This window comes from Amphibalanus amphitrite, unplaced genomic scaffold (genome assembly GCF_019059575.1).
Source record: "Amphibalanus amphitrite isolate SeventyFive unplaced genomic scaffold, NRLGWU_Aamphi_draft 000215F_arrow, whole genome shotgun sequence".
NCBI classification, from domain to species: domain Eukaryota; kingdom Metazoa; phylum Arthropoda; class Thecostraca; order Balanomorpha; family Balanidae; genus Amphibalanus; species Amphibalanus amphitrite.
Genome location: NW_024881710.1, coordinates 375,944 through 500,554, shown reverse-complemented (window position 1 = coordinate 500,554; position 124,611 = coordinate 375,944). Strand labels below are relative to the sequence as shown.

General features: G+C 49.2%; 7 protein-coding genes and 1 long non-coding RNA gene across 11 annotated transcripts; 4 read left to right on the top strand and 4 right to left on the bottom strand.

Annotated features, from left to right (window-relative positions):
* The first annotated feature begins 13,198 nt into the window (after window positions 1–13,198).
* On the top strand, window positions 13,199–24,034 carry LOC122385355 (luciferin sulfotransferase-like). The gene is made up of 7 exons (XM_043373576.1): window positions 13,199–13,584; window positions 17,250–17,466; window positions 17,722–18,044; window positions 18,827–18,956; window positions 19,325–19,419; window positions 22,520–22,706; window positions 23,026–24,034. Exons 1-7 carry the CDS (start codon window positions 13,498–13,500, stop codon window positions 23,133–23,135), a joined length of 1,149 nt encoding a protein of 382 aa, XP_043229511.1. The 5' UTR covers window positions 13,199–13,497; the 3' UTR covers window positions 23,136–24,034.
* Window positions 19,597–21,229, bottom strand: LOC122385356 (phytanoyl-CoA dioxygenase domain-containing protein 1-like). The gene is made up of 2 exons (XM_043373577.1): window positions 20,885–21,229; window positions 19,597–20,391 (listed from the first exon to the last, which is right to left on the bottom strand). Exons 1-2 carry the CDS (start codon window positions 21,056–21,058, stop codon window positions 19,702–19,704), a joined length of 864 nt encoding a protein of 287 aa, XP_043229512.1. The 5' UTR covers window positions 21,059–21,229; the 3' UTR covers window positions 19,597–19,701.
* A 14,447-nt stretch (window positions 24,035–38,481) lies between the features above and the next one.
* On the top strand, window positions 38,482–48,584 carry LOC122385363 (exosome complex component RRP4-like). Of its 2 annotated transcripts, XM_043373589.1 has the most exons (8): window positions 38,482–38,520; window positions 41,829–41,977; window positions 42,842–42,973; window positions 43,644–43,753; window positions 44,161–44,423; window positions 46,914–47,096; window positions 47,786–47,914; window positions 48,403–48,584. In XM_043373589.1, the coding sequence occupies exons 3-8, from the start codon at window positions 42,858–42,860 to the stop codon at window positions 48,484–48,486; spliced, it is 885 nt and encodes a 294-aa protein (XP_043229524.1). In that variant the 5' UTR covers window positions 38,482–38,520; window positions 41,829–41,977; window positions 42,842–42,857; the 3' UTR covers window positions 48,487–48,584. The 2 variants fall into 2 exon arrangements, with proteins under 2 accessions (XP_043229524.1, XP_043229525.1); XM_043373590.1 differs by lacking the exon at window positions 38,482–38,520 and having other exon boundaries at window positions 41,722–41,977.
* Window positions 48,585–52,247: 3,663 nt separating this feature from the next.
* On the bottom strand, window positions 52,248–53,009 carry LOC122385337 (venom allergen 5-like). Its single transcript, XM_043373537.1, has one exon. The coding sequence runs from the start codon at window positions 53,007–53,009 to the stop codon at window positions 52,248–52,250; it is 762 nt and encodes a 253-aa protein (XP_043229472.1).
* A 1,104-nt stretch (window positions 53,010–54,113) lies between these two features.
* Window positions 54,114–66,412, bottom strand: LOC122385362 (transcriptional corepressor LEUNIG-like). 2 transcript variants are annotated; one of them, XM_043373587.1, is made up of 13 exons: window positions 66,084–66,412; window positions 65,687–65,768; window positions 64,802–65,510; window positions 64,245–64,387; window positions 63,579–63,746; window positions 62,743–63,090; window positions 61,161–61,261; window positions 58,682–58,840; window positions 58,120–58,297; window positions 57,550–57,699; window positions 56,744–56,845; window positions 56,329–56,423; window positions 54,114–55,940 (listed from the first exon to the last, which is right to left on the bottom strand). In XM_043373587.1, the coding sequence occupies exons 2-13, from the start codon at window positions 65,752–65,754 to the stop codon at window positions 55,849–55,851; spliced, it is 2,313 nt and encodes a 770-aa protein (XP_043229522.1). In that variant the 5' UTR covers window positions 65,755–65,768; window positions 66,084–66,412; the 3' UTR covers window positions 54,114–55,848. The 2 variants fall into 2 exon arrangements, with proteins under 2 accessions (XP_043229522.1, XP_043229523.1); XM_043373588.1 differs by lacking the exon at window positions 62,743–63,090 and having other exon boundaries at window positions 66,084–66,407.
* A 239-nt stretch (window positions 66,413–66,651) lies between these two features.
* LOC122385348 (putative transferase CAF17 homolog, mitochondrial) lies at window positions 66,652–113,360 on the top strand. 2 transcript variants are annotated; one of them, XM_043373564.1, is made up of 5 exons: window positions 66,682–66,800; window positions 66,925–67,015; window positions 104,045–104,198; window positions 107,327–107,492; window positions 112,080–113,360. In XM_043373564.1, the coding sequence occupies exons 3-5, from the start codon at window positions 104,072–104,074 to the stop codon at window positions 112,363–112,365; spliced, it is 579 nt and encodes a 192-aa protein (XP_043229499.1). In that variant the 5' UTR covers window positions 66,682–66,800; window positions 66,925–67,015; window positions 104,045–104,071; the 3' UTR covers window positions 112,366–113,360. The 2 variants fall into 2 exon arrangements, with proteins under 2 accessions (XP_043229498.1, XP_043229499.1); XM_043373563.1 differs by lacking the exons at window positions 104,045–104,198; window positions 107,327–107,492; window positions 112,080–113,360 and adding an exon at window positions 70,422–72,432 and having other exon boundaries at window positions 66,652–66,800.
* LOC122385349 lies at window positions 99,294–100,994 on the bottom strand. Its single transcript, XR_006257188.1, has 2 exons — window positions 100,387–100,994; window positions 99,294–100,198 (listed from the first exon to the last, which is right to left on the bottom strand). It is a non-coding gene; the product is annotated as an uncharacterized LOC122385349 (long non-coding RNA).
* A 999-nt stretch (window positions 113,361–114,359) lies between the features above and the next one.
* On the top strand, window positions 114,360–116,093 carry LOC122385351 (innexin inx2-like). Its single transcript, XM_043373568.1, has one exon. It carries the CDS (start codon window positions 114,497–114,499, stop codon window positions 115,571–115,573), a length of 1,077 nt encoding a protein of 358 aa, XP_043229503.1. The 5' UTR covers window positions 114,360–114,496; the 3' UTR covers window positions 115,574–116,093.
* The last annotated feature ends 8,518 nt before the right edge of the window (window positions 116,094–124,611 follow it).

The following is a 124,611-nucleotide window of genomic DNA, read 5'->3' as shown; positions in this document are numbered from 1 at the left end:
CCAGGGGCGCCACAGACCTGCCAGGGGCACCACAGACCTGCCAGGGGCACCAGAGGTCTGCCAGGGGCACCACCGGCCTCGCAGGGGCACCTTGGGCCTGTCAGGGGCACCACGGGCCTGCCGAGGGGCACTTCAGACTTTTCAGGGGCACCAGTCCTCTCCGGGCGCAGGGGTACCAGCGGCCTAGCAAGGGCACCAGAGGCCTGCCAGGGGCACCAGCGGCCTAGCAAGGGCACCAGAGGCCTGCCAGGGGCACCACAGGCCTAACAAGGGCACCACGGGCCTGTCAGGGGCACCTCAGGCTTGTCAGGGCCCAGGGACACCACAGTCCTTCCAAGGGCACCGCAAGCCTGTCAGGGGCACCAGAGGCCTGCCAGGGGCACCACAGGCCTAGCAAGGGCACCACTGGCCTGTCAGGGGCACCTCAGGCTTGTCAGGGCCCAGGGGCACCACAGTCCTTCCAGGGGCATTACAAGCCTGTCAGGGGCACCAGAGGCCTAGCAAGGGCACCACAGGCCTGCCATGGACACCACAGGCCTGCCAGGGGCACCACCGCCCTTGCAGGGGCGCCTCAGGCCTGTCAGGGGCACCACGTGCCTACCGGGGACACTTCAGGCTTGTCAGGGGCGTTACAGTCCTGTCAGGGCCCAGGGGCACCAGGCCCGTGGTGTCCCTGCTAGGCCTGTGGTGCCCCTGGCGGTCCTGTGGTGCCCCTGTCAGGACTGTGATACCCCTGATAGGCCGGTGGTGCCCCTGGCAGGTCTTTGGGCCCCGGGCCTCAAGGGGGGGGCCATGACCCATGTGACCCCCCCCCCTTGGATCCGCCCCTGGTCATCAGAGAGGCCCCTGATCACTTGGATTCAATGGTATAGCCAGGGGCGAGGGGGCACGTGTCCGTTATAAGGTTTAGGGTCCCCTCGGGCCCGAGGGGCCCTGCGGTGCCAATTGGCGGCAGAGGGTCCGCGCTGGCCACGCTTCAACTGGAAAGGACACCACAGGGCTTGTGAGAACACCCCATGGTCTCTTGTGTAGCCACACTTATCTCCAGAAAGGGCCCCACGCCGGGTTCTGAGGGACCTTGCCGGCCTCTGAGGGCCCTTGCCGGCCAATGAGGGATCAGCTGTAAGGGCCCCATACCCGTTTGCTATGGCCCCACGACCCACACCGTTGTTTCTGAAGGCTTTTTCACGTTTTAACATTCTTTTTTTTTAGATTGCCGAGTGTGCCTCAAAAAGCTTCCTCACATGGCGAAAGTGGCAAAGAACCGCACCTGGGCATGGGTTAAGTACGCTACTACTGGGGCCCCTAAGGTAAGGGTGGGGCCCTTGGAGCAGGTTTGGCCTCCCCCTTTTCAAGATCCTGGATACGCCACTGCGGCTACTCAGTACCTATTATCTCATGGAAAACAGCGGTTTAGTGGCATTGCTTTCGGTTGGGGGTAAGCTTGCCCACTCAACCAGGGTTACCCCAAAGTGTTAATTTTATTTTAGAACAGCGATGTTCGAAACAAAATGCCACACTTAACCCGGCAGGCGGTCGGCCTCCCGGCCACCTTCCGCGCGGTGGTGGGGGGCATTTTTTGCCCCCCGTATCTCCGAAACTACTGGATGGATCCGGAAAATTCAAACGGCGTTCGATAGCCCTGTCAAATTTGTCGAAAGAAACCAAATTTTATTGACCACAGGTCGTCATGACGTCACAGGTCAGGTCAAAGATAAACACGGGTCATCTAGGGTAAGCGCTGTAACACCGAGTAAAACGCATTTTGTCGAAAATCAGCGATATGGCGTCAGTTCAAGTTGTCTAGTACATATGTTGCTATTAGAGGTCACTGGTCATACCAGGTCAGGTCACAGGTTAGGTCACCAAGGGTCACCACATGAACTCAACTTTAGGTACTAATGTTGTGCGATGCATGTTTTATGGCCAATTTTTCATTTCCAACTCAATGGTGTTGGTTATAAGACCATCAGGTACGGTTTAGGTCACTTTCTGGTGGGGGTCAGGCCAAGGTCAGGTCAAAGAAGGTCAAATTTCAAAGTTGTTAGTTTTGCATAAAATGGGCATTGATTCGATGCAGCTCGTCACGGGGAGTCTAATGGTGGTCTTTGTTTTGCGCTACGACGTCTAAAATTGCTAAACATAGAGTTTGAAAATTTGACTTCATCAATTTTGAAGTTTTTTCGCTATAACTTGGCCAAAAAAGAGGTATCAATCTCAAATTTGGTATGTAGATAGATGGCGGTACGGACTATCACATATATTCCGTTTTTTTTTCGAAATTCAAAAAACTTTTTGGATTTTCCGGTTATTATATTCAAAAAATTCATTTTTTGATTTTTAGGAGGCAAAATCCAAATATTTCAAAAATCCGAGATAGCAGTGGTCGGGCATCCCCCACGTCCGGGCTTCCCCCGGCTTCCCCTATGTGATAGCCCCTGTGCTCTTCTATACCTATATACCAAACTTTAGATCGATACCTCCTATATTGGCAAAGTGAAAAAACTGTTCAAAATGATGACGTCAAATTTTTTAACTAAATTTTTAGCAATTCCAGACCACGTAGCGCAAAACGAAGACCACCATTGAACTCCCCGTGACGAGCTGCATCGAATCGATACCCATTTTATGAAAAAACATCAATTTTGAAATTTGACCTAATTTGATCTGACCTTGACATGCCCTTCACCGGAACATAATCTAAACTGACCCCAAAGGCTGCCTGACCCACATAATCGCATTTGTCATGTAAAATGGACCATAAAACATGTATCACACGACACTTTCATATTGTGACCCCCCAGTGACCTGACCTCTGTGACCTGACCTGGTATCAGTGACCTCAAATAGCAAAATATGTGTTTGAAGAACATTTCCCCATCGATGATTTTCAATGAAATGCATTTTACTCGATTTTACAACGCATTTCTTGAAATGCCTGTAAACGGTGAAAATTGGGCCTTTCACCTGACCTGTGACGTCATCGGTTTGACCTAGGTCAATAAAATTGGGTCACAAGGTAGTTCCCTGATAGGGCTATCCAACACCGTTTGCCGCTTGTCGCTAGGTTGCGTGGTTCTCTAGATCTTACTGGGGGGGGGGGGCCAAAATGCCCCCCCCCAACAGGGCACGTTGCTCGGCAGAGCCCAACGGGGCGCGGGTTAATTTTTTCTAAGAGGAAAAAGATTCCAGCAACTGTGAGTGAGTGTAGGTCGAGACGGGTTTCCTGGGCCCAACCTTACCAATGCCGTAAATAGGATTTGGCAGCACTGGCCGGAGTTTATGGCACTAAGTGATATCAATTATATCCTTTTTAACCCGCGCCGGGCCGGTGCTCTGAAATTCCGCGCCGGGCCGCGGGGGGTGTTTGAACACCCCCCCCCCCTTCTAACTCGGCTCCTGGGCCACGTAGCGACACGCGGTAAGCGGCAATCGAAAGAACGTCCAAAATAAGGACGAAAACACTTCAGTCATTTTTTGGGTCAGGTCAAAGGTCAGGTCACCAGAGGTCACCAAAGGTCAAATGTTCACTATTTCAACATTTTGGAAACTGCCAACGGCTATCTCGGGAACCGATAGAGCTACAGCGCCGCAAAAAAAGCGCATTCGATAGCCCTTTTACAGACCTTTCTGAATAATGTTCTCAGATTTGACCTCAGGTCAACGGTTTAGCCTCCAGAAGGCAAAAACTCCAAAAATAGCCGTTTTTACGAAAAACGTTTTTCGGCAATAACTTTTGACTAAAAAGAGCTATGACATTACTTTTGCCAGCATCGTGTTCCTCTCGTCGAGACGCGTCGAATGAACTATAATTTGACCTTGAAAGGTCAACTTGAAAATTTGACCTCAGGTCAAGGTCATGACCTGACCGGAAAAGGTCATGTTGCATATCAGTCGATCCGCAACGTCGAGCCGAACACATCTAAGGCGTTTTCAGCGCTCTAGCACGCCTCTATCAGAAGTTATCATCGAAAAACTGTTAGATTCTGTTCGTGACCTTAGATGACCTCGGGGACATAACGAGGGGTCACAGTTGCCATTTTCTGGTTCAGTGTGTCTATTTTACCTACATCTCGATGTTCGAGAGTGTCTAGAATAGCGTTCGTGCAAAACAGGCGCTTTTCAATTTTCTCCCATTGACTTATAATGGAGAGGCCGCAAAATTGACCTGACCTTAGGTCACCGATATCAAAATTCCGAGATATACATTTTATAGATAGTGTTGCTCTAATCAATCGCTGAAAGTTTCAAGGCAATCGTTCAGTCGGTGTAGCTATGACGAGCATTCTTATTTTTTCTGAGGTGAGGTCACTTGGCGTGACCTGGTGACCTGACCTAAGGTGACCTGGGTCTGAAATTTTTACAACATGTGCGGAAAAGATGCACGAACAGGTGTGCCAAAAACGGCGGCGCTCCGCGCCGCCGTTTTTGAGATATCTGCGAAAAACCGCAAGGGGGGTGTTCAAACACCCCCCCGGCCCGGCGCGGGTTAATTACATCCAGCTAATCTTGTCCAATGATTATGATAGCGTGAATGATTATGAATATTGCCTGAACGAATGAATAAGTGACTGTGGAATATATTTGAATGTTTCCAAATGCCATGAATGCGCATTCACGGCTTTTGGTAAGATTGGGCCCAGGTTCTGGCTATTAGCCTCGAGTATTTCTTTCTGAGAAAGATACGTAGACATAACAATTCGCCACGTGCTTATATACCCTGTTCGCCGATTGCATGTGCTGTTGAGAAAATAGCCTTGTTATGCGATACAAAGTTGACGTGTACCAATCCAATTACCTTGTTCTTCCACCCATATTTAATTGATCGCATAGGAGATCTACTGAGTCGGAGCCGGAGCCGGAGCCGGAGCCGAAGCCGCCGGAGCCGGACCATTTTACTCGGAGCCGGAGCCGGAGCCAGAGCCGGAGCCTTCTGAAATTTCCACGGCTCTGCATCCCTGATTATATTGCTTTGTAGAACATGCACATAAAACTCAATGAACATTGAACATAATGCTAATAAGCAAAACGTATTATCAATGAACGTATTATGAACACATTGTTTAACACGCGCAGTGGAAGGGGGGGGGCGGATTTCGCCCACCCCTCCTGTTTTTCGCCAATAACTCGCGCCGCAAACATGATATTAATGTGAAATTTTAGCTACCTGTCCAGAATTGAACTGCGGATCTTCTCGTGCAAGAAATTAAAAAATCGGGTCACAACTTTTCTAGTAATAGCGGTGTAAAGTCAAACATCCTGCCGCGGCGGCGGCGCGGCGGCTCGGCGGCCGGCGCTAGCCGTTACGCGCCGCCTGAATTGTAGACTGTGCCGGGGCGGGACGGTCCCGTCTTTACATCGCGCTCCTTACCGCTGATTATATTCGATTCGCGTCAAATTTTGTGAGAAGACTAAGAAATGTACAGGCAATCTTATGGTCAAAGAATTTTGAAAATCGGCCGGTAACAACTTGAGTTATGAGTGTGTAAACACAAAATTGTGATTGCCGCGTTTCCCGCGTCCGCCGATCCCGCTTCAGCCGGCGACATCTTACGCTTAGCAGGCTTCTAACTGCCATATTTATTATTGGATTAACAAGAAATTCACCATACATACTCACAAATGTATGTTCATTCGTGTAGTGAAAGAAAAAAGAAAATCGGACGGTAACTTTTTGAGTTATCGGCGTGTAAACGCAAAAAAGTCGCTAATATGGCAGATTTGACCACTTTTGACCTCATTTGACCTTGAAGATATTGACCTAGGGTCATGAAATTCACACACAACAGAGTTCTTCTGGGCCCCCACCTACCCTCCTAAATTCGTCTTTCTAGCTCCAGTGGGAGCTGAGATCTTAGCGGGGGCGACATCCGCCCCCCCCCCTTCCACTGGGCGTAGTACTCGCAACCCTTCCACTGCGCGTGTTAACCCGCGCCCTGCTGGGGGGGGGGGGGTGTTTGAACACCCCCCCCCTGTGGTTTTTCGCGAATATCTCAAAAACGGCGGCGCGGAGCGCCGCCGTTTTTGGTACACCTTATCATACATCAATTCTACACATGTTGTGAAAATTTCAGACCAAGGTCATTCAAGGTCAGGTCACCAGGTCACTTGAAGTGACCTCACCTCATCAAAACTTTCAATGTCTTTCATAGCTACACCGAGTGACCGATCGCTTTGAAACTTTCAGCGATTGCTAAGAGCAATAGCATGTACAAAATGTATATCTCAGAATTTCGATATCGATGACCTAAGGTCAGGTCAATTTTGCGACCTCCCCATTATAAGTCAATGGGAGAAAATTGAAATACGCCTCATTTGGATGAAAGACATTATAAACACTCCCAAACACCGAATTACAAGTGGTTTAGACACACTGAACTTGAAAATGGTGTCCGTGACCCTTGTTTATGCCCTGAGGTCATCTTAGGTCACGAATGGTATCTAACAGTTTTTCGCAAATAACTTTTGATAGAGGCATGCTAGAGCGATGAAAACGCCTTAGATGTGTTCAGCTCGACGATACGGATCGACTGATATGCAACATGACCCTTTCCGGTCAGGTCATGACCTTGACCTGAGGTCAAATTTTCAAGTTGACCTTTCAAGGTCAAGTTATAGTTCATTCGATGCGTCTTGACGAGAGGAACACGATGCCGGTAAAAGTAAGCTCGTACATGGCTTGGGTCAAAAGTTATTGCAGAAAAACTGTTTTCGAAAAAATCGGTTATTTTTGCAGTTTTTGCCCCCTGCAGGCAAAACCGTTGACGTTAGGTCAAATCTGAGAGAATTACTCAGAAAGGGCGTTAATAGGGCTATCGAATGCGCTTTTCTGCGGCGCTGTAGCTCTATTGGTTCCCGAGTTATGCGTTGGCTTCTTGGAAATTTTCGACATTGGACCTGGAAATTGGCGAAATTTTGCCTTCAATGACCTCTGGTGACCTGACCTTTGACCTGACCAAAAAATTGACCGAAGTGATTTCGTCATTATTTTTGACGCTCTTTCGAACGCCGCCTTCCGCGTATCGCTACGTGGCCCAGGAGCCGAGTTACAAGGGGGGGTGTTCAAACACCCCCCCCCCAGCAGGGCGTGGAAATCCAGGACCCCCAGCAGGGCGCGGGTTAACCTGCGCGGGCCAGGGGTGTTTGAACACTAGTAAAAAAAAACCTGCGGTTTTTCGCAGATATCTCAAAAACGGCGGCGCGGAGCGCCACCGTTTTTGGCACACCTGTTAACCCGCGCCCCGTTGGGCTCTGCCGAGCAACACGCCCCGTTGGGGGGGGGGGGCATTTTGCCCCCCCCCCCCCTAAAATCTCGAGAACCACGCAACCTAGCGACAAGCGGCAAACGGTGTTGGATAGCCCTATCAGGGAACTACCTTGTGACCCAATTTTATTGACCCAGGTCAAACCGATGACGTCACAGGTCAGGTCAAAGGTCCAATTTTCACCGTTTACAGGCATTTCAAGAAATGCGTTGTAAAATCGAGTAAAATGCATTTCATTGAAACTCATCGATGGGGAAATGTTCTTCAAACACATATTTTGTTATTTGAGGTCACTGATACCAGGTCAGGTCACAGAGGTCAGGTCACTGGGGGGTCACAATATGAAAGTGTCGTGTGATGTTTTATGGCCCATTTTACATGACAAATGCGATTATGTGGGTCAGGCAGCATTTGGGGCCAGCTTAGGTCACGTTTTGGTCAAGGTCAGGTCAAGGTCAGGTCAAGGTCAGGTCAAATTAAGTCAAATTTTAAAGTTAATATTTTTGCATAAAATGGGTATCGAACCGTTGCAGCTCGTCACGGGGAGTTCAATGGTGGTCTTTGTTTTGCCGTAAGTGGTCTAGAATCGCTAAAAATTGAGTTCAAAAATTTGACGTCGTCATTTTTGAACAGTTTTTTCGCTATAACTTGGCCAAAAAACGAGATGTCGATCTGAAATTTGGTATGTATATAGAAGAGCGCAGGGACTATCACATATATTCCGGTGTTTTCGAAATTCGGAAAAAATTTGGATTTTTTTATTTTTTCTAAAAAAAATCATTTTTTTGATTTTTTTGGGGTCAAAAAACCAAAATTTTGAAAATCCGAGATGACAGTTTTGTAGCGTTGCTTTTTGTCTACTAGACCATATAAAGAACTTTGAAATTGCTTGATAACTGTAGATTTGGTGAGCGTTTCAAGATTGCATGTTTTTGCTCATTTTTGCTCGAACATGACCTCAGTTTGACCTCAATACCTCCTGACCTAAGGTGACCTAAGACTTGAAATTTGGTGTGAAGGTGTCAAATTGATGCCCGGGAAGGTACTGAAAATTTGGCGGCGCTGCGTGCCGCCATTTTCTTGCTATTCAGGAAAAACCACAGGGGGGCCAAAATGCCCCCCCCAAACGGGGCGAGGGTTAATGCATCTTTTCCGCACATGTTGTGAAAATTGCAGACCCAGGACTCTCAAGGTCAGGTCACCAGGTCAGGTCAAGTGACCTCACCTCAGAAAAAGTTTCAATCCTCGTCATAGCTACACCAACTGAACAATCGCCTTAAAACTTTCAGCGATTAATAAGAATAACAGCATGTACAAAATGTTTATCTCGGAATTTTGATATCGGTGACCTAAGGTCAGGTCAATTTTGCGACCTCTCCATTATAAGTCAATGGGAGAAAATTAAAATGCACCTCTTTTGGACGAATGATGTTCAAAACCCTATCAAACAACAGTTCACAGGTAAACATGACAACCTGAATCGGAAAAATGCACCTGTGACCCCTCTGTGTGCCCCTGAGGTCATCTCAGGTCATGAGCGGTCACCAGCAGTTTTTTTGGCTATAACTTTTGATAAAGACGTGCTAAAGCGATAAAAACAAGTCAGATGTATTCCGCTCGACGATACGGATCGACTGATATGCAACATGACCCTTTCCAGTTTCCGGTCAGGTCATGATCTTGACCTGAAGTAAAATTTTCAAAATGACCTTTCAAGGTCAACAAATAGTTCATTCGACGCGTCTCAACGAGAGGAACACGATGCTGCCAAAAGTAATGTCGTGGCTCTCTTGAGTTAAAAGTTATTGACGAAAAACCACTTTCGGGAAAACTACTATTTTTACAGTTTTTGCCCTCTGGAGCAAAACCGTTGACCTGAGATCAAATCTGAGAACAATACTCAGAAAGGTCTGTAAAAGGGCTATCGAATGCGCTTTTCCGCGGTGTTGTAGCTCGATTGATTCCGGAGTTAGCCGTTGTCGGTTTCCAAAATTGTTGAAATGGACTACATTTGACCTTCGATGACCTCTAGCGACCTTACCTTTGACCCGACCCAAAAAAATGACCTAGTGTTTCCGTCATTATTTTTGACGCTCTTTCGAATGCCGCTTACCGCGTGTTGCTACCTGGCCCAGGAGCCGAGTTAGACGGGGGGTGTTAAGACACCCCCCCCCCCGGCCCGGCGCGAAAATGGCGGAGCGCTGGCCCGGCGCGGGTTAAAAACTTTTGGAACACACTGTATACTTTTGACCTCAAATCTCACCCAAGAGGGATCAGGCTTCGGAAGTCCAGGAATTTCTTCACTACGCCTCCAGAGGTCTCTGTGAGCGCCTTCCACGAGTAGATGGCACTGAAAGCCCACGTTGGTGCTGAGATTGCTTATGCTGTGCAGTGTGCACTACTGCATCAGTGGCGTATCCAAGGCGTATTTGGAAATTCCGACCTCGACGAGCATCTGTGGTAGAAAACCACCCCTTTGGTAGGGGAAACTACTTCTGTCTGCTACCATTTGCACTACATGCGTCGCTATAGCTGCGACATCTATGCATATTAAATCGCGACGTGTGTGTGCGGTGGCCGGTGATTCTTGGGTGATTCTACATTTCTGTAGTTAGCGATTAGCTAGGGCAGCAGGGTGGATCCAGACTTTCAGTTTGAGGGTGGGCGGACTCTTGGCCGGCCCGATCCCCGGCAGTCAAAGTTGCTGAGCGGGGGCCCGGGGGGGGGGGAAGGAAGGTCCAATATAATGACCCAAAAGACATGCCTATTGCCCATAGGTATATACGTATGTATTGAATGGTATCAGCACTCAGCAGTGTGCCTCCTGAGATGTTAGTGATTTTTATCGATTCATCAAGTTGACGATTTGTTTTTTTGCGGATATCTTAAAAACGGCAGCGCTCCGTGTCGGTGTCTTTTAACTTATTTAATAACCTTTAGCTTTAACTTTACCAATACCAATACAAACCAATACATACTATATATGCCTATAGGCAATATGTGTGGCATCATATTGGACCTTTCTCCCCCCCCCCCCCGCTCAGCAACCGGACTGCCAGGGATCGGGCCGGCCATGAGTTACTCCACGCCCACCCTTAACCAGGGATGCGGAGTCGTGGACATTTCAGACGGTTCCGACTCCGGCTCCGGCTCCGGGTGAAATGCCATGGCGGCTCCGGCTCCGGCTCCGGCTCCGAGTAAAATGATCCGGCGGCTCCGGTTCCAATACTCAGTACATTTTAAATACCTACGGGTGGCAGAAAAAAGAAGATGGGATTGGTGCACGTTGCTTCTGCATTTGCATAACTTAAGGCTATTTTCATATTTTGAATACCGTATTTCTTACTGCCTGGAACTGTGAGTTTAAGGCAGTTCGGTTTGACAAACCGACCGAACTAGGTCAATATTTGTTTCCTCTTTTTGACAGCTCCTGCTCTGGCTCCGGCTCCGAACTATATTGTTTCACAGCTTCGGCTCCGGCTCCGGGCAAAATATGCCGGCTCCGGCGGCTCCGGCTCCGGCTCCGCACCCCGGCCCTGCCTCAAACCGAAAGTCTGGATCCACCCTGGTGCCCTAGCTAATCGCTTACTAGAATCAGCGCACACAGGTGTCGTGGTTTACATGTATATGCATAGATGTCGCAGCGATAGCGACACATGCAGTGCAAATGGTAGCAGACAGCAGTAGTTTCCCCTACCAAAGTGGTGGTTTTCTACCACAGACGCTCGTCAAGGTCGGAAATTCCAAATACGCGTATCCAAGGAGTGGTCCTGGGGTCCTAGGGTCCCCCTGGAACATATTCCGATTTTTTGTCTCGAAAGAATCGAAATGGCTTCGAGGGCCTTTTGACCACTTACCCACCAATTTTATATAATTTTAAAACGGGTCCTTTTAGGTCTTTTCACGACCTGAGGCCAACCGCGGGCCCCTTTTAAATTAGCCCAAATGCCCAGTTCGTGCGTTTTGGGTACGGCGTCAAAGACCATTACGTCAGCGATGACGTATTTTACACAGGATCGCTTCCTGACTGGTCCAGCGGAGAGTGATTTTCCTTGATAGTAGAGAACCTTGGTCTAACGTCGTTAGAAGAGCTTCATATGAAGCCCACTAAAAATAGGCGTGATGCTCCCCACCCCCGTTCAAAGCGTGAATAACGTCCACTGAACCTCAAGAGTCACAGATGTGACGTCACACGCCAACGACCGCGATACCATTGGGTGTCAGTGGTGACGTCACTGTCGGGAGTATGACCCTTGAAACGGTGCCGGTCGACCGCCGTGCCGCCCTACCGCCGCCCGCGTCATACCACCCACTCAATACGGAAACGATAGGCGATGTTCGACGGCACTATCGCATCGAACCACCAGTAAGCCGAATTTTGTGACGAACGACAGACAGTCCAAGCTCTTCCTGCATCATGTTAAGTGTTTTCTGTCATATGATCTCTTTTACGTTTAACTGCAAAAAAAAAAACTTTTAGATAACTACCGAGTACGTAGGTAGGTACTTACCTATGCAGGAACAAGAACGTAATTGTCGCTGGAGTCAATCAATTTTATCAGAATGCCAATACTAATAGGAATGACGGTACTCCACCATGGTCAGCCACCTAGGGGATGTGCATTCCTATCGATGAACAGAATCTCAGTAACCAGATACTACGATAACATATCGTTTTTTAAGCTATAGACTGAAGTCCCAAGCCGGCAACCACATTTCAAAATTTTGCGGACGCTTTGCATTATTTTTCATCGCGAATTTAACCGAGTCCAAGAAAACATTTGCCGAGGAACATTTTTACTTTCCACGATTTTAAGTACCTACACGCGAGCTTGATGTTTTCACATACCTAATTTGTTTATTTGATGATATTTGTCTTTGTTTCAGACGATATTAACGTAGTCATGTACCTTTCATAGGTGTGCTTGTACTGCCAGATCCAGAAATTTGGCTTTCGATAATCTGATTTTTTTTACGTGGGAGGGGGGGTGCTCATCAAAAGGTATCGCCTATTCCTGAAATCAGGGATGCGGAGCCGTGAAAATTTCAGACGGCTCCGGCTCCGGCTCCGGCTCCGGCTCCTGAGAAAAAATCGGCTCCAGCTCCAGCTCCGGCTCCGGGTGAAATGTCATGGCAGCTCCGGCGCCGGCTCCGGCTCCGAGTAAAATGGTCCGGCTCCGGCGGCTCCGGCTCCGGCTCCGGCTCCGACTCCGACTCAGTACATCTCCTATGCGCAGGAATGCGGAGCCGTGGAAATTTCAGACAACTCCGGCTCCGGCTCTGGCTTCGGAGGAAAAATCAGCTCCGACTCCGGCTCCGGCTCCGGGTGAAATGTCATGGCGGCTCCGGCTCCGGCTCCGGCTCCGGGCAAAATTTGCCGGCTCCGGCGGCTCCGGCTCCAGCTCCGGCTCCGCACCCCTGCCTGAAATATAATCGGATTTCTCCGTTTTATGCGTTTCTGTTCAGTTGAAAATAAATTTACATATAAAGGTATTTAACTAGTTTTCTTCAGCTGCGAAAAACATAAATAGAATATGATCACCAATTTCGGATTTTGCGGGAGGGGCAAGTGCTCCGGCTACCTTGGACCCACCAGTGTGTGTGCTCATCTGTTAATCAGAAACAAATATCGTCTTATTATAGTATTTCAGAGCCCAAAACTATCGGCTTAACTCCTCTACTCATTCTATTTACCCCTTTTATGTAAAGGTACCTCATTTTAGAACCCAAAAACATTTCAAAGTCTTGTCGCCCAAACCATTAATCTGCCATCCACCTTGACTCACGCGTTGGCATTTATGCAATACGGAACATTTGTATGTTTGTTCAAAGGCTGTTGTTTACCGGAACAGCTATGATTTGTCACCCGGATCAGAGATCATGCCAATAGCGCGGCGCGGCGGCCGGTTGCGGTGGCTCGGAAGTATAGGCTCATTGTATTCCGGGACACTCAGCGGGGCTGTGGCGGTGCAGTCACAGTGACGCGCCACTCCTCGGCGGCACAGCCGGCGTCACACGTCTGTGACATCAGCGTCACACGCCGGCCACTTATCGGCGGCTGCAAACACCCGCCGAGCGGCGCCCCTGACACGGCTAATTTTGGCGATAGTGAGCTCGATAGGTAGGTGAGCGATAGCGCGGGTGGCGGACGGCGGACGGTGGACGCTCGGTCACTCAGCCGACACCGGGCCCAGAGAGGAAGCCCCTCACCCTCCCAGCGCAGCGTGTCACCATGAGCGTCACCAACAGCGGTGCAGAGGTCGTGGGAGAGAAGAAACGAGGCCGGCTGCAGAAATTGTTACCATGGAAGAAGCATAAGGTAAGTGAATCCGGTAGGCAGATGGGACTACTTGAGACTGTTGGCTTTGTTTTCAGCTATTTTGTCGCTAACCGGAGTGTATATCCATCTTAGGATGGCTGAGGCAGAATTTAATCAGTTTTGTGCTTGTTTCGACTAAGCGTTAGGCATTTATGGCGGTCCTTCCTCGTTGGTGGGGTCTGAAGATAAAATCATCGTCAGCTCTGTTGTGTCCTACGCAGTAGGTAGGTATATACATAGGTATGTAGGTGCGCATTGGTGTGCACTACGCAATATCCCTACTACGCAATGTGCTGGCGAGTGAATCGCATGCCGTCAACAGCAATGCCTTTGCGTGGAATGCCTCCATTATGACGAGTTCCTTAGCCCAGTATCTACTCTTCGAAGGTTGTGGCGCCGGCCATCGATACACCGGCTTCAGCTGCCCGCTGTTGCATTTAGGTACAACAGCTGGCCATTAAGACAGACACATCGGGTTGTTCGAATGTAAGTGTGCGTCCAGGGGGATCTGGACTAAGCTCTACGTCATCAATGGTACGACCGTCATCGATACAGCTCCGGGAGAGAGTTGCGGAGAAGGATGGATCGTTACTCTTGATTGCTATTACCCTCCTCTCTTATCCTTCTTATTTCTCCCCCATTCTCTCTCTCTCTCTCTCTCTCTCTCTCTCTCTCTCTCTCTCTCTCTCTCTTTCTCTCTCGTCTTCCCCTCTTTCTTTACCTCTCTGTTTTCTTGATGCAAGACATCAGGCTTATAGGTCACTCGGGCATAAGGCTTGTGCATGTCAGCAAGGTCAATAACGGTGTTAATTCCATTTAATTGGCCGTCGGCTCAACTGTGTCAGGTGTTCCACGAATCTATCGATTTTGTGACGCGTTCGCCCGCGGGCTCATCCACTGGTGAGTCTGTCATACAATCGACATACTGCGTGTCCGGCGGGTGTGGAGACTCCATCCCAGGGCGTGCTCGTCCGTCGAACCGTACATACGAGTTCGAACCGTACCGAACCGTACTTGTACGTACAGCCAGGGTGTGGGGCGCGGGTCTCCACAAAGCATGATAGATTTGGTGAGTCACCTAGGTACCTATACGCAGTACACATTTCTGCTGTGCTGTGTTCTATTGTTTGATTAGTGTACATTTTTTAGTCTCTAGTTCCTCACTTGCATAACGCCGAATAGCTTCTAGGTATTACTTCTGTTGTATAACATGTTCAAGTGCAGGTGTGTTTTGAAACACTGCGCACTGCACAGTGATGGTTCAGGTGGCCGGCGTGTAGCGCAATAGCTCACAATGCGTTGCGCACTCGCACTGCCCTTAGCCAAGGCGATGCGGACCTTGGTCTCCAATACGTCACCCAATCTCCGTGGTATGTGAGCACTTAAGAGCGCATGTCAGTGTTTGTCGAGTAAAGCTATTTATCTTATCTGGCCTTGTAATCTGAAGCTAATCTGGCGCTGACTATGAGTCAGTGCACTTCTGCTGAATGCTCGCCACTCGCTGAGATTGTGTATGGTTGCCACGTCGACCCACCATTGTGATTGATACAATGCTCTTTTTGACTGGAGACACGTGCTTGCAAGTTGAGACGAGAAATATTTCAGCATAATCAATAACCTGTTTTGAAAATGTTTCGTGCACATACACGCAAATAAAGCCTATGTTTTGATAGCTATTTAGCTTTACCGCCCAAATTTTACCATTCATATCGGCTATTATGCTGATAGAAATGTAAGCGGAGAGCGTCTCCAATCTAATTCTTTAAAAGTTAGCCGCGGTACGATTAACTGGCGACAGGCGTTTGACCTCGTCTTAGATATTACATAAGGCAACCAGGTACATACGTCTGAGTCTGACTCACGTGACAAAGCGGAGTGAACCTTGGACAAAACGTACGTCTTGCCATGGCGCCGGTACCACTACCTATCTCCTTTTCTACACTTTCTTTAAGGAGTAACGTCGATAAATATCTATTCGTTTACGCATCCCGGTCTGTTTGCCTTGGGTTGTGTGTGATACCTATACAATATACACCAGTATAACGCCTTTTGGGGCGACTAACGGAGCGAGCGAGAGGGTGAGCCTTGCACGTGCGAAATTTCGAGGGGGTACCTCCAGCTGACTTGTGCACGGCACCCTACTAACCGGTATCTAGCGATGTGCCAAATTTGAGCACAATCGGCCCAGCCGTTCTCGAGATCTGGAGGCGGTACCCTGCACGTGCGCACGTGCAAAATGGGTCCCAGCTGACTTGTGCACGGCACCCTACTAACTGCTCCGTAACCGTGTGCCAAATTTGAGCGCAATCGGTCCAGCCGTTCTCGAGATCTAGAATCGACCCCTGCACGTGCGCACGTGCAGCAGCACCCCAACTCTGGCACATGGATATGCATTGCCTAGTGGGTGCCTACCTACATGCCAACTTTCAGCGCAATCGGTCAAGTAGTTACCGAGATATTGCAACAATTGCAAAAGTGACACCTCTTCGTTTTGCACATGGCACGTGCATAAGGGGTCACCCACATGCATCGGGAATAGTCCAATACTTGGTAGAAGGAATGAAGCTACCCTACAAAAATTACCGCATGTAAATCGGTTGAGTGGTTTCTGAGATATAAGCGTCGCAGAATCGTGACCACGGCCGGCCGGCCGGCCGGCCGGCCGCTCATACTCAGAAATTTCCGTTATTCTACGTAAGACTCCGCTCGCTTCGCTCGCTCCGTAATTATACACCAGTATAACGCCTTTTGGGGCGACTAACGGAGCGAGCGAGAGGGTGGGCCTTGCACGTGCGAAATTGCGAGGGGGTACCTCCAACTGACTTGTGCACGACACCCTACTAACTGGTCTCTAGCGATGTGCCAAATTTGAGCACAATCGGCCCAGCCGTTCTCGAGATCTGGAAGCGGCACCCTGCACGTGCGCACGTGCAAAATGGGTCCCAACTGACTTGTGCACGGCACCCTACTAACCGGTCCCTAACCGTGTACCAAATTTGAGCGCAATCGGTCCAGCCGTTCCCGAGATCTGGAAACGACCCCTGCACGTGCGCACGTGCAGCAGCACCCCAACTCTGGCACATGTATATGCAGTGCCTAGTGGGTGCCTACCTACATGCCAACTTTCAGCGCAATCGGCCAAGTAGTTACCGAGATATTGCAACAATTACAAAAGTGACACCTCTTCGTTTTGCACGTGGCACGTGCATAAGGGGTCACCCACATGCATCGGGAATAGTCCAATACTTGGTAGAAGGAATGAAGCTACCCTACAAAAATTACCGCGTGTAAATCGGTCAAGTGGTTGCTGAGATATAAGCCTCGCAAAAGCGTGACCACGGCCGGCCGGCCGGCCGGCCGGCCGGCCGCTCATACTCAGAAATTTCCGTTAATCTAAGGAAAGACTACGCTCGCTTCGCTCGCTCCGTAATCACCATGCTTTTATTTTGGAAGGTCGTTAGATCCTAGGGCAATATTTTAGCTCCAGGCCATGGGTAGATCCCAATGTCTTCCTTGACTCATTCCCTCATTCCCCGCCCGATTCCGCAATGAATCTCTCTGACGGGTAATAGATTTGTGAAGACGCATCCTATTTACGTACGTATGTGTGCTACCTGCACTTGAACCCCACTCCAGCCCGTCATCATATGATTGTTTTGTTTCAGGCACAAATGAAGCTCACTGCCAGTCCCATAGCCTTCGAGCAGTACGACCCACAAACCAAGTCCCTGCTGAAGCAGAACTTTGGCGTGTTGAACAACCTGGAGACGGTGTGGCCGGGTGGCATCTGCCTGCCGTCCACCTACCGCGACATCGCCGACAAGGTGTACCACCTGCCGCTGCGGCCGTCAGACGTCTGGGTCATATCCTTCCCGAAAACAGGTCAGCTATAGCGGCCCTGCACGTATCAAACTGATTGCCAGTGTAACCGTGACTCGGCGTGTCCGTCCACTATCCGTCCATGGCGGCTGGGTGCTTTGATATCAGGGGAAGTTGATAAGAAATAATAAAAGTTCACCTTGCATGAGCTAAGAAAAATCGCATTCTAAGTATCACGGGAAATGTTGCTATCTTATTAGCTTGTTCGATGGTTTACTTCAGAATAACAGTAGCATTTTTACGTTTATGTGTCGGCAGGCTCCACATGGACACAGGAGCTCGTTTGGTGCGTCGGCAACGACTGTGATCTTGCCAAGGCCAAGTCACTTCACATGGACGTGAAGTTCCCGCTGCTGGAGCACTGGATCAACAGCAAAGGCATGATGACCAAGGTGATCAAGCAGAAGGGTGCGAAGACCACCAAAATGTTCACCATGCTCCGTCACAACCCTGAGCTCATGGCGCTAGCCAAGAACGACACAACGCAGATCATGCAGCAGACTCCCGATAACGAGAGACGCTTCGTCAAGACGCACATCTTCTTCTCTCTGCTGCCGCCCCGGATACTGGACGTCTGTAAGGTGAGCTCTGTCACTGTGAACACTGATGTTAGGCTCATGTGACCCTGACATCGCCGAGCCAAGCTTACGGCGGCAGCTCATCCCTGTTGCACTCCGTATCAGAGTGGTATCTGCAGGCCGACACTGACGATAGGCATGTACCGGGTATCGAACCCATGCGTCCTTCTGCGACGAGGCACGGCAGGACCCATAGCCCAACCCTGCCGAGGGTCCTTGGGTCGACCTGAATGTGGCTCATTTCGTGGTAGCGGAACTCGGAAGATTGATTCGGGGAGGTCGAGGCTCGTCTAGGAATTTTCGTCAATCTAAGCCTTGATCTAAGCTGTCTTGAATTTCAGCTCCGGTAGTGCAGAAACGTGTCTACAGATAACGCAGAAGTTTGTGTACTATCTTGCATCTAAGTAGGTGTCAACGCACTGGAGAAATAACAATTCCTTCGCTTAAAATTATGATGCCTAATTGAAGGTTACTTCTCTTACCGAATACTCCCAACTGCACCAGCACCGCAAACAAAGCCAGTAACGATCAGGTCGATAGAGCACGTGCTTAGTTTAAGTGCACGTGGAGGACGGAGAGTACGCTCAAAATGAAACCTAAAACTGCAGTGTACCTACAGTGTGTTCCAGAGCTGAGTTTTTAGGGTCTTGTTGGGAAACCTTTACAAAGTGCTTCACAAAGTGCGTACATCTTTCCTTACAACAGCGATATCCCACAATTTGAGTGTATTCAACCAGGAATTGAATATGCATGCTGATCGTGTGCATCTTTTCTTTTTATTTTAGATAGTGTACGTGACCAGAAACCCGAAGGACACAGTGGTGAGCTACTACCACCACAACCTGCTCTTCAAAGGCCTGTATGAGTTCCGGGGAGACTTCAAGACCTTCGTAGAACTATTCATGGCGAACACATGTGAGTTGAGTTGATGTGTGAGATAAGTAGCATTAGAATATGGCTAACACACGTTTTCAAAACATCTACTATGTTGAAATCCATGTATCGCGCCTACCTATTCGAATAAGTTTCGTACAAATACCTAATTGAATGCGAGATTTTACGTTAGCGGATAGCTTCTGCGTTTGTTGTTTACATCGCATCCTATCAATAACCATGTCAACGTACTCAGAAAATGTCAACCTAAGTGAATTAAATGTATTGTGCACAATATCACCGACGCACACATCTAAATGCAGATTGCATTGAGTAGATGTGATGACACTACAGACACGCCTATCTCGATTGTCACCGGTGCTGTGTGTGTGTGTGTGTGTGCGCCGCAGTGCCGTGGTGCCCGTACTGGGAGAACCTGCGACAGGCCTGGAGTCGGAAGGACCACCCCAACATGTGCTTCCTGGTCTACGAGGACATGAAACAGGTGAGTGCCGATGAGCCTTGGTGTGGCATCTCACTGTATGAGGATAATGGGCGTGCTATCGAGGGGACTGATATCCCAATCATTCAACGTTTATAGGTTTACCGGTCTGCGAAGTGGTCGATGATCTTAAGAGCCCACTGCAGTGCCCCACCATACACGATAAATGCAGGACGATAATCGGATTCAGACGCGTGGTTTATTTGTTTCACTTATAGATAATCCATTGTACACGGCACGGACCACGGTGTTTTGGCTGCTCAAAGGGCTGGTGTCGGCTCACGTTTATAGTTTTGGGAACGGCAGCTGAGCGGTGGGCTGCAGCCAGTTCTCCTCCGAGTACTCAGCTCCGTCCGTTTCCACCACGTGGAACGTGTAGATGTGCCGCGAGCGGGCCGACGTGTTGGCGCTGCTGCGGTGCTGCACCAGGCCGCTGATGAGCACACAGCCGCCCCTCTTCACCGGCACCGGCACGAACGCCTCCGGGTCGACCTCCTGCTGCTGGCCGCGGAACAACAGCCGCGGCCCGGCCGGGTCGGGGTTCCTCACGAACCGGCGCGTGACGGGACCTTTGTGCGAGCCGGGCGCGAACCACAGACAGCCGTTCTCGACGTCTGCGTCCTCCAGGGCCATCCAGAGGCCGGCGATGGCCGACGGCGGCTCCGTGTAGAGGAACGTGGCGTCCTGGTGGGGTGTCACCTCGCCGCCGATGCCCGGCTGCTTGAAGATGTACATCGACTGCGCCACGGCCGGCGCCGAGAAGCGCAGCGAGCGGCACAGCGCGCGCACCTTGTCGCTGAACGTGACGGCCCGGAACTCGGGCACCAGCCAGTGCAGCGCGTGGCCGATCTTGTTGATGGCCAGCGACCGGTCTACAGTCAGCTCCCCGGCCGAGTTGAACGCGCCCTCCTCCCAAAAGAACCGCACCTTGTCGCCACTCTCCAGGAAGTAATCATCCTTGGCTCGAAGGTCTACCTGCAACAGACGAAAGCAAAAAACTTCGAGAGAGGAGAGGCCGTGAGTGTGGACTTGCGCTTATTATTTACATGCATAGTACTGAAAGACAGGAGTTTGTCAGAAAGGCTCTTCTCGTTTATGATACGCAATGCGTATGGTCGCTAAGTGGACAATGCCAATGGAACAGCCCCGGCAGCTTTTTGTATGATGCGTATAGAGAATGGTGTCATGCCATCTATAGCGGCAATTCCCACCCTTTTGTTTTTGTTCCTTTTTCGCGAACATATAAGAAAACAGCGGCGCATCTTATCCTCTATCTTTCCTGCAAATATTGTAAAAATTCACATTCAGGCGGGAATCAAACCTGGATGGCTGAAATGGTGAAAACTATAAAGCGCATTGACGAGTTGAGAAAGTACTCATTTGTGAAGATTCGCCGTATCCCTCCAACGCCCGTTGGTGTTGTGATGTGAGCCGTACGGCTGCGCCCGCGGTGTGTGCGCGGTGTCACCTGACGGTCCTCCAGCGTAGTGAAGATGCTAATCCGGTGCTCCGCCGGGTCCAGGCCGTCCACTATCCGCGCCCGCGCCGCCTCCAGGGACGCGACCTCCTGGTTGGAAAGGAACTCGGGCAGCACGAGGTAGCCATCCTCCTCAAACTGACGCAGCTGGCTGGGAGTGAGCATGGCGCCGTGCCGCACTCCTGCGCCGCTGACCCACGCGTCACCACTGACCAGTGACCGCCGTCTCGGCGCCGGCCGGTCGGATAAACAGCCGGCCGACCGCACCAGACGGCCGCTGGGGGCTGGTCTCGGCCAGCGGGACCCCGTGTCCACCAGGCGTCCCGCCGAGCTATCCCACTTATATAAACAACCGAGTTACGTCTGATACTGGCTAAAACTGAGCGCCCTTTCCGCGCCATATACCAACTCAAGGCCATTAGGGTGCGTGGAATTTGTACAATGCTGCTTTTAAAATAGCATTCTCTAGAGAACGGATAGTACCAGGTACGACCGTTATATTCCGCAGCCGTTTGAAAAATCAAGACGAGCTCCCACCATCTCTAAATTATGGTGCAGCTTTCCAGTTTCACAAGTCTAGGTCGCATATGTTTTCTCGCCACTCCGTTATCCCGGGAAGAAGGGAGAACATTGAGAGCTAATGAACTTTCCACCGCTAATATTATCTAAATGAGGCACAGACTTCTGTTGGGCACAAACTTTTTATCAAACGTGAAATTGTAGACAGATAAATAGCATTTCCCGATAAAGTGCACCCAAGACGAACGGACATGTATACATATAGTATCATGTACGTATGTACGTACGGCTCTCGCGAGATTACGCGGTAGGTTTTGCACTTTTACATTTCCGGTTATATCTCAGAAACTAATCGATCTACGATGAAGCCATTTTACACGATCATGGCCGGCTTGTTACCCAACAAGTCGATCGCACCTTCAACACTTAAAAGCTTAAGACGACGAAGATATAGCCTGAAGTACACTATATTTTCTAGGTGCAAAACCTACCGCTAAAACCCGCGAGACCTGTACAGTCGAGAAGGTACAGGTTAATCGATAGGGATTCGATCTATTCGTTGTAAACAGCGTACAGTTAGGCTGACCCGCTTAACTTCAAAGTCATGCGGCACAGTCGACCTGCAGTATCATGCGGCTACTGCCTGTGCTGCGGCCCGGGTGAACAGCGATTAAAGAGTCCCTTTCGATTAACTTGTAGCCGACTGTACCAATCACAAGTATATGCTCGCCCGAAATCGAAATCGTTATACTTCATTAGTCTTGATTGTTGTTAGCACTGTTTTGAGAGACATGCTTAAACATATAATCAAGTAAAGTAACCGTACTCTCATAGTTAATATCCAAAATCTTAAGAAAAGGCCTGATTCAAGACACCTGAAGTTGAAGTCTTGAGTTGGAGCGAGTTGAAGAAGGCGTAAGCCGAAAGCTCCTCGGAATTATCAGGCCTTTTCTTACGATTTTGGATATTAACTATGAGAGTACGGTTACTTTACTTGATTATATCGTTATATTTCACCCTGTCGTTGTGACGGGTATAACTCACGCTGACCCGACCCTTGCCTTCGTGCCGGTATTTCGCACTGACCCGACTCCTTTCCTTGTGAAGGACCTGGCCGCCGCAGTCCGAAAGGTCTCCGACTTCCTGGAGAAGCCGATGACGGAGCAGCAGGTGGTCGACCTCTGTGACCACCTCAGCTTCAGCTCCATGAGCAAGAATGACAAGGTGAACCGAGAGGTCTTCAGGGACGTCCTCATGCACGAGAACAAGTCGGAGAAAAAGTTCATCCGGAAAGGTAAGACGCATGAAAAATCAGTCTTCTCTACTATCAATAAGTCTTACTCGTATGTGTCGATTTAAAACATTGCTGCACGTAAACGGAATAAATATGCAATTAAGAAATTCGGTAAGGCAAATCACGTTTAATATTTAACAAGGACTAAGAGGAAAATGTGTGGAACTTCGTCTAGCGTTGATAAAAAGACGTCCCTTTACTTATCAAAGGTCATTCGTCTCATTAATTGAGCCCTTCAGTGCATTAGATTGGTGGTGGGTGTATGACTGTTGGGACTTCGCTCGACTAACCTGTCAATTTCACTTTTTGCCCAATAAAGGCCAGATCGGTGACTGGAAGAACTACTTCGACGAGGACCTGAACCGTCGGTTCGACGCCTGGATCGCGGCAAACAGTGAGGGCATCGACATCCAGTTCCAGTACGAATGACGGCCGCCGATGCTGGGTGGTGGTGCCAGGACTCGTGAGGGGTAGGACGGTCTGACGTCTCTGCCGATGCCGCTCTCTGGGAAAGGATGGCGACTTCGGCCGCTCTCCAGGAAAGGACAGCCGTCTCTCCCGTTCTCAAGGAAAGGGCAGAGACCTCGCCAGCTCTCTAGGGAAAGAGCAGCGGTCTCGCTCGTTCTCTGTGAAATGACAGTGGCGCAGGCCACTGTTATCAGTGGCGCAAGTGCGTCGAAAGGACAGCAGCCTCGCCCTGCGGCGAGCCGCGCCGGAGCCGACCGGCTGCTTGCGCGGTACACATGCAACTCAGGAGTGCAACTAGCAAGTGCAACAATATGCGAAAGACGGCAAAGTCAACATTTATGAAATAGTGTGCGCCAATGAATTGTAGATGTGCCTAACTCTGCGACAACGACAAGGAACGAGCCAAATATCCAACCACGTCGTTTCTTCATGTCCGGACTTGTACAAGAGGCTGAAGAGGGGCTAGAAAGCTGGAAGGAAGCCTAGGGGTTGGGGGAATTGTGTGGGCATGGTAGGCTTTGTGTGTCATCGTACGTTGCAGAAGAATCGCAGAAATGGTAAAACTGCCAATGTGAAATTATGGCGTGCAATTACTTGCGCTTGTACCGGACCGCTCTACGATTGTATACATACATTCATTGTTCATGTTACATATTTCTAAAGAATTGTTTTATTCCCGTATTTCAGGAACATTGTATGCTATATGTCACCTGTTAACCGACAAACCGAAAGAGGCGAAATATTGTTAGCATTCGTTGCATTTGTCGTGCATCTGAGATTAACCCTGACTTGAGGGGACCGAATGGGATCAGTGTTTGTGATAAAGTGGATTGAAATATAGGTGACTGTTTTCAATGTGAGAACATATGTGATGAATGTGAGAACCGTGCATTTTTTCAGTCCCTTCATAGCTATCGTTGATATAGTCGAAACTCTCTTGGTGGTACAAATTTCATTGCGTTGTAAAAAGACACGAGAAATGCTATGTCTCTCCCGTCCCGTTTATTTTCAAGCTCATGCAATGTGCATCCAATACGAATGTATTATTGTTCGGTACCGATTCACGACCTTCTGCGTCAGCTCAGAACCCTCCCGATGCCGGATGCAGGCAGCACGGCCATCTACTCTACAGCCGGCAGTCTCCCGGTTTCACCTGTGACCCGGCGACGAGACGAGGCCACTCAACTCGCTATTCTACTGTTGAGTGACAGGCACTCACATTATCTAACCCTTAGACGGATGACACCACCGACATGCCATGCACATCGTAGACGGAGGGCAATCGGTTACATTTACCGGATCAGAGGCGGAGGGCACCTGGTACCTACTCACTACTCAGTGGCAGATACCGAATCAGACACGACGAGAAGACACTGTACTTTGACAATGCGATATGAACATTAGGTACTCAGTATAAAGTTCATAATCTTATCCCGCGCCGTGCCGGTGGTCTGCGTTTTCCGTGTCATGATGGGGGGGGGGCGTATCACTTTCACGCCTCCCCCCCCCGCCATCTAACTCGGCTTCTGGACCACGTAGCAACACGCAGTAAGCGGCATTCAAAAGAGCGTTAAAAAAAACAATGAAAACATATTCCAGTGTTTTCTTTTTTGTCAGGTCAAAGCTAAAGGCCAGGTCACTAGAGGGTTCCAAAGGTCAAATTTTGCCCATTTCAACAAGTTTCGACGGATCGGTGTATAGCCCGGGGCCAATAAAGCTACAGCGCCGCGGATATGCGTATTCAATAGCTCTTTATATTTACCGCTCTTTCTGCAGTAATCCTTAGATTTGACATGAGGTAAACGGATTAGCCTCCAGTGGCCGTATTCACAATCACTGGTGGTTAACCCGCGCCCCGCTGGGCTATTCAGCCATACGCGCCCTGCTGGGGGGGGGGGGGACAGATTCCGCCCTCCCCCTGTCTAACTTCCGAGCCGATGGTCGTATAGAAAGACGGGGAAAACGGCAATCGAAAGCTCTCAACAAGGCGGATCTTAAGAGTCGAATTTTTTGCTTAAGTAGGTCAGAAGTCAGATCGAGGTCAGGTCAAGGGTACAAAATGCAAATTTCGGGCTACAGTAGGTATCGGCCTTGCACCGTACCGTAGTTGCCGAAAAATGGACTGAGACTGGTTGCCCAAAACGTGTTCTTAGGCTACCGAGACAATATTCGTTGCATACAATATCATGCAAGGTCAAGGTCACAAGGTCAAGGTCAAGGTCAGGTCAGGTCACCAAAAACGAAATATAGAAAAGGGCACGTGCGACACATGTTTTATGGGTCATTTTATTCATAGAATTCAATAGACACACTCGATAAGTGATATGGACCACATGTTAATGAATTTCAGATCGAGGTCAGGTCAAAGTCAGGTCAAGTGAGGTCAAATTTTGAAGTTGGTTGTTAAGACCTAAAAAGGTGTGTATCTGATGCAGTTTTTCACGACGAATCGAATGGTGCTATTTTTGTTTCCGTACGAGGTCTAGAACGTCAAAAAAAAAACATTTAAAAAATAGCGTCGTGACGTCATAAAGATTTTAATAACTCACATTTTTAAACCGATTCTTCTAAAAATGGTATGTCGAGGTGCCATAGATCACTTCTCTGACATGTATTCCGTTTTTTTTTTTCGATACACTCAAAATTTTGGATTTTATAATTGTGTTCCCAAAAGTCAGTTTTTAACATTTGGGCCAAAATCCCAAATTAAAAAAAAAACGAGACAACCATTTGATGGACAAAATAAAATCACGTATAACCTTTTTTGTTGCGTATTGATTGCTTTAAAAATGAAGATGTTAGGGGCGTTTGAAGTTTTGCGGTTTTTGAGGCGAAAATGGCGTGACATGACGTCACTTAAACGTCATTTTCTCAAACGATTTCCGACGGATTTCGCTCATATTTTCAGTGAACGTGTCAAATTGATGTATGATAAGGTACTGAAAGTTTGACGTTGATGACGTGACGCGTTTAGAAGTTATTGGCGAAAAACAGGAGGGCGGCAGATTCTGCCCCTCCCAACGGGGCGCGGGTTAAGGGCAGGGGTAAGAGTAACGGGTAGGTTATTTTTGTGGCACCATTCACAATCGGAGTTTACCCCTGATGGTCGCCCGGCGCTCCACAGACGTCACCACGCAGGCCAGGTGCCGTCTGCGTGGCGCCGAGCGACCATCACGGGTATAAACTTCGATTGTAAATACGGCCACAAAAATAACCCGTTGCCCGTTACTCCTATACCCCTACCCTTAGCCCACGACTGTGAGTATCCCCACAGAGGGCACAAACGTCAAACTCTAAAAAATAGCAGTTTTTAACCCTCGCCCTGGCAGGTCATTTTTCATTACATGGCCTGGAAGCGGGGGGGGGGGGGGGTCAATGCGAAGCCCCTCGTGATTGGCTTCTAAGTCCACCTAGAAACACCTTATAGAAACACCAAATTTGGTAGGTAGGTGGCGGTGGGCCCCTGGAATTCTCTCCCCTGTGCAAATTTGGTTGCTCTAGGTCAGGGTTGTACTCGACTAAAAAAAATTGCCGACTCGACTCATCATATTTGAAAGGGTCCTAGGTGTCATTTTTGCTGATAGCCTCTAGAAAGGTCACCCGAGGTCATTTGAGGCTTCAAACAGATTTTTGCCAATAACTCGCGATTGGAAATAGATAGGACGCTGGGGATGGTCTCATTGTGTTTGTCTTGTTCAGACGCATCGACTGATATGCAACATGACCTTTTCCGGTCAGGTCATGACCTTGACCTGAGTTCAAACTTTTCGTGCCCGCCCAGCCAGCCATCCCAAATGGGGCCCACATGGGCTGGAAGTGGGGAATCTGTGCGAATGTGGGCTGGGCTACTGATCTGGGTTTGTCATGGGCGTCCAACTAGGTCCCAGATGGGCTAAATGGGCTAACTTTACGTGCTGGACTTGGCCGGCGCCTCCACTGTGCCGATACCCTGCCAGACTCCTGATCTGGCAGCCGCCTGGGCACACCCCTGCCCGCGTCCCGGCGAGGTCACTGAGGTACCGTGTCGCCGGCGTTCACTTCGTTGTGTGGTGGCGCGGCCGAGGGGCGGCCGCGCGCCGGCAGTTGGTGACTATTAATAGACGCAATACGGCGCTGACGGACCGCTCGGGCCTCTACACTATCGTTACAAACTCAAGTCTTCTCCTTTTTCACAATAGTTACGCATCCACGCTGACGCTTCCGTTCTCTACCGGCCGCCGGCCGCTTACCTGCGTCCTGCAGTGGTAGCGTAGAGTAGTGGTTAGGGTCCCCGCATCATTTTCCATAGGTCTTGAGTTCGAATCTCTGGGGGTCTAGTGAGAGGCAAAGGGTCCGCGGTTCTCCCACGTGTGACCACATTGTTTTTGGAATTCACCCGGAAATAGCAGACGACATCAGCTAGGTACATACCAAATCCCAATTAAAGGAAAAGGGCCACCTTTAACATGGGGATTAAAACTGAGATAGCCATCTTGTAGCCCGTGTCCGAAAACCTTACTGTCTACCTCCTTACGGCCGATTTCGGCCTCCATTCGTAGTTATCGGCAATTTTAAAAGAAAATACGCCAGGAATGCGTCCTTATCCCAGGAATGCGTTCTTATCCGACAATACAGCCACCCGCGGCGAGGCTTTGGTTTTTTACCAATCAGCTCCAACCAGCTCAGCTTTAACCCTCGCCGGCACAGGGGGGGGGGGGGGGTGATGCAACCCCCCCTAAGGTTTTTCGCGAATAACTCGCGTAAAAAGCGGCCGATCGCGACGAAACTTTCAGTACCCTCGCATTGATCAATTATACACCTACCCTGAAAATTTCATGACCCTGACCCCAATGACCTTTGACCTGTGACCTCTTTTCTGTGACCATGTTTGGCCGAAATCGCGGTTCGGCGCATGTCCGCTCGCATTAGCCGCGCGTTTGCAAGCTTTTCGTGGTTTCAAACGTTCAAACATGTGATTTGATGTTGCTCCTATGCATTAGGGTGGGTGTCAAGGTCAACTGAAGGTCAGGTCAGGTCATTGACCTTTGGTGACCTCGGGTGACCTCGGTTCACTTTTTCGAGTTTTACATGTTTCTAGGCTAGTTTTTGGAGCTGAATTCGAATTTAGCAACCATTTGAACATTTACGAAGTAGTTTTGGTGCCTTCGTAACATGTTACGAAGCTGTCCGAGGCGGTTGACACGTATTACGAATACCCGTCACCAGGGCTGCGGAGTCGATGGATTTTCGGCGACTCCGACTCCGACTCCGACTCCGGCTTTCAAAAACCAGCTCCGACTCCGACTCCGACTCCGGGCAGAATTGTCGACTCCGACCGACTCTAACTCCCGACTCCGACTCCGCAGACCTAGCAGGGCTGCGGAGTCGACAGATTTTCGGTGACTCCGACTCCGACTCCGGCTCGGGTTTCTAAAATCGACTCCGAGTCCGACTCCGACTCCGGTCACAACTGTCGACTCCGACCGACTCCGACTCCGACTCCGACTCCGACTCCGCAGCCCTGCCCATGTCACAACCCCTACCGGTTGACCTGACCTGACCTGACCCGACCTGGTCTAAATGCTTAAAGACATCATCTATGATCAAAACTAACACGATATTCGTGATCAGCACCCCGGAAAACCACATAGCAGCCACACTTTACGACTTTCTAACAGGTCCCGATTTTCCCGGTTTTCGGGTCATTGACCTGACCTGGAAGGTCACCCGACGACCTAGGACCTTAAAATTGGGTATAATCGGCTTCCTCTCGTGACGGGCAACACGCTCGTTTTTTCCGCGAAGCTCTATCTCGATCAGGGGCCAAACGCGAGGGGGGGATCGTACCAACCCCCCCCCCTTTGTGCCGTCGAAGGACTCAAAATGGGCTGTGCCGGCGAGGGTTAACCAATCAGCTTGTATGACACAATCCGACGAGTCTGTCTTCTGAACGCTGATTGGCTTGAGTGTGACGTCATCGCTATGCCATCATACAGTAGGTGCCGTAGAGAGTATCAACATAGTACCAAGATGTTGAATAGTTTAAAATACTTTTTCGCGAATTGTGCACTTCTGGCACCAGTTTTAAAAAGAAAATGAAAAATAATAATGTCAAAATGAAAAACAACGATATCTTCATATTTCACGAAGGTGGCCCTTTTCCTTTAAAATCCATGTGCTCTTTTTGCGTGTGTCCGTGTGAGTCCCAACTTGAACTGGGAAAGCCCGTGTGGGACCCATATACATACATATATCCCAGCTGGGTCCCATATGGGCCCCACTTGGGCTGCCCATGTGGGTCCCAACTGGGAAAGCCCATATGGGGTTCAATACGGGCCCCAGATGGGTCCCACATGGGCCCCGTCTGGTGTGCCCAGATGGGACCCAGCTGGACGCCCATGACATTCCCATCTGGGTCCAAGGTGGGCAGCCCAGATGGGTCCCAGTTTAGTGCCCACTTGGGGCCCATGTGGGCCCCACTTGGGAAGGCTGGCTGGGCGTGTGGCGGCGCGGGGTGCGGTCTGGCCACAATATTTCGTAGATATGTAAAACAGGTAGTTATATAACACTGTATCTTAGAATTTTTGTTCTTGTAACGATGTGAGGAACTGAAACTCTTTTACTTAGTTTCGGGGCGTGTTAGATTTCTATCCTGATAAATGTTTGTAGTAAATTAGATCGAAAAATATTTTTTTTGCAGTGTTTTAAGCATTGCATATCGTCTTTTTACGTCAATGACGCGCTTGCGACGAAACAATTTAATGCACTTTGTGTGCACTTTGCACGCTTTGCAGCCTTGACTTTGCGGCTTGTAGCATCGAGAAATGACGTCCATCAATTGAGCAGCAGATTGATATTCGCGAATATCAAACTAAAAATTCGATATTCGGACGGGGAACGCAATAACTCAAGAACCAGTGAACCGATTTTGATGAAAATGCCCTCATTCGATTCCTCGTTCCTTATTGCAGGTTGACAGCGATTTCCAGGTCACTAGGTCATGACCTTCAAGGTCAGGGTCAAGGTCAAAGGACGGGGAACGCTCTACAGCCTTTAGTTACCGTCCGATTGACTTGTAAATGGTCTCAATCGATTCCTCGACCCCGATTCCAGCTTGACAGCGATTTCCAGGTCACTAGGTCATGACCTTCAAGGTCAAGGTCAAGGTCAAAGGACGGGGAACGCTCTACAGCCTAAAGTTACCGTCCGATTGGCTTGTAAATGGTCTCAATCGATTCCTCGACCCCGATTCCAGGTTGACAGCGATTTTCAGGTCACTAGGTCATGACCTTCAAGGTCAAGGTCAAGGTCAAAGGACGGGGAACGCTCTACAGCCTAAAGTTACCGTCCGATTGGCTTGTAAATGGTCTCAATCGATTCCTCGACCCCGATTCCAGGTTGACAGCGATTTCCAGGTCACTAGGTCATGACCTTCAAAGTCAAGGTCAAGGTCAAAGGACGGGGAACGCTCTACAGCCTAAAGTTACCGTCCGATTGGCTTGTTAATGGTCTTAATCGATTCCCCGACCCCGATTCCAGCTTGACAGCGATTTCCAGGTCACTAGGTCATGACCTTCAAGGTCAAGGTCAAGGTCAAAGGACGGGGAACGCTCTGCAGCGTAAAGTTACCGTCCGATTGGCTTGTAAATGGTCTCAATCGATTCCTCGACCCCGATTCCAGCTTGACAGCGATTTCCAGGTCACTAGGTCATGACCTTCAAGGTCAAGGTCAAGGTCAAAGGACGGGGAACGCTCTACAGCCTAAAGTTACAGTCCGATTGGCTTGTAAATGGTCTCAATTGATTCCCCGACCCCGATTCCAGCTTGACAGCGATTTCCAGGTCACTAGGTCATGACCTTCAAGGTCAAGGTCAAGGTCAAAGGACGGGGAACGCTCTGCAGCGTAAAGTTACCGTCCGATTGGCTTGTAAATGGTCTCAATCGATTCCTCGACCCCGATTCCAGGTTGACAGCGATTTCCAGGTCACTAGGTCATGACCTTCAAGGTCAAGGTCAAGGTCAAAGGACGGGGAACGCTCTACAGCCTAAAGTTACCGTGCGATTGGCTTGTAAATGGTCTCAATCGATTCCTCGACCCCGATTCCAGGTTGACAGCGATTTTCAGGTCACTAGGTCATGACCTTCAAGGTCAAGGTCAAGGTCAAAGGACGGGGAACGCTCTACAGCCTAAAGTTACCGTCCGATTGGCTTGTAAATGGTCTCAATCGATTCCTCGACCCCGATTCCAGGGTGACAGCGATTTCCAGGTCACTAGGTCATGACCTTCAAGGTCAAGGTCAAGGTCAAAGGACGGGGAACGCTCTACAGCCTAAAGTTACCGTCCGATTGGCTTGTAAATGGTCTCAATCGATTCCTCGACCCCGATTCCAGGTTGACAGCGATTTTCAGGTCACTAGGTCATGACCTTCAAGGTTAAGGTCAAGGTCAAAGGACGGGGAACGCTCTACAGCCTAAAGTTACCGTCCGATTGGCTTGTAAATGATCTCAATCGATTCCTCGACCCCGATTCCAGGGTGACAGCGATTTCCAGGTCACTAGGTCATGACCTTCATGGTCAAGGTCAAGGTTCGCGAATATCAAACTAACAATTCGATATTCGGACGGGGAACGCAATAACTCAAGAACCAGTGAACCGATTTTGATGAAAAGACCCTCATTCGATTCCTCGTTCCTCATTGCAGGTTGACAGCGATTTCCAGGTCACTAGGTCATGACCTTCAAGGTCAAGGTCAAGGTCAAAGGACGGGGAACGCTCTACAGCCTAAAGTTACCGTCCGATGGGCTTGTAAATGGTCTCAATCGATTCCTCGACCCCGATTCCAGGTTGACAGCGATTTCCAGGTCACTAGGTCATGACCTTCAAGGTCAAGGTCAAGGTCAAAGGACGGGGAACGCTCTACAGCCTAAAGTTACCGTCCGATTGGCTTGTAAATGGTCTCAATCGATTCCTCGACCCCGATTCCAGCTTGACAGCGATTTCCAGGTCACTAGGTCATGACCTTCAAGGTCAAGGTCAAGGTCAAAGGACGGGGAACGCTCTACAGCCTAAAGTTACAGTCCGATTGGCTTGTAAATGGTCTCAATCGATTCCCCGACCTCGATTCCAGCTTGACAGCGATTTCCAGGTCACTAGGTCATGACCTTCAAGGTCAAGGTCAAGGTCAAAGGACGGGGAACGCTCTACAGCCTAAAGTTACCGTCCGATTGGCTTGTAATTGGTCTCAATCGATTCCTCGACCCCGATTCCAGTGTGACAGCGATTTCCAGGTCACTAGGTCATGACCTTCAAGGTCAAGGTCAAGGTCAAAGGATGGGGAACGCTCTACAGCCTAAAGTTACCGTCCGATTGGCTTGTAAATGGTCTCAATCGATTCCTCGACCCCGATTCCAGGTTGACAGCGATTTCCAGGTCACTAGGTCATGACCTTCAAGGTCAAGGTCAAGGTCAAAGGACGGGGAACGCTCTACAGCCTAAAGTTACCGTGCGATTGGCTTGTAAATGGTCTCAATCGATTCCTAGACCCCGATTCCAGGTTGACAGCGATTTTCAGGTCACTAGGTCATGACCTTTAAGGTCAAGGTCAAGGTCAAAGGACGGGGAACGCTCTACAGCCTAAAGTTACCGTCCGATTGGCTTGTAAATGGTCTCAATCGATTCCTCGACCCCGATTCCAGGTTGACACCGATTTCCAGGTCACTAGGTCATGACCTTTAAATCGTGACCTGGAAATCTAGTGACCTGGAAATCGCTGTCAACCTGGAATCGGGGTCGGGGAATCGATTGAGACCATTTACAAGCCAATCGGACTGTAACTTTAGGCTGTAGAGCGTTCCCCGTCCTTTGACCTTGACCTTGACCTTGAAGGTCATGACCTAGTGACCTGGAAATCGCTGTCAACCTGGAATCGGGGTCGAGGAATCGATTGAGACCATTTACAAGCCAATCGCACGGTAACTTTAGGCTGTAGAGCGTTCCCCGTCCTTTGACCTTGACCTTGAACTTGAAGGTCATGACCTAGTGACCTGGAAATCGCTGTCACCCTGGAATCGGGGTCGAGGAATCGATTGAGACCATTTACAAGCCAATCGGACGGTAACTTTAGGCTGTAGAGCGTTCCCCGTCCTTTGACCTTGACCTTGACCTTGAAGGTCATGACCTAGTGACCTGAAAATCGCTGTCAACCTGGAATCGGGGTCGAGGAACCGATTGAGACCATTTACAAGCCAATCGGACGGTAACTTTACGCTGCAGAGCGTTCCCCGTCCTTTGACCTTGACCTTGACCTTGAAGGTCATGACCTAGTGACCTGGAAATCACTGTCAACCTGGAATCGGGGTCGAGGAATCGATTGAGACCATTTACAAGCCAATCGGACGGTAACTTTACGCTGCAGAGCGTTCCCCGTCCTTTGACCTTGACCTTGACCTTGAAGGTCATGACCTAGTGACCTGGAAATCGCTGTCAACCTGGAATCGGGGTCGAGGAATCGATTGAGACCATTTACAAGCCAATCGGACGGTAACTTTAGGCTGTAGAGCGTTCCCCGTCCTTTGACCTTGACCTTGACCTTGAAGGTCATGACCTAGTGACCTGAAAATCGCTGTCAACCTGGAATCGGGGTCGAGGAATCGATTGAGACCATTTACAAGCCAATCGCACGGTAACTTTAGGCTGTAGAGCGTTCCCCGTCCTTTGACCTTGACCTTGACCTTGAAGGTCATGACCTAGTGACCTGGAAATCGCTGTCAACCTGGAATCGGGGTCGAGGAATCGATTGAGACCATTTACAAGCCAATCGGACGGTAACTTTACGCTGCAGAGCGTTCCCCGTCCTTTGACCTTGACCTTGACCTTGAAGGTCATGACCTAGTGACCTGGAAATCGCTGTCAAGCTGGAATCGGGGTCGGGGAATCAATTGAGACCATTTACAAGCCAATCGGACTGTAACTTTAGGCTGTAGAGCGTTCCCCGTCCTTTGACCTTGACCTTGACCTTGAAGGTCATGACCTAGTGACCTGGAAATCGCTGTCAACCTGCAATGAGGAACGAGGAATCGAATGAGGGTCTTTTCATCAAAATCGGTTCACTGGTTCTTGAGTTATTGCGTTCCCCGTCCGAATATCGAATTGTTAGTTTGATATTCGCGAGCCTTGACCTTGACCTTGAAGGTCATGACCTAGTGACCTGGAAATCGCTGTCACCCTGGAATCGGGGTCGAGGAATCGATTGAGACCAATTACAAGCCAATCGGACGGTAACTTTAGGCTGTAGAGCGTTCCCCGTCCTTTGACCTTGACCTTGACCTTGAAGGTCATGACCTAGTGACCTGGAAATCGCTGTCAAGCTGGAATCGAGGTCGGGGAATCGATTGAGACCATTTACAAGCCAATCGGACTGTAACTTTAGGCTGTAGAGCGTTCCCCGTCCTATGACCTTGACCTTGACCTTGAAGGTCATGACCTAGTGACCTGGAAATCGCTGTCAAGCTGGAATCGGGGTCGAGGAATCGATTGAGACCATTTACAAGCCAATCGGACGGTAACTTTAGGCTGTAGAGCGTTCCCCGTCCTTTGACCTTGACCTTGACCTTGAAGGTCATGACCTAGTGACCTGGAAATCGCTGTCAACCTGGAATCGGGGTCGAGGAATCGATTGAGACCATTTACAAGCCAATCGGACGGTAACTTTAGGCTGTAGAGCGTTCCCCGTCCTTTGACCTTGACCTTGACCTTGAAGGTCATGACCTAGTGACCTGGAAATCGCTGTCAACCTGCAATGAGGAACGAGGAATCGAATGAGGGTCTTTTCATCAAAATCGGTTCACTGGTTCTTGAGTTATTGCGTTCCCCGTCCGAATATCGAATTGTTAGTTTGATATTCGCGAACCTTGACCTTGACCTTGAAGGTCATGACCTAGTGACCTGGAAATCGCTGTCACCCTGGAATCGGGGTCGACGAATCGATTGAGATCATTTACAAGCCAATCGGACGGTAACTTTAGGCTGTAGAGCGTTCCCCGTCCTTTGACCTTGACCTTGACCTTGAAGGTCATGACCTAGTGACCTGAAAATCGCTGTCAACCTGGAATCGGGGTCGAGGAATCGATTGAGACCATTTACAAGCCAATCGGACGGTAACTTTAGGCTGTAGAGCGTTCCCCGTCCTTTGACCTTGACCTTGACCTTGAAGGTCATGACCTAGTGACCTGGAAATCGCTGTCACCCTGGAATCGGGGTCGAGGAATCGATTGAGACCATTTACAAGCCAATCGGACGGTAACTTTAGGCTGTAGAGCGTTCCCCGTCCTTTGACCTTGACCTTGACCTTGAAGGTCATGACCTAGTGACCTGGAAATCGCTGTCAACCTGCAATGAGGAACGAGGAATCGAATGAGGGTCTTTTCATCAAAATCGGTTCACTGGTTCTTGAGTTATTGCGTTCCCCGTCCGAATATCGAATTGTTAGTTTGATATTCGCGAACCTTGACCTTGACCTTGAAGGTCATGACCTAGTGACCTGGAAATCGCTGTCACCCTGGAATCGGGGTCGACGAATCGATTGAGATCATTTACAAGCCAATCGGACGGTAACTTTAGGCTGTAGAGCGTTCCCCGTCCTTTGACCTTGACCTTGACCTTGAAGGTCATGACCTAGTGACCTGAAAATCGCTGTCAACCTGGAATCGGGGTCGAGGAATCGATTGAGACCATTTACAAGCCAATCGGACTGTAACTTTAGGCTGTAGAGCGTTCCCCGTCCTTTGACCTTGACCTTGACCTTGAAGGTCATGACCTAGTGACCTGGAAATCGCTGTCAACCTGCAATGAGGAACGAGGAATCGAATGAGGGTCTTTTCATCAAAATCGGTTCACTGGTTCTTGAGTTATTGCGTTCCCCGTCCGAATATCGAATTGTTAGTTTGATATTCGCGAACCTTGACCTTGACCTTGAAGGTCATGACCTAGTGACCTGGAAATCGCTGTCACCCTGGAATCGGGGTCGAGGAATCGATTGAGACCAATTACAAGCCAATCGGACGGTAACTTTAGGCTGTAGAGCGTTCCCCGTCCTTTGACCTTGACCTTGACCTTGAAGGTCATGACCTAGTGACCTGGAAATCGCTGTCAAGCTGGAATCGAGGTCGGGGAATCGATTGAGACCATTTACAAGCCAATCGGACTGTAACTTTAGGCTGTAGAGCGTTCCCCGTCCTATGACCTTGACCTTGACCTTGAAGGTCATGACCTAGTGACCTGGAAATCGCTGTCAAGCTGGAATCGGGGTCGAGGAATCGATTGAGACCATTTACAAGCCAATCGGACGGTAACTTTAGGCTGTAGAGCGTTCCCCGTCCTTTGACCTTGACCTTGACCTTGAAGGTCATGACCTAGTGACCTGGAAATCGCTGTCAACCTGGAATCGGGGTCGAGGAATCGATTGAGACCATTTACAAGCCAATCGGACGGTAACTTTAGGCTGTAGAGCGTTCCCCGTCCTTTGACCTTGACCTTGACCTTGAAGGTCATGACCTAGTGACCTGGAAATCGCTGTCAACCTGCAATGAGGAACGAGGAATCGAATGAGGGTCTTTTCATCAAAATCGGTTCACTGGTTCTTGAGTTATTGCGTTCCCCGTCCGAATATCGAATTGTTAGTTTGATATTCGCGAACCTTGACCTTGACCTTGAAGGTCATGACCTAGTGACCTGGAAATCGCTGTCACCCTGGAATCGGGGTCGACGAATCGATTGAGATCATTTACAAGCCAATCGGACGGTAACTTTAGGCTGTAGAGCGTTCCCCGTCCTTTGACCTTGACCTTGACCTTGAAGGTCATGACCTAGTGACCTGAAAATCGCTGTCAACCTGGAATCGGGGTCGAGAAATCGATTGAGACCATTTACAAGCCAATCGGACGGTAACTTTAGGCTGTAGAGCGTTCCCCGTCCTTTGACCTTGACCTTGACCTTGAAGGTCATGACCTAGTGACCTGGAAATCGCTGTCACCCTGGAATCGGGGTCGAGGAATCGATTGAGACCATTTACAAGCCAATCGGACGGTAACTTTAGGCTGTAGAGCGTTCCCCGTCCTTTGACCTTGACCTTGACCTTGAAGGTCATGACCTAGTGACCTGAAAATCGCTGTCAACCTGGAATCGGGGTCGAGGAATCGATTGAGACCATTTACAAGCCAATCGCACGGTAACTTTAGGCTGTAGAGCGTTCCCCGTCCTTTGACCTTGACCTTGACCTTGAAGGTCATGACCTAGTGACCTGGAAATCGCTGTCAACCTGGAATCGGGGTCGAGGAATCGATTGAGACCATTTACAAGCCAGTCGGACGGTAACTTTACGCTGCAGAGCGTTCCCCGTCCTTTGACCTTGACCTTGACCTTGAAGGTCATGACCTAGTGACCTGGAAATCGCTGTCAAGCTGGAATCGGGGTCGGGGAATCAATTGAGACCATTTACAAGCCAATCGGACTTTAACTTTAGGCTGTAGAGCGTTCCCCGTCCTTTGACCTTGACCTTGACCTTGAAGGTCATGACCTAGTGACCTGGAAATCGCTGTCAAGCTGGAATCGGGGTCGAGGAATCTATTGAGACCATTTACAAGCCAATCGGACGGTAACTTTACGCTGCAGAGCGTTCCCCGTCCTTTGACCTTGACCTTGACCTTGAAGGTCATGACCTAGTGACCTGGAAATCGCTGTCAAGCTGGAATCGGGGTCGGGGAATCGATTGAGACCATTAACAAGCCAATCGGACGGTAACTTTAGGCTGTAGAGCGTTCCCCGTCCTTTGACCTTGACCTTGACCTTGAAGGTCATGACCTAGTGACCTGGAAATCGCTGTCAACCTGGAATCGGGGTCGAGGAATCGATTGAGACCATTTACAAGCCAATCGGACAGTAACTTTAGGCTGTAGAGCGTTCCCCGTCCTTTGACCTTGACCTTGACCTTGAAGGTCATGACCTAGTGACCTGAAAATCGCTGTCAACCTGGAATCGGGGTCGAGGAATCGATTGAGACCATTTACAAGCCAATCGGACGGTAACTTTAGGCTGTAGAGCGTTCCCCGTCCTTTGACCTTGACCTTGACCTTGAAGGTCATGACCTAGTGACCTGGAAATCGCTGTCAACCTGCAATAAGGAACGAGGAATCGAATGAGGGCATTTTCATCAAAATCGGTTCACTGGTTCTTGAGTTATTGCGTTCCCCGTCCGAATATCGAATTTTTAGTTTGATATTCGCGAATATCAATCTGCTGCTCAATTGATGGACGTGAGAAATGTGGCGTCGGTAGTGTAATTTCATTGCGTTTATAATTGTATGAAATACGGTTGGTATAATTGTGATAAATAAAAAAATATTGTCCATTTCACGTTTTCATGACGGTTTCCACGTTATTTAGCATGGACAAGTAGATTCTGACAATAGAAAATGTTTGATTTGATAGGCAAAGTGAAAGGTCTTAAAAATAAATGTTTGCCTTAATGAAATCAATGTGTGCTTGGGTGTGACTCATTAAAGGAAAAGGGCCACCTTTAACATGGTGATTGAAACTGAGATAGTCATCTTGTAGCCTGTGTCCGAAAACCCTCCAGTCTATCTCCTTACGGCCGATTTCGGCTTGCATTCGTAGGTATCGGCAATTTTAAAAGAGGAATGCATCCTTATCCCAGGAATGCGTCCTTACCCTGTAATACAGACACCCGCGGCGAGGCTTTGGTTTTTTACCAATCAGCTCCAATCAGTTCAGCTTTAACCAATCAGCTTATCTGACACAATCCGACGAGTCTGTCTTCTGAACGCTGATTGGCCTGAGTGTGACGTCATCGCTATACCATCATACAGTAGGTGCCGTAGAGAGTATCAACATAGTACCAATATGTTAAATAGTTTTAAATACTTTTTCGCGAATTGTGCACTTCTGGCACCAGTTTTAAAAAGAAAACGAAAAATAATAATGTCAAAATGAAAAACAACGATATCTTCATATTTCACAAAGGTGGCCCTTTTCCTTTAATGTTTTGTGTTTAAAGTATCATAGTATTGATGTGTGATCTCACTTTTTAAGCTGGCAACAACCATACCAATACTATGCTGAAAATATCACTTTTTAAGGTCAGAGGGGGGGGGGTGTTCTTCTAATTAATGTTCTTATTCTGTTCATTTGTCCAGTTTTCAGAGGGTGCAAAAAGAGAAAATCACTATAAAGGAAATTGACTGGTTATGGGCACCCCTGGACCTGTCTGAATTGAGATGTGATCCTGAAAGCCTGGAAAGCTGAAAAGCTAAAGCTTAAGCATAGTTTTTATTCCATTAGATGACATTAGATGAGCACATTGTGTCAGGATCCAGGGCCCATAGTTATAAATGCTGTACTGTTTATGTTAAAATGAAAACTCTCGGTAGAGCACTATGCCAATGAAATGTACAATTTAAGTACTTTTCTACTTAATTCATAGCATTATTTTTTTTTTTGCAATATAATTGGCAATGAAATGTTAAAATCAAATTGATTATTGATGATGCACAGTGTAGCTTCACTTGACTTGAAAACTAGGGCTGTATTTCCAACCATGCTGGGTTTGGTGAGGTCCAGAACACTTTGACTTCCTGACTTCATTGCGTTGTGACTTGTGACTTAATGGAGATTGGAGAAGCGACCAGTACTAGCAAAGCATAGGTTCCTAGGAAGAGGTGTGAACACAGGAATTGAAGTTTGATATACCACAGATATGAATAGCTTGTAAATCAGTTAAACTTTTTGAAGTTTACTTGTTGAAGCACTTGCTGTATGTAAGGCATAGGTATAAGTTCTATGAGAAAAAGCCCTTTTAAATTGCCTCCTTACAATGAAATACCAAATGATGAAATAATGAAATAATTATTGATGATTTCCACCACAGGTCATTATCAAAATAAGCCAGACAGAACTTTTGTCAGACACAACGGGAAGCTCGCAATATCGGCAGAAAAATTCACATTTTCAAACATTTCACTGAACACCTTCCATATAGAGCTCACCTAAAATGCTGCTACAACTAACGAATGAAGTATATGTTATTAGGTTAAGTCCTATAGCCAAGACAAAGTTTAAGAATATTCCCTATAATATCTTTCCCCCCACACACACACCCCAGAATAAATGACAATTGTAAGGAGGCCATTTTAAAGTGCTTTTTCTCATTAAACTTTTTGAAATTTAGATACCTACCCAGTAAACATGCCGACGTCGGCCCGACGTCGGCCGACGTCGGGGTGACGTCGGCAACTCGGCATCGGCATGCTGACGTCGGCCCGACGTCGGTCCAACCTCGGCACGACGTCGGCTGGATGTCGGATATGCCCGCATGTTCCGACGTCCAGCCGAGGTCCAGCCGACGTCGGGCCGACGTCGGACCGAGATCAATTGCTGAGGTCCAGCCGACGTCGGGCCGACGTCGGGGCGACGTCGGACCGACATCGGCCGCTGTTTTGACCGTTAAAATAATATAAAATACATGTTTCATGTTTCATAAAGAGCTTCTGTATTCAAAATATCCTCAGGAAGCTCAAATCTTCCTCCACGCCGCAACCCCCTGATCCGGACTGGACGGGAAACTTTATCCCATTTGGGATTGCCCGTAAGCCGAGCTCGCCCGTAGCCGGGTGCGGTGAGTGCTTGGGGGCTGCTCGGCCTATCCTTTGGTCAGGCTCAGCCCCGGCAACTCACCAGGGCCGGGCCCAGTTCATATAGAAAGGTCAGTCGGCAAGTGTCACTTTGCCAAAGTGCCACTTATCAAAGGGACACTTTGGGAAACGTTGGTGCAGGTGTGTAAGTCTAAGAGTGGCTATATGAATCCATTGTGGGGTCGCCCTTTCCAACAAGTGTCACGTAATAGCAATGGGACCAGGGACTCTATATGAACTGGACCCAGGGTGCTCGCCAAGAAGACCAATGTCTCCATCCTATCATCCTTCCGGCTCTGAAATGGTCTTGTCAGACCGAAAGGGCATAAGGCAACAAACCAAACGAAATTTGGTATCTGCCTGTGTGGTGTAGTGGTTAGCGCACTGGCCTCGCGTTCAAATGACACGGGGTTCGAATCCCATCGCCGGCTGATGCTTTTGGCGTGTTGTCCCAGTAAACATGCCGACGTCGGCGACTGGGGGGCTCGAATCCCGCCGCCGGTTGATATTTTTGGCGCGTTGTCCCAATAAACATGCCGACGTCGGCCCCGTCGGTCCAACGACGAACGATCTCGTCAACCTCGGCAAACGACCTCGGCCCGACGTCGGCTGGACTTCGGCTGGACGTCGGAACATGCGGGCATATCCGACGTCCAGCCGATGTCGGGCCGAGGTTGAACCGACGTTGGGCCGACGTCGGGCCGAGCCTCGGCCCGACGTCGGGCCGACGTCGGCATGTTTACTGGGTACATAAGCAAACATGCAAATAGATTACTATTCAAATGTCTGCACAGTTTCTCGGAATTGTAGCTTTGCTACGCTACTCATTTTCAATCTCCGCTTCTGCCATCTGTTACCTTCGTTATGCATTCCCCTGTTCCTCTGGATAAATGTGTCAATATATTTTGTCCACTATTCCATAGCAACATAAAACAGTAAATTGGCATGCGTTTGACACACCTCATATTTCAGAGACAGACAGCTGTTAACTAACTCCACTGAGACAGACACCGAGCACCGAGCCACCAACTAAACCCACTTAGAAAAAAAAAACAAGTCGCTTATCAACGATACCCAAGGAGACATCGTTTTTTCAGTGGACTTAATTGCTTTTCCAGCAGGTAGGTATTGTAATTCTGCTAGGTAAGGCGCTTGGGCCTATCTGATATGAATCAAGACAGGCCATTGTTAGGTAAATGCAATGGAGATTGCATTTAACAATGCAATCCCCTGCAATAACTTAAAGGAAGTCGGAGTCGTTTTATTATAAAATAAAAATATAATAAAAAAGTCATATTACTTTTTCGTCAATAACTCCCGATCAAATTGAGCTATGGAGTCGGGAAAAGCCACCAATGAACTCAGGAAGACCTGCCGAATCGAATGATATGCGAAATGACCTGATTCGACCAGTTTCGTGACCTGGGGGCGCTGACCTGATCATGACCCGAGGTCAACACCCTAAGTTAGCCCCACCCAAACAAAAAGTATATCATTCGACGCGCCTGAGCAAGGCGAACACGATGCTGCCAAAATAACGATTCTGAGGCCGTTTTTTCTGCGAAGTTATTCACCAAAAACGGAACCGTACTTTGGGGCACTTGACCTGACCTCAAAGGTTACCGGTTGACCTAGGACCTAAAAATCGGGTATCAATCTCTGCGTCTCGTAACGGCGCACACGAGCGTTTTTTTTTCCCGCGACGCGCTATCTGCACCAGTGACCAGGGGCAAAACGGCGAGGGGGGTCGTACCCGTCCCCCCCCCCCCTCCCTCGGCCGGCGGGTATGTGAAAAATCAACAGGTCCGGCAGGGTTAAGATAATCTTTTCGTTTAATCAGTTCTGTTAATTCATTCCAAAAATAAACTATTCGAGAAGTATCCTAAGATGTTTTTTAGAAATTACATAACGAGCACTCAACCATATTGATAAAATGATAAAGATTATGTGTATTAAGTCATTCCTGTCTTTTTCCTTTACGACAGATCATTGTAAAGCAAGATGGAGGTAGACATACGGTTGGCCGCAGAGAGGCTGCGTCAGGAGGAAGCCACGCGTGGTGCCGCCCAACTGGTCACACCAGGAGACACCGTCACAGGAGATGGCGGATTCATGAGGTAAGTCAGGTGCATGCAATTCCGATGCGTTTGTCACTAGGTGGAATGGAGTCGGAGAGAGCTGATGGAAACGTCAGTTCTCGCCCACACATGCAGAACTTTGTCACTCTAGAAGCACAAATGGGTTGCAAGGTGCTACGTTTGTTCTGTTTAACTCCTGGAGATAGTTTTGCAACAAACGCCATCTGGATCGTGAGGATATCAAAAATAGTATAATTCTCAACGTTGGATGTTTATTATCCACGGTACATATGTATGTTGATCATATGCGATGTTCACACAATGACGGCTAATGGCTGTCCGAACATCGGCCCCGCCGTTTCCTTGAGAACGAGCTCGTGTAACGGAGTATAGATGAAGAGTAGAAAGGGAGCGGAACAAAAACAAAATCAGTCCTGCGCAAATGACGCAGCATGTTGCTAAGTAAAATTGTCTGTGATTGGGGATTCCTCACCCTCCTAATGTTTGTAAAAGGGTCCATAAAGTAAATGGTGCAGCGATTATCAGTCAATTAGGCACGACTCACACGAGAGTGACGATAGTGGATTAACTAGTGCGAGTAATGAATGGCCTGCTGACTCACTACGTGATGCCGGCTCTATGGCTCTGTCCTCTTTGTTTGCCATAAGCTGCCCATTGATGTGCTTTTACATTGCATATGTATTTTCAGGGGTCACGGTACCTACAAAGATGGAGAGAATTTAGTGGCCTCTGTTGCAGGATTTGTGAGAAGAATAAATCGACTTATTTCTGTTCAGCCCCTGAAAGCCCGATACAATGGTATGTATGTATACTTAACAAATCAGGGACATAGTCAAGGGGTAAGAACTCCTCCTGAGCTGGTCTATCCTTAGTGAAATGTGATTAAATTATTTAAAAAAGTACATTTTTACAATTTATTTATTTCCCGATGAGTGACCGAGTATGCCATCGTCCAGGGCATATTGCTGACAAATTGCTGACGGTTGACCGTGTGTTCTCCGTCCAGGGGAGATAGGTGACGCCTGTGTATCCTCCGTCCAGGGGAGATTGGTGACTGACCGAGTGACCGTATATCCTCCGTCTGGGGAGATTGGTGACGTGGTGACCGTGTGTCCTCCTGTCCAGGGGAGATTGGTGTCGACTGACCGCGTGTCCTGCCGTACAGGAGGGATTGGTGACGAGTGAGCGGTTGTGTTGTTTTCCAGGGGAGATTGGTGACGTGGTGATCGGCCGGGTGATCGAGGTGCAGCAGAAACGCTGGAAGGTGGACACATGCAGTCGACTCCACTCACTACTCATGCTTTCCTCTGTGAACCTGCCCGGCGGCGAACAGCGCCGTAAGACACAGGAGGATGAGCTGGCCATGCGCTCTTACCTGGAGGAGGGTGATCTCATCTCGGCAGAGGTGCAGAACATCTTCTCCGACGGCTCACTGTCGCTGCACACTCGCAGTCTCAAATATGGAAAGGTAAGAGTAGTTGCAACTTGAGTGTAAGCTGTGTCAACGTGCTGCACTCTGAGACAGATGAGCCCAGTAAATCCAATCTCTAGTTTAAGATCACCACCACTGTGAGGCACCACCAGTCTTGCCGCTAGCTGTTGTGTGTTGTGTGTGCCATCAGTGGCCACTGGCCTAACATCAGTTGTGCTGTGTCTGACGTCAGTTGTGTGACGTTCGTCGCCGCTGGTAGTTGTCCGAGGTCAGTTATATCTAACACCTATCATACCTGAGCTATATCAGTTATATCTATCAGTTATATTGCCTATACCAGTTGTGTGACGTCGGTCGCCGCTGATAGTTGTGTCTGACGTCAGTCGCCGTCAGCAGCTGTGTCTGACGTCATTACCCCCTAGAATCGTGTGACTGTCAATCGCCGCTGAAAGTTGTGTCTGACGCCGGTCTCCGCTGATAGTTGTGTGACTGTGCCAGTCGCCGCTGATAGTTGTGTCTGACGTCAGTCGCCGCTGGCAGCTGTGTCTGACGTCATTACGCCTGGAGTTGTGTGACTGTGTCAGTTGCTGCTGCTAGTTGGGGCGTTCCACGATAGATCGTACCAGGCCCGTCACCCTCATCTCTCAGATTTTAATGAAAATCGGTCCTAGGGGTAATCATAGGCCCCAAAGACGCCTGGCAAAATATCAGACTTCTCAGATCAAAACTTTTTGAGTTATATTGCATTACATTTTTTTAACTTCGGTATGTAACGGTGAGTTTGATGTCCTATAACTCAAGAACGGGTTAAGCAACCAACAAAAAGTAAACAACACTAAGCTTGCGATGAATCAAAAATTAATATTACTATTTAAAAATTCCAAAGAAAAAATTTCAATGTTGAGCAAAAACCTTAATCTTTTTTCATTTGCCTCTAATGACTTTTGGAACCAAAATTTTTCACATTTTTATTTTTTCAAAATAATCTTCATGTCATTGCAAATCGACATGCAAAAAATTAGAAAGGTGTTCTTTCTATAAGCTCCTCATTTTCCCGCAAACAAAATGTGTTTCGGAGGGGTTGATACGACCCCAGCACGCTGTTTCGCTTCTAATAGAGCTAGAGCCTCGCGGAAAAAACGAGCGTGTGTGCCGTTACAAGTCGCAGCGATTGGTACCCGATTTTAAGGTCTCGGTTAACCGGTAGCGTCTGAGGTCAGGTCACGTGACTGAAGTTACGGGTTCGGTTTTTAGTAAATAACTTCGCAAAAATGGCCGCAGAGCCGCGATTTTGGCATCATTGTGTTCGCCTAGCTCAGGTGCATCGAATGGTATACTTTTTGCTAGGGTGAGGTCAACATAAGTAGTTGACCTCGGGTCAAGGTCAGGTCAGAGCCCCTCAGGTCACGAAGCTGGGCAAAGGGTATCATATGGCATATCATTCGATTCGGAAGGTCTTCCCGAGTCCATTGGTGGCTTTCCCGACTCTCTAGCTCCATTTGATCGGGAGTTATTGACGAAAAACTCGTACGACCCTAGTGACGTCATAAATGACCTCACGCAAGGTTAACAATGCAAAAGTAAAGCATTGGACTTTGCAAGGAGTGCATGAAATCACGATACCATGTACGTGGGATAGTTGTAGATCATTCTTGGCGCCAAAATAACAGTTTTTTTATTTCCCCATTGATTTATAACAGTGATGTCACGTGACCGACCTGACCTCATGTAACCTTGAAAAATTCCCAGATATATAAGTTGTGAGGCCTCTGGAGGACACCATGCGTCCTGTAACTTTCATCTCGGACAGCTATGGTCATTGGCGTCCAAAACAATGTCAGAACCAAACAGCCTTTTTCACCCTCGCGCTCATAGGAAAGAGGGTTGAATGAACCCTCTTTTCACTTTTTTCAGATGACTCAGACTTGAATTGAAATTTCAGTAACCCGTGATGTCACTAAGCAGCCTTACCACGCCATTTGTAAGCTCCCCTCCCGAAATCACTTTTCGAAACCGTTATCGGAACGTAAAATAGATACATTTATAGAAAGAACACCTTCCTAATTTTTTGCATACTTTTTAACAATGAGCCAAATATTTTTTTAAAGAAATAAAAATTCAAAAAAATTTGGTCCCAAAGTCCAAAAAATACAAATGAAAGAAAACTCGATATGTCATATATCAAAAATAGCGTATTTTTCGAAATTTCAAAAATACATATTAATCTCTGTTTCATTGCAAGTTCAATGTTATATAACATTTGGCATTTGAATAATCCGTCTTAGAGTTACAGCCCGCCAAACTTAGCGCTGCAAAGCAAGATCCAAAAAATGTTATACACCATAACTCAAAAAATACTTTTCTGATAAGCCTGAAATTGTTACATGTGGATTCAGAGCCCCTGATTACCCCAGAGACCAATTCTCGTCAAATTCCGAGAGATGAGGGTGTCAAATTGGAAAAAAGTGGTACGATCTAACGCGGAATGCCCCAGTTGTGTCTGACACCGGTCTCCGGGGCGTTCAGCTCTCGCAGGGTGTGATGGTGGCCGTGCCGTCGAACCTGGTACTGCGGCGGAAGAATCACTTCCACGACCTGCCTTGCGGCGCTACAGTGATCCTGGGCAACAACGGCTACATCTGGATCTGCGCCACGGTCGTTGGAGAGGACGGCGGCGCCGGCACCGGCGGATACGTCCAGAACCTGGAGGTGGGTCGCACCACGCTGCACGGGCCGCTGTGGTGTGGGGTGTCGCCGCGCGGACCGCTGTGATGCAGGATGTCGCCGTGTGGGGCGCTGTGTTGTAGGATGTCGCCGCAATGGCGCTGTGGTGCAGGAGCCAGGATGTCGCCGCAATGGCGCTTTCGGTTGAGTACGTGTCCTCTGAGATGCGTTTGCGTTAACCAATGTATTTCAGTTAGTTAATTGACTTAACATTAGGTAAAATGGCAATATGATGTATTGGTAGAGGGATACAAAAAGTGATCAAATATCTTAGGTGTGTCGATCGAATCGTTGTATAAAAATTAAGTCTATATATTGTTTATAGGCGTCTTTATACATATATTGGCGGATATAAATTGTTTATTTAAGTTGAAGCTAAACGACGCCCTTTTCTGTTTTTGCTTTTAACTTACGTTGAAAATTGAATTGATTGAAATGGTAAAATTTTGACCTTAGACGCCTTGGTTGCTTTTGACCCGACCTATGAGTAACCTAAGTACCTACTCTTGTCTTTCCAAGGGAATCTGATGTTTGTTGGAAATAAGTGTATGTGGATGAGGGACAGTTCATAGGAAGAGAGCACTCCCCTCCCCCTCCTCGCCACCTCACCCTTTGTTTCACCGTGACCCGTGCTGACCCGCTGCAGTCTGCCTGACCCCGTCATCCTCCGACAGCGTGTACCCCTACCGGAGCGAGAGGTGATCTCGCGGCTGCGGAACTGCATCCTGGCACTGGCCGGCTCCTGGATGATGCTCTATGACACGTCCATACTGTACGCCTTCGAAGCCTCCTCAAAGTTCCAGGTAGGTGCGGTACATACCCGTCTCGCAGGCGCCCGGGTCAGGCTACCGAGTGAGGTCACTTGATAAATTAGTGACCGTGTTCAGGGACTATGTTTTGGTGACGTTATTATTTCACCGGTATATTACATGTATGTATAATATAAAAAAACACGGCTCGAAGATATCGGCATCTGGACACCATACGAGTATCTTTTCGATCGAAACATGTCTGATGTAGTTCCTGAACGGTTGCTGATTAAAATGACATCTACCTGACTGCACGCAGCGTATTTCAATGTCGCATTTTACGGGCTTACGACTGTGGACGCCCCTGTTCTTGCCTGCCGCGGGCCGGCTCCCGCCCCGCCCTGAGGTGTGTTCGGCGCGTGTGACGTACTCCCGTGACTTACTGAAACCTGAGGTGATCGCAGTACTCCTGCCCTAAGCTGAGGCGTCGGTATCCGCTGCCACCTTTCCCATCTGACCAGTGTGGGACGCGTCTGTTGCAGGCCCGTGACCTACTGAAGCCCGAGGTGATGGCGGAGGTGGCTGACCTCACCCGGAAACGACTGGACCTGGAGGCAGCTGAGTGAACCGCCCCATTCATCTGATCACAGTTACCGTCACTGCATATTGTCCCCATCGTCATCAATGTATGCAATATGAAAATAAATAAGCACACAACAAGACATTTTATAGGTTCATCCGTAAAACCCAACCAGTGAGTGTTGTAAATCTCTGTTGATGGACATTTGACATACCCGGGCTACGGCGCGTGAGCGTCAATGTGGGCCCATCTTCTGGTGCGCTGGTCGAGAGCGCATCTTTTTCAGTTTTTGGCTGGCTTCCACAGGAAAGATTATTTTCCACAGTGGCCAATCGGCCTGGCTTAAATTATGTCTTGGGTAGACGTCCCGAATTCTAAATTGATACCACTTAATTGTTATCGTCTTTAGCTTGTAGTTGTCCATGGTAGTTGTAGTGCCCGATGTCAATTTTTTCGCGGGTTTCAAAAACGGTTCTTGCATATAAACACTTCAGATCTAGATTAACTAGGGTCGTGTAACCACTAACCAGGCTACTGAAGTGACATCACTTCAAGAAAGTAAATGTTTTCCCAGCTACAGCGATTGGAAGATCTTTTCAATGAATCAGATGTAATATTTCGGGAAAAGGTGATACAATTCATCAAAAGTGCGTTTCAGATCTTCGACATTAGTGACCAGAAGTCACTATCTTTGCGATATTTATATTTGAATACAATTGTTACAAATCATATATGTTACAAATACAGCTGGCTGTCAGAAAGTGGGGCGTAAACATGCGCTGCATCCAATTTGTCGGTAATTGAAGCGTTTTTTTCATTTATTCGCAAGATATTCCTCCTATTGCTGGTCAGGTCTGATCAGGTCAGTTATCCGTGGTATAAGTAGATGTGCTAGATGAAAAGTGCGAAACATGTGTAACAAATACACAAGAAACCCTTTTCTAATGGCTGGCGCCGGAATACCCACGCCTGCGTCTCTACCCATTTATCTAAATTATACGTAAGTACTTATCATCTGTACCAGAATCACAAAGTACGTGAGCACGAAGCTCATCATCGACAGCATGGTCTCCTTGCGGACGGTGAAGAGGCCTCCTCCGTGGAAGTTGGGCGGCTGGCGTGTCTGCTCCACCAGCATCTGCAGGGCATGTCTCACCCCGGGCGAGAGGCGGCGCGGCCACCGACCTCCAACTAGAGTCGTGGTGAGCCGCTCCCCGCAGGACAGCAGTCGGCTGCCCGCACCGGAGACGAACGCAACGCGCAGCGTGTTCAACATCAGGAAGATGACCAGGCTGACGCGGACGAACGCACCTTGCTCGCCGACGATAAAGAGGTTGATGGCGACGTACATTCCGATCAGAAGCACGGCAGTCACGCTGGCGTGGAGCGAGAGTGTCGGCACGGAGCAGAACTCGGCCGCGTCAGAGGCCAGGTCGTACACGGCGCGGTACGCCTCCGACAGACGCTCCAGGCCGGCCTCCAGGTCCCCGGCGGGGTCACGCAGCTCGACCGGATCGGCTGAGTCGCGCTCGACTTTAGGAGAGGGACGGAGTTCGGCGCTGTACAGCCAGAGGCCGTTCGGTGTGCCGGTCTGACTCGGCTTTATGACCAGACTGGCGACGAAGTCAGCGGACCCTTTCGGCGAGACGGCATTGTCAGATATGTAAAATGCACCCTGGTTCAGAGCCTGCACCGGCAGTTTTTTGCCGAGCCCCAGTTCGGTAGAGTCGCCTGCAGGACGCACCTTGTGCTCTGACGCGGGCGACGCACCGTCTCCGGCAACTGCGTCGTCTCCGGTTATGTAACGTCGTGTATACCGATCCAACCGCTCCAGATATAGCGCTACCGAGTCGAGCAGACCGATCAGCACCACGTCAAACACGGACTGGTAGGCGAAGCAGGCCGCGGCAGCCGGCACCTGCAGAGCGATGATGACCGTGAACCAGTCGGGCGTCTGTAGCGCGGTCGGTACCCACATCGGGAACAGGTAGTTGGGGTGCTGCCACAGCAGGGCGCCGCTGAACAGACTGGCCGACCACACGCAGATGGTGGCCACCGCCAGCACGGCAATGGCCGCCGCGCTCCAATGGAGCCGCGCAAAGTCGCCCGGCCGGCCGCACAGCGCCGTGGCGGCCTCCATGGCGGCGGCGCGCCGCAGCAGCGCGTGCAGCTGGTGCCGGCGGCGCAGCAGCAGCAGGAGCAGCAGCAGCGCGTGGGAGGCGGCCAGGCCGTAGACGGCTCCGTACAGCAGGTCACCAGCGGACGGCGCCGTCAGCAGGCTGGCCGTGTTACCGGCCGTGGTGACGATGGTCAGCAGCAGGGGCCAGATACGGAGCGCGCGCCACAGCGCCGACGAGTGGCGTCCGTCCACGTGCAGCCCAGACAGGGTGATCAGCGAACAGGCGAACAGCACCAGTCGCAGTACTCCAGTGTGACACCACATCTGGGCACGGAGGGGGTCGGAGGCGGAGAGATGGCCGGCAGTCAGCGAAACCAGACAGGATCCCGTGCTAAAGCTGGCACGGGTTGGAGCCGGCTTACTGTTTCCCTTAGGCTCACCTTTTCATCTGCTTCCTTCGATTCTTTGCAGCGAATTGCGATTGAGAATCCCCGATGAACAAAACGGCAATAAAAATCGTAGTCAGAAATTCGACGACCCTGTAAAGGTGATGTTTCTATCCAGTCCTCGGGCCAAATATCCCTCCTCCGTAGACCCCGCTTCGCACGGTCTTCATGCGAGCAATGCCAGCGACGTGCCTTCGAGCCCGAATTACCCCGCTTTTGACGGCGACGTTCGCTGTCACGGTACGTACGATCATGACCGGGCACCGTTACAATGTTTACCATCACACCAAAGAGAGTCAATAGCTGCTGTTTGACAAAGAGTCGTTCCCAGCGATAATTTATCGCGCACCGAACATGTCGCCGAATAACGGCGAGGTCATTCGGTCCAGAATTGAACCGAACTTATTAATTTGTTTGTTCCGTGTTATTTATCGATGCATTGCGCAAAAACACACATCGGCACGACATCGGTCGTGTATTGACTCGGCACGCGCGTAACTCTGGAATACTGTTGACGGAACAAAGTCGGCCATGGAAGGAAAGTCGTTACCTCAGAAAGCACGAGTGCTTCAAACGAGGTCCGGTTACATATTGGTAGTTTCCTTTCATGGTTTCCACCATTAATTCAACAGAATTAATGGTGCATATTCCTTTTGACATAGAGACGCTAACCTTGGCTAAGTCCACGCCGTGTGTTTGGAGAACTTAATAAAGCTTGTTACGTTGGCGGGGCTGAGCACACGCCCACCCCAGGGCGTGGGTCAGGTCGGTAGCCGAAGGATCCGGCTGTGCTGTACAAATACCTACACACTGCCCACAGAAGGATTTTTAGGAGTAAGAAACTACATAGGGCTATTTAATGATTGGACTAAGGGGACCTATTAAGAACAGGACACTGAATGAGGCTCTTTGATATTTATGTCTTTTAACATATTACTTTGATCATTAGCTTGTTAAGCTAGTGTGCTTACTTAGCGTTCGCTTAAGAGATTATGTGCTTATGAGCTAATTACATTTTACCGTTTCGCTACTCGGTACTTCTATGCCTGTTTCATTCTGGGACTACAAATGGAATGGCGAATGACATGCATGATGCATTTTTTAACAACGGTGCAATGCTGTGTTATGGCTATAGCTATATGTTTTACATCGGCCTATATGTACTGATCAGGTGTGACGGTTTACACGTGTAGTCGGCACACCGGTACCCATCGACGGTCCTCAGCAGACCAGTCCGCCCGTTCAAACCTCTCCCTGCTCCCACTCTGTCGGTCCAATCGATGACGCCTCGGTCGGGTAGACGGGCTCGAAGAGCACGTTGCCGGCCGGTCCGTAGTTGCAGACGTAGGTTCGCCGCTCGCAGAAGACGGGATCGGCGACGGCCATGAAGCCGCAGCCGACGCGCCGGGTGTCGGCCCACAGCAGCTGGGTCAGGTGGCCCGTGTAGCCGCCCGACACGGGGTCCTGGCCGCCGCGGAACTCCAGGTCGGCCTGCCGGAATCGCGGCAACTCGTCGGCAAACCACTGGTGCAGCGCCTCGGCCGTCCAGTTCTGCCGGCCGCCGCTCCACACGAAGGCGAAGTTCTGGCCGACCGGGAATCGGGCCACGTCGCGGCACTGGTCGTGTCCGCCGCGGCACTGGTCGGCCCAGCGCTGCGCGACCAGCGCCAGCTCGTCGTCCCAGCGCAGCTCGGGCAGCGCGCTGGCCGCCGGTAGGTTCTGGTCGGCGTAGCGGCCGTGTCGCACGGCGCGTCGGATGACATTGTGCGCCGAGACGACCTCGTCCCGCTCTGTCTCTGTGACGCCGCGCCGGACCACGGTGCCGCAGCCGGCGGCCGGCCCGCCCACTGGGTAGCGGTCGAGCGTGTGGGGCTGGTGGTTGGCGCAGTGGTGCACGCCGAGACTGGTGTCCTCAGAGCGAGGCGAGCGCCGGCCGAACGCAAGCGCCGAGGGAGCCACGGCCAGGACAGCCAGAGCTACTGGCAGAGCCGATAACACCAGCATCGTGTCGTAGACGGCAGCAGGAGACCAGTCGCGGAGCCCCAACCAACTCTGCGGTTCCACGCGATCAGGTGGAGCAACCTGGGGATTAGCAATGGCTCAGACTGATAAATTGAGCCTGAACTGGTTGATGCATCGACTGCCACCGATTTGAAAACGTGAAAAGGAAACTGTTCAATTTCACAACTTTTGCCCATGGGGATAATTCCAACCACACGACAAAATCCTCGACGTGACTTGGCATGGAGACCAGAGGATGTCATTTACCTACAACGTGGAGCGTAAAAAAAAAATATTGGACAATTTTATCAACAGTCAGATAATAACAATTTTTAAGATGACGTTACAAGTACAATTGATCTTTTTCCGCGCTGGTTAATTTTCCCTCGAAAAGTGCTCACCTTCCTGGGAGCAGCGGACTGGACTGGCCGAGCCTCGCGCCACCAATGACCACCGCCTGCCGACCATGCAGCAGCCACTGCAGCGACCTTGCATTCTTATTCCGGGGTCAGATTTATGCTGTACGATAGGTGGTCATTGAAGCTTCACGCTTGATTAATTCTGGAACAGAATTGGCGGCGTACACATGCAAACACGAAATCAAACGGGATAACATTGCCATCAGTCTTCTTTTATTTTATGGATCCGACAATATGGTATGGCCTCAGTTCCACTTAATTGGTTGCGAATGACGGTCATAAATAAGCATTGCTTGGAGTTGCACGTCAGTACTCGGTCCCGCTAGGAAGGATGTCTTCATCTGCGTAAAAATCAAATCGCGTTCCTGGGCGGAGAACCGGCAAAATGGACGGTGTAGGTTTACAGCTCCTCTTCATGTGCGGCAACGAAGAGCGGATTCTGGCCCGGCCCCGGGTACTGCTACAGGGAGGTGTTCGGTGGTTGTACGAATCATCGCCCTAGGATGAATCTATTTATGAATGTCGCTCAGCTTAAATAGATCATCGCATTCCTATCGACATTGGAGCAGTGACCTGTCGCGTGCAAACACACAGATGCTCCTGTAGCACTGACTGTTATATAATAGCTTCTAATTTTCCGTCTCCGATCACCCAATTAGTCTGACCTCTCGGCTCTCAACACAAGACGTTCACGACAAAGGCTTTGTATGCAATACTGCGGTGGGTGAAGGGTACAGCGGTGCCAGCATACATCACAACACAGAATACAGCGGCGTTAGCGCGGCGCATGGAGCCTGGCCTCGGCGTCAGCGGGGCCACCGGACGGACTCAGTCCATAAGCGCTCTCAGTCGCCCAGCGGCCCCTATCCGAAAACAAACGCAGTCAGGCACGAGCGACCGATCTCCGGGGCGGAGCAGAACTCACAGCGGGCACAGTTGTAGGCAGGCTCGCACTGGGGTCGATCGACCGACACACAGCCGGTGACCGGTTACTGTCGCAGCGTTACCGGCGGGCGGACACATGCAGCCACGGCGGGCGCCGCCCCTGCCACCTCACATCGTTCTACATTCAGGTGATTCGTACAAATTTATGTTGATGTAATTACTACAGCTAGAAAATATCAGATCTTAAACAGCGACGGCAAATTGGCAGGCAGGCTGGACAACGGGCATTGCATTATCTGGGCAACCGTTCTTGCGATGTCTAACCCTAAAAGGGTTTTTACGAGAATGCATTGAAAAATATACTATTTTCAGTAGCAGTTAATGATTACTTGGAAACTATAATGTTGCTTATTGACTGATGCGTGCCACGCTCGGATATCCTTGACACGCTCTAAAGTAAATGCCCAAGTCTGATATACGCGGGACGCACAACTGGTGGTGGCCTGTACGCCGGGCGGGCTGCTGCGCCGAGGCAAACAGGATATACTCCCTAGCACACTGCGTGCTGAGGCAGACAGGGCACACTCCCTAGCACACTGACACACTGACACAGAACACACTATCTAACACCGACTAAGCTAAGCATTTTCATCTTAGAAACTAGACGCTCTCCGCGCTGAGCTACTAGGCGGACAAACCCGCGGAAAAACGCGATTAAAATCCATTAAGCTCCGTTGTAAATAATAAAAGGATGTCCTGGCATTTGGCAACCTGGGCCAAGTAAACAATTTCATATTGCACGCGAATAAATGAACCCGAATGACTAGCACTGGGAGTTGTGACTTATTACACACATCTTCCACAAATATTCCAAAAACGCATTGCAGCGAACTCAGTGACTAATTCAGGTTGCAAAATGACAGACTAGTTCCGCTTCAATTCTGTAAATGAACATCATTCCCGCTGTCCCCCACTATACTGACAAAAGGCCCCTGATCAGTCGAAATGGCACAGGCGGTTCGGTAGACATACCGCAAGATGTGGCACCTTCTGAGTGGAACGGCACGCGCCATCCAAAAGGAGCCAGCGGTGATAAAGTGACTCATCCAGCCAGCACCATGCAGCTACTAAGATTTAGCGTTACTTCAACGTCGCATAGCTAACGATACCGGTAAAACGCAGATAGGCAAGCAGAAGCCGGCAGTTGTACAATGTCTTGTCATTCATCATGTTTTGATGTTGGCTAAGCGGACTCCATGCGAAATAAAACTCACAACGGCGTCGATAAATTCCGTGGCTAAGCTCCACAAGTTCGCCTTTGTTTGTCCCCGGTGCCGGCTGCCGATGACCCCAGCCAGTCAGCGGGCGTGGCAACGGTGCACCAGTTGCAAGTTGCACCAGTCGCTGGTCGGTCGGTCAGATGGACGGCCTTAGCCTGCGCGGCCTGTGACAGGGCCGGTGAAGCACTATCCGCTATAAGCTCGACGCTCACGCTATAAGGGCGCTGAATGACGGCAGAGGCCGGCAGGGCGGATGACTTACAGCTTGGTGACTAACATGCGGCGCATTGAGCGCGCGTACTGCTTGATAGTGGCGCACGACGGGCCGAGACACAGACTGGCGTCGGCCCCTGTAACAGAATACACCAGTCAGTGGCCGCGACACAGGCTGGCGTCGGCGCCTGTAACAGAATACACCAGTCAGTGGCCGCGACACAGACTGGCGTCGGCGCCTGTAACAGAATACACCAGTCAGTGGCCGCGACACAGACTGGGGTCGGCGCCTGTAACAAAATACACCAGTCAGTGGCCGCGACACAGACTCGAGTCGGCGCCTGCAACAGAATACACCAGTCGGTGGGAGAGACATTGGCGGACAACACTCGGTGACTAGAGACAATACCAGACCTGTCAGTGGCGGAGATAATACCAAACTCGTCAGTGACGGAGATATTATGCCAGACCCCAATACCGCCAGTCACACTATCACACCCTGTCGGCTGTCTCCCCAGGACCCACCTTTGGCGCGGCCGGCCTGCACTCCCGCCCGCAGCTCGGGGTTGGGGCCGTGGCGCAACTCCGGGTCAGGACCGTTCCAAGCGATGTAGTCGGATCTGAGTCACAGAACGGAGCCAGTTACAAACCCAGCACGCACAACCACCTAAACAAACACTGACCTGACACACTAAAACATTCCCTCACGCCCACTTCTGGGCATTGAGTAACTGGATGACTTTGACTTAATAGTTTACCGACTGACTGCATCAACGACTGGTTGACCAGATGATTTAAAAGCCGAGCGACTAATCAATCACTAATGAACTAAACAAACAGCTGAATGACGACAGCTCGGCGCTCACATCACATGTCCGTCTGAACGTCCCAGTCGGCGCCTGGCGGGGTCCGGCTGGTTGGTAGAGGGCCAGCTACTCACAGCAGGTTGGTCGACTGGGGTCCGCGCACTAGGCTTTTGTCGGCTCCACGCGCCGCGGTCCTGTTCTGAGACCGGTACTCCATTTTGGTGCTGCGTCCTCCGCTGAAACATGCCACGAACACACTGTCAGCGTCCCCGCCCAACCCTCATCGAAACATTGAACACCTCCCGACGGCCGACACTCAGTAACATTCTTCTAATTTCTGTAATGAGGAACGGTCGAATCTTATACGACCAACAGACTCTGCGTCGGTTTCGCCGGAAAAGATCGTGTTCTTCCCTGGCTTTATTGGGCACACGCACCATTCAGGGTCTTGATACCGACGGACCCGTCCCGACATCGCAGCCCCGCCAGTCGACCGGCCACCGCCCCGGGCGGTGCAGGGGCGGTCCCAGGGTCCGTCCGGCGGGCCGAGCTCCGCCGGCGGGTCGCCCGCACAGGGGCGGGCTCAGGCGACACAATTACACGACACAATCACAACACACTCCATTTCCTTACAATAGCCCGCTGATTATCCTAACGGCGATAACTCAGCTGAAGGAGAAAAAAGTGAATATGAGAACAGATGGATGCGTTTTATGATTAAGCATTGAGATAGCAGTCCAGCACGTCCTCTCTCGCATTATCTCAGCCACATGACCTCTAAAATTAAACAGCTGACACACGGCTCAATCAGTACATGCACTGATCCAGGGTGTCGCACACAGCACGACTACCTGGGCGGCAGAGGCCGGAATCTGCCGGCTCCTTGGCACTCACCTGAGCGGATCCTCGGCACTCATCTGGACGGCTCCTCGGCACTCACCTTGGTGGCTGGGCGGCCGCTGTGGTGCGCGCCTTTCTGCTCGGACTGGCCAGAGGACTGGTGGACGTCGTCTCCGCCTGGACGCGCGCCACGCGCCGCGGCGAGCGGGGAGAACTGTGCTTCGGGGACGGACCGGAGGCCGGCTCACCGCTGCGGGACGACAGAGCGGGCGGTCAGCTACCGAGCCCAGTGCCTATCAGCAGCCGGCGCCGCTCAGCCCCGCCCACAGAACACACTGCCCACATGGCCCCTCCACGGTACAAGGTTCAAAACGACATACTACGACTCCGACGTAATCATTTATCAACACTATCAGATGCACGTTTATACACAAAGCCGCTCGGACAAGAACGTAGTTTCTAGAACAATTGCACTCGCCGTGTCATAATGAAGTTGGGCAATGAAACGCTACGTCTAGGCTCCAAACTAATATTGTATCGAGTTGTCATCGGTATTAATGTTTGGGGTGCTGAATAAACAGCCAATCCCAGATGTAACTGCGTCGTTAAGCGACCGGCGCACTGAGCAGGTCACCAGTGCACTGGCGGGGTGGGGCGACAGGTCACTGACCTGGTGTGTGCCGAGACCGGCGCCGAGTCGGTGACGGTGGCGGCCGACGAGCCGCGACCCTCCACCATGCTCTCCAGCACACTCCTCGTCCGCTCGAGGTCATAGCCGCCCGACTCGAGGGCCAGCTTCCGCACCTCCTCCGAGACGGACGGAAAGTCGCGCAGCAGGGCGTCACGAGCTGTCAGAAACAGCACGCAAACAGGTCAGCGTAATGGGACAGTGGCTATCGTAGCAGGGCGTCACGGGCTGGCCGTCACGGACAGTCACAGGTCAGAGACACGGGATAGTCCCTAAAACGCATGAGATCAGCGCCGCAAAGCAATTCACAAGCTGCTTCGCGACGCTTATTGTGTATAAAAAAAAAAAACATGCATAACGCATCTAAAACCCTGGCACTGAAAGAAAACCATCTTTATCTGCCGTGGACCCCAACAACTGCCTCGTCTCCATACTCCAAGACGTCACTGGCGGCCTCGAACCAAGGCTGGCAGGTCGCCGTGGCGTACAGTGCTGTCCCTCAGTCTCTGTTCTCTAGTATACCCCCCCCCTCGCGCCCACGTACCGCGCTGTCGCTCGGTCTCCGAGATGACCAGCCGGGAGCGAGGGGACGGCTCCGGCTGCCGCGGGCTCTCGGGACGCCGCACCACGGCCGCATCCCGCTGGTGGCGCAGGTCGAACCGGGCAGGAATCACGGGCGTCTCGCTCTTGTCGTACCCCATGCCTGTGTGCGAAACGTAAGAACGTTAATCCGCCGCGGCATCCATAAGTTACACGGTGTCACACAGGGGCATGCATTATCCATGATCATGATGAAACGTACTAATTTTTCGAAACATAACTTAACCCGCGCCCTGCTGGGGGGGGGGGGTGTTTGAACACCCCCCCCCCTTGTGGTTTTTAGCGAATATCTCAAAAACGGCGGCGCGCTCACATCAATTCTACACATGTTGTGAAAATTTCAGACCAAGGTCATTCAAGGTCAGGTCACCAGGTCACTTGAAGTGACCTCACCTCATAAAAACTTTCAATGTCTGTCATAGCTACACCGAGTGACCGATCGCTTTGAAACTTTCAGCGATTGCTGAAAGCAATAGCATATACAAAATGTATATCTCAGAATTTTGATATCGATGACCTAAGGTCAGGTCAATTTTGCGACCTCCCCATTATAAGTCAATGGGAGAAAATTGAAATGCGCCTCTTTTGGATGAAAGACATTATAAACACTCCCAAACACCGAATTACAAGTGGTTTAGACACACTGAACTTGAAAATGGTGTCCGTGACCCTTGTTTATGCCCTGAGGTCATCTTAGGTCACGAATGGTATCTAACAGTTTTTCGCAAATAACTTTTGATAGAGGCATGCTAGAGCGATGAAAACGCCTTAGATGTGTTCAGCTCGACGATACGGATCGACTGATATGCAACATGACCCTTTCCGGTCAGGTCATGACCTTGACCTGAGGTCAAATTTTCAAGTTGACCTTTCAAGGTCAAGTCATAGTTCATTCGATGCGTCTTGACGAGAGGAACACGATGCCGGTAAAAGTAAGCTCGTACAAGGCTTGGGTCAAAAGTTATTGCAGAAAAACTGTTTTCGAAAAAATCGGCTATTTTTGCAGTTTTTGCCCCCTGCAGGCAAAACCGTTGACGTTAGGTCAAATCTGAGAGAATTACTCAGAAAGGGCGTTAATAGGGCTATCGAATGCGCTTTTCCGCGGCGCTGTAGCTCTATTGGTTCCCGAGTTATGCGTTGGCTTCTTGGAAATTTTCGACATTCGACCTGGAAATCGGCGAAATTTTGCCTTCAATGACCTCTGGTGACCTGACCTTTGACCTGACCAAAAAATTGACCGAAGTGATTTCGTCATTATTTTTGACGCTCTTTCGAACGCCGCTTTCCGCGTATCGCTACGTGGCCCAGGAGCCGAGTTACAAGGGGGGGGTGTTCAAACACTCCCCCCCCCCCCCCAGCAGGGCGTGGAAATCCAGGACCCCCAGCAGGGCGCGGGTTAATAACCAGTAAAACGCCTTTTGGGCGAAGAACGAGCGAGCGAGATAGTGAGCCCTGCACGTGCGGAAGGGCGAGAGGGTACTTCCAACGGGCTTGCGCAAAGCACCCTTCTAACCGGTCGCTAGCGGTGTACCAAATTTGAACGCAATCGGCCCAGCCGTTCCTGAGATCTGGAAGCGGCATTCTGCACGTGCGCACGTGCAAACGGGGTCCAAACTGACTTTTGCACGGCACCCTACTAACCGGTCTCCAACCGTGTACCAAAGTTGAGCGCAATCGGCCCAGCCGTTCTCGAGATCTGGAAGCGCCCCCTGCACGTGCGCACGTGCAGTAGCACCTTAACCGCAACACATGGGAATGCACTGCCTGGTGGGTGCCTACCTGTATGCCAAGTTTCAGCGAAATCGCCCCAGTAATATCCGAGTTATTAAAATGGGAACAAATTTGACACCTCTTATTGTTGTATTTTGCACGCGCACTGGGGGCGACCCACATGCATCGAGAGTATCCTATTTTTGGTAGAAAGGATGCAGCTACCCTATAAAAATTACCGCAAGTCAATCGCCCAAGCGGCTGCTGAGATATGAGCCTCTCAAAATCACTACTTTTGCAAAACAGCTTGAACACCCTTGACTTTTCACGTGGCACGTGCCACGACGGTCACTGAGATGTATCAAAAGTAGTCAATTACGGGGTAGAAGGGATGGGGCTACCCAGCAAAAAAGACCGCAGGCCAATCGGTCCAGCGGTTGCTGAGATATAAGCCTCTCAAAAGCGTTACAGGCCGGGCCGGGCCGCTCATACTGAGATTTTTCCGTTATATTGAAAAGACTCGCTTCGCTCGCTGCGCTCGCTCGCTCGTAACAAGCAATCAAAATGAATATTGTCAAAAATAATGACAATAAACACCAAATAAGACCGCGCTGCATCCCCACTCCACCCCAACCCCCACCCCAAAAAAGTGCAACTGCCCCACCCTCCCCTCCATCCCCTACGGCAGACCAGCCCCCGGCGCTGCCACGTACTGGTGAGGCGGATGCCGGCCTTCTGCACGCTGTTGTCGCAGTTGGTGAGCACATCCAACAGGAGAGCTTCATCGGCCTCCGGGAACACTGACTTCAGGTACCTGCGGCGGCGCGACACGGGGATCCCGTTAGCCGACGCGGCACACAACTGAGTCAGACAGGACCACTTGGAAGAAAGGGAGAGTACTGGAGCCGACCTAATGGCACCGACTACGTTTGTTTTGTTTTGTTTTGTTGGATTAGGCCCTTTCGGTCTGACAAGACCATTGCAGAGCCGGAAGGATGCTAGGAAGTAGGGGGAGACATTGGTCTGGGCAGACACCCTAGAGAGTCGCCGGGGCTGAGCCCGTCCAAATGGACAGGCCGACCAGCCCCCCAAGCACTCTCTGCACTCGGCTACGGGGTGCGCTCCCTCAGGAGCAGCGGTGCCACTCCAAGGGAGCAGCCCGCATGAGATAAAAGTGCCTGTCCAGCCCGGAGTGGGGTTGCGGCGTAGAGGAGAAGGATTTCTGTATCCTGAGGATAGAAGCACGGAACGGTCAACCGACTACGCGCAGCTGGAGCTGCTCGCTGTCGTCGGAACAGCGGTGAGATAAACGAACGAAAGCACTGCACTTGGGAACGTTTTAGTAGTGCAAATAACAACTACTGACACAAAAACGCCAATGTCAGATATGCTGAATCCAGTCACCCTTGCAGGGTAATAGTATAACTGGGCTGCCTTAGCAAGCGATGCATGTTATCACTAGATACCACACTGAACTAAGCGTATTTACAAATAGATATCTGGTCGAGTGAAACACACAGACTACATCAGAGATACCCGGGCACCATTTGCGACGCATTGCTTGTCATCTTCATTGGATGTGAGCCGGAGGCTTTAAAAATCAAACAAGAATCCAGCCGAATCTCAATCGGACTCATCTTTACTTTTTGTCAGAAGAGTCCTTCATTCATAAAAATTCAAGCAAATGAGGCAAAACAACAGAAAATATGGTGCCCGGGCATTTCCGATGTTGCTAAAATAACAAGCAGGCGCTATGAAGTTTGGACGTGACTTATTGCCGACTGGACATATTGAAAAACGTGTTTTTATATCAAACAGTCCAAACAACCACCCAGCCCAAGCTATGTTACAGTCCGACGAAAAAGGCGCTTCTTGGGATCAAGTGGGCCTGAGTTTGGAGTTACCTGAAAATGTCCAGCCGACGGTATGTCACAACCCAACAGAACCATGCCATTGCACCCCTATCCTCCCAGCGTGCACCCTTTCTCAGTCGATTGTTATATTTACCGTCTCCCTCGCCGACAGGGTAGGTAGTCACGTGCAGAGAGGTGCAGCGTGCGGGACGGCATGCACTGCTCGGGCTCGACGATAAGCGCAGTTCGGCTCCACCGCAGGTCAGAAACCTTCAGCGGCGGACGACCGGATGGGGTCGCTTCAGCCGCAGCTACGACGTTTTCGCCGGCCCACCGATCGGAACACGCAGCGCCGGCTAGTCAGCTACGCACTGGGTACAGTCAGGCCAGCCAGAGCCGACACTACCCGGCCCGGCGGGCCGCCCACCCCGCCGAGCTTGACCTGAGCTTCATTTTTGGCGACGAGTGGGGCCGCGGCTGGCCGTCCGGACGCGGAGACGAGTAGCCGAGCACGGGCGACGGCCAGGAGACGGTGGCACCACTGCCGGCCGAGCCGGGCCGCGGAGAGCCGGGGCCCGTCACCGGCCCCGCAGCAGGAGCTCCGTACGACGGCGGCGACGGGGAGGCATGTCGCGGCGTGGCCGTGGCGGCCAGCGAGGGACTGGCGGTGGCGACGGCGGCGGCGGCGGCTGCCCGGAACGAGGGCGGGGTCCCGAGCGGTCCGGGCATGACCAGCGGGTGGCGCTGGACCTGCAGTGCCGAGATGACCACCGCCTCGCGCTGGTGGTACCTGCCGAGCCGCCGTTATCGTTACTGCCCGCGCCGCCGTCACTGCCGTCCCCGCACACCTCTGCCGTGCGGTTAGTAGGCGTCAGGAGACAGGGTGCCACAGCAGTCAGACCCAACGTACCAACCTGGCAGCTCGTATCAAAAGCCAAGGTCAAAAGCACCGGTGCTCGTTGCCCAACCATTAGCATGCCAATAGATAAAGTCAAGCTTAGCAAGCCAATGAATGATTAAAGCCAAACCCTAGCCAAAAAGGTTATTCCAAAAAGGTAAGTATCAAAATAATCGTTCAGACGTAGTACTGAACTCAGTTGATTAGATTAAAGTACGCCTTCAAGTCCCATACAAGGCGGCGCCCCTGTGCAAACACAATCTGCGGGCCAGCCGCTAGCCTGCGGTGAGCGGTTGTGTGAGAAGCCCAGCCGATCAGAGTGCGTTAGCGGCGGGCGGCCGGGGCGCTGTGAGGGACACGGGGCACATGCAGTCGGGCACCGTTTGAGCAGCTCTCGGATGCGCTCCTCTGGCACGGTGGGGAACAGGGCGCCGATTTTGGTGGCCGAGTCCTCCGAGTCGGCCGACTGGTTGTGGTCGTGGTCGGCCTCGGTGGCCGGCGGGGAGACGCTCAGCGCGGCGATCACCACCTCCTCGCGGCTGCTGTACCTAGGGAACACGGAACACGACCCGATCAGTCATATCGCACAGGTCAACACTGACAAACTCCTCGCGGCTGCTGTACCTGGGGAACACGGAACACGACGCATGAATTCAGTTACACCGCACCGGTCCACACAGACAAACTCCTCGCGGCTGCTGTACCTGGGGCACCACGGAACGCGACCCACGATCAGTCATACCGCACAGGTCAACACTGACCACCTCCTCGCCTGGGGTACGACGTGCGCTCAGGTGTAAAACGCAATCCACTACCATATTGACTTCACTTTTCAGTACCTGCCGCATATCGAAAACCACATACGCTTGTCGAAAAGCAATGGGCTATAGGTATGAGCTGCTGAGGCTATGGCGAGTGTATGGGAAATACTCGTAAGTACCAGACAGTTGCCCACATCCTACATTAAGAAATGAGTATGGATCCATATCTGCTACAGCATTGAATATGCGTCGGTAAGCGTGGCGGCCGTCCGTTGCGGTTCTCACTTTGTCAGCAGGTCGCTGATGACGTGCGGCTCGATATGGGGGAAAAGAGCGCAGATCCGCGGCACAGCCTCGGTGCTGGTCACCGGCCGCTCGGTGCCAGACTCCTCGGACGTCAGCGAGCCGCCGCCTGTTCCCCCGGTCGTCTGTAAAGACACATTTATCAGTTATCACACACGTTATACAGACGTGTATACTGGTCGTCTACACAGACGCATACACAGACAGACGGACGCCAACGAGCCGTCTCCCGTGCTGCCGGTCGCCGGTGCATACACACACAGGCACAGACAGGTACCAAAAGTACATCGACGGGAGAAAGCAGCGGTGTAAACATATCCTCCGACAAAATATACGCTCACATTCATGATTTGCTCACATAACTGGAATAATTTCAAAAGTCATGGAAAGACAACACATTATAAAACTTGATCTGGACACTGGTCGCTGTACACTGCTCGCCTGTTTCTGACCTCAGAGGGTGGAGGAACTGGAGGTCCTCTCACCTGAGTCTGAGTCTGACCATGGGACACCTCAGAGGAGGATGGAGGTCCTCTCACCTGAGTCTGACCGGGCGGCACGGACAGCTGACTGGAGCGGCGCGCCGCCGGCTGGCCGCTGTAGGCCGCCTGCCGGGGCACGCTGAGCGGCGAGCCGGTCGCAGCCGGCCGCTGAGCGCTCTCTGTAGTCTGCACCGGCGGGGTGGGCGGCTGGTGAATGTGGTGGGCAAAGTGGCTGTGGTGCTCACCCTGCTGGGGCTGAACAGAGTACGGGAGCGCAGAGTGCTGATGATTAGCATGCTGCTGCTCCTGCTGCTGTGGGCGACTGGGATATGGGAGGCCGTGCTGATGATGGCTGTCATTTTGTCGTGTTTGCTGTGGCTGTGGCTGTGACTGATGCTGTTGCCACTGCCACTGTGGCTGTTGGTGCTGCTGTTGATGTGGCTGTTGGTGCTGCTGTTGATGTGGCTGTTGGTGTTGCTGTTGCTGATGTGGTGGCTGATGTTGCTGATGTAGTTGTTGCTGCTGTTGCTGCCACTGCCCATGTGGCTGGTGTGACTGGTGCAGTGGCTGATGAGTCTGTGGCTGGTGCTGTGGCTGGTGAGTCTGAGGCTGGTGTTGTGGCTGGTGTTGTTGTTGCTGTTGTTGTTGCCACTGCCACTGTGACTGGTATTGCTGCTGAGCCTGCGGTTGTTGCGCCTGTGAGCTTCCATGCTGGTCTCTTGGGTCCTGCCAGGTGGTAGTTTGAGACGTGTGATCGATGAAATACCTGTAAGTCAATAAAATCCATCCATCAAAAAGGCCATCAATAAAGTTCCCACAGAAATGCTCAAAATTGACAATGTATAATATTTACTTAAAAGTGAATCATGACATTCAGCTTTTGTTATTCAAACTATAACATTGGGTTAAAAATTAAAGGTCAGTTATGACTATTGTTCTTACGCTTTTCCACGCCTGCTGTCCCATTTCATTTCCCAGCCAGGAGGCAAAGGGCCCTTGTCAGCAACCATTTTTGCAGCCGGGACTGAAAAATGGTAAAAACTAAGTCAAGGAGTGCTCTTGCATTTTCCTTCCACCAAGATATTTTGAGAATTCCTGTGCTTCTAAGGGTGGTTTAAAAGTAGGTGTAACCACAGTGTATTATGTATATAAATAGGTGTAACCAACTTCAGAATTATGCATGTGCAAGACTTGGTCTCCAAAACTGACTCACTCCTCACTCCTGTCATGTGTCAGGCTCAGCTATAGCATGTTGCCCCTTTAAGCACGTTTAAGCATTTCACTTGTGCTAATAATTATGAAATGTAAGATCCTTTCTCAGAGAGCATATTTGTCACACCTTTGTGGATCGATATGTCTAATGAGTTAGGGCGCGCAGCAGCTTGGCTCTAGCATCCAACTTCCAGGTACTTTGAGTTATGTTCTATTGTAGTCTTCAGAATTGCAGTTGGCATAGGGTCTCTTCGAGAAAAGTCAGCGACTTCGCCTCTTGCCCAGAGATGACAGGGACTAATACAAATACAATGTGGCTGAGGCTCGGGCTGAGTCCACCGTCTCAATGGTGAACGCGGCTATTGTGATATTGAAATGGGGACTTGCCTGAGCCCGTAAGCAAAGGACTGACTTATCCCTAATCGTACGATTATTATCGTGATTGAAAAAGGATATTATCGTATCTTCATCCCTCATCCCACAGTGCAAAATCGATACCACCGCAAACGTCTCATGCGCGCAAGGCTCATTAAGGAGTTTCAAAATCATTTTCTTTTTAATGACGTCATTAATACAGAGTGCAAAAAGATATTTATCAGTCAAAACCCTTTAAAAAGATTTGAATTATGGCATAAAATTGACAGAGTTGGATAGATGCGAAAGTAAAGGCTACTTTAAAGAATCAAAATGATATGAACCTCGAAGAAAAATTCGAGTCAGGCTGTTTTGGTCCAAGATTGTTTGACGCTGTTTCAAAGCGAGGGGATCAAAGAATACCCAAACCAAACCAAGAAACACATCTTGAAGTCTTGAATTGTTTACATAAGTTGAAGAAGCAAATTAGGTAGGAGCTGTCGATTACCTTTAAATTAATATTGATATTTTCTAGGGTTGCGGAGCTTTTGTCCGCCTGTATTCTGCCTCAGCCTTGTTGATTACTGATGAGTCTCTCTATCTTTGGCCCTCAGAAGTGAGAAGGACCTCAAGTCTGTCTGAGTCGAAACCGAGCTTTGAAGACTGGAAGAAAGGGAGGAGCACAGGATTTTGGAGTTCTCTGAGGTAGGCCATGAACAAGCAATCTGCAGCAGAGGGGATCAGGATGTGATCTATGGTGGTTTTCTATCAAAACATGCCAGACTGAGACTGGAAAAAATCCATACACTTCTGGACACCTAGCCCTTGGGGGCTCATGCGCTAAAATTCACCACAAGTAATTTTGTGCAGAAATTTTTGCAAAATTTTCCCAGAAAGTTTAAGCTTATTTGTGCTAAATTTAACCTCTTTGAACACTTCAGCTCATGAGTCATGCACGTCTATCTCAATCTGTGCCATAAATATTTAAAGGGTTGATTTTATATCAGAACATATAATCCTAGGTAGCGGAACAGGGGGGACATCGTGCCCCCTTGATTTTGCCATTTAACATTAGCCCTATGGGTGTTGCTTGGGAAGAATGGGACCAAAAGTCGGCAGTGACCCCCCCCCCCCCCCCAATTGAAGGTGTCCCGCCACTACTGCAGATAATAAGGAGACTGGATAAAGAGCAAGTCATGCAGGAATGCTTTCTGTCATGAGTTAAGAGTTCTTCCAAATGACGTGTTTTCATTGCTCTAGCATGTCCCTATCAAAAGTTATAGCAAAAAAAACTGCTGGTGACTGTTCATGACCTGAGATGACCTCAGGGGCACACAGAGGGGTCACAGGTGCATTTTTCTGATTCAGTGTGTCATGTTTTCCCCATGAACAGATGTTTGAGAGCCGAGAGGGTTTTGAACACCATTCATCCAAAAGAGTCGCTTTTCAATTTTCTCCATTGACTTGTAATATAGAGCCGAGGTCGCAAAATTGACCTGACCTCAGGTCACTGATGTCAAAACTCTGAGATATACATTTTGTACATACTGTTACTCTTATCAATCGCTGAAAGTTTCAAGGCGATCGTTCAGTCGGTGTACCTAGCTATGACGAAGATTGAAACTTTTTCGGAGGTGAGGTCACTTGATGTGACTGGTGACCTGACCTTGAGAGCGCTGGTTCTGAAATTTTCACAACATATACGAAAAAGATGCATGAACAGGTGTGCAACCCCCCCCCCCCCCCGCTCCCGGCCAGGCGCGGGTTAATAAGCAGTGCGGTATTATGACATTCAGTTCCAATTCCAGTGTTCCAATTCCAGTACATATTAATGTTGGGAATATCGCTCGACATAATACGGTCCTGTAGCTCATAGAGCGTTGGAATCCGTGTGGTGAGAGCATGCGTTCCCGGTTATAACAGTCCGGGTTCGAAGCGTGACAGGCGCTTGACGTTTATGCACCCCCCCCCCCCCCCATATGATCCAGATACCAATATGTTGAGATTTCGGGGTTTGGGAAATTAGAATAGAGTTTTCTGATAATGGCGTTGAAGTTTGAGATCAGCATTAGACGGAGTTGACAGTTCTAGTCAGAGTCGGAGCTACCGAACTCTGTAAGATTTTGTTTACAGTCACGGAAATATCATTGCTTGAAGCTTCGATTCCATCTATGGTCAGAGTTGTTCCTTAGCCAAATTTAAAACACATTTAATAGTTGATTTTGTGTGCCGTCAGTACATGTATCCATGTGGTTGGGGTAGTTTGAGACAGAGCTGCGCAGTCGGAGTAGGAGTTGGTCCATTTTGGGAACCGGAGCCGGAGTCTGACTCAAAGGAAATCCATCGACTCTGCAGCCCTGGCAGGGCTGCGGAGTCTGAGTCTGAGTTGGAGTCGGTCGGATACGGCAGTTCTTCCCGGAGTGGGAGTTGGAGTCTCTAAAAATCCATCGACTCCGCAGCCCTAGTTTAGGTTCATTACCGGTGCTAAAATCACAGTTTCCATATCCCCCCCCCCCCTATTGACTTATAATGGTGAGGTCACGTGACCGACCTATGACCTTATGCAAAATTCGAGGTATACAAGTTGTGAGACCTCTGAAGGATACTAGGTCGTGAAACTCCTTCGGACCGCGAGGCAGTTTTATTGACAGATAATGAAAAAAAGACAAAGTAATGAATAATCATAAAAAAGTGGGTCCTTAATCCTTATTAGAGATGTCAATCGGATACCAACTTTTTGGTATACCGATACCAAACCGATACCAACTCGGTATTTGGTATTTCAATCCTAATGTGTTTGGTATTTTTTTGGTATCATGAACCCTCGCTAATGTTTCAGGGGCTAAGAAATCGGTAAAAGGTTGGTATTTTCCTCATGTTCCCAAGTTGGTTTGGTTTCGGTATTTCTCCACGGTTTTGGTTGGTATTTGGTTTGGTATCGGTATTCCGATTTTCCGTAATTGACATCACTAGTCCTTTTTGAGGCTTTTGCTGTGTCATTGCTTGGTGCAGGTGGCCGTTGCCCGCTCTCACTTCAGGCCAATTTCATTTAGCCTTTTCGATTGAACTTTGTTCTTCTTATTCAGCTTTTGGTCCGGCATTAGCTAGCTGGTCCATCCCTGGGTTTTTGGTCCATCTTCTAGGCTTGCTGGTACATCTTCTTCTCCGACATGTCCGGAAGCATCGTCACCGAGCCGCTGTCACCCGGGAAAGGTTGCCTTTACCTCCATACGCGGTGTGCTGACGCTGCTTCAGGCTTACTGTGCCCGGCATTTGCAGTGGTCTTCTCCCCAGGCTACGAGGCTAGACACGTTCCTGGCCGTTCTTTGAACTCCGCGGCTGATTTCCGGCGTGGCTCGTGTCCAAACAGTCGTATTCCTCACTGGGGACGGTCCACAAACGGTCGCAGGTTGTTACGTCGACTACTCTCCGTCTGTCCGTCGCCGCTGACATGGCTGTCTGTCAGTCGTAGCTACCACGGCTGTCTGTCAGTCATAGCTACCACGGCTGCTGGTACTCGACGTTGTCTGTTGTGTATGTCTGATGCGACGCCGTGACCTTTTCCTTACTCCTTTCATCTCTTGTCATATTCCATTTCTGTCAACTATGGTGAAAATCTATTTATTTTGGAAAGCCAAATTCATCGGAGCCAGGATATCGGGAAAACGGTGTCGAATTTTGAGGAACGAACCGAAATTGTTCGGACGGGAGCGTTTGATTTGGTTTTCAGAAGCACTAAGTTTCATTGCAAAGATGAGTTACTTTAGCACTGTGAGCTCTGTCGGCCATAGGCTTTTTTAACATAGCTATCTGGTTTCCATGGGAAATTTTTGCACCAATTATCGTGCAGAGGCATGTGGGTAGATATTTTTCCGTCTTATCGTTATTGATTTTTTTAAAAACCCTTTTTGCTTTTTAAGTCAAATAGATATGACGTCCCTCGATATTTGGATAGAAGTTTCGTTCGCATTTGATATTACGGGTATGGTGTGGTAAAAGCTGTATGGTGTTTATACAGAGAGAAAAAAAAACTCACAAAAAGCTTGTTTATGAAGCAACGCACGTCGCACTCTGTTGATGCCTTTCTGAGCTGCCTTGTTGGTCCACCTAGGTTTTCCGGTCGCCCCTTGCCGCGATGCTGGCCAGAAGCTGTTGGCGACATCTGGGCGGCCGCCCAGTCAGCTCTGCCGTCCGGTCCGTCCGTCAGCTGAGCGCCGGCCCCAGTCACTGGATGTACCCGCTGACCGGGCGAGGTCTGGTGCGCGTGCGGGGACCGCAGGCGGTGCCTTTCCTCCAGGGACTCGTCACCAATGACATGCGTCACTTCGAGGACGGCGCTCGGGCCATTTATGCCATGATGCTCAACAACAAGGGTCGCGTGCTGTTCGACCTGCTGATCCACCAACACGACGATGACGGCAGCTTCTTCCTCGAGGTGGACCGCTCGATGACCTCCAAGCTGCAGAGCATGCTGAAAATATACCGGGTGCGACGCGCCATCGAGATTGACGACGTGACCGAGCAGACGGCCGTGTTTGTGGTACAGGAGGCGGCCGATGCCGACGGTAGCGGTCTGTCCGCCGTCCAGTGCACAGAGCACGGCGCCTCGCCGCACGCCACGGGGCCGCTGGGACTGCCGCTGCAGCCGGCCCAGGGTCTGATCTCGGCGTCCCGGGACCCCCGGCTGGCTGCGCTCGGCTGGCGCCTGCTTCTGGACGCGTTCACCCTGCCGCGAGACGTGCTGCCGACTGCCAGGACCGGTCCGGACCCGCGGCCGCTGCGCTACCGCCTGGGCGTGGCTGAGGGCGCCGACGAGGTGCCGTACGCCGCCTGCACGCCGCTCGAGTACAACGCCGACTACCTGCACGGCGTCAGCTTCCACAAGGGCTGCTACGTGGGTCAGGAGCTGACGGCACGCACACACCACACGGGAGTGATCAGGAAGCGGGTGATGCCGCTGCACTTCTCGCGGCCGCCCGGAGACGCGGCTGTGGGTGCGGCGGTGCGCGGCGCCGGCGCGGGACGGCCGCTGGGCAGAGTGCTGGCTGTCAGCGGGCCGGACGGTATCGGCCTGATGCGCGTGGCGGAGTGCCTGGCGGCGCCCGAGCTGACGCTGAAAGGTGACGGTTGCGTGGTGACTACTCATCGGCCGGACTGGTGGCCACAGGAGGCCGCCAAAGACCCGCAAAACAGAACCGGCTGATAACCGCGGATCCAATCCCTTCAGCAGCCCAGTCGGACGCCTGAGCGGCGGCGTCCCATCCCCCTCCCCCTCCCCCCCTAGCAGCCCAGTTGGCTGACTGAGTGGCGCAGCTCTGTTCCTGCAGACGGCTTTGCTGTCTAATTGTGTTTACTCTGAGGCTGGTCAGCTGACGGCGGCGAGAAGCTTCCAGCCTCCGATCCGTCAGGTTACACGGTTTTGGTTTACTCGGCGCCAGCGGGGATATTTGCCGAGTAGAGCATAGCCATCTGGTCTGAATACCGTATTCTCTTGTATTGTGACGTCAGCTTGCTAGTCTGTGCTGTGTGTCCAGTTAGGGGCTACAGTAACACGCTATTAACGCTTTCTATTAAGAGTGATGTTGGCATCCTGGGCCGAATACGCATCACTGCGTAAGCCGGCATCCGGTGGGCTGTCTGTGGCCTGGTGTAATATGTTCAATAGGCTGTGGCGGTTGGGTAGTCTGTGTCTTGTGCGTAGTTTCCCATGGGCAGTCTGTGCCGTGCAGTTTGTCCAGGTAGTCTGTTCTCAGTTCTGGTGCAGTTTGTCCAGTAGATAGCATGTTCTGTGTCCTAGTGCTGTGTTTTGTTGATAGTCTGTCCTGTACAGGGTCCAGTGCGGTGGCTGTGTTTCGATACGGCCAGACCGCAGCTCGAGTTCTGGGGAGGCTATCCGCTCTAGCTGTTAGTTGCAAGTCGCAGCAGTCAGCTGTTTTAGGCAGAGTTCGCTGCATGGTGATGCTGTTAGTTTCAGGGGGTATCGGTTCAGCTCGGCCCTTATCAGCAATGCCGTACAATTGTGTGACATTATCAAGACTACGAACAATTCGAATGTCGAACGCTTGCCTGTGTGTGCAATACCTTTGTTAATTAAGCTATGGAATTACAATAAAAGTGCTCGAGCAACATTATTGTCTGCCGAATCTCTCACATTTGAGCTCCCAGAAGTTTTAGCTTGATTGCTTAGTCACTGGCAAATTCTCGTGAAAATGGCGTACGCGGTGTCACAGCAACCACCTACCCATCAGCGATTTTCGGCAAACTAGTATAAAGTTCCGCCACCAGATGGGTGGGAGGAGGAAACTAGTGCAAGCTGTCACCAGGTGGCGGGGAGGGTCTGGGAAATATCTGGCTTGGATTGGCCAGGCTTCTCACCACCACACAAGTCACAACATACGTACGCAGTCGAGAACTTGGGCTGCGAGTCTCATGACGCTCTTGATGGTCTCAAGTGACATCAGGCTCTAGCTCACTCATGGGAGCCTCAGGTGGCTCAATTTCTCCTTCATGCTCAATGCTCACCTCGTCTTCCCTCACTCCCTGCTTTAGCCGGAGTGCCGGCCGATAGATGTCACCGTCGGTATAGCTGCCACTGCCAGCCTCGGCTAACAGATGGCGCTGGTGTGTCCTTGTGGAGACTCCTCTGCGCTTCGTGATCGTGGGATGGAATGGAATGCGGCGTGTGACCGACCCACAACGCTAAATCGCATCGCATCCATGACGAGGCAGGGCCTCGGCTGGAAATGCCGCATCACTTGCTGCGTCACGTTTCTATGGAAACGCTGGCGTCGGCTCTTGTAGACTGGCATGCTGCGTGACTCTTTGAATTCTGACGTAAGTTCTGAGTCCTCATACCGGAACCCGCTGACGAGGCGTGATGAGCTCGACAGACGCTCGTCAGAAAATATCCTGTCTGGTCGGACGTGCCCCACTGCTGGTTTGAAGAGGCTCGGTATCGAGGCTACAGTAGAAGGGAGAGGCGGGTTTGCGGGCTCAGGCTTCCTCGATCGGCGTCGTCCAGGGACCAACGCTAACAGCGGGCGGTTTGTTTTTCCGCCGGCCGGTCATGTTTTCGCCGCTGGCATGACGGGACGGAGGGGAGGGGTGGACGGGACGGTGGGGAGGGGCGGACGGCGGCCCGCCGGCACGGAGGGAGCGCCGCCGCTCGGCTCCGAGGGTGTTTGTGCCGCCGCCGCGGTATTGCGTCAGCCGGCCGAACGGACGGCGAGCGGTGGACCGGTGGTGTCTCCAGCCGGCCCGACCGTTCTCTCTGTTCCACCCGTTCGTCTGGTGAGCGGCTGACCGTCACGGCTCCTTCCACCTCCAGCCCGCCGGGCCGCGGAGCCCTGATTAGCCGGCTCGAGCCGTGCCGCCATAGTGGGTTTTGTGGCCGGTCGGCGCGGCGCTGAACCGGTTCCCAGTCGCCGGGGGTGGTGACTGCAGAACACCCTGTCCGCCGCCGGGCCGGGCCGGACCGGCTGTTGCCCTCTGTCTGACCTCCGAGTGGTCCCTCTGTCTGACCGCCGACTGGACCCACTGCAACAGCCGCGGCTTCTGCGACCGACCTCGGTCCCTGCAGTCTGCAGCGGCGGGACGCCGGTCTGGATGCTACCGGCGGCGTCCCCGCCCTGCTGCTGTGGCATTTTATCTCATTTGGACATATGACGGCCAGCTTACCACAGCAAGGAAAGCTCTGGCCCTGAGTCTTGTTCCACTGTTGATGTTCAAAAGCTGAACGCCCTGTAAAGGCCTGGCTACACTATGCGTTTTCTTCGTGCGTTTTTTGCGTGTTTGCGTGTTTTGCGTGATATCGTTCTAGAAAAAAGAACGATATTACGTTTTTGTGATGTTTTTTCACCTTAAATTTTAGTTACATAAGTTATATTAGCTTTTGTGTATAACCAAAGTAAAAATTATATTGTTTATAACTTTTTTCCTAGAACGATATTACGCAAAACACGCAAACCTGCAAAAACGCACGCAGAAAACGCATAGTGTAGCCAGGCCTTTACGCTTGCAGTTGTTACTTTTTTTTCGAGCACCTGACATTTATCTACCCTTGCAGCCAATTATGAACGGGCGAAAGTAAAGGCAAATTGAAGCTCTCACACTGACGCAAACCTAATCCGTAATTAATGGAGCCGGCTATTTGATTCAGGTGCTGGGGTGAGAGAGCACGTGCAAAATGTCAACTTTGATTGTGATTATTTGTCGTTTTTTTATCTACAGTGCCGGGTGCTGCGCAAGCACATGTGAGGCGCACGCCTAGCTCTGGTATCCCGAAAAAATGTAACCTAACGGATAACGATATCCAGTTCCACAGTCCAAAGATAAGCCATGTTCCAGTCCAGCGTAATCGGTCCAAGTCCAGCCATTGAGCAATAATTTTGACGCGCTTGACCGCAACCCGTAGTTGACTCATGCCCCGAAGTTCAACTCATTCAATCATGAGTTACAGGATACAGGATGAGGCAACCTGGCAAAGAATATGATTAGTCAGAATTACGTGATGTTGCAATGCTATTAGCGTATCAATGATGCTCTGGCCGGTCCGGGTCATTTCTGCCTCACGTTTGCACTTGTTCCAGGTGATCATAAATATCCTAATCTACATTCATTCTGCTTAATTTTCTCGGCATGCTTCAATGGAATAGACGTCATTCATTCATTGCGTAATGCGGCATATTCAGCGTTAGGCCGAACAGCGCGGCGTGGCCAGCCCGCCGCCGCCGCCGCCGCCGCCGCCGCCGCTCCCCGGTAGTGCCGCCGCCGCCGCCGCTGCCGCCCCTCCCTCGGTAGTGCCGTCGCTGACGCAGCCGGTTATTTCCGGCAGGCCCGCCCCCTCCCCTCCCCCTCCCTTTCCCTCCCCTGCCCGGTCAGCGATCCCTCGCCCCTCGTCCGTCCGCGGTGGCTATTTGCAGGTACTGGCGCAAATAGTGCTTCACACCCCTCTCGGCTAATCGATATCCTCGCCGATCCCTGGTCCGTCACCAGTCGCCAGAGAAACTCAGATGTGATAGCCAGCACTGGATCAAAATTTGGGTACGATGGTCCCGAGATGGAGCGGAGGGAAGGAATTAGTGATGTCAGTTACGGAAAACCGGAATACCGATACCAAACCAAATACCAACCAAAAGTCAAAACCGTGGAGAAATACCGAAACCAAACCAATTTGGGAACATGAGGGAAATACCAACTTTTTACCGATTTCTTAGCCTCTTATACATTAGTCGGGGTTCATGATACCAACAAAATACCAAACACATTAGGATTGAAATACCGAATACCAAGTTGGTATCGGTTTGGTATCGGTATACCGTTGTTTCGTGCAACTTTGGCCCTGAGAGGCAACTTTGGCCCATGACTGAAAAAATAATCTTTCCTGCTATAATATTTTTCACTTGTCTGTTGCCGAAAAGTTACCAGCATGGTTATATTAGGCCATCCATTAGTTATTCTGGGTAGCAGTCCTGGGTTAATACTAACAAAAAATCTATGGTTTTTTAGGGGGTAAACCAACCCCTGCAAATTACGTGAAAAATCATGGTTGGGTAGGATGCAGTGAGGACACTATCAGGTTTCACCAAGCGTCTGTTGGCAGGATCCTACTGGTGGTGATTGAGGTAAGCTCCAGCTACCCCAAAATGCAGCTTTGTAACTGCTTTTTTAGTAAAAAATAATGAGGTGGACAATGATGCCACACATTTTGAGGACAATTCCGGGTAACTTTGGCCCAGCTCGAAATCTGAGTTTTTGCCTCGAAATCTGAGGCAAAAACAGCTACATCCGGCACAACCATCCCCAAAGAAGAGTTCCCTGGCCTGCTGAAGCAGCTGGTGACAGACCTCCATCCGAACGTCACAGCGAACATCAAAAGTGGATTCCGCGCCTGTGGAATCCACCCTCTGGACCGACAGGAGGTTCTTAAGAATCTTCCCTCCGATCCGGTGGAACCCGCAGTCGCCGGTGCATCTGTGGATGCTTCAGTCCTGGAGCATCTTGAAAGGAAACGAGGTCCGGAGGGCACAACTCCACGACAGAAACGCAAACGGCTCGACGTAGAGGCCGGGAAGAGTGTCGGTGACAAGTCAGTCGATGAAGAAGCGAACCAAAGTGACTCATCCGTTCAAGATGACTCAGTGTCTGAAGTTGCAGAATCAGATGTAGACCTGGATGATGACTTTCAGGACCAAGATGCAGATGATGACTATCACGGCCAGGCACCTCCTGCAAGAACTGAGGATGTGGTCAAGGGCGACTTTGTGAAGTTCATGTATGATGCTGACACTTACTACGGAGAGGTGATTGACATCACGAATGATGGCATTGTGATCAAGGCTATGGAGAACTGTGCTGGAGGCAAGTTCAGATGGCCAGCACGTGAGGATGTACACACTTACATGCGGGAGGACGTGAAAGAAAAAGTCAATCAACCTGTGCCTGTTGGGTCCCGAGGAATGTACAGATTCGAGTAGGGCCAACACAACACAGTGTGGTGCGATCCGGTGTTAAGCTCAGCATTTGCTATGTCATATAGTGCTTTGTTGCACTGCGTTTTTGTCTTAATTTTGTCTTTCTGTTTGCTCAGGCCAGGGTCTGTTTCAAACTTCATTCTGTGATTTCAAATGTGATGTAAAACCACACTATGCCATTGTGGTGAGTACAAACTTGCTTGCGTTATAATACATGTTAATGTGTTTGATGATTACTATTTTTTAAAAATTCTCTCAGGTGGACAATGTTGCCATACAAGTAGCTAAAATGAGAAATAAAGCAAAAAACTATTGATTTCCCATTGAAAATGGTGTTGGGCCAAAGTTGCCAAAATAGCATGCAACATTGTCCACTTGTATTTTCAAAAAAAAATTGCGTGTGCAGATTTTCTGCACACATAATTTTATATGCTTTGAATAGCTGAAGGATGCATTTCTCTATACCCAATCACTTAAGCTTGTTCACAAAAAGATTATTGAGTTATTGACAAAAAAACGAAAAAGTGGGCCAATGTTACACGAAACAACGGTACCAAAAAGTCGGTATCCGATTGACATCTCTAGAAGGAATGCTCAGCTTGGCTTTCCGATTTATATCGTCAGACCAATTTCAGGTTATGGAATTTTATTAACCCGCGCCCTGCTGAGAGAGAAGGGAGGCAGAATCTGCCCCGCTCCCGTATTTCGCTAAATGAATATTAACCCTCGCCCGTAAACGGTGTTTTGCCACCTTCGCCCATGCAGGGGGGGTTGGTGCGATCCCCCTCGCGTTTGAAAACGAAGCGTCGTAGAGCTTAGCGGAAAAGACCAACGGATTGCTTTCAACGAGATCTCGCGATTGGTGGTATATTTTTGGTCCTAGGTCAACATTTGACCTACTTATGACCGGTCAAAGGTCAAATTTTCGGAAAAATCTAACTTTTCAGATTTCCGCGCCGATTGCGGCAAAACGGTAAGAGATATCGACTTGAAACCTTCACTATCGTGATCCTTGATCAATTCTCTATCGTTTGGTGTGTATTTCGATGTCATAACTCTAAAAATGATGCGTTGGGAGCATCGGAAGTCTGCAAGGTCATTTGTGCATTGGGTCACGTCAGGCGTGTGACGTCACTGACCTGACCCTGACCCAAAATGAACTACAAGAAACAACCGACGATGCCTGAAATGGATAGCAAATTCGAATTCAGGGCATCAAAATACCCCGAAAAGGGTATACAAGTGCAAGAAGTCATTACAGGTCAACCGAGGTCACTGACCTTACCTTGACCTTTAGTGACCTTCAAAATGTCAACGGACCTTGTGCCAATGTCAAATCAGCCAGTTGTGATTCTAAAACAATCCATCAGTGCGTCAGGTCAGTCGGCATTTATACCAATGTGAAGCAATCTCCAATTTAGCGTAAATCTGGCCGGAGGTTGTTCCCTTTATGACGTCATAACTCCGTGACCTGACATGACCTTGACAAAAAAAAAATTACCAAAAGTTGCTCAAAGGATGCCCCAAAGGGTACTGAAAATTTGAGCAGGCTATCTGAAACGGTTCGGCGTAGCTAAGAAAAACCTCAGGGGGGGGGGGGGGTTGCACCAACCCCCCCCCCCCTACATGGGCGAGGGTTATATTTTATCTTCTAAACGCGTCAAGCCAGCTGCGTCAAACTTTCAGTCGCTGTCATGCATCAAATTTGTGTTCTAGCTTCGTGTCATGTCACGCCATTTCGCTTCAAGAACTCGAAAACTCAAAATGCGTCCAACATCTTCAGTTTTAACCCGCGCATAGAGCCCCCCCCCCCCCCCCCTCCCGTTTTTCAGCAGTATCTTCTGAACCGTTTGATGGATCAACACAAAACTTTCGGTACCCTCAGCGGCATCAATTTGACACCTTGTGTTAAAATTATAACTTTCTATCTCTCATAGTTTGGCCGGAAATGACGTCAGAGTGACGTCATGTCGCCCGATTTTAACCCGCGCCCCGTAGGGCTGCCAGCGGACCCTACCACAAGATTTCGGAAATTTACCGGCCGATTTTCAAAATTCAAACGGCGTTCGATAGCCCCACCGGGGAACTACCTTGTGACCAAATTTCATTGACCTGGTCAAACCGATGACGTCACAGGTCAGGTCAAAGGTCGGATTTTCAACGTTCACAGGCATTTCAAGAAATGTGTTGTGAAGTCGAGTAAATTGGTAAGTTATTGAAAACCATCGATGGCACATTGTTCGTCAAACACATACTTCGCTATCTGAGCTCACTGATACCAGGTCAGGTCACAGAGGTCAGGTCACTGGGGGTCACAATATGAAAGTGTCGTGTGATACATGTTTTATGGTCCATTTAAATGACAAATGCGATTATGTGGGTCAGGCAGCCTTTGGGGCCAGCTTAGGTCACGTTTTGGTGAAGGTCAGGTCAAATTAGGTCAAATTTCAAAGTTGGTATTTTTGCATAAAATGGGTATCGATTCGATGAAGCTCGTCACGGGGAGTCCAATGGTGGTCTTTGTTTTACCTTACGTGGTCTAGAATTGCCAAAAATTGAGTTTGAAAATTTGACGTCATCATTTTTGAACAGTTTTTCGCTATAACTTGGCCAAAAAAGGAGATATCGATCTGAAATTTGGTATGTAGATAGAAAACGGTAGGTACTATCACATACATTTCGTTTTTTTCGAAACTCAAAAAACGTTTTGGATTTTTTGGCTAATATATCCAAAAAATTGAATTTTTGATTTTTGGGGGTCAAAACTCAAAAATTTCAAAAATCCGAGATAGCAGTTTTGTAGCCCTGTCAATTCTACACCTTTTATGTCTGATCATTTTTCTCTATCTTCAAAGCTGTAGGCCTGACAGTTCTTCTCGCGAAGGTCTTTTTTCGGTCGAAAATGGCAGAACATGACGCCATTCTGACGTCATTTGTGGCCAACCTATCATAGCCTCTGGAAAATTGTTGGTCACAATGTGTAAAATTGATGCCCGGAGGGGTCCTGAAAGTTTGGTGGCGATATCTCTAGCTGTTTAGGAGATATCGACGTAAAAGGACATTGGGGGCCGTTTCGGCCCACACCCTACGGGGCGCGGGTTAACCCTATTAGTGGCAGGGGGGGTTGTTTTTATCCACCCCTCAGGTTTTTCGGGAATATCTCCGAAACCGCTGAAGCTACGATGCTGAAATTTTCTGACTTTTCCTAAAACTAAATTGGGCACATTCCCTGAAAATTTCAAGTTCATAACTTTACCAGGGGCGGCTCCAGAGCACTGGGAATTGTGGGGTCCTATTCGTGAAGCGAGTCATTTGGGCGAAGATCACGACGCTGCACCAGTTTTACGAACAGTGAATGAAAGGTATCATGTGATAACATATACAGTTATTGTGCATTCTCTTTTGACACGTTTTTGCTATAATAGGCGGATCCAGGCGTCCAAAAAGGGGGGTTATGTTTTACCTCCCAACATAGGTGCCCTGACACCGCCTATGCATGACCAATACAATTGTAGTCGTTCTCTCATAAGAAAATTGTAACATAACAAGACCATTACCATCCTTTTTAGAAACAGTACCAACAAAAACCTTATTTACTATACTTTTTGTGTACCCCCAATCTCAATGATCTGTATCCGCCTATGATTTTTGAAAATGCATATTTTTAGGATCCATGTGAATTCCTGGTTCATTCTCTATCGATCGGCAAAAGTTGCGTTAAGATTGGTTCAGAAACCTGGCCGTGATAAACAGTCTAAAATGTATCTGCAATTTGCCCGTTTTTACCCCCCTCTACCCCCCTATTGACATTTTTTAATTTTTATTTTTATAGAAATGTAGATCACGTTGAGCGAAATCGAATGCCGTTTGAATTTTGAAAATCGGCCCGTTAGATCTCGAGATATCAAGGGGGGGTCGTAAACAGCCCCCCCCCCCTGCCACTAATAGGGGTAGCCAGAAGCCTGCCACTAATAGGGTTAATGCAAAATATTGAATTACGGCAAACGCTCTCACGAGCTCAGTTTTAAAGGTAGATCCATTTTCTTTGCATGAGTGGACTACAAATACACTTAGCTATCAAACTGCTATCTTGAATTTTCCCAAATTTAAATTTTTTTGAAAAATATGCTTTTACAATTACAAAAAGTTGATTTTTTTTTTCAAAAAGTTTTCGATTTTTCGCGAAACGCGGAATATATGTGATAGAACGCTCTCTGATGAACTACACTAGCAATTTACAGTCCAATATCTTCAAAAGTAGCCAAGTTATTCGCATTATTGTCAAAATTTTAATGTAATTACATATTTTTTTAAATTCATTTTTCAGTACGTTTTTGATGTCGCACAGCAATATAAATGGCACTATCGTGTTCCTGAGCTCAAACTGCATCTGATAGGCACTTTTTTTTGAAAAATTTCATTTTCAAAATTTGACCTTTTCTGACCTGAAAGTGACCTGACCTCCGGTAAATTCAGCTGACAATGACCTCAAATGACACAGGCGACACTATTTTCGAAATCTACGAGTAAAATGAACCATAAAACATGCGTCACGTGACCAATACATGATATACAATTTTTGTGACTTAGGATGACCTGACGTTGACCTTAAAAATTCGAAGTAAAAGTTCGTTGCCCTCAGGGTATCTAGGGAATCTATCAAGGAGTGCGTAAACGAAAAATGAGCCTGATCGGACATGTTAGCCGGCGGTCAGAGCCCAAATTGTGAACTAGCAAAAATGTCGATAATTTTTACTTTGACCTGACCTGTGACGTCATCGGTGACCTCGAGGTCAATGAAAATAGGTTTCGTTCGACAGTTTTTCCAGGGCTATCAGACACTGTTTGAATTTTGACGATCAGCCCAGTAGTTTCGGAGATAGGAGGGGGGCTCTGGAGAGCCCCCCCCCCCCCTCCCCAGTCATTCGCGTTATGGAAAATACCCCAGTCATGCGCGGGTTAAGGAAACAAGACGTAACAAGAGGCACAAGTGCGATTCTACCTTTTTCAAATGACTATCTTCTTTTTATTTTGATTCAATTTCTTTCAACACCAGAACTGATTTTTAATGTAAATGGTCATAAAATCCCAAAAGTTATATTTGATACAAAACGGAACATGTGTCGGCGAAGTACGTACTAAGAGTCCACATTCCAATTTTCGTAGAAATCGGTCCACAATAAACGAGTTATTGAAAGCTTAGACTTAAGTGGCGCTATGACAAATACAAATCTTCAAAATAATACGTTTTTTTAAAATCTCTAGACTTACACAAAAATTAAAACGGCGCCATTCGATTTGGCGTGAAAAACTGTATCAGCTGTACACTTTTTTTGGTTTTACAAACCAACTTCAAATTTGACCTCACTTGACCTAACCTTGACCATACCTCGACCTAGGATTCATCTATCTTATCTCTTCTATAATACTAACTGAGCATGCCCATGGAGTTATATGAATAAAATGACCCACAAAACATGTGCCGCACTTAACTTTTTCAATACTTTGTCTTTGGTGACATGACATGACCTTGACTTTGACCTTTTCATCGCGTTTTACGTAATGCATCTTGTCTTTGTAGCCTAACAACGCATTCTGGGTGATCAATCTGAATGCATTTCTTGCTAACTGGGCTCCAAGCCCAGACTTTTATAAATTTTACCATTGACCTGACCTTGACCTTACCTGTGACCTACTCAGGCAAACAAAGGAGTGCAAAGAGCTTACTTGTTCAGAGCTTGCGATTGCCGTTTTACCGGTCTTTCCATGACCATCCTATCGCTCGACGTCAATGTCCATTTCAGTACATTTTTACTGAAACTTTTTTTTTACCGACTGCCATCAACCTGTCAAAATTTTATGAAATATTATTCGCCCAGTAAGCCGCTCCCCGCTGGGCTATTCACCATTCAGCCATGCCCACCCTGTTGGGGGGGGGATATTCTGTCCCCTTGTCTAACTTCCGAGCCGATGGTCGTAGAAAGACAGGGAAAGCGACAATCGAAAGCTCTCAACGAGAGGAACCTTTGGAGACTTTTTTTTTTTTTTGCTTAGCCCGCGCCGGGCCGGTGCTCTGAGATTCCGCGCCGGGCCGGGGGTGTCTGAATACCCCCTTCTAACTCGGCTCCTGGGCCACGTAGCGACACGCGGTAAGCGGCAATCGAAAGAACGTCCAAAATAAGGACGAAAACACTCAGTCATTTTTTGGGTCAGGTCAAAGGTCAGGTCACCAGAGGTCACCAAAGGTAAAATATTGACTATTTCAACATTTTGGAAACTGCCAACGGCTATCTCGGGAACCGATAGAGCTACAGCGCCGCAGAAGAGCGCATTCGATAGCCCTTTTACAGACATTTCTGATTAATGTCCTCAGATTTGACCTCAGGTCAACGGTTTAGCCTCCAGAGGGCAAAAACTCCAAAAATAGCCGTTTTTACGAAAAGCGTTTTTTCGGCAATAACTTTTGACTCGAAAGAGCAATGACATTACTTTTGCCAGCATCGTGTTCCTCTCGTCGAGACGCGTCAAATGAACTATAATTTGACCTTGAACGGTCAACTTGAAAATTTGACCTCAGGTCAAGGTCATGACCTGACCGGAAAAGGTCATTTTGCATATCAGTCGATCCGCAACGTCGAGCCGAACAAATCTAAGGCGTTTTCAGCGCTGTAGCACGCCTCTATCAGAAGTTATTAGCGAAAAACTGTTAGATTCTGTTCGTGACCTGAGATGACCTCGGGGACATAACGAGGGGTCACAGTTGCCATTTTCCGGTTCAGTGTGTCAATTTTACCTACATCTCGATGTTTGAGAGTGTCTAGAATAACATTCGTGCAAAACAGACGTTTTTCAATTTTCTCCCATTGACTTATAGGTAATGGAGAGGCCGCAAAATTGACCTGACCTTAGGTCACCGATATCAAAATTCCGAGATATACATTTTATAGATAATGTTGCTCTGATCAATCGCTGAACGTTTCAAGGCAATCGATCAAACGGTGTAGCTATGACGAGCATTCTTATTTTTTCTGAGGTTAGGTCACCTGACGTGACTGGTGACCTGACCTAAGGCGACCTGGGTCTGAATTTTCACGACATGTGCGGAAAAGATACACGAACAGGTGTGCCAAAAACGGCGGCGCTCCGCGCCGCCGTTTTTGAGACATCTGCGAAAAACCGCAGGGGGAAGGGTATTAAAGCACCTTCCCCGGCCCGCCGCGGGTTAACCCGCGCGGGGCTGGGGGGGGGGGGGGTAAATTTTACCCCCCCCCGCGAATATTTGCAATATCTCAAAAACGGCGGCGCTTTCAGTACCGTTTCTTACATCAATTTGACACGTTCCCTGAAAATTTGAGCGAAATCCGTCGCAATTTTTTGAGAAATTGACGTTTTAGTGACGTCATGTTCGCCATTTTCGCCTCAAAAACGGCAAAATTTCAAACGCCGCTAACATCATCATTTTAAAAAGGAATCAAGACGTAATAAAAAAGGTTATACGTAATTCTACTTTGTCTATCAAATGGCTATCTCGGTTTTTTGAAAATGCTGGATTTTGGCCCAAATTTTTTTTCTTCAAAAAACTGACTCTTTTGGGAAAATAATTATAAAATCCAAAATTTTGGGTATATCGAAAAAACCGGAATACCTACATGTCAGAGAAGTGGTCTATGTGCACCTACATACCAATTTTTAGAAGAATCGGTTCAAAAATGTGGGAGTTATTCAAAATTTTATGACGTCACGACACACAAAAATTTTGAAAAATGATTTTTTTGGAAGTTCTAGACTTCTAGATATACATTTTATAGATAATGTTGCTCTGATCAATCGCTGAACGTTTCAAGGCAATCGATCAAACGGTGTAGCTATGACGAGCATTCTTATTTTTTCTGAGGTTAGGTCACCTGGCGTGACTGGTGACCTGACCTAAGGCGACCTGGGTCTGAATTTTCACGACATGTGCGGAAAAGATACACGAACAGGTGTGCCAAAAACGGCGGCGCTCCGCGCCGCCGTTTTTAAGATATCTGCGAAAAACCGCAGGGGGGAGGGTATTAAAGCACATTCCCCGGCCCGGCGCGGGTTAACCCGCGCGGGGCTGGGGGGGTAAATTTTACCCCCCCCCCGCGAATATTTGCAATATCTCAAAAACGGCGGCGCGCAGCGCCGCCAAACTTTCAGTACCTTTTCTTACATCAATTTGACACGTTCCCTGAAAATTTGAGCGAAATCCGTCGCAAATTTTTGAGAAATTGACGTTTTAGTGACGTCATGTTCGCCATTTTCGCCTCAAAAACGGCAAAATTTCAAACGCCGCTAACATCATCATTTTTAAAGGAATCAAGACGTAATAAAAAAGGTTATTACGAGCGAGCGAGCGCAGCGAGCGAAGCGAAGTCTTTTCAATATAACGGAAAAATCTCAGTATGAGCGGCCCGGCCCGGCCCGGCCCGGCCCGGCCCGGCCCGGCCCGGCCCGGCCTGTAACGCTTTTGAGAGGCTTATATCTCAGCAACCGCTGGACCGAATGGCCTGCGGTCTTTTTTGCTGGGTAGCCCCATCCCTTCTACCCCGTAATTGACTACTTTTGATACATCTCAGTGACCGCCGTGGCACGTGCCACGTGAAAAGTCAAGGGTGTTCAAGCAGTTTTGCAAAAGTAATGATTTTGAGAGGCCCATATCTCAGCAGCGGCTTGAGCGATTGTCTTGCGGTCATTTTTATAGCGTAGCTGCATCCCTTCTACCAAAGGTCGGATACTCTTCATATATGTGAGTGACTCCCACTGCACGTGCAAAATACAACAATAAGAGGTGTCAAATTTGTTCCCATTTCAGTAACTCGGTAATTACTGGGGCGATTTCGCTGAAACTTGGCATACAGGTAGGCACCCACCAGACAATGCATTCCCATGTGTTGCGGTTAGGGTGCTACTGCACGTGCGCACGTGCAGGGGGCGTTTCCAGATCTCGAGAACGGCTGGGCCGATTGCGCTCAAATTTGGTGCACGGTTGGGGACCGGTTAGTAGGGTGCCGTGCAAAAGTCATTTTGGACCCCGTTTGCACGTGCGCACGTGCAGAATGCCGCTTCCAGATCTCAGGAACGGCTGGGCCGATTGCGTTCAAATTTGGTACACCGCCAGCGACCGGTTAGAAGGGTGCTTTGCACAAGCCCGTTGGAAGTACCCTCTCGCCCTTCTGCACGTGCAGGGCTCACTATCTCGCTCGCTCGTTCTTCGCCCAAAAGGCGTTTTACTGGTACGTAATTCTACTTTGTCTATCAAATGGCTATCTCGGTTTTTTGAAAATGCTGGATTTTGGCCCAATTTTATTTCAAAAAGCTGACTCTTTTGGGAAAATAATTATAAAATCCAAAATTTTGGGTATATCGAAAAACCGGAATACCTACAAGTCAGAGAAGTGGTCTACGTGCACCTACATACCAATTTTTAGAAGAATCGGTTCAAAAATGTGGGAGTTATTCAAAATTTTATGACGTCACGACACACAAAAATTTTGAAAAATGATTTTTTTGGAAGTTCTAGACCTCGCACGGAAAAAATAGCACCATTCGATTCGCCGTGAAAAACTGCATCAGATGGACACCTTTTTAGGCCTTAACAACCAACTTCAAAATTTGACCACACTTGACCTGACCTTGACCTGACCTCGACCTGAAATTCATCCAGAGGTGGTCCATATCACTTATTGAGTATGCCTATTGAATTCTAAAATTCTGCCTATTGGCCGCGAATCGGTATGAGTAAAATGACCCATAAAACATGTGTTGCACATGCCCTTTTCTATATTTTGTTTTTGGTGACCTGACCTGACCTGACCTTGACCTTGACGTCTGAATGATATTGTATGCAACGAATATTGTCTTGGTAGCCTAAGAACACGTTTTGGGCAATCAGTCTCAGTCCATGACTCCATTCTTCGGCAACTACGGTGCAACGCCGATACTGTAGAAACTTGCAATTTGTACCCTTGACCTGACCTTGACCTTGACCTCAAACTTTAAATTAAGTACATGTTTTTAGTTGTTCGTGATGAGAACTTTCGATTGGCGTTTGAATTTTCCAAATCGGACCATTAGTTCGGGAGATAACAGGGGGGGGTAAAATTTACCCCCCCCCCCAGCCCCGCGCGTTCGGCTGGAGACCCCAGCCCCGCGCGGGTTAACCCTCGCGGGCCCGGGGGGGCGTTTTTCGCCCCCCCCTGGCAAATATTTGCGGTAGCTCCTGAACGCTTAGGGATAGGAAAGCGAAACTTTCAGTACCTTTTCTCCCATCAATTTGACATCTTCTGAAGTAAAATATTTGGACCTAGCCCCCTTGATGACGTCACAGGGTCAATTTTTCTAGACCCCTGCACGCCAAACTTCGGCGTCACAGACGCGAACTTCAAATAGCTGCTTAAAATAGAGCTTTAGAGATGAAGACACATTACGAGCCCGGTTGTGTAGCGTTTTACTGAGATAAAAATAGAAAAATAGTTTGGTGACCTGAGGTCGCAGGTCAGGTCAACGACCCCGAAATGTGGGTTTAGTTTTTCGCAAATAACTTCAACAAAAATGGTCCTAGAGCTACGGCAGTGGTAACATCGCATTCGCCTGGTAAAGCCGCGTCGAATGATATATATTTTGTTAGGAAAAGGTCAAGTTTTATGTTGACCTCATGTGACCTCGGATGACCTTTGGTTGACCTTGACACATGAAAGGTCGTTTATGATGGATATGTACTCGCTGATCACGAATCTGGCATCTATTTTCCTCTAAGCCTTCATTTAGAGCTTCCGGATGGCAAAATTGTATTATTTATTATTACTAACCTGAATCATTGAAATAGCCTCTAGCAAGGATACTCTTCTGTGACCTTGACCTTTGAGCAGCCTCGTATCGTAAGATGAACCACAAATAGGGAACTGATAGCCCCAAAACATTTCAAAACATTTTGGAAGCTAGCACGCAAGATGTACGAAAAAGTGCAAAGTTTGAGGTCAATTTTGAGCGTGACCTTGACCTTGACCTATCATTTTGAGCACATTTTCGGAATCCTCAGATTCTCTTCTTTCGTTTGACACCCAATTTTGCCGGTTTATGCATCCTGCCGTCCTCTGGAACGCTTACTTTGAGATCACTACACATGTGCCGGTTTTTGCCTTTGACCTTGACCTCTGACCTTGAAAATTGATCTGAGGTCAAAAATTTTGGGTGCTTTTTAATCTTCTCGTAAGGACCTTTCGTTTGGTATCGCTTTTGTTTCCGTAGCTCCGTTATTTACGGAGTTAGACAGGGGGGGGGGGCGAAAAACGCCCCCCGGGCTGCGGTGGTTGGGATTACCCCCCGGGCCCGGCCGGGTTAAGTAGGTCAGAAGTCAGGTCAATGTCAGGTCAAGAGTACAAAAAACAGGTCTCTACATTAACGGCTTTGGAAAGCAGCTGGCGAACAATGGACTGAGATTGGTTTGGTTATCTAAAACGTGTATTTAGGCTACGAAGACAAGATTCGTTGCATACAAAAGTGCAAAGGTCTAAGTCACTAAAAATAAAATATAGAATAGGACATGTTCGACACATATTCTATGGGTCATTTTATTCATAGAATTTAATGAGCACACTAAATTAGTAATGCGGACCACATTTGAATGAATTTCAGGTCGAGGTTAGGTCAAGGTCATGTCAAGTGAGGTCAAATTTTGAAGTTGATTGTTAAAACACAAAAGGTGTCTCCTATCTGATGCAGTTTTTCATGACGAATCGAATGGTGCCATTTTCGTTCCCGTACGAGGTGTAGAACTTCCAAAAATCTTTTTTTTATTGTGTTTTTCATGACTTATGACATCTGAATATTTGAATAACTCCTAACAGTCTCCAACATTTCTTAGTCCGTTAGTCTCCTACATTTTTGAACCGATTTTTTCTTCTAAAAATTGGGATGTAGGTGCACAGCTACTAATTCTCTAACATATATTTTCCGGTTCTTCGATAAACGCGAAATGTTGATTTTACAAGTATTTTCCCGAAAAATCATTTTTGTTTAGGGTCAAAATCCAAAATTAAAAAAACACCAGTTAGCCATTTAAAAGGCAAAGTAGAATCACGTGCATGCTTTTTATTGCGTCCTAATTCCTTAGAAACTGAGGATGTTAGAGGCGTTTGAAGTTTTGCAGTTTTTTAAGCGAAAATGGCGTCACTAAAATGTCATTTTCGTAAAATTTTCCGACGGATTTCACTCAGATTTTCAGGGAACATGGGTGACACGGTACTGAAAGTATTGCGTCGCCGGCTTTGCGTGTTTAGAAGTTATCGGCGAAAAACTGGAAGGGGCAGATTTTGCCCCCCCCCCCCCGCCCCAGCGGGGCGCGAGTTAACGAAGGATGCAGGGTTTAACTGCTAGTAACGTTTAGGCGGAGGTAAGAGGTAATACCGAAGATTTAAGTTACGTATGTATTGTGCAGCGTTATGCAGATAGGCGGCATTCTTTTTCCATGCCTTTTCCTTTTTCTTTCTCTCTTGTGTTCCTTTTCTTTTGCAGGTACTCCTTTTTTCCTTTCCTTCTCCCATTCCCAACCTTTTTCTTTTTTATCTTTTAGTCTCTTGATCTCGCTTTTGAAGTCTCTCTCCCTTTCTTCTGTGAACTTCTTCATGTAATTGTGAAGTATCGGCTTTCTATACTTATTCGACATTGGCCAAGTAATGGCAATGCTATTTAGTGCAAAATGACTGCAAATTACTCAGCAATTAGACCTGCATACAGGACCTGCCGGGCTGAATAAAGGTGCACTGAATCATACCTTTCCAGCGTATGAGCGCTGATCGCCAGATACGTGGTCGGCATATTTGTTGGGCTATAGCCGTGCTGCTCTGTTACTGTCGCCGGGCGATTGTGTGTCGCGTGACGTCATTTCCGACGTCATTTCCAGCCGGGATTAGCCGGCTTCAAGGCCGCCATGAACACGGCTCAGCCGGTCGGCGCCGTGCACTCACGGAAAGACGGCACTGGTCCGCTTCACAAGATCGTCTTTGATCGCTCAGCTTTTGCTGCACTGCTGGTTCCCATGTTCTTTGTTTGCGGATGACACGTTTCTTTGTGAGCTAAGTCTTACGGAGAAGAGGGATGGTTCAGTGGTAATCTTATGATCACGTTTTTGTTTCTTCTCCACAAAAATGGCATCTTGCTTTTTCGGTGTGCCTTCATCACTTTACAACGGCGGGTATTGCAGCTTGGTGTTTGTGATTGAAACCTGCCTAGTATCTACTAACAGAACATGCAGGCTTACACAGATCTATCGTGGAGGTCAAATTGGAGCTAAATCTCAGGCAGACCTTGCATGGCCAGTTTGAACTAGGCTGAGACGGGAGGGACGCCGCTGAATTATGGATCACGGTCTGGACTGGACCTTTATCAGATTCAGATGAGAAACAGTCCATCTGCGCTGCTGGAGGGGAGGCCGCCGCGGCTCGGTCTCTCGCTGTTCGAATAACGGTACCCCGTGCGGGTGACTGGGACTGGCGACTGGCCGCGGCGCCCGGCCGGCCGGTTCTGCAGCCCGGTCGCCGCCTTTTGCGGACGCCCCGCACCACGTTTGGTTTCTGCAGCGCGCCACCCCCGCTCTGCTCCTTGACGACGTCCAGACCGCTGCGGAGCGGCTGGTCGCTGCACGCTGCACGGGCGATGGTGCGCCGTCGAGCCATCGCGCCGCCCTGACGCCGCCGAATGGCCATCGCGCTGCACAGTGCGCAGGTCAAATCACTTGCGAAACGCCGCGATCCCAGGCTCTGCACCAGTCGGGAGAGGAGCTGCAGCTCCCTATTCGCCATTTTAGGCAACTGATAGCACATTTTATATAGTCTCTACCAGCGGTCTGCACCTCAATAGGTCACAAATTCAGTTTTATGATTAATCCGCGGGAATGTTGTGCCAAAGTACGTGAACTGATTGGTTATAAACACGAACTGCTCGTCTAAATCACTTTTTTATATTTAGCGGATCGCTTGACGACTGCCTCATCACTAATTAGTTTCTCTTATGTAATGTGTTGAATGTTGACTGTTGAGCGAATAATCTGCATAAATCTCAGGCAGCTTTTGCCAAATTGTCAGGGAACTCAGATTTGTTTTTCAATAGAAAAACACAATTCTAAAGAATAGTGTTTTAACTATTGACAACAAACCTTCGGTTATTCCCCAATATTCTGTCAGAGCCTTTCATTGGAGTAGCCTAGGTGTCCTGAAACTACAGTGTAAAGTGTAAACCTCCCCACCGATTCGTGAATCGCTTTTAAAAGGAAATTTATGGTTTGATCACTGGATCGTTTTTCGCTTTTGAACACTTAATCGATTATTTATGAATTTTGAAATGAACTGAACTCATAGACTGTGATTTATGGCTATGATTGGTTGTGATTTATGGCAGAGGCTTCGAATGAAAACTTGGTACATAGATGGTTACATAGTATTTACAAATTTGCATTGCATGCAGCACATAAAATAGGACAATTGTGGATCGCAAGTTATTGAATTATTATTTTTTTTTTGTATGAATAACTGAGAAGCGTGAAAGAAAATTTGCCGAGAGTATCAAACAAATATAGTAGGTACGCATTAAATAGTCATGATCAATGTGATTGGGGCACGATTTGTTTGCCCCGTGCGAGATTTTTGCTTGTTTCCCCGTACGGGAAAAAAGGGACGAGGCAGTAAGGCCATTGCCAAATCGGGGAACAGCTGGGGCTCGCACGGGGAAAGGTCTGGGAACTATCGAGAAATACGCACCATCCCCATCGGGGAAAGTCTCCAGTACGTATAAATCCGTATAGCCGGGTGGGGGAATGTGCGGGGCTCGCACGCGGTCCTATTGCTGAAATGTTCAATTACCCCCTACGGGGAACTGACCCTAACAACGGGTTTTAAGTTTTAACCATAGTTGGCGCGGGAGTAGCTTGGTGAGCTTTTGGGGAACGCTTGGGTAGTTAAACCGTTTCCCCGTGCGAATTACGCGCCAAGTTCCCCGTACAAAGTGTCTCATATCCCCAGCTAACGCTCCGTTTCCCCAGGCGAACTGTCTGCCCTAGATTCCCTGAGTCTGCCCCAAGCCCGCCATAGATAGGCCTTTCCCCGTACGGGGAAAACTTCGATTTACTGGCTAGGTATATATTTTATATTACTTATTTCCGTCATAATTAAATAAAATGGTTATAATTAACCGGGTAAAAGGAAAAATAAAACAAAATGACACGGCATGAACCAGCAACAATCACTGACATCATTTCGTCACATCATAACTTGTCAATCACTTTAATTCCCGTCTTCCCTACCGTAGTTATGATAGTATTCAAACAGAAAAGATACAAACGCATGAAAGTTGCACATAGACATAGAAATAGATCGTGGTCAGAAAACTCGAAAATTAAAAATGTTTCTGTCAATTAAGGTACCAGCCATTTTTAATACCACCAATTACTGAATGTTGAAATCAGAGTCATGAGCCGGGCAACGCTTTATCACGGAATATATAGTCTACGACATATAGTCTGTCGTAGACTAGGTATTAGAGATTGCAATCCCGGGATCGGGATCCCGGGATCCCGGCGGGATTTTAATTCCGATCCCGATCCCGAAATTCCGCCAATCCCGGGATCCCCAAAAAATCAGTTTTTCACCATAAAAAGAATGCAGCCACTGCACGAGTCTTGTTTACACTGTTCATGGTGCTGCGTGACATAAAGCAGAGAAACTATTTTCCGCTTCCCCTTCGAGCTGCCAGCAAACAGACAATTAGCTATGCTATGCGTAACCAACCTCAGTGCAAACCTCACAACCAAGTCCGTCCAGGAAAAACACTGTAGCTGTACAAAAAGGGGCTATTGGTATATTCAGCCCAATGAACACGACACAGACATACTAGCAAGTATACATGTCTCAACCGAGACTGCCCTGCCAACGGGCCGCCACCCCTCCCCCCGCGCGGCGCAATGGTGTCACCACCCAAACTAGAAACCCTGTCGTGTGTGTCCTCCCCCGGAAAAAGTCCTAACTAGAAAAAAAACCGGGGGACCTAGCTGGGGAAAAAACCACATTTTGTGGAAAAACCCATCTTTATTTAAGAGTGTGGTGCGTGTAAAAAAAAAAGCCCTAAATGGTGGTGGGTGGGTGGGAAACGCAAAAACATTTCAGAGCGAGAACACTGCTGACTTGCGTCAGACCGGGCGGCCTAGAACAGAGTGACCGCGCATATACACTCAAATCCCGCGCCGCCACCGTCACGTGACACGAGTCGCTCCACCAATCAGAGGAGGCCGCCGCCTCAGCGGCCTTGCCGCCCGGGGCGCGGGCGGCCGCCCGCCTGCCGCCGAACGCTGCTCGCCGAGGCCGGCCCGGCTCCGGGGCCGCCCCAGAGAAGACGCTCGTAGTGTCGCGGAAAAACCGGTTATATCTTGTTATATATAACCGGGCGTATTTTCCGCTTCCCCTTCGAGCTGCCAGCAAACAGACAATTAGCTATGCTATGCGTAACCAACCTCAGTGCAAACCTCACAACCAAGTCCGTCCAGGAAAAACACTGTAGCTGTACAAAAAGGGGCTATTGGTATATTCAGCCCAATGAACACGACACAGACATACTAGCAAGTATACATGTCTCAACCGAGACTGCCCTGCCAACGGGCCGCCACCCCTCCCCCCGCGCGGCGCAATGGTGTCACCACCCATTCAATACATCCACCCAGACACCAATGCGCCATAACAAAACACCCCTTTCCCGAGACCAGCAGACCGAATGGGGATTCAAATAAACAACAAAAGACCTTAAGTCGCCGCCAGTGTCGAGACCAGTGGCAGAGCCCACCCTAATACGTGCTTGGTAGTTGGTTGAAAGTAAGTAATTATTTCCTCAACCTGGCCCGGAGCTTACCAGAAACGCCACGATCCCTAAAACCTGCCAACATGAATGTGAATGATACAGCGGTCACCAATGAAGAACAAAATTACATTTATACCAAAGCCCTTACAGCAAGACTAACAAGTAACAACCATTAGCATTAGCCACTACTGCGATGATAGCCTCCACCAACTAAAGACCCTCGATATACCCGACGAAAAACAACCATCCATGAGTTCTGAGGCAGTTAACAAAAGCTGTATTTTCCTTTACTTGAACACTATACACATACCTATCAGCGCGACCATGCATTTTCCCAAAACTTTGGAAGGGGTTAGAACAGTATCAACGAAGGTCGTTGACAGCCGCCCAGCAAAAAAGGGGAACGCTCTCAGCCCGCTCCAGGAATCAGCGCTCCAAGCCGCCGTAATGACGCCCGCGCTATACCGGGCGTCCTAGCGGCAGCCACCTACGGGTAGACTAGCGAGCCGCCCCGCGGCCGTTGTAGAAGGTGGAAGAAGGGAGCATCCCGAGCAGCACCAGGGGCCGTGAGAAACGGCTTCCCCGGGCAGACTAGCGAGCTGTTTTTTTTCTTTTATTATTGCTAATGTTAATTATTATTGTTATTATTGTTTTTATTGTTTTTATTATTGTTATTATTATTGTTATTATTGTTATTATTTTAGCGCCGTCCCCCCCCCAAAAAAAACATGGTAACCCAATGGTTGTTAGGCAACTGACAACAGAGGCCACAGCTACTGTTACGTGTCCCTTAATCCCTGTGATATGCGTGGCAATGATAACGACCATGAATGTTACCTAAAACTTTGCAAAGGTTAAAACAGTGACCACGAAACTATAGGTATTCAGGTCATAGATAGCCGACCAGCAAAAGGGGAGAGCTCTCAGCGCCCGCCGGCATCCACATTCAAAGCCGCCGGAATGACGCCTGCGCATACCGGCGTCCTGGCGGCAGCCACCAACGAGCAGACGAGCAAGCCGCCCCGAGGCCGTTGTAGAAAAGCACATCCCCGGCAAACTAGAAAGCTGCCCAGAGGCCGTTGAAGAAGGGGACTACCACGGGCAGACTTGCGACTAGCGAGCTACACCCGAGGCTGTTGTAGGAGGGGACACCCCCGGGCAGACTAGCGAGCTGCCCCGATGCCTTTGTAGAAGGGGACACCCCCGGGCAGACTAGCGAGCTGCCCCGAGGCCGTTGTGAAGGGGACACCCCCGGGCAGACTAGCGAGCTATCCCGGGTTTGTAGAAGGGGACACCCCCGGGCAGACTAGCGAGCTGCCCCGAGGCCGTTGTAGAAGGGGCACCCCCGGGCAGACTAACGAGCTGCCCCGAGGCCGTTGTAGGAGAGGATATCCCCGGGCAGACTAGCGAGCTGCCTCGGGGTCGTTGTAGAAGGGGATATCCCCGGGCAGACTAGCGAGCCTCACCCGGGACTTGTAGAATTGGGCATCCCAAGATTCTCCAAATGTTTAGGGCAATTACCCGACCTGAATACCAAAATACCCGCTGTTGAAATCTGATAGTATCCGCATCCCCCCGCCACGGGCAACAAGCTTGCCTTCCCGCTAAGCTCCGGATTGATCAGGGACCAAAAGACCGGCATACAGACAGCCCCTACGCTGTAAACAGGCCCATATGGGTAAAAATTGCCGTAGCTTCCTAGCTCGACACGTTTTGGAGGTGCTTACTGCCTCCAAACGCCGAGCTGCCTCAATGTCACCCATAGAAGGTACAGTAACTCACCCACCAACCAATCATAGGCAGGTCCTGAGTGACAAAAGTACACAACCTGAGTACACACAACCAGGTTGCTATCATAAAAATGTTAGAAATTACTCGTAACATCGTATGGTAAAATTAAAATTCCAACCACTCAATGACCCCCGGTGACGCCGACAGCGCGAGCAGCAACCGCGCGCGACCCCTGACAGCGCGCCTCCGAATAAATTAATAAAAAATATATAACGCTTGGAAAAAGGCCAACATCACAAAAACAGCTCACCTCCCAAGGGGTACGCTCACTACGCCAACCCTTACGCCAGTATCAGTTGTCCTGTATGGGAACCACGTTTCAACCATAGCCAGGCATAACCAACGACAACTCTACAAACTCAACTCCCAACCCTCAACACCAACACCACCGGTTAACACCGGCCCACCTCAGTGGCCACTCAACACCTAAGCCGGCCAGGTCGCGCGCTTGGAGCTGCTACCCCTTGGAAGAATGAGCTGAATCCACTCAAACGGAGTGTAGAATGCCAATGTCCAGCGTTCTAAGCAAAAGCAAAAAGGTATAACAAATGCCATCTAAAGTGATCAAGTACCTACCTACCGGAGCAATACGTAACCCCCCCCCCCCCCCCCCCCAGTTACTTAAATATCCTGGGCAACATTTGGTGTTGACCAGTGAAGCGCCACCAATAAATTGTTTTTTATATTGTTTGTTTGTTTTTATTTTTACTTTATAATTCTTTTAGTTTTTTTTATTTCATATACCTACATTTTTTATACCTAACCCCCATTTACCCAAATAACCTAAGCGCAATTGGCGTTGATCAGTGAAGCGCCATAAACTACTAATAAAACTCATCGCTCCGACAGCGCCACGCCACTATAGCTGAGCCCGCCATTCACGGGGTGCGCTCACCATGGCAAACCTTATGCCAGTAGCCGTTTACCTGCATGGGAACCAAGGTTCAACCATAGCCAGGCATAACCGGACAACTCTACAAATTCAACCACCGCTCACAACACCATCACCACCCCATTGGTGAACCGCACTGGCCCACATTAGTGGCCACCCAACACGTAACCCGGCCAGGTTCTGCACTTGGAGCCGCTATCCCGTGAAAAAATGAGCTGAATTCACCCATACAGAGTGTGGAACGGCTAAGTCCAGCGATCTAAGAGAAGAAAACAATAAGACCCCTAGTTTGTAAATGAAGAGTTGTAACCGATGAGTTTTTTTTAACCTACCCCTCCCAAAACAAATTAATATTTTAACTGGAAATAAACCATACCCAGCCATAAACCACTCCAAATAACTCCGCAACTAGCCCACTTTCCACCTCTTACTAACCATACACCCGGACCAGTTAGGCATCCCACCAACCCCTCCATTATTAACAAATTGCATACGAACTTTATCAGCCATGTCAAAGTATAAAAAAGAATAAACGTCCTTGCAAAAGCAATATTGCATACAGAACACACATTAATAATTGAAAAATACTTCTTAGCGAAAGAACCCACAAAAAAAAAACTGAATTTCATACTCCCTTTGCTCTGCGACGGTTGCACTAGATCACCAAAAAACACGGCCAAGGCGGCCACAACCGAGCTGCGACCGTCCGGACAGCTCAACACTCAGTTAGTACTGAGTGAGTGACGTCAACCCTGATGCTGGCGAGGGGTACCAGTGCCCAAAAATTTGTTGATTTAGGTGGGAAACGTCACCCAAATGAAAATCACTGTTCACTCGCCTCCAATTTTAATAGCCCATTTTCCACTCCCATTTTTACCCAGAAAAAGCATTTGCATGGATGGATAGCTTCCCACATTATACCAGCCTTTTATGAAATTTTGCCGCGCATCCTTTTTCATTCTTGTTAGGCCTTATTTGACCATCAATTTTCCACTCTTATCCCTTTTTGGTGAGAAATTTTCATAGACCCGGGAACAGGGGGGGGCAGCGGGGGTGCTTGCCCCCCCCCCCCAACTTGAGAGCCGTGGGGGCGTCGCCCCCTCAACATTGAGGCAGCGAGAAAGGACCTTTCCTCCCTTTTCCGGACTTCTTTCCTTCTTGTTTCCTTTATATATCCTATCAGGACACGGCCTTTCCTTGCCATCTGAAGGGTTTCTGCCGGTACAGTATCGATTTGATTTCTGCTATTGTCATCCCACTTTGATTTGGGCCTGACCCTGGCCATAGTTTGGCAGGCCAGCTTTTACATACATATACTGGACCATTTTGAGCCAACCTTGAGAAATACATAACGTACAACGGTGGTAAAATCGTTGCTATAGGTATAACACAGTTTACCCGCCCCGGGTGTGAGGGAGGGGTGTGGGGCAACGAGTGCACTGACGTGGCACCCACGGAAGGCCGGTATGGGATTAAAGCTCAGCGACACCTTGGGCCTGTATGGTGCCTCCGGTTATCGGTAGCATCCTCAGAATCACCGGCGTAGGGCCCTTAGAGCCGCCGGTAAGGGGCCCGTAGAGGCACCGGTGTGGGACTGTCATGCAGGTGCCGGTGCGGGCGCTCAGAGGCACCAGTGTGACTCTCTCAGAGGCGCCGGTGAGGGTCCTACAGGCGTTGCTGTGGGCCCTCATAGACGCTGGTGTGGAGCAGTTACAGACTGGTGTGGGGCCTGAGCTGCTGACGCGAACCCTCTACAAGCCGGCAGGGGGTTCTCAGTGACCGGCAAGAGGCCCCTGTCACCGGTGTGGGGCCCTCAGAAGTCACTAGTGGGTGGTCCCTAGATGCGCACTGCGCAGGTGTTGGGTAGGGATTCGAGTCCTCACTCTCAGAGCCGCCGATATAGGGTTTTAATAGGCACTGGTGTAGGCACTCAGAGTTGGAGGCGTGAAACCCTCAGAGACACCGGTGTGGGTCCCCATAAGCGCCGATGAGGGCCCCCACAGTTGCCGTTATTGGGCCCTCAGAAAAATAATTGTGGGACCATGACTCAGAAGCCGGCGTGGGGCTTTAAGGAGATCTTAGTGTGGCAATTTAGGGCCCATGAGGTGCTCTAACGAGCCGAATGGGGCCCTCCCGAGTCGAAATATGGCCATCGTTAAGCCTCAGGTCAAATGGTGCCGCAGGGCCCCCTGGACCCGAGGGTCCCTGTGAACCCGATTGGGGGGGGGGGGGGTGCGTGTTCCCTTAGACCCCTAGCTACGCCACTGTTTCATATGCATCAAGTCAGGCATTTTGGGCTCGCCTCCCCCCCCCCTCAACTTGAAAATCGTTCCCGGGCCCCCAGGAATTTTCCTCCGACACCCCAGCCAAAATACAATTTTGGGACACCGAGGGGTACCCCAGTCCTAACAACGTATACTGACTAAATCCTTTTTAACTATTATTGATAGCACCTGACCTGTATTGTTCATTTGCTGTTTGCAGGAGAAAGGTCATCCCATATCCTATAGCGACAAGTAGAAAAAAAATCAAAGAAACAGACTGCTTTGAATATAGTTATAGACGATTTAACAAGCCTCAGCAGCAGCAGCAAACCAAGGTTGAAAACACGTTGAACTTAGAGTTGACTAGATTTCATTTTTTAAATACCTTCAGGCCTCGTAACGATTTTATCAGAATTTTATTACTATCTCACTTTCCAACAGCATTGCCCCTCATGTTCCTATTGGTGGAACCAAATATCCCCACAAAAATGCCGATATCGCCCATGCCCAAGCGTTCACTATCTACCCTATCGGGTCCCCCTAGAACCTCCATTAACAGATATGTACCGGGCCCGGCATACATGGAACAACGTACCTTTCAAAACCCCGGCCACCTTGGCCTATACCTGACGATGTCCCGTAAGACCTGCTAGGCAGCACGGGCAGCACCACTGGAGCTAGATGAGCTGGGAGGGGTCACGGAACTCCCTCAGCTGACGTGGGAGCTGTGAAGAAATCCTCCAGCGGCCAGAGAAGACTCTGGCCCAGCGGGCCGGCCCCGCCGAGTGTGCCGATCCGTCGCCGTTCAGAGTCGGATGCCAACCACCCACCGAGCCATGGAAGAAAAAAAACGGATTGTGTCACATAACCATTTTTAGCCGAAAGCTCGTATCAAAGGGGGGTATCAAGAGGGGTTATACATACTGGAGCCATTTATCTGACAATGCGCGCGATGACACATCGGCAGGATATGCATATTGCATACCAACATTACCATGATGATTGATGTCGCTTATGCATGCCTAGGCAATGCTCTATTTATTGACCACGACAAAAAGGCACCTTACTCTGGCAAAAAAAAAAAACGATTCACAAACGCCACTACCATAAAAAAACTGAAAACAGTTAACTCGCACCTCAATGTAGAGTGAGAGCAAAACAATCAGGGGCTACCATAAAACTGCATCGTTATAGAAAATGGCATACCTAATGCAGTCTTTAAATATGAGGGTGAAAACTTCCTTTGGGTACTATCCTGTAACTTACTATATTATCGCCAGTGCAACCAAACTACCTAACATAATTTCCCATCTAATCTAAAATATCCTAGTCCCGACTCCCGAGACTTACCACACAAGTGGTTTCCACTATCACCTCTGCACCTCCGTACCTATATCACCCACTTAACCTTTCACTCCAACCTAACCAGGTAACAATACCATTTTAGACCAATACCATTGCATTGGGTATCATTAGCATGAACTCCATTTACCCTCTCAAGTCTCACCTGGTAGTTGGTACCCTTATTATCAACAATCCCTAACCCACTAATGAAAACCCCGCTCGGACACGCTCGGACAGAGCCAAACATCACCAGCAGCTCATTCTCCACGGGGTACGCCCACCTGGCACACCTTACGCCAGTAACCGTTCACCTGTATGGGAACCACAGTTCAACCAACACCAGGCACCACCAAACGGCAATTCTACCAACTCTCTGCACAACCACCGGCCAACACCACGTGGCCACCAAACCCTACGCCGGCCAGGCCCACCTGGCCCACCTGGGCGTACCTCCACGGGGTACGCCCACCTGGCACACCTTACGCCTGTAACCGTTCACGTGTATGGGAACCACAGTTCAACCAACACCAGGCACCACCAAACGGCAATTCTGCCAACTCCAACCACCGGCCAACACCACGTGGCCACCAAAACCCCACGCCGGCCAGGCCGTGCACTCTGAGCTGCTACACCGTACCGAGAAGCATGAGCTGATTTCACTCACACGGAGTGTAGGATGGCAAAGTCCGGCGTTCCGTTCCAGGGAAGAAAAAAAAAATTCAGCTATGTTACACATAGCAAGAACCTACACCCAATCTCCCAAAAACTGAAAAACGCCACCAAGCAAATTTCTACCAGCAGTCCATTTTTCATTCTTTTATCCAACCTTCAAAGAACCTATAATACCAGGCATTTGCCGACCCATTGCTCATCGACCCCTTTCTTACCTCGATAGCATAACATAAGCACAAAAATAACCAAACCTCATGCCGAAAATAAAAACAAACAACTAACAAACAACAAACCAGTAAAAATAAACATAAAAAACCCGAAAGGAAAAACATCCTCGTCAATCAATATAACATTGATATAAAACCGAACTTATACTCCCCTTGATGTCTTCCAGTTTCCACTGAACACGACCGCAGTAAACGCAAAAACATTTCAGAGCGAGAACACTGCTGACTTGCGTCAGACCGGGCGGCCTAGAACAGAGTGACCGCGCATATACACTCAAATCCCGCGCCACCACCGTCACGTGACACGAGTCGCTCCACCAATCAGAGGAGGCCGCCGCCTCAGCGGCCTTGCCGCCCGGGGCGCGGGCGGCCGCCCGCCTGCCGCCGAACGCTGCTCGCCGAGGCCGGCCCGGCTCCGGGGCCGCCCCAGAGAAGACGCTCGTAGTGTCGCGGAAAAACCGGTTATATCTTGTTATATATAACCGGGCGTATTTAGCTGGCACCCCGATCGGCCTTCCACAATCGACCGTGCTGGTAGCTTCCGCGTATCACCCACAGCGAATAAGCCGCTCAAATGTGTACGAAAAAGGGTCCCGAACGCCAAAAAAAATTGCAGCATCAGTGCTGCAACATCTTTATCAGGGTCACGGATCGTTACGTGATTCTGACTTGTCCGTCCGTGGCCGGAACAAAAGAGATCATCAAGACAGTCTTTGAGCTCATGTCGCAGAAAGATGTCACAGATGTCATGCAAGTGACGGCAGAGCTCACTGATTCAAACGTTGAAGACGGTAGAGTGGAGCTCTCCCAGTCAGTGACTCTGCCCTCAAAGCGACTTTGGAGCAAAGTCTGAGAGACATTAGTGATGAAAGCGGAACCGGAAGGAGGTGAATTGACCAAGCGTGGTCTTGAAAATATTGTGAAATAGGGAGCTGCCAAATTTGGCGTACACTGGTCGCGAGTTTTAAAATAGACAGACCTACCAGCAATGGCTTAAAACTGTCGCGCTAACTACGAGTAGCGTACACGAAGAGGTAGTGTGGCCTGGATGTGCTGGAACTCGTCTTTATGACGAGATAGTAAACGCACTGGTCGACGCACAGTTTTATTCAGACCAATTGGGAATGAATGCTAATCAAATTGAAACGTTTCCTTCGCAAATTCAATCGTCTTTAATGCAAATGACATGGTCTAAGGATGGCTTTTGGTTGCCTCTTTGTTTGTGGTAAGCTAAAAGACGCAAAATATGTCAGTAGGAAATCATTCTTACGACCTTTAGTGACAAGACCGGGATCCCGGGATCCCGGGATCCCGAAACAAAAACTTTCGGGATCCCGGGATTGGCAAAACGTTCCGGGACTGCAATCTCTACTAGGTGTATATTCCGTGTTTTATGAAAAAGGCAATCATTGAAAATCAACTGTGATAATGTTTTTGAGCCTCACCAAGTGATTTACAGTGGCTTCGAGTTACCCGCTTTACTCAATAACGTAGTCACTCACTTAACCCGCGCACCGACGGGGGTCTGCGCCAACTTCGCACCGACGGGGGGGGGGGGGGGCGGATGACCGCCCCCCCCCTGAGATCTCGAGAACGAAGCAAGATAGCGACAAGCGGTAAACGGCATCGGATACGCACGGACAAGGTCTACAATTTTTACTAAGGTCATTTTCAGGTCAGGTCAAAGATGACGTCACAGGGGTCGAAAAAGTCAAAATGGCGGCGCTAGATATGGAGAGAGTTTTTCTCGAATAACTTTCGAATTAGTCAAGATAGGAACAAACTAAGGGCATCATCGTGATCCTCTCGTCAATCCGCATCGAATGATATATATGTTGACCTCGAAAGGTCAAGGTCAAAGGTTGACCTCAGGTCACGTGACCTCGAGGTCATCATGTATATCATTCGATGCGTCTTGACGAGCTGAACACAATGAGACCATCCGCGCGGCTGTATCTTGTTCCTGTACGGAGTTATTGGCAAAAAAACCGCTGGTGACCTTTGATGACGTCACATGACCTTACAGCTGCCCAACAGCAAAACAGACCTCAAGGTAGTAAAGGTTGATCGTATATGAAGTCATGTATGGTATATGGGGCCATTCCGACCCGTTTTAGTGGTAAAAACAGGGAGTTGATTTTTCCCCCATTGACTTATAATGGGAAGGTCGCGAAATTGACCTGACCTTAGGTCACCGACATCAAAATTCCGAGATATGCAAATTGTAGCTACTAATGACCTTATAACATCCTGCGACTTTCAAAGGCCTCCGACATCTACTGTAGCTCTGGCACGGTGACAAAGTTGCAAAAAAGTGACTTGAGGTTGGGTCATTCAAAGTGACCTGGTGACCTGACCTTGAAAGTTAGGAGGTTCAAACTTGCACACCATGTACAAAATTGATGAGAGAATAGTCGTACCAAATTTCGCGACGGTTTTCCCGCTATCCGCGAAAAACCTCAGGGGGGGGGGGCGGTTATCCGCCCCCCCCCCCCGTCGGTGCACGGGTTAAGTAACTTGTCAAACGTCAACCAGCCCCTCCCGAAGCACATCACTACAAGTCTATGAATAACGCATTATGCATACTTACATCCACGGCGCTTGTTTACAAACATGTCGCACAAACTAACGCTGACGAATGATAGCCAAATATAATGCATAAGTAGCCGTAATAAGTGTCAGCTAAGCATTACATATGTACGGTTTTTACTCTTCTAGCATTATGCGCCGCGCCGACGTACGTTTCGAGTAGAATTAAAACGCTAAAGCTTTCAAGAGTCTCCTCCAATTTTTTTTATAGGAAGCCATGGAAGCAGTCATTTATGGAAGCCAGTCATATATTTCGAAAACGCTCGCCTGAACACGTAACTTATCAACCACCCATGACGCTGTTATAGCATCTCCCATACCTACCAGACTTCAACACAGGGTCTGTGCGAGTTGTACGGCTCTCGCGAGATTAAGCGGTAGGTTTTGCACTTTTACGTTTCCGGTTATATCTCAGAAACTAATCGATCTGCGATGAAGCCATTTTACACGATCATGGCCGGCTTGTTACCCAACAAGTCGATCGCATCTTCAACACTTAAACGCTAAGACGACGAAGATATAGCTTGAAGTACACTAAATTTTCTAGGTGCAAAACCTACCATTAAAACCCGCGAGGCCTGTAGTGTACATACTGTGACGCCCGTTACGTCTGTTCTCAGGCGGCCCAGTCCGAGGCCGCTGTCGACATGAGTGACGACACGTCCATCTCCTCCGACACGGCTGGCACCCGAAAACCCCTCAAGCTCTGGGACGTTCACCGCAACAACAAACTGGGCATGGTGGCTGGCTCTCTGAAGGAATTCGTCACCAAAGGTAAGCGCCAGTCGCCAGTCGTCCTTGCAGTTTGTCATATGGATGGTTTCTACATGTTCAATTAAGTGCAACATCAACGCGAAGGGAATTATCACTAGCGGAGGGAATGTGCAGTGACCAATGTGTCCTAAGCGTGATGCTTTTCTCATACCATGTGAAACGACGCGTTGTTGATTGTTTTGTTTTGTTTTTGTTTATTGGTCGTCCTATACCGTATAACGGATTTTTCTTTTAAGTCAGTTTATTCCGACAAGAGTGTTTGATTTGGTTTTAGTGGGCAATGACACAACTGCCAAGCAGTTACAGCAAGAGCGGCGTCCAGGTTTTTTGACAGTCGGAATTTACGAGAATAATAATGATGCAGGACCAGGGGCGGCGGATTCGGGGGGGCAGGGGGGGCAGCTGCCCCCCCTGGCAAAATCGTGGGGGGGCAAAAGTATCTTTTTGCCCCCCCATAATTTGTGACAAAGCTTAGACAAGAAACCATATACCTGATTATTCTGTTCGATCATCTGAAGATGTAACCAGATGCCCATATACTTTCATGCGTTGCCTTTCTTAAATGGCAAGCGTTCGCGTTCAATTGAAGTTTTCCTCTCTTCAACCTAGTTTTGGAGGCATTATAAGCGTCAACGTGACGCAGCGGCAACCCAGGCCTTCAGTGACCTCTTACAGAGGCGACAGATACGGGGTGGCAGAGGAGGCATCGTCCTCTAAGAAACTTTTGGAGGAGGGGCAAACGTATATTCTTGCCCCTCCATAATTTGTGCCCTAAACATGGGGAAAATTTCCATAACCTGATATTGCAGCTATGCGCTCCTACAGTTTGTCCAACGGTGCCTTTTGAATATGTGTAAATGCTAACCATTTCCGCTTCATATCATTTTTTGTCTTTTTAGATTCGATTTAGAGATATTTTAAGTGTGCAAGAGACGCAACTCATACCTTCAGTGGTCGTTTGCCGCTATTTTGTACCTATGTACATAAACGCCAAATCGCAAGCGAGCGGAGACGGAAGGGCTAGCCATTCGCTTGCGGGTAGTTAGGACTGATGAGCGCTCATAATAAGCCACGGTCGTACGCATTGACCACATTGACCAATGCACGGTATGGTATGGCACCCAAAGGCCAGTCATCATAGATCCGCTTTGGGCATTCGGAGGCTTGTGTGGGGCCAGTGTTAAAACGGGATGTTCACAGTTCAGAATCCGCTTTATTTAAGTTTTCACTAAAAGTAAAAATTAATGATGGAAACTTTTGAGGGTTAGGGCACTGATCATTAGTGCCCCTCCCCCTCTGTCTAAAGGCTGACTATACAGAATAAATGTAGAATAAAGACGGTATAAAGAAATAATGTAGAATAAAGAGCATCAAACACGAATAGTATAGCGGCGGAACACCTTCAATTAAGGGTGGAGGGGGGGGGGGGGCACTGCCGACTTTTGGTCCCATTCTTTCCATGCAACGCCCATAGGGCTTACGTCAAAATGCCAAAATCAAAGGGGGCACGGTGCCCCGGTGCCCTCCCCGTTCCGCCGCCTATGATCACGAAAGCAAAATCTAAGGCATTTTGGAAAAATGAGTATGCCCCGCAGCGTCCGATAACTACCACCTTCCAGTGGGTCAAGCCAACGGGGCCCAAGTCTATAATGGCACTTAACGATAGCACTAACCTTGTCTCACTTTTCGTTGAAGTCTGTTCCGAATGGTTTCGGCCACAGACTGGCTGCACTGAGGTCGTTTGGTATGTGCAACTGTATAATTAAAGCCACCTGAGGCGCCCTGACACCAGGCTGAAGCTGGGTTGGAAATGCTTCGTCTTTGCAGATATCACTGGCCACTGATTCTCGAGTGCCTGAACCGGTAGATGTCGTGGCAAAATTTGGTGTGATAATTTGGGCCTTACCGCAATCAGCACACCCTAAAGCCCTAATAAAGAAACGCCCCACCCAGAGCTTCTGGATTCCCGTTCCAGTCCACCGTTCCTTCACTTCAGCCCGCCGCCGCGCTCCCTCGCCCTCCGTTCCCAGCTTGACGAGCGTTTGGGCCTTAGTTAAGCCTTGCTGTAGGCTTACTGTATAAACCCATCGAGACAGCCCGTCTCGGTGAGCTTATTTGGCGAACTACTGCCTTGGAGGGTTTCTGGCGGATCGCTGTCCCAATAAGTATGTTTAGATGCGACCGACTGTCTTTGAATGTTTGAGCGGTCTCCTCCCGCTGTGAGCTAGTTTCAGTTGATATCTGTCTCAGAAATACTTTTTAAAGCAAGGTTAAACGGAAATCGAACGTAAAATGAACAGAGGAAATGGTAACGAGTTACCTCAATGCAAAGAATAGCGCGCGCCTACTTCAAAAGGTTTGGCACCGTTCTTCAACATCTGATATGCGATCGGGTTATGGCACAATTTTTCCCATTGGAGCTTTTTTCTAATACAGCAATACGAAAAGCATCGTCCACTGGCGGATCCAGGGAGCGGGCATTTAAAGCAAATATTTACTCCCCCTCCCCCTGGCCCCTGCATCGCCCGAAATAGACAAAACGTACCTTATGTTTCCTAATAATAACACTTTTATCATGATTTTTTTTGCTTTATGCTGTTCAGCAGTAAGTCCGCAAGGAATCGAAATCCGAGGAGTTTTTGGATTTTGGACACTTTTTTTGGGGGGGGGTAACTCCCTTACAGCGTCGAAAACGCCTTTCTGGATCCGCCTATGACATCATCTCGACTGGGATCTTGCCCCCCCACGCCAAAATCGAATCCGCCGCCACTGTGCAGGACATTACGAATGTGAAGCTAAACAATCAATGCCGAGTAACCTTGGATCGCACTTCGCGCCTTCATTACTCGCACCCTCGATGTCTCGATCGCTGTAACAGATTACTAGGTCCCTCAGTGCATGTGTGATTATTAGTTTGACCCAGTGTTTATTGTCGTTGTCCGGTTGGTACGTCGATCCCAGCCAGTGATCCGGCCGGGGTCGTGAGGTCGCTCTGTGGACGCCTAGAGTGGCTCACTGGGGCGCCGCTGAACTGTTCTGCCTCGCACTGTAATTCTGTGTCTGTGCTCTGTTCGTGTTGTTGCGGTTGTGGGACGGGTCACCAATGTCTTCTGTTTGCTTTGTTGCAGGAAAGGCCCGGCTCGGGATCCCCGAGACGGCACCCGTGCGACTCGTGCTGGAGGTGGACGGCACGGCCGTCGATGACGAGGAGTACTTCAGCACGCTCGAGCCGCACACGGTCCTGATGCTGATCCCTCCCGGACACCGCTGGACCGACTCGAAAACGTTCGAATAGTGAGTGTTGAACAGCACGGGAGTAACAAATACCAAGCCGGCTCAATAACTTTAGCTGTTCTCCTTTTAATCATAAAACGACCGGGAAAAGGTGCTCAATTCGAGTAGCCAGCTTGGAAGTCTGGTTCAGCGAGACGGCTCCAGCGACTCAAACGAGAGGCACTGTGCAGCGAGCTGACAGCGCATTGACAGACAGGAAGCGCCGTGAAGGTCTCGTCTGAGGAGGCCGAAAAACTGTCGGCAGATCCGCCCAGAGTTTACTGTTAACGACAGGAAGGGAGACATACCTTCCCAACGCACAACATCGCTTAGCATGCGGAGATGCAGTCTCCCTTTTTCGTCCCACGTCCTCATTAGATATATTACAGTTTACACCCTGTACCGAAACACTTTTCTTCTGACGATGCCTGAACAGAACAAGACTGGCGTCTCCTCTCCCATGCTCAGCCCCGTTCGATGTGGGCAACCCTAGCATCTCCCACCCCCATGTAACATGTTTCCCCGTCTCTTGTGGACAGATTCGCGCGATGCCCACGTGTTGGTTGAGCCCCTCCTCTCGTCCTTCGTTGACTGGCCTGGCGTCGCCGTCCCTTGTGGACGGACCTGGTATCGCTGCCCCATATCCGTCACTGGTCTGACCTCGGCGGCTTGCGACGGCCGGCTGGCTCTAGACGCTAATGTTTATCTCTGCTGGTCGTCGGTAAACATTTCGGCTGATTCTGATGATCTGACGAGCTGCAGATGACCCGTTGGACCACCTCGCTTGATCTGCTGTCTCTGTTGGGAATAACGGTCAGCGCTGTGTGATATATTCAAACCACTCCTGTATCTCAGCGGTCAGCACTGTTCGGTCCTGTCCTCAGTCCTGGCATGTCTGTCCTGTCCTGTCCTATCCTATCCTATTCTGTCCTGTCATATCTTGTTCTGTCCTCAGTCCTGTCCTGTCCTGTTCTATCCTGTCTTGTCCTGTCCTGTCCTGTCCTATCCTATCCTGTCCTGTCCTGTCATGTCCTGTCATCAGTCCTGTCCGGTCCTGTCCTGTCCGGTCCTGTCCTGTCCTGTCCTGTCCTGTCCTGTCCTATCGTATCTCTATGCAGGCACACAGGGCGCTTGTTGGGCGTCTTGTTACGTTTTGATTAATGAAACAGGATACCCCGCATGCCTTCTTTGAGTATCAAAATGACCTTTGCACCATTCTTCCCTGCCAGACATCGACCTTCCGGGTTCTTTCAGTCTCCAATTACGCGGGAATGAGTTAATGATCGCTGCCCATTCTCAGCCATCACTGGCTATTGGCGACCTGACCCAGTGTCCCATCTGCACTAAATTGGAACGAGTCTAGTGCAGATGGGCGGTTAGGCCTATTAGGTCATCTGCATTGAAGTGCAGAAGAAAGTTAGCACGGATGTTAAATTGCTGGATCAAGTATCACGTTTGTAAGGAACTGGACGACGATTCAGTGGCGTAGGAGTTTCTAGGGGGTCCACATTTGTTTGTGGATTCCGTGTTTGTAAAGAGAATGCTAAGGAAAGTGGCGACAATGAGCTTGCATGAATCAGCTGGCATGGGTTCTTCAGCAGACAGAACGATGGCACAGTGCACTTCCTCTGTCGGCAGGGCTATGTCAGAGTCTTCTCTCCCGACAGGACTGTCTTGGGACCGTCTCAGAGCTCCGAGGGCTGTCTCAGCTCGCTAGCGGAAGGTTGGCAGGGCTTATGTGGCAGTCAGGGTTGTCACGGCCGGCGCCGGTTGCCAGTCACGCGAGCTGAGCGAGCGGGTGTTGGGCTGGTGGTTCTCGGTAGCAGCGAGGTCGCCTGTCGAGGAACGGCCTGCCGCTGTCCGTGACAGGACCACGAGTATACATAATCGGGGGCGTTCTGCCGATACGGCGGCTCTGGTGGGCGACCATATCGGGTGCATCGCCGCCACTGTGCCGTGCAGGCGCCTGCACCGTGTACCGGGCAAAATGGCAACCGCGACACGAAATGGCGGATTCTGACCCATTTCTCAGTCTGGGCATAGCCTTCAAGCATTGATGAATCGACGATTATTCTTTCAAGTTTTGTCTATGCTTTGGTCTAAATTCATCCGGTTAACCCGCGCCCTGGTGGGGGGGGGGCTATTTTTTGCCCCCCCTCCAGACTTTTTGATATATCTCCAGAACCGCTGCGCCGATCGTCACCAAACTTTCAGTACCCTCCCGGACATCAATTTTACACATTGTGACCAAAAATTTTTCCAGAGGCTATGATAGGTTGGCCGGAAATGACGTCAGAGTGACGTCATGTTCTGCCGTTTTCGACCCAAAAAAGGGTTTCGCGGGAAGAGCTGTCAGGCCTATAGCTTTGCAAATACAGAAAAATGATAAAAACATAAAAGCTGTAGAATCAACAGGGCTACAAAACTGCTATCTCGGATTTTTGAAATTTTTGGATTTTGACCCCAAAAAATCAAAAAATAAATTTTTTGCATATAATAATCGAAAAATCCAAAAAGTTTTTTGAATTTCGCAAAAACCGGAATATATGTGATAGTCCTTACCGCCTTCCATCCACATACCAAATTTGAGATCGATACCTCTTTTTTTTTTGGCGAAGTTATAGCGAAAAAACTTCAAAATTGATGACGTCAAATTTTCAAACTCAATTTTAGCAATTCTAGACCCCGTAGCGCAAAACAAAGACCACCATTAGACTCCCCGTGACGAGCTGCATCGAATCAATACCCATTTTATGCAAAACTATCAACTTTAAAATTTGACCTTTTTTGGCCTGACCTTGACCTGACCTTGACCTGAACTTCACCAGAAAGTGACCTAAGCCGTACCTGATAGTCTTATAACCAATACCATTGAGTTGGAAATGAAAAATTGGCCATAAAACATGCATCACACAACCTTAGTAAAGTTGGGCTCATGTGACCTGACCTGTGACCCTTGGTGACCTGACCTGTGACCTGACCTGGTATTGTCAGTGACCTCTAATAGTAATATATCTACTAGGCAACTGACGCCCTATCGCTGATTCTCGACAAAATGCGTTTTCCTCGGTGTTATAGCGCATTCCCTAGAAGACCCGTGAACGGTGAAACATTTCATCTTTGACCTGACCTGTGACGTCATCGGTGACCCCGAGGTCAATGAAATTCGGTTTTCCTCGACAAATTTGACAGGCCTTTCGAACGCCGTTTGAATTTTGCGGATCCGTCCAGTAGTTTCGGAGATACGAGGGGGGGGGCAAAAAATAGCCCCCCCCCCCCCACCAGGTCGCGTTATAAACAGACCCCACCAGGGCGCGGGTTAAAATGTCACAAGTAGGCTATTTTAGTTCCGAAATGAGTCCCTCATGGAGGAATGCGTTGCCTTACGGAAGAATGCAAAGAATGCAGCCACCTCTGGCAGAGGCCAATCGTCAGCCGATCAGCTTGCAGTTGGTTTAGAACTACGCAATATGATTGGTCAACGCGTGATAAGCTTCCGCTGCAAACATAATTTAGCCTCTACCAAAGATGGAAAATAGTTCTTCGTACATGAAAATATTTTAAAAGTTCCTTTCGTGCCTAAATATTAATTGTTTTCTTTTCTGTTCATTTGAAGCATTAAAAATCACAAGCCGGTAACAGAAAAAGCTAATTTGAGGGAAGTAGTATATTTCTTTTAAAGTCGCAACTGTTTAGAACTAACTCGTGCTCTGTCTGAACTCCTGCAGTGTGGTCTAGCGCCTACCCATTTTAAGACTCATTGATCCTGATTCGTTCTGAAGGCCTCGCTCGGTGCTTCGGTAGCTGACAACCTAGCAAGGTCAGGAGTTATACTTCGCCGCTTGCAGCAGCGGCGATGGATATTTATACGGCCGATGGGATGTCCAGTCGTGGCCGAGTGTCGTCAGACAACAGAGGCTGGGTCGAGCTGCTGTCGTTTGCGTGGACATTACATCGGCTCTTTATTAGTGCAACTGGGGCAGTGGGGCATCTAAGTCAGTACATATGCAATCGTTCCTGCTGGGGGGAGGGGGAGGGGGGGGGGGGCAAGAATGAGATCATCAATCTTTTTTACATTAGTTTTTTCATATGATAGTGAACTAAAAGCCTTGGAATCATTAGTCATTTTCATTATTCGACAAAAAGTACACGAAGATAGAAGCTAATTTGATGATGGCTTAGCAGATCATCATTGTTACCATGCCGTATACCTATGAAATGCTGTATGCGCCGTTGGTCGCGAATGTCATGTTCCTGAAGCGCCAGTTCTTCGGTAAGATCCATGTTGACTGGGTGGGCTGAAGGAGACTGGACAGTGCGATTCACTCTGTCCAGGATCTACATTAGCCGTCTTCACGAAGGCCATGTGGTGCACATTTGGTGCAGATTAGGTGCAGATTTGGTCAAATTACGCTCGCTGTATTTCTTAAAAGTTATCAGAACTATCAGACATTGTTTCGATTAAAACACTGAAATGAATTCATGATGTGAAGAAATTTGCTGTAAAAGGGATTTGCTGCAGATTTGGTCAATTTAGGTGCATTCACCAGATAGCCCGTCGTGAAAACGGCTTGTGTGACCCCCGCTGACCTCCGTGTCTTCCTTCAGTACGGTGCAGATTGGAGACGAGCCAGACGCGTGCGGCAGTGGCGGCGCGGCGGCGGCGCGTCGCAGCCACCTGCTGCACCGTCTGCGCGCTGACCCCGGCTACATCGCCCTGCTAGGCGGCACCGACCTGGAGCTGCTGGGCGCGCTGACGCCCGACCAGGCCACCGGCTACGACGCCCAGTTCGTGGCCGACATCCAGGAGGCCAGCTGCCGCTACCTGGACGGCCGGCGCGACGTCGAGGAGGCGCTCAGCTTCCTCAAACACTGCAAGAAGGGTGGAAACTGAGCCCAGACGCCGACCGGGCGGGGAGAGCTCAACAGCCGCTCCAGCGCTGCGTTCAATGTGGATGGAGTGTGCGTGGCGCACTGAGCTGGCCGAGCCAACTGGAGTGTCGTGGTTAAGGCTGAGGAATTGCTGGGCCCGAGGAATCGCTAGGCGCGGTGATACGCTTGCTTTCATTTAATGTGTTTTTACGCCATCCTTGCCCATTTATATTCATGAAATGTATTTGTATGGACATTCATGCTTCTTTTGTAAGTGTTTTGTTACATCACACATCCTTTTATGTATTTGGTTGTCTGATACAGGTATCAGACAACCAAATACTTTTCTTTGGTGGGTTAGGTTATGTCACCAGATGTAGCTTACCTGACTATCATAGTTGTAACTTTCACGAGACTGGAGCTGTCTCGCGTCTCATTTTCTGTATGTCACTCCGCCCCTTCCCTAACTCCTCTGTTGGCAGTCCTGTCTGCCACTCATCCGTGTGCCGTTTGAGCGTCGCTCTGTGGTCGTCGCCGGCCACTGGGGCAAGTTGTGCTCCTTTGGTGTCCTGGAGGAGGTGCTCGTATTCGGGTACGATGGACTGCTCTGTGGTGGCTCTGTGACGTGATTCTTACCTTTGCTCAGAGGGTTCTTGTTCGGGACGTGCCATGAGTGACGTCTACGACACGTCTGGAGGCTCACAGTTTGTAAGGGGCGGCGTTTCTACGTTTTCTAAGAATGATCTCGGACTGAGTAGTTAGCGAAGTAGCTAGGTATTAGATAGGGGTGGCCAAAATGGTCCTACCCTTTTGATGTTCGTGTCATGTTGGTTACACTGCTCTGGCTGATGGTCGTGAGTAACGTCCCAGCCTCTGTCATCATGTCGATCCTTGTTCCCGGTGTTGTATGTACCAGCTCTTTCGTTTTCCCGTGGGGGATGCTGTCTGACAGCCTACTGCGGTCTGCCGCACGCATGTTTGTAGATGTTCATTACAAATATACAGTCTGACGGCAAACACTCCAGTTTCAATGAGGTATAATGTGCCAGGGATTCTGCCATTATTTGCTCATCGTTATCTCATCAGAAAAATGAAGCTGAGGTGTCAGCCTCTTCAAATGGTCTCCTCCGTAACGTGGTCTTCGAAGTCAAAGACCGATCTAAACGTCTTTGGCTTTTACGTTTGTTTGCATGTTTGTCGTCTGTTGTGAATTGTTCCCAGAGGCGATTTGATAGGGACTGATTTTGTTTTGGATGGAGACCTTACAATCATATTTTAGCCACCCTTTAATTAAATAGCGATGATGATGGCCCTCTAGACTTGGCTGGTCCGGTCCCCCCCCCCCGCCCCATTGAATTTGGATCCACCAGTGGGTTCAAAACGTATTGGAAACATCCGGGCCATGTGATTAGGTACTCGCCAAAAAAAAAAAAAACGAGACGTGTCTCTTATTCTTAATTGTTTACTGCTGTCGGAGGACAGGTCCTTTTGTCTCAAACTCAGTTTCAGGAAAGGTTCAAACAAGAAAATTATTAGTTGCCGAAAAGTGAATGGTTATTTCTAAGTGACGGCACGTCGGGAATGTTTCTAATCGCATAGCCATATCCGACACCGATATGGCCGTATCAGTGGTTTTTGAACTTCAAGTGCGAGTGCGAGAGAGAGAGAGAGAGAGAGAGAGAGAGAGAGAGAGAGAGAGATTCCCTCCCTCTTTGACATTTGACCTCCACTATCTTTCCCCTCTTCTATCTCCTGCCTCTGCTATCTCCCTATCTCTCTATCTCGTGTATCTCTCCCCTAGCGTGGGTTGAGCCAATCCGACACCGCTGACCCTCTCCAGACTCGCCGTTGGCGGACCGTGTTTCATTGCCCCTCCCTCCCCTCCCCTCCCCTCCTCGTGCGGCCTCGCCCGCCCGCTCTCACCACCAGCCCACGGCGCTTTGTTCGCGGCACACGGTGCGCGGAACGGCCCTACACGCGAGCGGGCCCGGCTGAAGGCTATTCGTCCGGTCGGCCGCGAGGGCAGCACTCAGTCGCTCTCCTCAGACGGAGTGAGGTCGAGGCGCACGCGCGCGGCGGACGCGGAGCTCGTGGTGTCTGGAAGGGGCTCACTTTCTGGCTAGTCGCGGGCAACCGCGCTCCCAGCCGCCAAGATGTTTGATATTTTTGGATCGGTGCAGGGCCTGTTGAAGATCGACACGGTCTGCATCGATAATAACATCTTCCGTCTGCACTACAAGGCGACCGTGATCCTGCTGATCGTGTGCTCGCTGCTCGTCACCTCACGCCAGTACATCGGTGACCCGATCGACTGCATTGTCGATGGCGTTCCCGGCAATGTCATGGACACCTACTGCTGGATCCATTCGACCTTCACGGTGCCCCGCGCCCTGACCAAGGCGCAGGGCGAGACCGTGCCGCACCCCGGCGTGGACACCGTGCAGGAAGGCGACGAGATCAAGTACCACAAGTACTACCAGTGGGTGTGCTTCGTGCTCTTCTTCCAGGCCATTCTCTTCTTCGTGCCCCGCTACCTGTGGAAGATCTGGGAGGGCGGCAAGTGCAAGATGCTGGTCATGGAGATGAACTGCCCCATCATCGACGAAGACGCCAAGCGGGATCGTAAGAAGCTGCTGGTCGACTACTTCCAGATGAACCTGCACAACCACAACTTCTACGCCATTCGTTTCTTTTTCTGCGAAGTACTCAACTTCGTCAACGTCATCTGCCAGATGTACTTCACCGACATGTTCCTGGGCTACGAGTTCACGACGTACGGCTCGCGCGTGGTGCACTACGCCAACATGGACCAGGAGGACCGGCCCGACCCGATGGCCATGGTGTTCCCCAAGGTAACCAAGTGCACGTTCCACAAGTACGGAGCCTCCGGCACCGTGCAGCGCCTCGACGGCCTGTGCGTCCTGTCGCTCAACATCATCAACGAGAAGATCTTCGTGTTCCTCTGGTTCTGGTTCATCATCGTGGCGGTGGTGACTGGTCTGTCGCTTCTGTACCGCCTGGCGGTGGTGGTCTCGCCCCAGGTGCGGCTCTACCTGTTCCGTGCCCGCGCCCGCCTCGCACCCCCAGAACAGATTGAAACGATCGCCCGCAAGAGCCAGATCGGCGACTGGTTCCTGCTCTATCAGCTGGGAAAGAACATGGACCCGCTCATCTACAAGGAGTTCATCAACGATCTCTCACGTCGTTTCGAGGGCAAAGACGTCCAATAGTAGCAGCATCAGCCCTGAGGGCGTCTTTGTTAACAGCAGCCCTACCTAGGGGCGGAGGGGAGGGGACGTCCGGTGTTCGAACACCGGCACCGACAGCGACGTGCCACCTCCAACACCGTGTGATAGTCCGGCCACCGGCGCGTGGGCACTGACGCCACGTGATCACGTGCGCGAGTCATGTGCCCACAGGAGCCTGGACTGACATTGTCACGTGCGCGCTGAGCTTGGGTGTTGAGGCACCTCCGTGTGTGGCAGGAATGGGTGTGTTACTGTATCTCAGAAACAGGCGCGGCTCGATAACGCGATCCGCCCGACACTGACAATAGTTTTGTATTCGTATCGCATCTCATGACGCCGAACTGCCGCCGCTGATAGATCGGTCTCGGCACGGGGAGATTAGCGTGCTGCGTCCACGCCGGCCGACCGGCGACTTTTTTTAGCTCATACGAAGGCGAGTGCTTGCTGGTTTTAGGGGCCAAGTGAATGACTATTTTGTGGAAATAAACGAAATCACTGAAAACCTGTCTTTTCAGCCGAAAGGAGGCAGAACCGAACACGGTCTGTGTTGACAATCGCTATTCGCACTTCGCCAAACATGACACGGTAAACGTCACCCCCCTACAGTAGGTAGTTACGTTGTAGTTGGATAGGTCTGCTGATTACTTAACGCTTGATTACACAGCACTTTTACCCATAGGCGGCGGAACGGGGAGGGCACCGGGGCACCGTGCCCCCTTTGATTTTAGCATTTTAACCCGCGCCCCACTGGGGTCTGTGTATAACACGCCCCACTGGAGGGGCTATTCATAGCCCCCGCCCCCCCCCCCCTCCTAACTCCGAAACTACTGGGCCGATCGTCAAAATTCAAACGGCATCTGATAGACCCGGAAAAAACTGTCGAGCGAACTCTACTTTCATTGACCTCGAGGTCACCGATGACGTCACAGGTCAGGGCAAAGTAAAAATTATCGATATTTGGCTTGCGCACTTTTTGGGCTCTGGCTGCCGTCTTACAAGTCAGATCATCTGAGTTTTGGTCTACACACTCGTGAACAGATGCTTTAGATGCCCTGAGGGTACGAAACTTGTACTTTGATTTTCAGGTCAGGGTCAGCACTCAGCTAGGTCATTATAGGTCACGGAAATCTTTCATAAGTCGGTCACGTGACACATGTTTTATGGTCCATTTAGGCCATAGATTTCGAATTCGGTGTCGCATGTGTCGTTTGAGGCCATTTTCATCTAAATATAGCTGAGGTCAGGTCACTTTCAGGTCAAAAAAGATCAAATTTTAAAGTTGAAATTTTCAACAAAAACATGTCTATCGGATGTAGTTTGAGCTCAGGAACACGATGGTGCTATTTATATTGGTGTCCAATGTTAAATTCGTACAGAAAAAATTGATTTGAAAAAATTAAAATTGTGTAATTTTTGCTATAGGTAACACGTATAACTTAGCCATTTTTGAAGGAATCTGGCTAAACCCTGCTAGAGTAAGTCATAAGCATGTGTTCTATCATATATATTTCGTTTTTTTCGAAAGGTCAAAAAGTTCTTGAAAAAATAAAAAATACAAATTTTGAATTTTAATATATATATAATTTTCAAAAAAAAAACTCGAGATAGCAGTTTGATAGCGCCGTCCATTCTGAGTTCTCTCATGCAAAGAAATTGGATCTAGCTCAAAAACTGAGCTCTTGGGAGCGATTCCCGTGGTTCAATGTTTTGCGTCGAAATGGGCCGAACATGACGTCACTCTGACGTCATTTCCGACCGACCTATGATAGATACGAAGTTCAAATTTGGACACAAGGTGTCAAATTGATGCAGCCGAAGGTACTGTAAGTTTGGAGGCGATACGTCAAGCGGTTTAGAAGTTATTGCAGAAAACGGGAGGGGGCTATGAGTAGCCCCCCCCCCCCCAGTGGGGCGCGGGTTAATATTAGCCCTATGGGCTAATGTGGAAAGAATGGGACCAAAAGTCGGCGGTGCCCCCACCCCCTTAACCCGCGCCCTGATGGGGTCTGCCTAGCAACGCGGTCTGATGGGTGGGGGGGGGCCATTTTGGCCCTCCCCCTAGGATCTCGAGAACCACGCAACATAGCGACAAGCGGTAAACGGCGTTGGATAGCCCCAACGGGGAAATACCTTGTGACCCAATTTCATTGAACTTGGTCAAACCGATGACGTCACAGGTCAGGACAAAGGTAGAATTTTCACCGTTTACAGGCATTTCAAGAAATGCGTTGTAAAATCGAGTGAAAAGCATTTCATTGACAATCATCGATGGGGACATGTTCTTCAAACACATATTTTGCTATTTGAGGTCACTGATACCAGGTCAGGTCACTGGGGGGGTCACAATATGAAAGTGTCGTGTGATACATGTTTATGGTCCATTTTACATGACAAATGCGATTATGTGGGTCAGGCAGACTTTAGGGCCAGCTTAGGTCACGTTTTGGTCAGGTCAAGGTCAGGTCAAATTAGGTCAAATTTCAAAGTTGATATTTTTGCATAAAATGGGTATCGATTCGATGCAGCTCGTCACGGGGAGTTCAATGGTGGTCTCCGTTTTGCGCTACGAGGTCTAGAATTGCTAAAAACTCAGTTCAAAAATTTGACGTCATCAATTTTTATCAGTTTTTTCGCTATAACTTGGCCAAAAAAGAGGTTTCGATCTAAAATTTGGTATGTACCTATATTGAAGACCGCAGGGACTATCACATATATTCCGGTTTTTTCGAAATTCGAATAATTTTTGGATTTTTTTTTTTAGTTTTTCTTAAAAAATCAATTTTTTATTTTTGGGGGTTAAAATCCCAAAATTTCGAAAATCCGAGATAGCAGTTTTGTAGCGCCGTCTTTTTGCTACACAACCACATAAAGAACTTTAAAATTGCTTGTTAACTGTAGAATTGGTGAGCGTTTCAAGATGTCATGTTTTTTGCTCATTTTTACTCGAACATGGCCTCAGTTTGACCTCAATAACTCCTGACCTGAGGTGACCTGTAACTTGAAATTTTGTGTGAATGTGTCAAATTGATGCCCGGTAAGGTACCCAAAATTTGGCGGCGCTGCGCGCCGCCGTTTTCTCGCTATTTAAGAAAAACCACAGGGGGGGGGGCCAAAATGGTCCCCCCATCAGGGCGCGGGTTTTAATTGAGGGTGTTCCGCCGCTACTGCTTTTACCCACGCCAGCAAAACTGATAGACGTGACTACCCACATAACACAGTATTAGTGAAAACAAATAAGATCCAATTGATGAAATAGTTACCATAAAACGGTGATACTTAACATATTGGCAAATCAATTCTAAGCCTCTCTGAACACGGCAACCATATAGAGCAAAACATTAACCCTTCGTGGTCCAGGAGGTCGCTTTGAACCCTCCTGACGAATATTTGTTGATAGTTGGAGTGTTTTACGACATCGGACATATATCGACAAAAAAAATATCGCTAAATAACACTTTAACCCGCATATTTTGATGAAATTTCGTCTAGTCTTGCCCGGCGATTCATGTCGTGACATTTTCAATTTCATCCGTCGAAAACTTTGGAGATGTTGGTCTAGCCAAGTTTATGACGGCCGTGAAGACTAAAAATATATGAGCAGTTATTTAATTAAATGTTCATTACAATCATATTAAAGGGACCCTCCCACCCTCGAAAAAGTTGATTAATTGGCGTTAAAGTGATGCCGCTCGGTTCAGGAAGAGCGAAAGCGAATGTCTACCAAATTTCATCGAAAAATGTTCATCGGCTTTCAAGATATTAGACTTTTGCTTTTGTTTACTTTTTGAGATCCTGTTCCTAGTGACTTTATTTGGAACCAGCAGTTTGGCAGCCAGACGTGCGGCACTTGTTGCGCGCAAAGCAGCATATACCACCGCATATTACCAAACGTTTTAATAAAAGGTTTAACCCTCGCCGGCCGAGGGGGGGGGGGCGGGTGCCTCCCCCCATAGGGTTTTTTCGCGATAGCTCCGAACACGCTGGCGATAGAGAGCTGAAACTTGGCATACCTGACCTTTGATCCAAGCCGCATCTTTTGACACCAACCGCATTTTTGGGTCAGGTCAGGTCACTGACCTATGACGTCATAAGTGAACCTCTGCACGGTCTTCAGATGTCGCAACTTCGCAACGCCCTCACTGCCAGAGGAGATGTCACAGGGAAATGAAACTTGCAGGATCTAGTATCCATTATGAGTCTCACAACTTGTATATCTCGGATTTTTCCTAAAGGTCATATGAGGTCAGGTCATTTTCGTGACCTCACCATTATAAGTCAATGGGGAAAAATTCAAACTGCTATTCTGGCGCCGGGAACGATCTCCAACTATCTCAAGCACACAGAATCGTGATTTGATGCACTCCTTGCAAGGTTAGATGCGTCACTTTTGCAATGTTGACCTTCCGTGACGTCATTTATGACGTCATCAAGGTCATATTAGTTTTTCGTCAATAACTCCCGATCAAATTCAGCTAGCGAGTCGGGAAAGCCACCAATGGACTCAGGAAGACCTGCCGAATCGAATGATATGCGACATGACCTCTTTCGACCAACTTCGTGACCTGGGGGTGCTGACCTGACCTTGACCTGAGGTCAACACCCCAAGTTGACCTGACCCGGACAAAAAGTATATCATTCGACGCGCCTGATCAAGGCGAACACGATGCTGCCAAAATCGCGGCTCTGCGGCCGTTTTTTGCGAAGTTATTCACCAAAAACTGAACCGTACCCTGGGGCACTTGACCTGACCTCAGAGGTCACCGGTTGACCTAGGACCTTAAAATCGGGTACCAATCTCTGCGTCTCGTAACGGCGCACATGCTCGTTTTTTTCCGCGACGCGCTAGCTCCACCAGGGGCGAAACGGCGAGGGGGGGGGGTCGTACCCGCCCCCCCCCCCTCGGCCGGCGCGTATGTAGAAAACCAATAGGTCCGGCGAGGGTTAAAATCGTTAGATCTACGCTGACGTCACACATTCAGAGAGGGCATTCAAATGCATTAGCCCCTCTGAATCCAAAGTGCTGCAACTTTGGAATTAGATGTTTTTGATTTAGGGCATTTCTCGCTGTTATTAGTGCTCAAACCAGTAAGTTTAAGCCAGGGACCCCATTTTGGCTATCTCAAATCAAAACTAATGTTAAGGTGGGATGGTCACTTTAATTGAATATCCAGCAATCACAATTAACCAAGGATTTTGGCTATATAATTTATTTTTACTGTTCATTTTGAATATTTCAGCATAGGAAGGCCTTATACCTAAAGGGCAATGTTGTTAATGTAGCCGTATTTTCCCGTAATTTATTTTGCAGCAAAGGTCTTCCCAACGCATTGGCTTTTGATGATGAAAATATTGAAAACATTTTCCCCCCAAAAGGTTACCATACAGAATTTAATTTCATCGTAGAAGGCAAACAAAAAATTGCTATAACTGACATCTCGAGCAATGTTCGTTCAGATATGTTCAATATCTCATCGCATTTCCTTATCCTTCGCCGGACCTTTTGGTTTTCTAGGTACATACCTACGCGCCGGCCGAAGGGGGGGGGGAGACGGGGACGACCCCCTCGCCGTTTCGCCCCTGATGCAGCTAGAGTGTCACGGAAAAACGAGGGTGTGCACTTTGCGCCGTTACCAGACGCAGCGATTGGTACCCGATTTTAAGGTCTCAGGTCAGGTCAACCGGTAACTTCTGAGGTCAGGTCGAGTCGCCCAATGTAAGGGTTTGATTTTGGTTAATAACTTCGCAAAAGATGGTCGCCGAGCCGCGATTTTGACATCATCGTGTTCGTCTTGCTCAGGCACGTCGAATGGCATACTTTTTGTTTGGGTGAGGTCAACTTGAGGTGTTGACCTCGGGTCGCGGTCAGGTCAGAGCCCCAGGTCACGAACTTGGTCGAAGGAGATCATATTGCATATCATACGATTCGGCAGGACTTTCCGAGTCCATTGGTGGCTTTCTCGACTCGCTAGCTCAATTCGGTCAGGAGTTATTGACGAAAAACTCTTATTTCCCTAGTGACGTCATAAATGACGTCACACAAGGTCAACAATGCAAAAGTGAAGCAACAAAATTTGCAAGGAGTGCATGAAATCACGAATCCGTGTGGTTGAGATAGTTTGAGATCGTTCTCGGCGCAAAAATAGTCGTTTTCATTTTTCCCATTGACTTATGATGGTGAGGTCACGTGACCAGCCTGACGTCATGTGACTTATAGAAAAAAAATCCGAGATATACAAGTTGTGAGACCTCTGATGGATCCTGTGGACTAGATCCTGTAAATTTGATCTCCCTGTGAAAGCTCCTCTGGCACTGAGGGCGTTGCGAAGTTGCGACAACTGAAGACCGCGCAGAGGCTTACTTATGACGTCATAGGTCAGTGACCTGACCTGACCTGAAAATGCGATTGAATTCAAAAGAGCTGGCTTGAATCAAAAGTGATGTATGAGAAGTTTCAGCTCTCTGTCGCCAGCGTGTTCGGAGCTATCGCGAAAAAAAAACTATGGAGGGGGGGGGGGGCGGCACCCACCCCTCCCCCCGGCCGGCGAGGGTTACGTTTCCTAAAGATGTTAAGGACCCTACGCGAACTACGTTGAGACTTAAAGAGACAATGACCTCATAAAGGCGTATGGTTTAACCCTCTGCGGCCGAGGGAGCGAGCGCTATTCGCCTCTGGCGGTTTTCTCGCCATTGCTCGGAAAGTAATTGGCAATAGAGCGCTGAAAGATGTTTAACTTATCTTTGATTTATCTTTTGACACCAAACGCACTTTCACACCAGGATCTTTACCGAACTGTGGCGTTATTGATGAACCTATGCAAGTTTAAGAAATATCGCCATTGCGAAACGCCTCTCATGTTGTTACAACTATATTTGTCAAAGTTTTTGCCCGTACCTGAAACTCGCCTCATAGTTCAGGTCGGTAACGTGACCTCGCCACCATAAGCCATTGAGGAAGCATTGAAATTTATTTTCATGCAGCCGGGAATGATGACTTTCTCAAGCACATATAATTATAATTTCATGCATTTCCTGCAAGGTCTGATGGTTAAGTTTTGCATTGTGTACCTTGCGTAACATCATAAAGACATTACGTCATTTATGACGTCACTTAGGTCACTTGAAATTCGAATTTTTCGTTAGGTAATAGCCCCCGGAAAAGCTGAGTTAGCGATTGGAAAGGCACTAGCTCAAAATGAGCTGTCACATCGACTAATACCTTTGCTGTATGATTTCAATTGACCAACTTCGTGACCTTAACGAGTTTGTCCTGATCTTGACCTTCGGCCAGCACCCAAGTTGAACTTTTCAAAATATCAGCATAGCATTCGACGCGAATGAGCAGGAAAAACAAGATGGTGCCAAAATGACGGCTCTGCGACCATTTTCGAAATACAGTGACCGAAAACCGGGCCTCTGTCTCGGGGTATTTGAACTCAGGGTTCACCTCACCGGTATATAATTTTGTTTGAAAGAGGTCAAATTAAGGTGCTGACCTCAGGTCAAAGTCACGTCAAAACCGCTCAGGTCAAGAAACTGCTAAAAGGAGTTTCTTGAAGATAAAATATTAGCTATATATATTAGTTAAAATATTAGATAAAATATTATATTATAAAATATAAAAGATAAAATATTAGCCGTTTTCACGACAGATTGTTGCCCTCCTTGTGGTTGCCCTCCTTGATCATATTGTCCCCCTTGTGGTTTTCCTGAGTAGCAGGAAAACGGCGGCGTGCGGCCGCCAAATTTTCAGTACCTTCCCAGGCACCAATTTGACACCTTTGTACAAAATTTCAAGTCTTAGGTCACCTAAGGTCAGGAGTTATTGAGGTCAATCTGAGGTCATGTTCGAGCAAAAATGAGCAAAAAACATGAAATCTTGAAACGCTCACAAAACCTTAAGTTAACAAGCAATTTCAAAGTTCTTTATGAGGTCGTGTAGAGAAAAGACGGTGCTACAAAACTGTTATCTCGGATGTTCAACATTTTGTGATTTTAACCCCCCAAAATAAAACAAATTGATTTCTTTAGGAAAACGCAAAAAAAAAACATAAAAGTTTTTTTCAAATTTCGAAAAAAGGGAACATAAATGATAGTCCCTGTGCTATTCTATCTACATAACAAACCTAGATCGATGCCTCCTTTTCTGGTCAAGTAATAGCGAAAAAAAACTTCAAAATTGATGTCAAATTTTTTAACTCAATTTTTAGCAATTATATGTCACTTAGCGCAAAACAAAGACCACCATTAGACTTTCCATGACGAGCTGCATCGAATCGATACCCAGTTTACGTAAAAATATCAAGTTTAAAATTTGACCTAATTTGACCTAATGACATGCATTTTACTCGATTTTACAACGTATTTCTGGCAATGGCTGTAAAGGGTGAAAATTCGACATTTGACCTAACTTTTGACGTCATCGGTTTGACCGAGTTCAATGAATTTGGGTCGCAAGGTAGTCTCCCGTTGGGGCTATCTAATACCGTTTGCTGTGCTGCTTGTTGCTATGTTGCGTGGTTTTCGGGATCTTAGAGGGGCCAAAATCCCCCCCCCCCCAACGTTGCTCGGCAGACCCCAACAGGGCGCGAGACGCGGGTTAACATAAGTTGACCAAATTGCACCAAATGTACCAAATGTGTGCCATGAGATAACCGTTGTGAAAACGGCTATTGCATATCGCTCGATTAGCTAGTTTCCCTAAGTCCATTAGTGACTTTTTCGACGTGCTATTATTGATCAAATAATTTGACTACAGAAGGATTTTCCACTTCTCACAACCTATCAGTTGACTGCAGTGCTAGGCTGTGCCGCTTATCACGCAACACTAGTGCATATATGGCGAGCATGGGGGTCACAGTGTGAACTGCGTCACTCAGCCTGTGTCATGCGGCACAGCCTACCACTCCAGGCAAATGATCGCCGCTGGGAAGTGAGAGCATACGAGATTTAATTATTGCGCTAGGTAGGTGCTGTCATTTAATGGCACTGTATTACCATTATCATTGCCGTCGACAGATCGT

Excerpts from the sequence above, each read along its gene's own strand:
- LOC122385356 (XM_043373577.1), bottom strand. The coding sequence starts at position 21,058 with ATGCTCACTCCCAGCCAGCTGCGTCAGTTTGAGGAGGATGGCTACCTC. Across the intron at positions 20,392-20,884 it reads CTACGCTGGAGGACCGTCAG|GTAGACCTTCGAGCCAAGGA; the intron begins GTGACACCGCGC and ends CGTCTGTTGCAG.
- LOC122385337 (XM_043373537.1), bottom strand. The coding sequence starts at position 53,009 with ATGCTGGTGTTATCGGCTCTGCCAGTAGCTCTGGCTGTCCTGGCCGTG.
- LOC122385355 (XM_043373576.1), top strand. The coding sequence starts at position 13,498 with ATGAGCGTCACCAACAGCGGTGCAGAGGTCGTGGGAGAGAAGAAACGA. Across the intron at positions 17,467-17,721 it reads CATATCCTTCCCGAAAACAG|GCTCCACATGGACACAGGAG; the intron begins GTCAGCTATAGC and ends ATGTGTCGGCAG. Across the intron at positions 19,420-22,519 it reads TCTACGAGGACATGAAACAG|GACCTGGCCGCCGCAGTCCG; the intron begins GTGAGTGCCGAT and ends TTCCTTGTGAAG.
- LOC122385362 (XM_043373587.1), bottom strand. The coding sequence starts at position 65,754 with ATGGTTGCTGACAAGGGCCCTTTGCCTCCTGGCTGGGAAATGAAATGG. Across the intron at positions 63,091-63,578 it reads ATCCGAGAGCTGCTCAAACG|GTACCACCAGCGCGAGGCGG; the intron begins GTGCCCGACTGC and ends GCGGCTCGGCAG. Across the intron at positions 58,298-58,681 it reads GGAGACCGAGCGACAGCGCG|CTCGTGACGCCCTGCTGCGC; the intron begins GTACGTGGGCGC and ends TGTTTCTGACAG.
- LOC122385363 (XM_043373589.1), top strand. The coding sequence starts at position 42,858 with ATGGAGGTAGACATACGGTTGGCCGCAGAGAGGCTGCGTCAGGAGGAA. Across the intron at positions 42,974-43,643 it reads GGAGATGGCGGATTCATGAG|GGGTCACGGTACCTACAAAG; the intron begins GTAAGTCAGGTG and ends ATGTATTTTCAG. Across the intron at positions 47,097-47,785 it reads GATACGTCCAGAACCTGGAG|CGTGTACCCCTACCGGAGCG; the intron begins GTGGGTCGCACC and ends ATCCTCCGACAG.
- LOC122385351 (XM_043373568.1), top strand. The coding sequence starts at position 114,497 with ATGTTTGATATTTTTGGATCGGTGCAGGGCCTGTTGAAGATCGACACG.
- LOC122385348 (XM_043373563.1), top strand. The coding sequence starts at position 70,446 with ATGCTGGCCAGAAGCTGTTGGCGACATCTGGGCGGCCGCCCAGTCAGC.